At 38.3% G+C, this 144,179-nt stretch overlaps 8 protein-coding genes across 12 annotated transcripts in view; 7 read left to right on the top strand and 1 right to left on the bottom strand.

Moving 5' to 3' along the window:
• The first annotated feature begins 44,185 nt into the window (after positions 1–44,185).
• Positions 44,186–60,177, top strand: gnl2 (G protein nucleolar 2). Its single transcript, XM_058746538.1, has 16 exons — positions 44,186–44,384; positions 45,915–45,999; positions 46,334–46,428; positions 46,596–46,735; positions 50,914–51,098; positions 51,241–51,307; positions 51,403–51,561; positions 54,096–54,209; positions 54,921–55,049; positions 56,578–56,682; positions 56,772–56,930; positions 57,255–57,362; positions 57,708–58,198; positions 58,474–58,553; positions 59,507–59,580; positions 59,693–60,177. Exons 1-16 carry the CDS (start codon positions 44,321–44,323, stop codon positions 59,825–59,827), a joined length of 2,190 nt encoding a protein of 729 aa, XP_058602521.1. The 5' UTR covers positions 44,186–44,320; the 3' UTR covers positions 59,828–60,177.
• Positions 60,178–60,180: 3 nt separating this feature from the next.
• dnali1 (dynein, axonemal, light intermediate chain 1) lies at positions 60,181–65,151 on the bottom strand. The gene is made up of 6 exons (XM_058746543.1): positions 64,931–65,151; positions 64,662–64,798; positions 63,984–64,153; positions 63,722–63,900; positions 60,363–60,527; positions 60,181–60,288 (listed from the first exon to the last, which is right to left on the bottom strand). Exons 1-6 carry the CDS (start codon positions 65,009–65,011, stop codon positions 60,247–60,249), a joined length of 774 nt encoding a protein of 257 aa, XP_058602526.1. The 5' UTR covers positions 65,012–65,151; the 3' UTR covers positions 60,181–60,246.
• A 535-nt stretch (positions 65,152–65,686) lies between these two features.
• Positions 65,687–69,359, top strand: snip1 (Smad nuclear interacting protein). Its single transcript, XM_058746540.1, has 4 exons — positions 65,687–65,998; positions 66,181–66,310; positions 67,164–67,732; positions 68,513–69,359. The coding sequence occupies exons 1-4, from the start codon at positions 65,838–65,840 to the stop codon at positions 68,769–68,771; spliced, it is 1,119 nt and encodes a 372-aa protein (XP_058602523.1). The 5' UTR covers positions 65,687–65,837; the 3' UTR covers positions 68,772–69,359.
• Positions 69,360–69,506: 147 nt separating this feature from the next.
• Positions 69,507–73,301, top strand: gpn2 (GPN-loop GTPase 2). 2 transcript variants are annotated; one of them, XM_058746542.1, is made up of 6 exons: positions 69,507–69,766; positions 71,805–72,179; positions 72,252–72,408; positions 72,494–72,654; positions 72,735–72,865; positions 72,976–73,301. In XM_058746542.1, the coding sequence occupies exons 2-6, from the start codon at positions 71,853–71,855 to the stop codon at positions 73,046–73,048; spliced, it is 849 nt and encodes a 282-aa protein (XP_058602525.1). In that variant the 5' UTR covers positions 69,507–69,766; positions 71,805–71,852; the 3' UTR covers positions 73,049–73,301. The 2 variants fall into 2 exon arrangements, with proteins under 2 accessions (XP_058602525.1, XP_058602524.1); XM_058746541.1 differs by having other exon boundaries at positions 71,714–72,179.
• Positions 73,302–78,632: 5,331 nt separating this feature from the next.
• Positions 78,633–98,493, top strand: arid1aa (AT-rich interaction domain 1Aa). The gene is given in 21 exon segments (XM_058746266.1): positions 78,633–79,876; positions 85,448–85,645; positions 87,001–87,565; positions 87,568–87,650; positions 88,713–88,823; positions 90,300–90,507; positions 90,850–90,939; positions 91,042–91,212; positions 91,912–92,236; positions 92,384–92,532; positions 92,657–92,760; positions 92,867–93,076; positions 93,180–93,384; positions 93,929–94,061; positions 94,141–94,304; positions 94,390–94,531; positions 94,632–94,754; positions 94,847–94,943; positions 95,060–95,894; positions 95,976–96,106; positions 96,195–98,493. Coding segments are annotated over 21 exon segments (6,864 nt in total). The 5' UTR covers positions 78,633–78,979; the 3' UTR covers positions 98,118–98,493.
• Positions 98,494–98,630: 137 nt separating this feature from the next.
• Positions 98,631–102,157, top strand: pigv (phosphatidylinositol glycan anchor biosynthesis, class V). Of its 2 annotated transcripts, XM_058746268.1 has the most exons (4): positions 98,631–100,267; positions 100,483–101,471; positions 101,586–101,628; positions 101,713–102,157. In XM_058746268.1, exons 1-4 carry the CDS (start codon positions 100,178–100,180, stop codon positions 102,010–102,012), a joined length of 1,422 nt encoding a protein of 473 aa, XP_058602251.1. In that variant the 5' UTR covers positions 98,631–100,177; the 3' UTR covers positions 102,013–102,157. The 2 variants fall into 2 exon arrangements, with proteins under 2 accessions (XP_058602251.1, XP_058602250.1); XM_058746267.1 differs by having other exon boundaries at positions 100,483–101,628; positions 101,713–102,154.
• Positions 102,158–104,979: 2,822 nt separating this feature from the next.
• Positions 104,980–118,380, top strand: zdhhc18a (zinc finger DHHC-type palmitoyltransferase 18a). 3 transcript variants are annotated; one of them, XM_058747286.1, is made up of 11 exons: positions 104,980–105,104; positions 105,207–105,951; positions 106,189–106,349; positions 106,429–106,578; positions 107,508–107,645; positions 109,586–109,637; positions 110,111–110,213; positions 110,311–110,420; positions 112,576–112,678; positions 113,668–113,738; positions 116,065–116,204. In XM_058747286.1, exons 2-10 carry the CDS (start codon positions 105,710–105,712, stop codon positions 113,707–113,709), a joined length of 1,101 nt encoding a protein of 366 aa, XP_058603269.1. In that variant the 5' UTR covers positions 104,980–105,104; positions 105,207–105,709; the 3' UTR covers positions 113,710–113,738; positions 116,065–116,204. The 3 variants fall into 3 exon arrangements, with proteins under 3 accessions (XP_058603269.1, XP_058603267.1, XP_058603268.1); XM_058747284.1 differs by lacking the exon at positions 113,668–113,738 and having other exon boundaries at positions 116,065–118,380; XM_058747285.1 differs by lacking the exons at positions 107,508–107,645; positions 113,668–113,738 and having other exon boundaries at positions 116,065–118,380.
• A 20,230-nt stretch (positions 118,381–138,610) lies between these two features.
• Positions 138,611–144,179, top strand: part of tent5ba (terminal nucleotidyltransferase 5ba) — a 6,355-nt gene continuing 786 nt past the window's right edge. The window contains exons 1-2 of the mRNA XM_058747258.1: positions 138,611–139,023; positions 142,379–144,179. The exon at positions 142,379–144,179 is cut by the window's right edge and continues 786 nt beyond it. Coding sequence (XP_058603241.1) covers positions 138,868–139,023; positions 142,379–143,404 — 1,182 coding nt within the window. The 5' untranslated portion in view covers positions 138,611–138,867 and the 3' untranslated portion in view covers positions 143,405–144,179. The remainder of the gene's footprint in view (positions 139,024–142,378) is intronic.

The following is a 144,179-nucleotide window of genomic DNA, read 5'->3' as shown; positions in this document are numbered from 1 at the left end:
TCCCACTCTAGACCGAGATCGCTCACAGCCTTGGTGAGAATCCTGACGAGCTCGTCCTGGAACGCGGTGTGTCCCTCTACTTCAGAGTGTTCCTCTGGAGTGTGGGCCCAGTACTTCTCGGATGCAGTTAGGGACATCGCCTCGGGAGAACTCCTCGCAGTGCAGGCAGCTCGACCCGTTGAGTGCTGCCTCCGCATGGGCGAGACCCAGGCACAGGATGCAGAACTCGTGAGTGTCCGCGAGCTCGATGGGTCCCGAACACAGCGTGCAAACGTTGGACATGCTGGAACGTCGAGAGGGAAGGAAATCAGTTTTCTTGCGTCTTCTCCACAGCTGTCTTCAGTAGGATGTGTGAAAGAGGAAGATTCTGAGCTTATGCCACCAAAACAGCGCATTATATAGCTTGGCTAGCATTGGCCAGGGAGAGCTGCAACTTCACTGGCATTGTGCAATAAGATTTCAGGTAGGTTAGGAAGGAAGGGAGTCCCCAAGGCGTTTACGCCATGTCGAGAGACCGCTCTCGAGAGGGAACAGGTGTTTCAAACGGCTGTCAATCAAAGTAGTTTGTGGGCTCAACGGCTGACACAGTCATATACTGTATTATATTATATTGCTATTGCTCACAATATTCTGCCACACATAATATATGCTACATACCAAATAGCAAACAGATGGAATCAATAAACTACAAGTGGAATAATTTTATCTGAAATGGATTGATAATTTAATATAATGGGTAACATAACATTCATCTGTCACGAATCTGGTCTGTGAACTTCCATTCATTCACCACCAGAGGTCACTCACTCACCACATTGACTTTCACACCACACAACACAATGGACTACGTTTCCCATCAGCCATCTCACCAATTACACGCTCACCTGATCACACGCACACAGCTGATTCCCATTTCACCCCCTACTTAAGCCATGGACTTTCTCTGCATCACTGCCGAGTATTGTATGCATTATCGCTGCCCTACAGAGCCCCGTTAGTTTTCCTAGTCTTGTCTTGCCTTGTCTTGCCTTGCCTTGCCTTGCCTTGCCTTGCTCGGATTGTTTCCCCTGCCTGGACTATTGCTAACGTTTTGGATTACCTCTCCTGTCTCGCCCCTTTGGATACTGTTCGCCGATCGTCGACCCACGCTTGTCTCGGTTTACTCTTTGTCTCGCCCATGTTATACCTGTTTGCCACCGTTTGACCCTGCCTGTTATGACCACGTCTCTCGTAAATAAAAGCTTGCACATGGATCCACAAGTCTCACGTCTCGTCAGTCCCGTTATAGCATCAAACAGGATACAGTCGGTAAAGACAGTAATCTCCCAAAGTTCAATAAATGAAATTAAAGATTCAGGTCACTTAGGTCAATTAAGTCAAACAAAGTTCTCCAAAGCTCATTTGTGTGAAGTTCAACAAAATCCAGCTCTTTGAATAATTAAAAAAAAAAAAAAAAAACTGTCAACTAAAAACACATTCATTAAAATGATGACACAATATTAGAACCGGATCAAATGCACTATTACTGATTTTCCAAGGCCTAATGTTTAAAATGCTTGAGGGAATTACACTCAATCAGGGCTGGTTTTAGTCAAATAGAGTGACCATAGCCAAAATGCAGGTCTTTACAAAAAAAATAATAATAATAAATTGTTAAATTAAGCATTTAGCAACAGCCAAAAATGCATATAGCAATTGTTATCAGGAGTGTGCAACTGTGAATTAATATGGACTTATGCTGCCTTCACGTGCTATCGGAAATTTCCTTGAATGCACAGATACTATTCAATAATGAAACGCCTTTAACTGAAAAGTGTTTGGGTGTTTAATCTTGTCATTTTACATTGACACTATTTTCCTATTTTGATATTGTAAAGTTACTTTGACACAATCTGTATTGTTAAAAGAGCTATATAAATAAAGATGACCTGACTTGACTTAAATATCACATTTACATGAGGAGGGGTGTCACAAACCCAAACCCCAAAACGACTGTTTTCCTTCAGACTTGTTAAGTAAGTAGCATTGGAGTACCTGTTACAGATTGTGAAATTTTAAACAAGCCTTACAAAATACATTTCACGAGTTCGCCTGCCCATTCAGCCCTGCCAGATAATGGTAAACAAACTTGGCTTGCTGTCCGCGAAGGAAGCTCGAACCCGAGGCTCGGCTCGAGCTCCGAGTAAGAACCCCCCAAAAAAGGCTTATAAAAGACAGCAAGCTGGCGATCAATTGCAAACAATTTGGTGGTAGAGAAATTTAAAAGTATTTGATCATTTCCCCCCCAAAAAACGTATCTGACATGTCGAGGAGAAAAAGGCTCCTGCAGGAGAGAGAAGATCACTGCTGTGGCAGTGAAGTAATTTTTTGGAGCAATGGCGGGAGTGATGGGGAAGAATTCTGCAGCAGAAAAATAAATAAAAGTGATTAATGTGGAGCGCAATTGCTGCTGCTGGGGTGAGCTAATAAGGATTTGTCACTACTGCGGTAGTGACAAGGGAAGATTATATTGTGCTGCAGTGAGTTATTAATAAAAGATAATAGGTTGGATAAGCCACTGCTGCGGCAGTGGAAATGTCGAGAAGGAAAAAATTCACTGCTGCGGCAGTGAAGTTGTTGAAGGTTTACATTTACATTTAGTCATTTTGCAGACGCTTTTATCCAAAGCGACTTACAATTTGGGGAACACATGAAGCGATTCATCTTGAAGAGGCAATTCGACAAAGGAAGTGCTTGTAACACCAAGTCTCAGGCATTGTTTAAATAAGTACAAGCTAGCAAGGGAAGGAATAAGTAAGGAGAAAGATTTTTTTTTTTTTATGTGTAGGTTGAAGTCAAGTAGTGTCGAAAGAGATGAGTTTTCAGCTGTTGCTTGAAGATTGACAGGGATCCAGTACTCGAATATGGGTGGGAAGATCATTCCACCAGCCAGGAATGGTGAACGAGAATGTTCTGGAGAGTGATTTTGAGCCTCTTTGTGATGGTACCACGAGGCGTCGCTCACTAGCAGATCTCAGATTTCTGGAGGGGATGTAGATTCTTAATAGTGAGTGCATGTAGGCGGGTGCTGAGCCTGTGGTTGTTCTATGAGCAAGCATCAGTGTCTTGAACTTGTTGCGAGCTGCGATTGGTAGCCAATGCAATGAGATAAAGAGAGGTGTAACATGGGCTCTTTTGGGTTCCTTGAAGACCAGTCGTGCCGCCGCATTCTGAATCATTTGTAGAGGTTTGACTGTGTTTGATGGAAGTCCAGCCAGAAGAGCATTGCAGTAGTCCAGCCTAGAAATGACAAGGGCCTGGACAAGAAGTTGTGCAGCATGCTCCGTCAGAAAGGGCCTGATCTTTCTGATGTTGTGTAGTGCAAACCTGCAAGATCGAGCAGTCTTTGCAATGTGGTCTTTGAAGGTCAGCTGGTCATCAAAGATTACACCAAGATTTCTGACCGAAGTTGATGGGGTAATTGTTGATGAACCTAACTGGATCGTGATGTCATGCTGTAGAGTTGGAGCGGCAGGAAAGACAAGAAGCTCAGTCTTTGCCAGGTTGAGCTGGAGGTGATGTTCTTTCATCCATGCCGAGATGTCTGCCAGGCAACCTGAGATCCTTGCAGCTACCGTTGGATCATCTGGTTGAAAAGAGATAGAGCTGTGTGTCATCAGCATAGCAGTGGTAGGAGAATCCATGTGCCTGTATGATGGGACCCAGTGATGTAGTGTATGTGGAGAAGAGGAGGGGTCCAAGAACCGATCCCTGAGGAACCCCAGTGACCAGTGTATGTGCTTTGGATACCTCCTCCCAGGCCACCCTGAAAGACCTACCAGTGAGATAGGATTCAAACCAGCGAAGTGGAATTCCAGCGATGCCCAGTGATGAGAGAGTGGAGAGGAGTATCTGATGATTGACAGTGTCAAACGCGGCAGATAGATCCAGCAGAATGAGGACTGATGATTTGGAATGGGCTTTTGCAATTGCAGGGCTTCAGTGACCGAGAGAAGTGCAGTCTCAGTTGAATGGCCACTCCTGAAACCTGACTGTTTAGCGTCCAGTTTGTTGTTCTGTGAAAGAAACAATGAGACCTGGTTGAAGACAACACGTTCAAGTGTTTTCGCTATGAATGGAAGGAGAGAGACAGGTCTATAGTTTTCTATAAGAGAAGTGTTTAATGTAGGTTTTTGAGCAGTGGTTACCCGAGCCTGCTTGAACGCAGTGGGGAAGATGCCTGTGAGGAGGGATGTGTTGATGATGTGTGTGAGTGTCGGTAAGAGCGTGGGAGAGATTGCTTGCAGAAGGTGCGAGGGATTGGGTCAAGAGGACATGTTGTAGGATGGTTGGAGAGGAGAAGTTTGGATACTTCAGCCTCCGTCAGGGGACAGAAGGAGAAGATGGGAGTTTTAGCAGTGGATGTGGTTGGTTGGGGGTCCTGTGTGCGTGGAGGTGAGAACTGATCACTGATCGATCTAGTTTTGTCTGTAAAAAAAGTAGCAAAGTCATCAGCTGTAATAGAAGTGGTGGGAGGTGGTGGAGGGGGACAGAGGAGAGAATTAAATGTTCTGAAGAGATTACGCATGTCTGGAGCGCTGTTGATCTTGTTGTGGAAATGTGAGGATTTGGCAGTGTGGACATCAGCAGAGAAAGATGAGAGCAGAGACTGATACCTACTCAGGTCCGACGGGTTGTTTGATTTGGGTTGTAGGAGAGAAAGTCGCTGCTGCGGCAATGGTATATTGGAGGTTAGGAATTAGTTATAAAGGCTGCAGGACAACTCACTGCTGCAGCAGTAAGTTATTAATAAATTATTATATGGTGGAAAAGCCACTGCTGCGGCAGTGGAAGAGTCAAGAAGAAAAAATAAATAAATAAAAAAATATTCCCTGCAGCGGCAGTGACGTGGTTAAAGGGGTGCAGGAGAGAAATTCGATGCTGCGGCAGCGGCATATTGAAGAGTTCAAGTCAAGTCAAGTTGAGCTTTATTGTCATTCCGCTACATGCGGGGGCATACAGTGGAACGAAATGTCGTGCCTCACAGGACCACGGTGCTACATAAATACAGGCATACAACAATGGAGTAAGGCAATATAAACCTACACACAACTATCCTACTGATAGATTTTGACTATAAATATAAATATACTATCTATAAAAAAGTACCTATACAAACTAAAAAATACAAACTATACAAACTATACGAATGCTTCAGATAAGTACTGTACATGTGCAAGGAGAAACATTGAGTTCAAGCAGCTGGCTGGGGAACAGTGCAGGATGATTTGTAGTGCATGAGCATGTAAACATACATATATTACGGAGTTCTTTTGTGGGATTTGTGTACACACAGCAGTGTGTGTGAAAAGTGACTAGTGCGCATAGAGGAGGAGAGTGTGCTACTACAGGTGGTTTGTACAGGCCCACTCACCTGTGTGTAGCACACTTCGAATTGCATGTTACATGTTACAGGAGGTAGGGGGTTTGTATGGGGGTTCAGAGAGGGTGGGGTGATTTGAGTTCAGGGCTCTCACAGCCTGGGGAAAAAGCTGTTGAGCAGTCTGGCAGAGCGGGCTCTGATGCTCCGGCACCGTCTTCCTGATGGTAGGAGCTGGAAGAGACTGTGGGAGGGGTGTGTGGAGTCCTTCACGATACTATTGGCTTTGCTGGAGCATCGTGTGAGGAAAATATCCAGGATGGAGGGGAGAGGGGCACCGATGATCCTTGCAGCGGTGTTCACTGTCCGTTGTAGGGTCTTGCGGTCTGCTGCAGTACAGTTCCCGTACCAGACAGTGATGCAGCTGGTCAGCACACTCTCAATGGTGCCCCTGTAGAAAGTGGTGAGGATGGGTGGAGGAGACTTGCTCTTTTCAGCCGGCGGAGGAAGTGTAGGCGCTGTTGTGCCTTCTTGGAGAGTGACATGGTGTTGGTGGACCAGGTGAGATCCTCTGTTATGTGCACCCCCAGGAATTTAGTGCTGCTGACTCTCTCCACAGGCGAGCTGTCGATGGTCAGTGGGGGGTGATCACCGGAGTTTCTCCTGAAGTCCATCACAACCTCCTTTGTCTTACTCACATTGAGGGACAGGTTGTTAGTGCCACACCATTCAGCCAGCTGTGCCACTTCCTCTCTGTAGTGCGTTTCATCGTTGTTGCTGATGAGACCTACCACTGTTGTGTCATCAGCGAACTTGATGATGTGGTTGGAGCTGGACTTGGCAGTGCAGTCGTGGGTCAGCAGCGTGAAGAGCAGCGGGCTGAGCACACAGCCTTGTGGGGCACCTGTGTTCAGTGTGGTAGTGCTCGAGGTGTTGTGGCCGACACGGACTGACTGAGGTCTTCCGGTTAGAAAGTCCAGGATCCAATTGCAGAGGGAATTGTTAAGGCCCAGCAGGTTGAGTTTATTTATGAGCTGTTGTGGGATTATTGTGTTGAATGCTGAGCTGAAGTCAATGAACAGCATTCTAACGTAGAGTCTTTATTTTCTAGGTGGGTAAGAGCCAGGTGGAGAGTGGAGGAAATTGCATCGTCCGTAGAGCGGTTCGGACGGTATGCAAACTGGAGCGGATCGAGTGTGTTGGGAGGCTGGTTTTGATGTTGTGCATGACTAACCTCTCAAAGCACTTCATTATGATTGAGTCAGTGCTATGGGACGGTAGTCATTTAGACAGGACACAGGTGATTTCTTTGGTACCGGTATGATTGTTGTGGATTTGAGACATGTGGGGACGACTGCCTGGCTCAGCGAGGTGTTGAAGATATCTGTTAGGACATCTGTCAGCTGTGCAGCGCAGTCTTTCAGTACACGGCCAGGTATGTTGTCGGGACCCGCAGCCTTGCGTGGGTTGATCCTAGATAGGGACTTCCTTACGTCGGCTGGAGACAGACAGAGCGCCTGGTCGTTGGGAGGTGTGGGCAGTTTTGTGCAGGTGTGTCATTCAGCATTTCAAACCGTGAGTAAAAGTGGTTGAGTGTATCTGGGAGGGATGTGTCGTCATCACAGGCCTGTGGCGGGGCTTGTAGTCTGTGATGGTCTGAATAGCTTGCCACAGGCTCCGTGTGTCACTGCTGTCTGTGAAGTGATTGTTGATTTTTTGAGCATATGACCGTTTTGCATTTTTGATGCTGCGGGACAGATTGGCTCTTGCTGTTTTGAGGGCTGCTTTATCTCCTGATCTGAATGCTTCATCTCTGGTCTTTAGCAGCCCACGAACCTCTGCTGTCATCCATGGCTTCTGGTTGGCGCGTGTGGTGATGGTCTTGGTGACTGTCACATCATCAGTGCACTTTTGGATGTAAGCAGTCACAGTTTCAGTGTACTCCTGCAGGTCTGTGTGGTTGTTGTAGGTGGCCGCCTCTTTAAACATGTTCCAGTCTGTGTCCTGGAAGCAGTCCTGCAGTGCTGAGGTGGCATTGTCTGGCCATACCTTGATCTGTTTGTGAACCGGTTTGGCCAGTTTCAGAAGTGGTCTGTATGCTGGGATTAGCATAACAGAGATGTGGTCTGAGTACCCGAGGTGGGGGCGGGTTCAGCTTTGTATGCGCTCTTAACTGTTGTGTAAACAAAGTCCAGTGTGTTATTTCCTTGTTGCAAAGTTCACATGTTGGTAGAACTTTGGCAAAACTGTCTTTAGGTTTGCGTGGTTGAAGTCACCGGCTATGATGAAAAAGCCGTCGGGGTTATTTGTTTGTTGTTCGCTGATGGCGCTGTACAGCTCATGACGCGTCCTTTGCGTTTGCGCACGGTGGGATGTATACCGCGACAATAACAATGGCCGTGAACTCCCGCGGCAGATAGAACGGTCGACACTTCACAAACATAAACTCCACCAGCGATGAACAGTGTTTTGTCACTACCCCAGCATTGTTACACCATTCTTTGTTGACGTACACACAAGCCACCGCCGCGAGTCTTACCAGACAGTGATGAATCTCTGTCCGCGCGGTAGCAAGTTAGTCCGTGCAGCTGAATGGCGGAGTCCGGGATGTTGTCGTTCAGCCATGTTTCAGTGAAAACAAACACACAACAATCCCTTGTCTCATGCTGTGTAGATCGACTGAGTTGAATTAAGTCCAGTTTGTTTTCCAGAGAGCGAACGTTTGAGAGCATGAGTGTTGGAAGAGCCGGTCTTGTGGGGTTTTCCTCAGCCTGGCTCAGATACCTCCGCTTACCGCTTCGTCCTCTCTCACACCGCTTGCGACGCCGCCTTGTGCGGGTAGCGACAGTAGACAAGGCCGCGGTCTCGAGGTCCGGCTTCAGCAGTAAACAGAGGCCTCGTAGCTTCTCAGTAGCCGCCGGCGAGAGTTGGTCTTTGTATGCGTTGCCGATATCCAAAAGTCTTTGGCGAACATATTTGAGTTTAGGAGTGATTTCCTTATGAACTAGCGGTAAATTTACACTATTTGGAGACGAACAGACGACATTAAAAGACAAAAAAGCACCGTCTTTGGGACCTGGAGCAGCCGCCGCGTCTGATCGCGCTGCCATCTGGTTTACCATCCTTACCAGAGTTAAGGCTAAAAGGGATACGTATCGCGCTACTGGGCATGTGCACATCAATACAGCGTTTTTTATTTATTTATTTATTTTATTTTTTATTTTTCCAGAGCTGTATCCCTTCTAACCATATTGAAAGTTAGGAATTGTTGTTGTTGTTCTTCATTTTTTATTGGCGGTTTGCATTCTTAAGTAGGGCATTACCGCCATCTACTGTGGGTAATGAATCAGAGACTTATATCCCTATTCCCCAGACCTATCAGGACTCAAGCTTTCAATGTTGCTGCGTGTTCAGCTCCTCCATCTATAGCCCAAGTCCCTCACAGCCCAGAGAAGGGGAATAATAATAATAATAATAATCATCATCATCATCATGTCTATATTCTCTGAATTAAATGAGTACTTTTTTGACATTGTATTAATGGACTATGACCTCCTACTGGATTCAAAAGCTCTGTTAAATATTAAATGCTGTCCACCATTCTTCTGTAGTTTGTCAATTAGTTTACCTCTTTCCTCTGTATATCTATTACACTGGACAAGTACATGTCCCACTGTGTCTCTAACTCTGCACCAATCACACTGTCCTGTTGGATGTTTTCCTATTGTATGCAATGTTGAATTAAGTCCTGTATGTCCCAGCCTTAGCCTATAAAGAATACGATCCTCCTTCCTTCTTAGGTTAGGAGTTTGCTGCAAGGGCTGTGGGACAACTCACTGCTGAGGCAGTGAGTGAATAATAAAGGATTATATGGTGGAAAAGCCACTGTTGCAGCTGTGGAAAAGTCGAGAAGAAAAATTTCATTGCTGCGGCAGTGAAGTGGTTAAAGATTTGCAGGAAAGAAAGTCGCTGCTGGAGCAGCAGCATATTGGAGATTAGGAGGCTGACAGTCCTGGTGGCTGTATGGCAATGAGACTTACGGTTGGGTAAAGGCAATTCCTTGCTTGGAAAGATTGGGCTAGGTGATGCAATGGGAACTAGAGGGCAAGGAAGGGGGATCCCTTCTATTTCCTCAAAATTGAGAGCGAGTGGAGATTAATGATTTACTAAGAACAGGTGCGTGGCATTTTGGGTTGCAGCATCTATCGTTTTTTTTTTTTTTTAAAGCAATGTCTGGAGATGGGGCTATTGCTGTTGGCTGTGAAAAGGGTATCGGTGGGAGACTGAATCTAAGAACTTCTGTGAGCTAAGCATTAGGGGAATATAAAGGCAGGTGAGGGGCTAACGAGCAAGAGGGATCCTGTGGGAGAAGAGTGAGAAATAGCTTCAGCTCTACTGAAGACGGTAATAGTAAGCGATGGCAAATTCAATCGAAGAAAAAGATTGCTGCTGTAATTATTGATGGGTTAGAAATCACTGCTGAGGCAGTAGAATTATGGAAATTATTGTAGGGGGAATTCATAGCTGTGACAATGTGGTAGTAATAAGTGATTTGTCAGGGAAAAATCACTGCTGTGGCAGTAAGAAATAACATTGCCAATTTGAGAACAGTGTAAAAATGTTACTGCTGCAGCAGTGACATACTGAAGTTTTGCTGGGTGGCAGACCTTACGAAAAGGAGGAGGGGGTCCAAGACGTATAGTTGCCTTAGAGAAATCCCTTGCTGGCTGGAAGGCTCTCAGCACTGACACGGTATGAGCTGCAGGGCGGAAAACCTGCTATTGCTGGGTTGATGACTGGGTAGAGGTTTTTGGATGTTAAGTTAATAGCAGGGCAACGTTGAGCGAAGATTAGTTTATAGAAACATTGGAATGATTTACTGGAACATCAAATTTCATCAGAGTTAATCATCTAAATTTCTGAAAGGGAGAAAGTGGAAAAGACAGCAATTTGAATTTTAAATCCAGTTATAAGTTTAAATATAATGCAAATGGAAGACCAGAATAAAAACTTGAGGAACTGCATTAGTTCGGCAGAACTTGATTTGCATTTGATGAAACAATAGACTACAGTGAAATTGTCCCGATGGAAGAAAAATTCTTTGGAGGCCCGATTACTGGATAGTGGGCATGACGATGGAAAAATGTCTGCTGCGGCAGTAAGTGACACGGTTTAATCATAAAAGCTGCTGTAGAACGGAGTAATGAAGTGATGTAATGCGGTAAAGTAACGCGAGATATCAAGTACTGATAATACAGGCTGTTTAAAGTATCCTTCTTCACAAGCCGAATTTTATAGCATTGTAGACTATACGCATGGCCCACTATGCAAACATCTGAGAGAGATGCAATAGCACTGATTTTACTTGCTAATTTACTATGGTTTGAAATAAAGATATCAAATTTTTATAGATAATCATTTTATTTTATTTTTATTTTTTTGAATTTCCCTTAAATCATTTATTTGACGAAGCAATTCTTACATACACATAAATATTCATGCGGTGGTTTAATAATATCATGAAATATCGTGTTGTGAGCTTAACACAAAAATGTACGTTGTGAATATACTTTGTAGAAATCTGCTGGAAGCAACAGCCATGGAAAAATCACATTGAACAGAAGCATCTGATTACCAGCTAAATTGGAATTCATAAACATTAAGCAAGCCTGGAGCAATTTTTGTTCACGATGCACAGTTTACGGAATCATACTGATAGCTGAAAGCGAACCAGACTCAGACCACCTCCCAAGATGGACTTGGTTTACGAAGGTCTACAATATTTTTTGGGTGCTGACGTACAGGCCAAATCTAGTGGAACATGTTCAGACTTTTTAAAATGACGGAGTGTGAAAACACCCAGACCGGCGGAAGATTCATAGTAGCGGTGTGGGTTGGGGTTGCTATTTGGGTGGCTGTAAAGAGGGTGCAAGATGGACGTTTGGCTGATGTAGGTGGTGGATAGCTAGTAAGGGGAGAGAAGAGGCAGGCACCTTTGCGGAGGTAGCCTCACGCTAGGGCACTTCTGAGAAAAAGGTCATAGGAAGAAAAGAGAGAGGTAGGCAAAGGAGCAGCCAGAGCGGTTCCTTGTTGCGGAGGCAGCCTCACGCTGGAGGCCACTTTGGAGAAAACTAAGGAGGAGAAAAATGGAACGGAGCGAAGATGGGTTTGTTTTGGGCAAGGCAAAGTAAAACAGCAGTAGTAGCAAAGTTTTAGACAAGGAGTGTCTGTTCATCCTAATCAATGGCTTTAAAATTTGCTAACAAATTAATGTGCTCCAACTTCATGACATGAAAAGAGAAATTAGCATTTTAGTTTGATCTGAAAAGGCATGATGCAAGCTAACTTAGTCTTGATATATATCATTAGGATCTCAGCTAGCAGAAATTTAATGTTAAAGCTCAAGTCATATAAACCACGTACGCAGATGTAAACAGTACACAGTAAGCTTTGTGCAACATTTTGGATTATAACTTAGCGAAACATTGGTAAAGCATAGTAAATCGCATATTGATTAAAGCAGTTAATCCTGATTCAAAAGAGCCTATGCACACTATAAAACTATGTATAGATCTTAAGATAAAGTTTATGGAGTATAAATGACGTGCTATTTGACTGAAGCTGTGACTTCCGGCATCAGGTCATGTCGCAATGATGATGCAGTGTTGAAAACGTAATTTCAAAAACGCCGGTAATGCCGAGTTCACACTGCACGATTTTAGCCCGATTTTTCACTCGCCGACAGGTTTTGATAAATCGCCGACAAATGCCTGAAATCGGAGGCAAATCGGAGCTCGTTCATGCGAGTGACAATCGCGCAGTGTGAATTATCAAAGACGCGAATCGCTGACACGTCGCCGACGCCTGTGAAATATTTGACATGCTAAATATCTGGAGCTGTCGGCGATTCACAATCCTGCTGTGTGCAATAATTTCTGACTGAAAACTACATCGGCGATGACCTTCAGCCAATGAGAGACAAAGATACAGGGCAGAGGGAAGTTCAGCAAGGAGTTATAACTCCTTAGACCATATCAGTATTTTAATATGTACAATTATATCATACAGAAACAAGCACAAAGGCTTGACCAGCTGCAACATCGGCATAACAGTTACTGCAAAATTATTATTTACCACTCTTTGCAGAACACAATCCCTGTTCCCTGCATCTCCCTACTGCATAATCTGTTTGTAGCTGGAAATCATTTTTTTTAATACAGTATTGACCCGAATATAAGACTGTTTTTCTTGGAAATACATCTGAAAAAACGTGGTCGTCTTATATTCGGGGTCTAGACTTTGACATGTCAGTAATACACCCACAACAATAGGTGGCGCCAAAAACGCATAAAACGAGTGTGCCATGAAATATGTAATGTAATGCGTGTTGTAAAGATCGCGAGTGAAAACAAAAGAAAAAGAAAAGCTTACAGCATGAGTCGTGTCATGTTAGCCTGATGGGAACAAACTTCCTCTGTAACTGATTTTAAAACATAAGACAGTACCCAGATTTGAAGACTACAATAAGATTTAACTTCTACTGTTAATAAAATTTTGGTAGGCTACTATGAGATGGATATAGCCTAAATGTTATATAATTCAGATGGGCTATCTGTTATTTCAATGGTATATCAAAAAGTGTATATTTTTCAATGTCATTGTTGGTACATTTTACCAGTATTTATTTACCATACTTTCAAAACAAAAATTAAAATAGGAAAAATATGCAATTTTAAAATAATTTAAGAAAAAAATGTGTTTTACAGAGAGAGAAAAAAACAACAACAAGATTTGGTTTTCAAAAAGCCTTTACAAAAGGTACATCTGGAAAAAGGGGGGTCGTCTTATAATCAGGGTCGTCTTATATTCGGGACAATACGGTACTTCCAGTCTTGCTCGAGAACAACGGGCTGGCGCACGCAGGTTCTCGCGTTATTTCCTTATCACTTCTCGCGTGTGTTTTGTTGTGAAACGTAGTTTGCGGATCAGACAGAGTTGTCGGCGATTCTTCCTATTGTGAAATCGTGCAATGTGAACACAGCAGCGACTGAATGCTACCCCAGATAGTCACGCAATGTGAAAACAACAGCGATCCGACAAGTTTGAAAATCGTGCAGTGTGAACTCGGCATAAATCGACTTGGGATATGGTGGGCGGGGACAATATGTAGGGACCAATCGGGCACTGTTTAACAGATGGAGCGCGTTTGGATTGGGTCGTTCGCTCGGATTGACATGCCTAGCATTTACCGTACACTGTAGAGTAGGAGCGCACAACATGGAAACATCAAGTTCAGGGTTTGTTATTCAATAAGAATATGGATTAAACATTTAGGAATAGCATTACCGCATAGGCATCGGATCGTTAGATCGGGATGTGAAGGGAAATCGCTCGGAGCAGCGCCTGGGCGCACAGAGCAGAATTTCTGTTTGTCTTTGTGGGGACGGATGTTTGAAGCGGCAAGTGTGCTTCAATCAGTTCAATGTCTGCGTTCCCAGGGCGGGAGAAGGTGAGAAGCGCATTCGATGGAGGTGTTTGGGCAAATCTGCAGGAGGTCATTGACAGGCTTGATTTCCTTTGCTATGAGCTGGAAGTGGAGCTGGATTAAGAGGGTCTTTGCAGAACATTGTTCGCTGGAGATGAAGTGCTGGAGGCCGTCAGGTTGGGCTGCTGTTCACGTGACAGGGCGGGGACAAATGCCGGAAGAATAGTCGCTTGGACGGAACAATGACTGCTGTTTATATACGGTTGAAACGATGATTGGCAGGACTGGATGATTAGGCTCCTCCCGAACCTGCATTGTGAACTTCATATAAATAAATAAAAACATCAAATTATGGCTGACAAGTTCACTCTAGTAATTTATTACTTCATTTATTACAAACAGTAGTACTGATAAATGGTGTTAAGATCTAATCTGAAGGGTGTATTTATTGTGCCACCTTCTGCTTAGCTATGACAGAACCCACTTTAATGATTTATTTGTGCCAATCAAAAGAGAGGAAATTACCAGAAAACTTTCTGTCTCTTTTTTGTGTCGGGTATTTACAGTTTTTCTCGATTGCTTAAACACATTTCTTGAAATTATGCCTCTTTTTTACCTCTTCTAACTCAATTTCTCAAACTTCCTATATTCAGGTCAAAATGAAGCTCTCCACTCAAAACAATTCAATCTTGCTGAAAATCCAAACTTCGCTCCCAGACATGACATAAAAACCCTCAAAAACACACACACTACAACACAGTCTTACACACTGATGAGATAAATTCAAAACAATACTACTAAAGCCGGTAATAAGAGTTGCTTGTGGTACTCCCCGTGTTTTATTACTTAATTTAATGTGCTGTATAGAGTACAGTACAATACAGCAAACAACAACAAAAATAATTATTCTGCCCCAGCATCCCGTCTTTGGTCTGGGACAGAACTGTTTGCTCTTCAACATCACAGGCTATATTGTCCCTGACCAGGCAGTGGGGGTAAAATCCTCTTGCATGCCTGATCCAACCCTGGCACACATCAACTAAAATATATGAGACTGCTTGTCTTCTTGCCCTTGCCCTTCCTCTTTCTCTTCCATGTTGTTGGCCTCCTCCTCCTTCTTCTCTTCCTCTTCCTCTTTCTCCTCCTCATCTCCATACTCCCTCTCCACCTCCCACTCTTCCTCTTCTTTCATTTCTTCCTCTACTTCCTACTCCTTCTCCTCCTCCTCTGTGGTGTCCTTGACCTCTTCCTTCACGTCTCTCTGGATCCACTGTTTCAAACCTAAAAACAGTTTTTCTCAGTAGCTTTGGTGCATTTCTCGAATCATCCTTAATATTTGCAAAGAAGTATGTGCATTCTCAAAACAATTTGTACAAACAGCTCCACACAATGGATTTCCTGAAAAAGCCTGTAACTTACTCAAAATCTTTAGTTCATCTCTCAAAAGTAAGTATTTATGTCAGTGAACATATCAGTGCCATCAGAATGAAAAGTCCTTGTGTCATTGTTCACAAACAAGATGCTTAGTAATGTTGTCAATATAACAGTGCACACTGTTAGTATTACCTGATGTAAACTATGCCAACAGTTTGGATAACAGTCACTGTATTGAAATGCAGAAGGCTGCACTTCTTATGTCTGCCATATATCCATTTAAAAAGTACAAATTTACACATTACAGTATGTGGGATATTGATTGAAAGAATTTCGAAATGTTTGAATTATTGAGGATATGGTCGATCTCCCAATATTTAGCTGCAGCCTTCAGCCATTGTAAGGCCACGATTGACAACATGGTCCACAATAGTGGCCTCTTCTGCCTCTTCCTCTGTTTTTTTTCCCTCTGTACCCTTCCACCATGCATCCTTACTCCTCTTCTTCCTCTCGGCTGTTGACCCTGATTGTTTTCTGGATGTTCATCCATTGTCAGAATTTGAACTCTTGTGCTGTCCTCTGTCTATATATGCTTTCCAATTGAAGGTTCGTGAGATGCACCTTTGAGCTATTTCAGAGAATTGGTTTATAATTGGTTGATCTATATTCTCTTCATTAGTGAAAGTCAAGATTCACCTGCACAGTGCATGATAAATTTACAAAAGGTCTAATAGAAATGTGTAGAAAATATTCTTGACAGTTTATCACAACTAGATCAACCATTTTGCATTTACAGTTTTTCTCGATTGCTAACACACAATTCATGAAACAATTCACCATTTTCTCACAACTATAAACACAATCTCAAAACTACACACCACCTTGTGCAAACTTCAAACTTCCAGGTCAAAGTCAAACATTTTAGTCAAAAACATATTCTCTTTTGTCAGAATCTAATCTTTGGCCTCAGATGACACACAAAGCTATCAAATACACAGACTATTTTCCTGACTAGAGAACACTAGTGAGATCAGTCCAAAAACCTCCTTTGGGAAACAGGAAACATCTTGCATGTCAATGTCTGTTACAGTATGCAGCATAAATAGAGTTGCGCAGATACTGTAAAATTCACCAATAAACTTTAAGAAAAGTTTACTTTCATTACACTACTGTAAAGTTATCTTACAGTAGATGAAAAGCACTAGAAGAGAAAAGTACAAAAACCAAACAACTGAATATACAGTAAACACACTCATTGGAATATCCTGTTAGTTTCTGTACACCAATAAATAGACGGGGTTTTTTTCAATTGCTAACAAGCATTATTCAATACTGAAACCACATTTTCAAAACTGTTAATGCAGTCTACATTACCAACATGAATCTTGGCCAAACGGTTCATCTCACCTCCAAAACTCACTCAGACCAACAAAACACTACATATATGTCTCAAAATAAGCTAGTTTCAGCATAACACTGGGAACAATTCTCATTCAGAAAACGTACATTTCATTCATAACACACTGATCTAAAAAATAATAACAACAGGGAGCATTACATAAACGATGAACTTTTATCTTTGAAGTTTGAATGATTTGTCACATAAGTATTTCATTTTAGAATAAGAATAACATCTTTTCATTTTACTAACTGCATTACAGCACAAAGAATGAATGAGAAAAGCAGCATTTACTCCCTATTTCTTTATATACCAAAAACAAAAACTCATCAGTCATTTTTTTTTTTAAATTACACATACAAAATTTACTTATGAAAAAGAAAAACACACAAAACTAAATATAAAAAGTTGAGAAAATATGCATAAAAAAATTATTACCAAAAAAAAAACATCAGCAGTCTAGTATAATGAGGTGCAGTGCAGTATTGGAGTCCCAGCTGCTGCATGAGTCTTTCTGTGTGGAGTTTGTATGTTCTCTCCATGTTGACGTTGGTTTCCTCTGGGTTTCTCCCACAATCCAGAGACATACAGGACAGGTGAACTGGAGACTGTAGTGACATGAGTGTGAATATGAATGTGTGTGATGGACTGGACATCTGTCCAGGGGGTTTTCCTGCCTATGACCCATGAAAGGCTCCAGCCTCATGACCCTAGGACAAGCGCTAGGGAAAATGTATGGAACAGATAGATGTTCAGTACTGTGAGGGTTCTAGTCCTCCCTCTCTCTGCCACTCTTTTTTCTTTTCTTCCTTGATCCATGTTTCCAAACAAAATCATTCCGAAACCATCCATTTATCAAAAGATAACCAAAAAGAAAGAAGAAGAAGAAGAAGAAAAGCCTAAAAATAGGACATCTGGCTCGCCTTTCAGCTGAAATTGCATTTAGTTGTGTTTGGAATAATTATTATTTAATTTAATAATAAATATTCTGCTAAGGTTTTATATTTCAATATAATTCCTGCAGAAATGGACAGTTTGCCATCGTTCTGATTTGAATGTGCTTTTATCAGTTTTGAAAGCAGTGTGTTAGCATCTGAAAAATGTGCTGAAAATGTGTAGTGTTTTGCAGGTTGTGGAGTATGTATGACAAAAGTGTTTGTGGATTTTGAAAAATGTGGTCATTGCATGCATTTTGCCTGAAAGCAATGAAAAATTATTCACAGTTTGGTCCGCATAGACTTTTGTATCGCTGAATGTGTGAACAGTTTTGAAAATGTGGCTTCAGTATTGAACAATACTTGAAAAAGCAATTGAAAAAAAAATGTAAATAAATACAGCATCCTCTGCCAAGTTGCAATACAGTATTGGTAATATCCTTATTTGTTATAGTATAACAGTTTCTTAGTCTTCTGAGAAAAGACTTTCTCTACCTCCCCAAGACAGTCGACTCTCAGTTCTGCACAAATACATGTAAAAAGTACTTGGCTACAAATCAATTCAACAGTTACGAGTTTGTACAAAGAATAGTGAAAGTTCTCTCATCTGAAGTACTGCTACTATGTACTTTAATTGTAATGTGTAAGTAGATGAGCCTGCAGGCAGCATTCCTTATGCTCATTCCATGCACAAGAACATGCTCAACTATAGTGCTTTATATTTCATCAGGAACAAATGACCTTTGACCTCATCCCCTTAATTTTTCTTTTCTCATCCTACTCCTCTTTGTCTCCCACTACCAGGATTAATTTTCCAAAACACATAACCACCTGTGCTCTCGTTCATATTATCCTGAGATTCTGTCATCAGTTTTGCTACTGAATGTTCAAACACGGATAAATGTGTGCTATTTGTTTTCATTTTGTGATTCTTGAGGTAGTTATATTGTGTATTTGTGTTTTCTAAATGATAACATGGTTAAACCTTTGCAAAATGATGCTGTTATTGTGTAGAGTTTTGCAGAAAACACTGAGCAAATTGGAACGTGTGAAAGCAGGTGGAATGTGTTAAAAGTTTTGAGAAACGTGTTTTGTTTCGAGAACTGTATGAATGGTTTGGAAAATTGGGCCAAATGAATCAGTTATAGTGTGTTAGCAATCGAGAAAAACTGTAATGACTTACACGATGGACTAAAGACTAGATGTTTTGAGGGGTAAGACTATTGCACAGAGAACTATAATAGATTATAACATGATATTAGCAACTGATAATGTACATTATGACACATTTAACTAATAACAATTTATTGATTACTTAATCTATGAATCATATAGAATGTTCATTAGTTGCTGATGCAGTAATCATTAATAAATAATTTAGTTCTTCATGAGTTATACATTAACTCATGATTAACTCATTAGTTAAGCATTATTAAATGCATATTTGTGCACTCATATTGTAAAAGTGTTACCATGTTTTAGCGATCAAGAAAAACTGTAAAAGGGAGTGGAAATATGCGGAGAGAATATCTCTGCTTTGTGCAAAGCCCTTCAACCTGCTAATGTCAAAATGGTGGAGTCATTCAATAAAAACCAGAGCTGTGAACTGTGTACATCTGTGACCTTAAATGTGCCCTGTTTACTGGAAATGTCAATATGCTTGTAATTAGTCTGTCACTTTACAGTAAACACAATGAATCAAAAATCTAATTTCTTTTCAGATGAGACAAAGCTGGTAGAATATTAGCTGCATGTAAGTAGTACTAAATCTCCATGCCAAAGCATCATTATCTAAGTAGCACAAACAAAAGATATTTGATGCTCTCTCTTCCTCCTCATCCTCTCTTTGAACAGCAGGTTCAAATCTGCTTCAGTCGCATGGCAGTAACATTGCATAACAGCAGTTACAAATGCACAGCCCTCAAATCAGATGATCTATGAATGTACAGTGTCTCTCTTTATCAAGATATATAGGCCATATATAGTTCACTACTCCAGGCCTGTCGTTCTGTGTATGTCTGTTAAGTTTCCAGACAAATGAGCACTTTTAGGAAAGCAAAGGCCCTTATAATTATCCATACTGTGTGCAAGCATATTAAATACAATCACTCTACACTTATGCACACGTTGTTGTTTACAAGTATGTTGTAACTTTTTCAAATGGATGCTGAAATAATAATTGCATTTGCGTGCAGCGTAAAACAGCCATACTCCATCATAAAATAAAGAATGATGTTAGTTAAGTTGCGTTATCATTTTCAGAAAACCCTGCCAAGAAATATGATCGCTTTTTAATGAAGAAATAGCAAAATTCAGGTCATAATTTAGTGAACACGTTTGCTATGACACATAAATCTTTAACTTAAGATCTGACATAACATGTTTGCAGCTTATTTTTCCATCCTAATTCTTACTAAATTATCTTGTCTGAAGTAATTTTTTATTGTTTTAAGATTGTTTTAAAGGTGGTTTTATTTGCTTGAAATAAAGCCAATAAATTTCTCTGAGAAGATATACACGCTCACACTTACATTCACATTACTGTAATCTCTGGGAGTGTAGATGAGCTCATCTCTTGGCAAGTAGCTCTCAAACTGAGTTCAACTCTGAGTGGCCTACTGTAATCCTCTTTTAACACGAATTATGACATTTTCTTGACTAAAGCATATTGAAATATTGTCACAATGGCTTTGATTGGTGACATTACTTCATCACTGCATTTTCCTGATTGCATACAACTTAATGTTACTATATATTTATTAATGTTATTAATATAAATGTATTAATGTATTAGTTTTACTATTCAGCATGGACAGATTAAATTGATCAAAAGTGATAGTGACAGTCGAAAAGCTACTAAAAATGCTGTTCTTTTGAAGTTTTTTCATCAAAGAATCCTGTTTGTATAATGGGCTACACATAAATATTCAGCAGCAACTGCTTTTACCACAAGATGATGTTTTTTGAGCACCAAATCAGCATATTACAATGATTTCTGAAGGATCATGTGACACTGAAGACTGGAGTAATGGCTGCTCAAAATCTGGCTTTGCCATTGCAGGAATAAATTACATTTCAAAATATATTTAAATAGAAAACAGTTATTTCAATGTAAGGGTTTTTACTGCATTTTTTAAATAAAATAAATACAGCCTTGCTGAGCATATGAGACATTCAAACACATTTGAAAATGTTACTGTCCCAAAACATTTCTTAACTATTAAAACTAGCATATAGCTATGCTATAGCTAACAGACATGTACTATAAACCAGAAAACATCCATATGTCCTAATGTGTTACATTTTTTAATTGGGAAATTTCCACACAGAAGCCATACATCTTGAATGCCTCGAGGAACGTCTGATGTTTTCCATTTTCATGCAGTGTGATGAAGTGACAAGGTGAAGTTAACAAGCACCCATATAGACCTGCTGTCTAATTATTACATCAAATACACTTCTCTCGTGAACCTATAAACTAACCGAACTGTATGTTTTTGTTCTCCTAATTGTTCTACTAAAACACAACAAAGCACTTGTGCTTTCCGCACACACGGAAATGCCCTACAGCTGCTGGCTGCCAGTGTGTCTAAATGAGCAAAATGAACACAAAATTAAAAACACTCCATATGATGAAAAGGCCTCTTGCTTGAAGAGCTTCTGAATGACCGCCGGCTTTACTTTGTGCATCCCTCTTATACTACAACCCAAATTCCAGAAATGTTGATGTTTTTTTAAATTTGAATAAAATGAAAACTAAAAGACTTTCAAATCACATGAGCCAATATTTTATTTGCAATAGAACATAGAGAACATAAATGTTTAAATGGAGAAATTTTACAATTTTATCCACTAAATGAGCTCCTTTCAAATTTGATGCATGCTACAGGTCTCAAAAAAGTTGGCACGGGGGCAACAAAGGGCTGAAAAAGCAAGAAATTTTGAAAAGATTCAGCTGGGAGAACATCTAGCAACTAATTAAGTTAATTGACGTCAGGTCTGTAACATGAGTAGCTTGGGGATGAGTCGTGGCCTAATGGATAGAGAGTCGGACTTATAACCCGAAGGTCGTCTCAGGTCCGGCAGGAATTGTCGGTGGGGGGAGCGCTCTCTTCCACTTTCAATATCATGACTGAGGTGAGACCCTTGAGCAACACACCAAACCCCCAACTGCTCCCTGGGCGCCGCAGCATTGACTGCTCTGGGTGTGTGTGTGCGCACTTGGATGGGTTAAATGCAAATTCTGAGTATGGGTCGCCACACGTCACTTCACCTTTTCACAAAAGGGATGTCTTATAGAGGCAGAGTCTCTAAGAAGTAAAGATGGGCAGAGGCTCTCCAATCTGTGAAAGAGTGCGTAAAAAGATTGTGGAATAATTTAACCCTTAAAGACCTAGAACATTTTTGGGGCGCCTGACACACCGGATCTTTTCTTTGTTTTTTCTGACCTATTCTAGCAGTCAGCATCAAGTGCCATATATCATTATAAACAGGAGAACCTGAAGTTTCAGTCTAGCTAATTTAAAGTCCCAATTTTCCTTTTGTTTTCTCTAAGAATGAATTTACAGAATTTTAAGAAAAACACAAGCAACAATTGGGTGTCTTTTACTGTGTACTCAAACAGAAACTCCTGAAGTTTGGATTTTTTTTCTTTAGAAAGTTGTATCTGGGTGTTTTACACTTCCAAATAAAATTTTGTTTACATATAACTGTCACAAATTGAGCCAGAAACAACAGGTAAGTAAATAAACAAGCAGGTTATTGTCAGGCTGGTGGAAGCAGATCGTGAACAGCAATGGCAGGTGAGTGTCAAACACATTGTAAAGTTCAAGGGTTCTTAGCTGGATACTGATATATGATTTCTTTGCAGGTTCGTTGGAGACCGGTGTCCAGGAGTGTGGGAGTGTCAGTCCTGTCTTCCTGTGTCTTGTGTTTCCCCTCCTCTCGTGTGCATATTTGGTTTGTTCCTGTTCCTGTCATTATGAGTTCTTTAGTCCCCAGCCGTGTTTGATTTGTTCCCCACCTGTTACAGTTCTCCTCGTTTGATTTCATTCCGTTTATAAGCCCTGCGTTTCCCTGTCGTCTTGTCAGCTGTTAATTGTCTTTTTGGTGTTCCATGTATCCTGTGTTCCTTAGTTTGAATAAAGTCTGTGTTTTGGAGTAACTCCTCGTGTTCTCTTTTCCCTGGCTCCAGAAAGGATCCTGACAGAACAGCTGACCTAAACCTCAACAGTGGCCGCTACGGCAGTTTCCCCCCCGGTTTGTTTTCCATTTTGAAATTTTTTTTGTTGTGCCTGGGTTTTTCCCCTCGGCGATGGAGGTTGCCACTCGCATCTTTGCCCTGGCCCGCAGAGATCTCCCTTTTGAGGAGTTTGCCTAGGTGTTCTGCGTCGCCATCCTCTCGCTGTTCTGGCACGGGGCCAATTTCCATCGTCCCGTGGACCTCCCAGACACCACAGGACTGTGCTGGAGGGAAGGAATCCTCCGGTGTCTGGAGAGTGTCCAGCCCCGAGCCAGAACCAGCCCGCCGCCGTCCGTGGTTCCCCCAAGCCCGCCGTTTGCGGGAAAATCCCGGCCGCCGTTCGCGGCTCCCCTAGGCCTGCCACTCACGGGGAAATTGACTCCACAATTGACTCCACTGTTCGCGGCCCCGGAAAACCCACCACCGTCCGCGGCTCCCCCTCACCAGCCGCTGTCCGCGGCCCACAAAACCCCGCCATTCGCAGGGAAATTGACTCCGCCGTTCGCGGCCCACGCAAGCCCGCCGCTGTTCGCGGCCCACGAAAGCCCACCGTCGTCCGGGGCTCCCTCTCACCAGCCGCCGTTCACGGCCCACGCAAGCACGGTGGCAGAGAATATGGCAAGCCCACCGACAGGGAGTACGGATATCCCACAGGTACTCCTAGGGTTATTGGTGGAGTACGAGGGGATGTTGTGGACGCCAGTGCCTGCCCCTCGCAAGAGCCCTCCTACGTCTCCGCTGGTTTCGTCCAGCTCTCCGTCGTTCCCGCTGGTCCCGTCCAGCCCTCCTGCGTCTCCGCTGGTCCCGTCCAGCTCTCCGTCATTCCCGCTGGTCCCGTCCAGCCCTCCTGCATCTCCATCCAGCACCGCGCTTTCAGAGCACCCCCCAGTGCCTGCGCCACGAAGGCGCTCCCAAGAGTCCGCTCCCCCTGAACCCCAGCCCAAGACTACCTCTAATTTACCCAAGGAAATTTTTGGGGGTAGTAGGGCTCCTGCCATAGAGGCCGAGGCGGGGGCTGGGGCCGAGGTCTCGGAGGCAGATCTGCCATGGCCTCCCGAGTCCCCTGATCCACCATGGCCACCGGACTCCCCTGATCCGCCATGGCCTCCCAAGTCCTCTGATCCGCCATGGCTCCCAGAACGGGCGCCGCCCTGGAGGCCGTCTGGGAGGTCTCCTGGTCCCTAATGGCCTCCAGAGCGCTCCCAGACAGGAGTAATGTCAGTCCTGTCTCCAGAGAGGATCCTGACAGGGAGATCAACGTTCGTTGACGAATCGTCTGGAGTTCTAAATGTAAGTACACACAGGTAAGTTATGCACGGGAGTCAGGTACTGTTCTAGGTAGTGAACAGTAGACCGGACGATCAGTGACTGAGTGAAGCGTGTTCTTAAAGGTGGCTTGATTGAAGACGGCAGGTGCAGGTGATCAGAAATCAGGTGAGTGTGATCTAGTGTAAGTAGTGGCTGATGACTGTGGTGATGGTGGAGGCTGTGACTGGGTGAATTCGCTGACAATAACATTCCCCAAACAAGTTATACCCATTTATTACAATTTTGTTACAAGCGCTTTTCGGTGAAAAACAGGCCTATTTAGTTTACTAACAATAGAGATGTGTCCAAAAAACGTTTAGGGAGTAAAGAAAAATGGAAACAATGCTGTATAATAAAAAAACACAATAAATGTTTGTTTGTTTTTTTCAGAAAAATATATTTTCAATCTGAGTATGAACAATAAGCACAAACCGTGCAGCAAGTGAAAACAATTGCACAAATTGTCTTCTGCAACAAAAATACAGTGCAAATGATTCACAAACTACACACAAAATGAGTGAGAAATATTCAGAGTGCAACAGAAAAAATAGTGCAAATTATATTTATGACTATATAAGAATTATTTACATAATATACATAATATAAATGGATCGATCTGCTGGCTGTATCTGCGTCGGAATCGATTTTACATCGCCTAGCGACGTGAAGACCTAAATTCCAGTGCTTTATCCAATATGTACCATTGTTTCATCCTTGTTTTGGTTTGTTTTATGTCAAAGACAGACTTTACTTTCACTTTGCATTTGTTCATATTTCCAAAGAAATATGCTAACTAGTGGTTCAAAAGAACAAAACCTATGTTTATTGGTTGAATATGGGACAGTTTGAACCAATCTGGGCACAGGGGTGGGACAATCGTCAACAATCATTTCTGTTTGGCTCAGAGGAATGAAATGCATTGGTTTCTTCTGATGAATCGATGTTGTCAAAATGTGATGATGTAATCACGTACACTATGGAGCCTCTGAATATCCAAAAAACATTATCCGAAAAGCAGAAAATCCCCGCTTTACGGCACTTCAGCATTCAGATAGGATTAGCAGTTCAAAAGTTATTAAACATTTAAAAACAATAGTTATTTTTAGCCACGGGCGGCTGACTCGGTCTTTGAGGGTTAAAAACAACGTTCATCAACGTCAAATTGCAAATACTTTGCAAATCTCATCATGTACAGTGCATAACATCATCAATAGATTCAGAGAAACTGGAGAAATCTCTGTGCGTAAGGGACAAGGCCAAAGACCTTTGTTGGACCTTCGGGCCCTTACGGCACTGCATCACTCATCGGCATGATTCTGTCATTGACATTACTAAATGGGCCCAGGAATACTTCCAGAAACCACTGTCGGTAAACACAATCCGCCGTGCCGATGCAGATGCCAACTAAAGCTCTATCATGGAAAATAGGAAGACATATGTGAACATGGTCCAGAAGCCCTGTCGTGTCCTGTGGGCCCAGGCTCGTTTAAAATGGACTGTTTCAAAGTGGAAAAGTGTTCTATGGTCAGATGAGTCCAGATTTGACAAAAGAGGAGGGAGACCTTCCAGCGTGTTATCAGTATTCAGTTCAAAAGCCAGCATCTCTGATGGTATGGGGGTGCATAAGTGCACACGGTATGGGCAGCTTGCCTGTTTTGGAAGGCACTATGAATGCTGAAAGGTATATAAAGGTTTTAGAACAACATATGCTCCCCTCCAGACGACGTGTATTTCAGCAGGACAATGCAAAACCACATACTGCAGCTATTACAACAGCATGGCTTCGTAGTCCGCGTGCTGAATTGGCCTGCCTGCAGTCCAGATCTTTCACCTATAGAGAACATTTGGCGCATCATTAAACGAAAAAAATGTCAAAGACGACCAAGAACTCTTCAGCAGCTGGAAACCTATATCAGGCAAGAATGGGAACAATTTCCAACACCGAAACTCATAACCTCAATGCCCAGACCTCTTCAAACTGTTTTGAAAAGAAGAGGAGATGCTACACCAGGGGTGCCCAATAGGTCGATCGCAATCTCTGCTGGTAGATCGCGCTTTAGGTCTGGTTCTCAAACAGGAGGACATGAGATAAAACTAAAAGATAATATATTCACTAATGTTATGACTAATATGTTAAATAATGTAAAAAATATATATAGCCTATATATAAATAACAGCACCACCTCTCTATGTATTCTGTGATATTCTGTGTTTCGGAGCAGCAAACCATTTCTCATCACGCTATGTGAAATACAGACTGGACGGCGGCTCAATACCGCTATATGAGCATATGATACGCAAACTACAGCTCTCGGCTGGATAAAAGAAGCCAGTGTCACACTAGTAGCCTAAAGTTTTGATCGACGATGATTGTAATCAAGGTAAAGATGATTACAGTGACATACAGGATCGTGCATTAGGCGCGCGTTGTGTCCGTTAATGCACAAATGAACCGTGTATGTGCTCTCTGCACACTGATCACTATAACATCATATTTCTGCTTGAATACAGCTCAGTATATTCACGTAGTTGAATACAGCAAGTGTTTTAGAACAGATACTCACTTGTTTTGGAGAAGTTTGTGAGGATCAGTGGTGTTTATGTATATACGGGCATCAGACGCTCCAAACAGCTTGTTCTTAAAGAGAAACTATTCACTGATGGCATTGAGCCGCCTTCAGATCACTGAGTTCAGAATGGTTTAATTTTTCATTTGTATTTTGGTGTGTTTAGTGATTCTGAATGGACCTGTTTAGTAGATTATATGCAGTCCTTTGGCATCTCCCTGTGGTATTGTTTGGTATGGCAGGTTGACTTGTGCTTATGTTAAAATTATTGTATAATTGAGCTTTACATACTTTTAAGTTGCATAGAATATCTGCAGTGACATTTTTGAAAATTATGTTTGCGAAAAAAGAACATGGAATGTTTAAATCTATCTTGAATATGTTTTGTTCCAAAAAAATTACATGTAATTGAAAAGTAATAACAAATACAAAGGTTTTAGTGAATAGCAAAGTTTGGGTTTGCAGTATTGATTTCGAGAGGAGGGGGTCTTGGAGTAAAAAAGGTTGAGAACCACTGCTTTGGGTAAATGCAGGCCTGGTCCTACAGGAATACTAAGAATAGAAAATTTAAATTTTTTTATTTTTTTGTTTAAAATTAAATTACTGCAATATAAAGATACTTCTCAACAATCCTTTTTATTTATTTATTTAATATATTTTTTATGATTTATTTATTTTTCTCTTGGTAGATCTCGGTAAGTTTCTCATTTGAAAAGTAGATCCCCACACAAAAAAAGTGTGGGCACCCCTGTGCTACACCAGGGTAAACATGTCCCTGTCCCAACTATTTTGAGACCTGTAGCAGGCATCAAATTTGAAATGAGCTCATTTTGTGCATAAAATTGTATAATTTCTCAGTTTAAACATTTATGTTATTTATGTTCTAATGTGAATAAATATTGGCTCATGTGATTTGAAATTTTTTTAGTTTTCATATTATTCAAATTTAAAAAACGTCCCAACATTTCCGGAATTCGGGTTGTATGTCTGCTTGAAATCAAGGCTCTGCACCAGATGCTCTCACAACCTGCATTCATGCAGCAGGACTGTGCATAGTTCACACATCCTATCAGCCGGCTCAATTTAAATATTTTGCCGTGCTTCTTAATTTTTCTTCAACCTTCTCACCTGATCCATTCCAGATGTGCGAGCCACAGGCTAAGTGAGGTGGCAGTAAATTGCACTCTTATGTTCACATTACACACCGGCCCGGCTGTGTGTGAGCTCTCAGTACATGCCTAGTATTTATCATATGACAAATACACGTTATGAAAATGTTATAATATTGCTGTGCCAGACGGGCTCTGCCCTTCCAACTACATCAGACCCCAAACATTTGTACGTGATATTCAACACAGGTACTGAATAACAAGCTTATGAAGTTATGGCAACAGACACCTCTTATTTCGTTCAGCTCCACCCTGAGAGACAGAAACATGGACTATAACCTCAAAATTCCCTTCATACTTGAAGGGATAGTTCTCCATAAAATGAACACTCTGTCATCGTTTACTCACCCTCATGTCATTCCAAACCATTTTTTCACTTGGTAGATGAACACAATATATGTGTTGAAGAATGCAGGTGGTCGCTATTTTCACTATTTTCTCTGGATTGAGTTTTGAAACAAAAATACCCTAACTGTGTTGTAAATTCATCTATACGACTCTCATGCGGTATTTTCTAAGCTGAAGCCTTATGACAGTTCACACAGAACACATTTTGTGTTCCACTGCATTCTTTTAAAACATTAAATAAAATATATATAAATGAGAGATGCAGAATGGAGGTTAAATTTTGGTGCTTACGCACTAATTTCTAATTGTCATACCATTCGAATTTCATATTAAGAAATTCTTTTAACCCAAAAAGCAAACTATGCTCCCTTCGAACTGGTTTTCTTTAAAATACAAATCTTGTGTAATCCCAGGCTCTCTGTAATCAGAAGCTCATTTAAAACTGGAATATAATTTAATTTCATTCACATGTGTGTCATAAACACATAATCCTTTCTGGATTACTATCCGCCATCAAAATGATCCATTTAATTATTCCAGCTGCTGTGAGAAAAGGCTATAAATGATCTGCCACCTGCAGGATCCTCATATGCGATAGCCTAGTAGCCAGGACAACTTCTTTATGTTTACAGACGTGATGTAATGACACAGTGCCATGCTTGAATTTTCCGCGAAAACCTACCCGTACCACTCAAATTAGAAAACATTATTATAAGATGATGCCTCGAAATGGCTGTTCACGCTTTTGTTACATCTCGTCTAGATTACTGCAACTCTTTATATTGCGGTATATCTAAGTCTCAAATTGCACGTCTTCAGCTTGTTCAAAATGCTGCGGCCAGACTTCTTTTAAAGTGTCGTAAACATGAGCACATCACTCCAGTTCTTAAATCCTTACACTGGTTACCGGTCTGTCAGAGAATAGACTTTAAAATTCTCCTCTATGTATATAAATCCCTACACAATCTAGCCCCTATCTACCTCTCTGAACTTCTTCATCTCTACTCTCCGTCAAGAAGCCTACGATCCTGTGACCAGGCTTTGTTGTTAGTCCCTCACGTTAGGCTTAAGCGTAGAGGTGAGCGTGCTTTTGCAGTGCAGGGCCTCGATTTTGGAATACCCTGCCTTGAGAGATTAGAATGGCCTCTTCTCTGTCTGTTTTTAAGTCTCTGCTAAAAACGTATTTATTTTCCTTAGTGTATTGACTACTGTGCTATGGCCAGTTTAAATTTTTTAATTGTTGTATTATATTCTGTCGGGTTTGTTTTCTGTGTATGTGGTAGGCTATAATCTTGATTTTCTGTAAAGCACTTTGGTCAGCCTGGTGGCTGTTGTAAATGTGCTATACAAATAAAATGAACTTGAACTTGAACTAAGATAACTGAGCATAGTTCATAAATAATCAGTGTTGGGAAAATTTACTTTTAAAAGTAATGCATTACAATATTGTGGTACTGTTAAAGGGCTGACGAGACGTGAGACGTGCGGATCCATATGCAAGCTTTTAATGAGCAGAGACGTGGTCATAACAAGCAGGGTCGAACAGTGGCAAACAGGTATAACGTGGGCGAGACAAAGAGTAAACAAAGACAAGCGTGGGTCAACGATCGGCGAACAGTATCAAAAGGGCTTGACAAGAGAGGTAATCCAAAACGTAAGCGAGAGTCCGGGCAGGGAAAAACACAATCCGAAAAAGGCAAGATAAGGCAAGACTAGGGAAACTAACAAGGCTCTGTAGGGCAGCGATAATGCATACAATACTCGGCTCAGAGGGAGGGAAAGTCCAAGGCTTATAAAGAGTGTCTGATTGGATACAGCTGTGTGCGTGTGATCAGGTGAGCGTGTGATTAGTGAGATGGCTGATGGGAAATGCAGTCCATTGTGATGTGTGGTGTGAAAGTCAATATGATGGCAGGGCGACCTCTTGTGGCAGTCAGACAGAAGGGCAGGCCCATGATTCGTAACAGGTACTCCCTAAAAAAGTAACTAGTAGCTCTAATTACAACTTACTAGTTACTTTTTATGGAAATTTATATTTTGTTTCTTCTTCTCATTTGGCCTGGGCTTGCTGAATTGTTTTCAATATAAAAAAGTTATTTTGGCAAATGTAAATGCCCTTTCACACCAAAAGTGAAATGAATAAGCCTCAGGCTGAAGGAAATATAAATTTGCGTCTATACAGGCAGAAAAAAACCTTTCAGCTGTGCTGATGTTCTGGAGAATAGTTCAACACTCTTCAGCAATAATAAAAAACTGCACAACATCTCTGCACTTACTCCTAAATTGTCTCAACATGGGGACAGGAGAGCTGTCTGTCAATACATGAGAAAACAAGGTAACTTGCATTACATTTTTGAAAAAGTAACTCAATCAAAAGTAATGCATTACTTTACTAGTTACTTCAAAAAGTAATCTGATCGTGTTACTTGTAATGCGTGACCCCCAACATTGTAAATCATGCCGTAGTGATGTTTTGTTTAATTTATTCTTTTTAATGAATCATTTGATCCAGTTTACAAATCCGAAATGAATTATTCATTCACAGTAGTCAAAAGCTCACTTTACACTGAGTCATGTAGATTAGGTTTATTACAGGCTACTTTAAGCTTTAAAATATCTTGGCCTACATAATGCAGTTATTTTAAGCCTACATTGTAAAAATAAAAAGTTGAGCCAACTTAAAATTTTAAGGCAACCAGCTTCAGCAGAGTTTTGAGTTTTCTCAACTTGTCGTTTTAAGTTTATACAACAAAAATTTGAGAATCTCCCACAAAAATAAGTTGAGCAAACTCAAAAATCTGCTGAAGCTGGTAAAAAAACTTTTTTTTAAGTTCGCTCAACTTTTCTTTTCTTTTTTTTTTATAGTAATTTGTGTTATCAGGATTTGTTACCAAAAATTTTCAAAAAAGAAATATAGACGGGCAAGAGACTGACATTATTTTCCAAAGTAATCATTGGATTTTATCATACTTAAGGCCACACTGGAAAAGGTGATCTGCGTTTACCAAAACGCCACACTGTTCAAATGAAATTAACAGGAACTTTATAGTTATGAGTACTGGGTCTCCTCCAAGGGCTGATTCATTTTTCTTTCCTCTGAATGGATTTTTAGAAGTGCAGAGCTGAAAAGGAAGGAAAACATTTAGTTGGAATGTGAATGAGGAAAAATGTAATGAAGATGTTGCTTTATTGTGGGCAGATCACTATGTTGATGTCATATGTTTTCTCTGCAATTTTATAGAGATTTGTAGATAAAAATTAAATCAGGAAAAAGAAGAAAAAAAAAACGTTTTATTGACCACATGCAATTGACCACAGTCTACTAAGGCAATTGTTGGTACAAGTACTGGCATGCATTCTGAATAAAGACGAATCATAGGGAAGTACATACAACACTAATTCATACCAGAGAACATTTGGAGCTGTGTTCCAAATGATCTCCTTAGGCTGTTGGTGATGTGCTGGTAAAAGCCCCATTCACTCAACACACAAAAGAGTATGGACTCAGTAATGAGGTGCAAGACATGACTTTCTGTCAGAACTCAGCAGTTAACTTTCATATCACTTCATTGAAAGTGGAAGTGCTGAAATAAAGAACAAGGACACAAGTCTATTATTCAGGGATGACTTTCCCCATGTGATGCAGCTTATCCTTCTCTTTTTGCCTTTACATTAAAATTAACATTTTCTTTCGCTTGACACAAAGCCTGGGCAGACACAAATGGTGTGACCTCGGTTTCAACTAAATGAGAGGCTAAATTTATGGAAGGAAGTGCAGTAAGACAGTTTTGGCAGTGCGAGTGCCTGTGCAGATGCCTGCCCGGCTAGAGAACACCATTATCTGGTAAGGCTCATTCATCAAAGGAGCATGGGGGACCTTACTCTAATTTACAGGTCCTGGAGCATGCATCAGATTGAATGTTATATTTGGCTGAAAACGTCATCTCCACTGAGAGCTGGCTGCGAATTAAGAACATTTTCTCATACTGCTGAATATCTGTTAACTCTCCATTAATACTGCAGGTCATCTTGACCCATCTGAAATTTTAAAGGGATAGTTCACAAAAAAGATCACAAGATCACAAAACAAAATCACAAATGTCTTTTGAGGTACCATTTTGAATATGCAAAATAAAATGTGTGGGGGGATGCTATATAAATGGAAAATAAAATTTGAGAGTTACTACAATGGGGAAATTTTTGAGTCTAAAAAACAAATTAAATTTCACTGTTCTTTATAAAGCATATCATATGGAATAATTGGAATTGTAATGATTCACTGCTCTGAGACTAGAAAGAAGATCCGAATCCTGCCTTTTATTCGCAGTGGTCCATAAGAGTCCAGTAAACAGTAACAGTAAACAGATAATTAAGGGAATACAGGAACAGGCAGGAGAGCAAAACCCACGGAAACCAGAACTCAGAAATGCAATGTTAACAGAGTGAGGACTTCACAAAGTTTAAGTGGAAACACAGAGTTTATATAGGCAAATCTCAGCAAGCAAACCAGTCATAAGTGGAGGTAATCGGACCATAAAGCGTTCATGCAAAGGATTCTGGGAAATGTAAGAATAGGAAGAGTGCGCTCTGATGAAGATCATAGGGCACTCCAGCTAATGGGTTTAACAGGAATATAGGACACTAGTTTTATTTGGACTAGTTTTATGGTATTTTTTTGTCATTGCTGCAGCTGTATGCCTCCGGACAACATTCACTTTCATTGAATGCAAAAAAAAAAAAAAAAGCAACATGCAACAAAACATCTTTATTTATTTTTTTCAAATGAGATCAAGTAATTTTAGGAAACCTATTCCTTTTCGATATTCTGGAAAAAAAATTCTGACTAATTTCATTATGCTTTATCTATGGAAGCCCGTTTCCGCCACTGAAAAAAAAAAAAAGGTTATTGCGACTTTTTATCTCACAATTCTGACTTTTTTGAGGGGGAAAAAAAGACTATGTTCTCAGAATTGTGAGATATAAACTCGTAATTCTGAGAAAAAAAGTCGGAATTGTGAGTTTATATCTTGCAGTTCTGACTTTATTTCTCAGAATTGCGACTTTATGTCTCGCAATTGCGAGTTTATATCACGCAATTCTGAGAATAAAAGTCAGAATTGCGAGATAAAAAGTCGCAATAAGCTTTTTTGTTTTTTATTCAGTGGTGGAAACGGCCTTCCATATTTATCTGATCAAAGTCAATAACCTTGAGTTAATTTTTTGGCACCTTTATTTAACATAAAATAAACATCAGTGTTTAATTTGTGTTTAATTCTGAACATTAGAGCTGGTCAAGAAAGATTACTCATCATTGTTGGTAAAAGAAAAAAAAACTGTAAACACAGATCCACACTGAAAATCTTAAAATCTAATTTATTTCCTGAGGAAAAACAGAAAGTTTCAACATTTAGCAAAATTTTAAACAACATTCAGATGTCAAAAGAATAAGAAATATTGTCAGATTTACATGATAAGCCAGTTAAATTCCTCTTTTTATGACCAGATTGGCGATACCATTAAATGAATTGAAAGCAGCAGTACAGAACGTTGGACTGTGCTGGGTAAACATGTCATGTGTGTTAGATGTTAAAACAAATCTCTGGCGCCTTGCTTTGACTGTGGTTGATGCAGGTTAGTCATTATGACCTGTGTCTGGAGAGGTAGTGTGAAAACACACAAGAGAAAATTAATGTGCAACCTTAGAAGGCAGCAGAAGCACCTTGGAGATGCTCTGTTATATTGCTTGATTGTGGTTACGAAGGGCCCATGCCCTCAGTAAACCTGGGTATCAACACACTGTATCTAAAGTGCACCCATAACTCATGTGAATTTACATCCCAGGAGAACATCAAGTGTGATGGATCGATGAACCGTGCAATCTAGATGCATCAGAAGACTCTTAAGCTGAAGCCAAGGATCAAAGAAGCCTAATTACATTTGGCATATACGTCATTGAATTTTAAGGGCACATAAACAACATGTAACAATGAAACAGGAGTATGTAGTGATTCACCTTGCAAATGCTGGCTGGTTTAAAAAATAAATTCCACTATGGTTCTTTCAGCCATAAAGGAATTTAAAGGTAGGATTGAGGCTGACATATGACGAGTCATAGACCCATATTTACTCAAACCACGTATGATTCTCTTGGAAACAGCTGCTGAACAGTCAAGGCCATTTTATGAATAAACATCATCAGACCCAAACACTAATCATCTCTGGTCAGTTTGATGTCAAACAGACATGGCCCTTAGTAAAGAGTAGAGAAGAGAAACGGGAAAAGTCATTTGATTTCACAGTCAAAGGCGGCAAGGAATCTGAGGAGAGTTGGCTGACTGCTCTGAAATTCTAAGAAATAACTTTTTTTGAACAAATTTCCCTGTTGTCCTATAAAAAAACTATTTGCTGACACTCAAAGTCAATATTTAAATAACATGCTTTTTGGCCTGTATCAATACACTCATTTGTATTTGTGTACGTGTGCGGAGGGAAAGGAGAAAGCACCAAAAATCTTTGACGAGGTGCAGTCTTTGACAAAATACATGAAGATATATTCACCTAGTTCGATGTGGAGATTGAATGTACACCAAGATATACCTCTGGTAAAATGTGATGAACAGACAGGCCAAATAATCCACATCTTATCTGTTTGGTGCATTCAGATGTGAAAGAACAATAAAAACCTTTCGTAACATCCAAACAACAGGATAGAGATCTTCTGGCCTATTGGAATGATGTTGTAAATGAAATTTAATGATTTTGGTTTAGTTTAATTTAAAAAAAATCTAAATTCTTCAAAATATTTCCATAGCATAGCCAATAATTCTTCCATGACAAATTTAATTTTGAAACTTATATTCTATGGTGCCTCTGTAATACAATTACACAGCTAACATTTACTTCTTACAATTGAATGAGATTATATAACGTTCCATGATTTAGTGGTTCTTTTCAACCTGCTCTTTCTCGGCCAGACAGGCAGAGCCAGTGATCTGAACTGACCACAGATGTGTTCCTTTGAAAATCTTTAAAGCATCGGTTTATAATTCACAGTTTGGACATTTTGAACATTATGCATTCAATCAAGCAATCCAGCAAAGTATTTTTTCTCAAGCTCTTATGTGAACTGATTTTTTTCCCCTCAAACCACTAAGTGAAAGGGTGGAAACTGAATGTCTACAAGGAGATAAAATGAATTATAGTAGTGTGTGCCTTCTTTTGATCTTTACTGAGTAACTTCCTCTGGAGAGATGGGCCTGCGTCACACTTTACAGTCCAGGTAGCGAACAAAGAACAGAAGCACAGAAGTCAGAAAGAACATGACTAAGAGCTAAATGGCCTGCACTGTTGTCGCTATCTATGTTAAAGGGCAAAAGATAACCACTGGACCCACAGGCTCCCGGGTTGCCCTGTGATGTGAGCTTTAAATAAGTAAATAAGACATTTCTACAGCTGATGATTTTTCGTTGAATCAAAATGTTGCTGAATTGTGATGAATAATAGATACAAAATCTTCATGATTTCTTTTGGCTAGAGTAGCCTTATTGAATTAGCTATTGTTTAAGATCACAAAAATTCATAATTTGGTGCCTGATCATCCAAAGTACACCCAACCTCCTTCAAATACCTGAGGACCATCGGAAAACCAGATGCACTAACGTGATGCAAAGTGAGACTTGAACTTCATGACAGCTTGTCTGACTTTTTCGAGATGGAAGAGCTTGTTTGTTTTGGCTAGACTTAAAACAGACTTGGCCTGGCAGCGCTAGAGGTTCGTGAAACTGAGATTGTGGGTGGAGAGCCATTTTTGCGTTACACTTCAGATTAACGCAGGTTTTGATGAAAAAATATCTTGTGGAGATATTTCTCACGAGAAGATCATTGCCAACTAAGAAGTGCAAAGTCACACTTTCTGAACAGACTATATGTAAACTGGCACTACACTAATTGGACTACAATGCAAGCTTGACAGTGCGACAGTACATTTCTATTTTTAATAATGCTGAAATAGCTAATTCACTTGCCTTCTGTGACAAGTAACAGTTACACAATATATCTTTTAGTTCATTCATGGTTTTAGACAAACAGAAACTGATAAAGAAGGGAAAATTAGCCTAAAATCAATGCACACACACCTGAACTCATCCATCCGTGTTCATGGTCAATAGAATGTCTTGTGCGTTCATCTGTGTGTTTTACAGAGAGGAATGACAAATTCATTTGAAAATCCCCACCTCATAAAGTAGTTACCTTTTTTATGAGATCCTTTTTTGCATTCAGGCCCAGTATCCACTATAATTTTAACATAGGAGTGGAAATGCAGCCATTTGTAACTTGAATGTGCGAGGCTTCCGGTGTCATCGCTTCCAGTTATTTTTAGCTGCACAAAATAGCTCATGTTAGACTGCAAAATGGTATAGTGCACTTTTGTACCGCAAGTCTTGCAAAGTAAATTGAAAATTTAGCTTTTTTGTGTAATTAAACAGTAACATGTATACATGTTTAGGCATGTAAAAGTAACTTCAATTAATACACATTGAGCAAAGCTTTATAATTCCTGCTAAGCTTATAATAACTTGGCTTAACTATAAACCCGAGTTTATAATGTGTGTTCCCACCGCCCCCCACACACTTTTCGGATCGCTCTTAAGCTCCTGGCTAGCAGGATTACAGATAGATGTTTTCCTGTCTATTGCTATGAAACAAGTAGAAGAGCTTCTGGCTGATCTTCTCAAAACAGACACAGTGCTGACACATAGTATAAAGAGGCCCACCGAAAGGGCCAAAAAGAAGTACAGCAAAGTTCAATGGGTTCATTGCACACTATTCTTGTTTTAAGGATCAAAAAATTAAGCATGTTACTTCCTTGTCTTCAGCTAAATTGTGAATTACATATGGCAGAGGGGTGCTCATAAACACTGGTGGTTTGAGGAGCATGCTCCTGGCATTATCTCCATTAACAGCTGCCAGAAGATAATGCTGCACTGTGATTTATGTGGTGTGAAAACTGAGGCTACAGGGAGCAGAGAGCTAAACAAGTGGAAGCTTCAAGGAGTAACTTAACAGAGGATAAACACATTAGAGGAATGTAGCACCACACACAAGCCACAGTCCTGGCTCAGATGCGCCTATCTGCATCAATTATTCATTTGTTCCGTAAATTGATTTTATATTTGATGCTCAGAACCCCCAGATACGATTATCCCGTGTCATATTATATAAATTCAATAAAGTGAAAATAATTTTTGGCCTTTATACTGTCATTACACTAAATTATTTAAATGTTAACTAGAAGAATTATACTACAAATACATTAACATAATTATGTACTTAATAAAAATACCATGCATTTGTACTTTTGTTATACTAAACTGGTATACTTAAAGTCTGCTAAATTGCAACAACTAATTTTGTACTTAATGCACTTTATTTGTGCAAAAGTAGTGCTGAAGTCCAACTAATACTGAAGTACACTGTAAAAAATGGAACGGCTATTTACTTTTAAAAAAAATTATGGTAACAATATTACACTTTATATTTTTGAGTTGTTTTTTTAATGGAATCTACCTGAATAAATAAGGTAAAATCTCCTAAATTAATTAATCTATGGCACAATGAATTTAATATAATTTGTGAAATGTGCTCATTTATTTTAAGTTGATTCTCAAAAGTCTGTGATTTTGAGTGAGGCCTGTTTGTATTTGACTTTGAGTTATTTTGTACATTTAAAAGACTGTATACAGCCAAAGCGCTCAAGTAGGAAAATACTTGAGAAATACTGGAAAGTACTACACTAGCACAAGCAAAGCTACTGCTCATTGAACAAGGCTTAATGCCTTATAGGAGTAGTATCCATAACCATAAGCTCTACTCTTCTGCACAATGGTAACGATTGCACTGCACAATGGAAACTTCAATGTAACTCTTTCAAATGTCAAACATAACTGAACATTAAACATTAATAGATGTTTCCCTTCACTCAAAAACACATAAAATAGCATTTAATTTCAAAATTTACTCTCCATATCCAGCCATATGCAAAGCATGCTGGGAACTAACAATCACCTCTAAAATAAAACTGCAAAGTTGAACTAATTCTCTTAAAATAAATAGGTAGCCTTCTTTCCTTAATTTTTTTTTTAGTTTAATCAGTTCCTCAATTCAAGCCTCAAAACTGCTTAAGTTTCCTTTAAAAACAAAAGAGGAAAACACATCTCTTGGTTTTAATATTTTCCTCCTCAATATTTTCTATACAACACTGAATCACAATTTCTTTAATGAAATATACTCACTATTTTTAAGTATCACCTTATTTTTTTAAAATGAAAATTACAAGACCCATGATTCGTTTTTTAAAGTGTATATTTAAATGTGCTAAAGTGGAACTATTGCAAGTATACTTCTGGTACACTTTAAATATCTTACGTTTAAAGACTGATATGTATTTCAATTTTTATGAAATTGAGATTTATACATCATATGAAAGCTTTCCATTGATGTATGGTTTGTTAGGATAGGACAATATTTGGCCGAGATATAACTATTTGAAAATCTGGAATCTGAGGGTAAAAAAAATAAATATAAATATTGAGAAAATAGCCTTTAAAGATGTCCAAAGGGAGTTCTAGCATTGCGTATTACTAAGCAAAAATGTTAAAATTTTAAAAATATCTTCATGGAACATGATCTTTACTTAATATCCTAATGATCTTTGGCATAAAAGAAAAATCGATCATTTTGACCCATACTATTGCTACAAATATATCCATGTGACTTATGACTGGTTTTGTGGTCCAGGGTTACATATTATTCAAAGATCATACAATCCTCATCAATAGTGACATTAAAACATTTTAAGCTTAATATTAATAAATGTACATAGTGCACAAGTAGTACTCCAAATAAAGACAATATGTCAGTAAATATGTTAATAGATTTGAACTATAGTATGAAACAAAATATTACTTTTTTAATAGCGCAGTTTTTAGCATTTCTCCAAAATCTGACCCCAGTTTGTTTCTGGACTTCTTTTCATTTTGCAACATTTTGGCTTCTCAGCTTTATTAACAAACACTTTTATTCATGTATTTCAGAAATGGGGCAAATGTTATACACATGAAGAAAGTATGTGTTTTAAGAAATGGCGGCACTGACAACATAAAAAAATACTTTATTTCATTTGAAGCCTGCAGTGTTTCATGTTAGCTATACATTGCTGTCCGATAAAGATGACTAATGTGTCTTGCTGAAATATTATCCAGAGATGCACATATGAAATCATAAGACACAGTAATTCAACTCGACGTGACTGCAGTGTAATGGAATATCTGTCATGATGAGGCATGTTTTAATTATCCCGCGGCGAGGTTTCGATTCGAAAGAGGCATGTACCTTTTAGCCTGTAGCATCTTCTGCATCTGGAATTTGTCTAGTGACAAAGAGAAGCTCGAATGTTTTTAGTCCAAAAAATGTTTATAATTTCTACCGCAGCATATTACGGTCTGACCAAAGAACGTTGAGGGGGAAACAGCCTAATTGCACTGTTTATAAAAGATCATTGTGAATTTGGGATACTTTTTGTTTAACCAGAAGCCCTTATTTTGGTTAAAACGATATGCTACGCTTACTAACAGATGAAAGTGTTTACATTTATAAATTCGAGAAAACACACTTTTTGGTCTGTCTCACTTCACCACTTATATTTCTATTTGTTTGTGTCATAATTTTTTACATTCAAAAGCATGATTTTTCAGGGTGAAAGACATGTTTACCTTATGTTTAGATTTTTTATCTTTCTTATGAAGCTGTTAATATAATAACTACTGTACTGCAAAAGGTTTACCGTTACTAAACAATGTTATTAGAAGTCTCTAGAAAGCCTCCGTGGTTGTCAGGAATGAATTGTGAGGTCACTTGTTGAGATACAGATGATGGTCATATTGCATTTCCACATGTTTGCCAATAACATTCACCACTCTGATACAAAAAATCAGCCTCTGGCTTTTTCCTTCGAAAGCTGTTTCAATCAAACCGCTGAATGTCTTTGAATGTCAAGAAAACAATGATTTTATAAACAAAGATTTTGGCTTTTGTAATGACTTCAGTTGTGGTAAGTGTCATTGGTGTGAGAGCTTTGGATAGGGTGCATGACTTCCTGTATTAATGCACAAACATTCCATTCCCACGTTCTTGAAATAAATGAATAAAACGTAAATGTAAGGTCAGATTATGCTAACTTGACTACGCTTTCATTCTTTTGCTTTTGCATAAAAGAGCAACTGTTTTTGCCTTTAGTCTGTTAGTGTTTTTCCTCCCTGTTTTGCCAGTAGTCAAGTGTTGCCAATAGGGTATTTAACTTGATGGTGAAATGACCTGTTTAGCCTAAATCCTGGTTTAAGTATAGCTTTATCTGTACTTCCCTTTGCTGATGAGAATAATTGATAGCATTTGGTCTTTTAAAAGGACAAACTGTCTGCTTTCAATTCTTCTTTTTTTTAAGCTTTAATCTTGTATCATTTACCAGTGACTCAGCTATAATTTGCTCAGTGCAGAAGGGGTGATGAGGCCGTAGGCCATGGTGACTGACTGTTGAAAGGTAACTCTGGAGCTGGAGGTCCATATCTGCACTACAGATGATTATGTGACACATTTTCATCTTTAACACATTTTTAAAGCTGACTTTGAACATCAGTTTTACACAAACACTAAATGTTAACTTATATAGGGTTTATCATATTTAAAGAATATTAATCGAAAACAAAATGTACTCAACACATAATATGAATGTAGTAATATTAAATGTATGAGATATCAATAGTATGAATGTAAAAGTTATAATATAAATATGTATATTTATTATAATATAAATAATATAAACATTAATCTTCAATATTATATTATTTCACTCTTATTTATTCTTATTATTATTAACCAAAATATTGTTTATATGTCTATTCTGACTTAACCGGTGTCTTAATATGTTTTCAGAGTTCATTTTATTTACTTGTATTTATATGTGTGCAATGAACCAAGTAACCATTACCAAGTAAAACTCCTTAAGCAAGCGTACTATTAATCATATTATTAAATATGTCTATAGTAAGTTACATATTATGTTATATATAAAATATATATATAAAAACATTATTAAAAGCGCAATATCATTATTTAATATGAATATTTTAAATTATATTGTAAATAATATAAATATCAATCTTAAATATTATAATATAAATTAAGCCAATTATATTTTGTATATTAAAATTCTTAGCAATCATATATAAACATATTGCACAATTTTTCACCTCTTCTTCTTTAAGGAAACAATAGGTCAGACTGATTAGTTTTTAGCATGTACAAATGTGTTTGATGCAAAAAAAAATTTTACTTTCCTATTCTGCTTTTTGTAAATAGGCAAAACTAAGAATTCTTTTTTATTAACGTAAGAAGCACAAGTTATTTATAACCCCAGAATGATAAAGATGATGCAGGTCCAGAACAAATAGCCTGCTTAGTGCATTTCCCACCACCAGCCAGATGCATCCGAATCCAGCAAAGGCTATGGTCTCGGTCCATCATTACTTTCTCCCGTGTGGATGCCGGGCAGTGTACTGGCAGCTCTGAGAACAGATTAAGTGAATACCCAAAGGGATATCATGACCCTGCAACTTTACCTAATCTTGACGGAAAAATCAAACAAGCGAATTCTCCCTCCCTGACTGAAACAAAGTGGACCTATCAGCAAGCCATCTTAAAAATACCTCTCACTCTGGCATCCATTGTTGGAGCACACCTGTTTGGAGCTGCTGTTAAATTGCTCAATAAAATATAATACATGCTGAATCCTTTATTTTAGGATATAGCATTGCTCAATATTTTCTATTATCTAAGAGGAGTTCATGCAGCCTAGGCTTGAAACTGTGGTGTCCTCACTTGACTTTTAGTGTCAGAAAAAAGATTCACCATCCCAATTCAATGAGAACAACAGTTTCACTTACATATTATTTTATTACGATGATATTTGGCAAATGTAACCATGTTTAAAATGTACAATTGCACATCAAAAGTAGCTCAACAAGTTTCTGGAATAAAAATTTGTCTCTACAAATCCTTCTCCAGATATTATTTAAACATCTAGTGCTTCAATATTCAAGCCAAATCATATTGCTCTAATTAATACTATACATAAGCAATTTTCAAATAATCTTGATAGCGGTTTTTCACAGACAAGTGTACTGTTTGAATTCAGTCCAATTTTGGAGAGTATTGTTTTTATCGTGGCTTATACCAAGCAATCACAGAAATGAGCAAAGAGTCTGGAGCTTTCATAAAAGGATTTGAAACAAAATATAGAATTTCATGCAACCGCAACTCCATTCAAATGTAATAGCCTTTCAGAGACAGTCCTCTGAGAAAATGTCTTAGGAAATCATGATTATTTGCCTCTCATTTTCTTTTGTGATGTAAACTTCTTGTTTAAGCAAGCTGGACGTCAGAGAAATGAGGGTCTTAAAAGGGCAAATTCAATCTGAAAATATTTCTCATGTTGTCACATTTGATTTTAACTGAGTAAAGGCGAACAACTGGACAAAAAAAAAAAAGACTAAACTGTTTCTACAATATTGCAAATCGGCGCACAAGTTTCCATTTCTCTCAAAAGACTATGAAACTGAAGATATTCCTTGAACTGAGTTTCATTCCTTATACTGAGTTTTCATTCTCCTAAGAAATGTAGGAAAATTGTAATATTGTGTATTTTATTATGTTGGAATAAAAAAAAAAAGAAAATAATAGAAACGTCAAATTATTAAAGAAAATCTCTGATATTTTCCAAGATTCCAGTGATATATCTATAGAATACTAGTATTATACAAGGTATGCCTGGTTCTCATTGACTGTGTGGGCTGCCCCAGAAGCCATTATCTACGCATTCCACACAGGCTCTGTGCAGGTTTTAAGTTTACACGATACACCGGCTGGCAACGCAACATGTATTGTTGGTCCAAGCTGAAAACTGTTTAAATGCATCTGTGTAATGTTTGCTTTAATTCTATTTTGACAATACGCAAAGTTTATAGTTCCTTTTTCCAATTTGTTTCCTTTAACTTGAGTGAAATGTAATCTTGTAGTAGCCTAGAACATGTGCTGAAAGAAAACAGGTAAGTCATACATCTTGTTTTGATGTCAAATTTAAAGCAGCTCTCTTTAATTGGTCTAAAAGCATAAGACAAAGTCTTGATTCAGTGTAGCGAACAGATGCAGTTCGAAGCTCAAAGACTCGGGACAGGACAATGGAACTGAAGCAACAACTATCCCGGCATGCCCTCTTCTGGGTATGCAGAGTCCTGCATGAATTTAATGTGTGCGTTATCAAGTCATTGAAATAAAACTGAGAGTTTCCCAAATTAAATATATTTGTCTTGTTAGTTAAACAATATGGGGGCAATAACTGTATTGATGCAGCAGGTCTCAGAAGACATTGTTAAAGCAAATTTTAATGCTTAGTCAACCAAATAGCGCAGGGTTACCAGCTTCAGACTCAAATGTATTGAACAAACAAAAAGAACATTAAACAAGAATTGGCAATTTAAAACATGGTTAAGTGTGCATGATATGTGTCTTTTATCAACATCAAGATTTTAGGTTAAATTAGTAATGAAACAATGAGAAATATTTACCCATTTTAATGTTAGCTTCATTTTAATGGTTCTGCTGTGTTATACAGGCATTTTAAAAGTACAAATACTCCATTTAGTTAATCAGTTCAGTTGTTATTGGACATAAAACTACATAATTATAAAAGATGTTTAATGTTGTTCCTAAGTTTAACGTGACCTCGGTACGTTAACCAACAACAGACAGGTTTATTAGCTTGTGTACACTGACATAAATTTGGGTAAATTGAATTGTGGTTTTGTAGATTCTCGTTACTAACTCAGATTTCATTCTGAGAACCTACGAACATATTTGCTCAGATTTGATGGTAAACGAAGGGGAAAAAAGTCGTCGCTTGAATGATGACGCATTTCCGGGTTTCTGTAGTTTATTGAAACACGTGGAAATCTACAGTGGACTAAACCTCAGTTATATTTCTTTATTTACAGGGTTTGGACTGTTCCGCAGTAATCGATCACAATGGTCAAGCCAAAATTCAAGGGGAAAAGCTCCATAAATCCCTCAAACTCCAGCAGTAATCCCGGTAAGATTAAATAAACCGCTGGTCTGGCTGTGAACTGCTAGCCAGCTAAAGCATTAGCCAACTCTTTTTGAGGAATATACGAGACGTTCTGTAGTTATGTTTTTACCGTTGTCTGTTGGTAGAGCAGCTTTCTTCAATGTTTACAGGGTTATTAGTTGATTTCGTGTAACCATGACTTCTGCCAAGCCTCCAGGTGTCCCATTAGACTAGACTAGACTAGGGGCTGCTGACACTTGTATTAAGTCCAATCATGTCTGGGTACCAAATTGCCGACATTTATACGCGTTCAAGAATAAATGAATTACAAACTTGTTCTAGATCGCTACCACAATGTTTGAATGTTTTTCAGAAATGTTTAGAATCAGAGTCAGAAATTATCTTTATCTTTATTTTTAAGAGATAGTATTTGCTCTCTGCTTTCAGGGAGAATTTTTCACCATTATGAGAGCATAAAAGCACGCCCAATATTGTTCATTTATGCCAAATACTTGCATTGAATTAGCATAAATTGAAATTATGGCTGTCACTTACAATAGATGTCATATTTTAAATATATTATATATTTATTTGTTGTCTTTTAGTGCCATTTTTATAAAAAGCAGTATTTCTCGTTAAAATGTTTTGCATATCACATCGTGATCCAAAGTTGAAATATTTTTAATTTAATGAAGGGTTATTTACAAATGCTACAAACTGTGCACTACTGTTCAAGTTTGGGGTCAGAATGATTTTTATCTTATTCAACAAGGACATTATATTGATCAAAAGTGACAGACATTTACAGTGTTACAAAAATTGTATTATAAATGCTGTGCTTTTGAACTTTGTTAATTAAATTAAAAAGTATCATATTAAGCAGTACAAGTGTTTTAAACATCGATAATAATTTTTTCTAAGTTTCTTGAGCACCAATTTTGCATATTAAAGTGATTTCTAATTCAGCCTTGCCATCACATTTTAAAATATATTTAAATAGAAAAGTTATTCTAAATTATATTCACAATATTGCTTCACATTATTACGGTTTTACTGTATTACGATCATTTAAATGCAGTCTTGGTAAACACAAGATCTTTTAAAAACTTTTTTTTTTTTTTACCTCAATTATAACTGGTGGACTTTGGAAGTGACACAAAGGACTCTTCTGTTAATCGTGGCCCTTGTGCTTTGATTTAACGATCTGTCACATTTATGAAGTGGGTATATTTTTAAAAATACCTATATGTAGTTACATCTGTAATTAATTTCTGTAATTACATTTATAATTACTCTGTTGACCCATCCCTTAGACCTAAACCCTTAAACCTACTCATACCACCAAACACTGTCCCTATGACCTTACTCGTATCCCACCTCAACAGCAGTAAAAGTATTTTGCAATACAATAAGTACATTGTACTTATTTTTTGATGTAAGTACATAGTAGTTAAGGCCTAATATAAAGTGTGACCATGAAGTGTATATAAAATTATTGTAAATTATCCCTGTGTATAACAATGTTCATCTCTTTTAACATTCTCTATCCAACAGACCGGGTCAAGGGAGCTGGAGGGAACAACATGAGGGACCGTGCCACCATCAAACGCTTGAATATGTACAGGCAAAAGCAGAGATGGCAAGTCATTTACAAAATAACAATTCAGAATAGAATCAGAATGAGCTTTATTCACCAAATGAACAGAAACGCACAAGGAATTTTATGGTTTCTAGTAGCTCTGGGTGCTTACATACATTTGTATGTAACAAGACAAAAGAAAGAAAAAATAAACAGAATTGAATAAAACAATTAACGTAATATACATCTAGATGGAGTAATATGCATTAAACACTAATCATAGAGAGAGCTTATTTATTTATTTTAATAAAAAAAAAATCCCAAACCTAATCAAAAATTAAACATTTTAAATTATAATGAAACAGAGATATTTTTTTTATTCATATGCCCACAGTAACAGTCGAGGTAAGGTGATCAAGCCCTTGCAGTATCAGAGCACAGTTGCTCCAGGAACTGTGGCCAGAGTTGAGCCCAACATCAAGTGGTTTGGTAAGAGCAATGCGTTTATTGTTTAGTCCAATCAGTCTTAGCCATCTTTTCCAAGTAATATTGTAGACCACTTATTCTGTGGTCACACCATTCAAAATTCATATTGCCTGTAAATATGTCTGATTATGTGAATATTTCTTTGGTTTTCCCATTTGCTTCCTGTGCAGCCAATACACGTGTTATCAAGCAGTCATCCTTACAGAAATTCCAGGAAGAGATGAACGCGGTAAAGAAAGATCCGTACCGAGTAGTGATGAAACAGAGCAAACTACCAATGTCCTTGCTGCATGACCGAATAAAAGCACATGTGAGTATGGACTTAAGTTACACATACTTGCTGTTTTCATACAAAAATCTGTGGTGTGATGTGAGAAGACAGGTAGGCTCAGTGTTTGCATGCAGTTTTGTTTGCTGTTTTTCAGTGCAGGCAATCCAGTAATGCATTGTGATGAGCTCAGTAAAAAGTAGTATCGTGAATCCTAAATTTATTTATAATTTACTTGCAACCAGAAAGTATCGATTAAAAAATGTATTAAATCAGTTTAATGCAATTTTATGTCTACAACGTTAGCAACATGGTACCATCTAACTCTGGGTTTTACATGAGTATATAACATTTCTATACTATTAGTGTTAATTTGCCTTTATTTTAAAATTTTCAGTTTTCCTTTTAAATTTTGTTAGGTGGTTTTGTCATTTTTATACTCGAACGACCGGTTGACTTCCTGATTCTCTGAAACCACTCCCTCAGAAACAGGCAAAGGGCTCAGATTGGTTAGTTGGGCCGGTGTGTTGTGATTGGCTAAACTGCGTACTGCACATTGTCCGGAAACGTCACGCCCATTCCCTTCACGGGCGACCGCTGCATGTGCTCCGGTCAAATGTAAATAATGGTGTCAATATTGCCGTATCAGTTTGAGCCAGAATCAGACCCAGAAAGCGGTAATGAAGAGAGTCAAGCAGAACTTCCGCAAGCACGGCTCTTACAAACGTTTCTGAATGGAAGTTTGCTGTTGTGATTACATATCAATTTTTGAAGTTTGTACACGTTTGTCTTATACACACAAAATAGCATCGAACTAACTGGCTACTATAACCAAACAGCGTTGGCTTGTGTTTCTTGATCAAATCGAAAAATTATGTCATAAAGTATACATGGAAAATACATTTACAAAATTAGTACATAATTACAAATTCGGGTCCAAAATGTTTGTACGCGTTTGTCAAAGACACACGAAATAGCATTTAACTAACTGGCTAAAGCCAGCGTTGACATTTGTTTACGTCCTTGATAAAACTAAAACATTACGTCTGAAATTATACATGCAAATACATTTAAAATTATGAAATCTTACTTACAGGTTGTGGCCCAACAACTGCTGCCTCTGGTTTTAAAGTTGTAACTGCTCCATGTTTTAGTAATAGTTTCTGTGTGAATCCGGCATTGAACTCGTGTAGATTCTGGAAGCTGTCTTCCGTAAAATGCGCGGCACAGAGAGCTGAATTACGATTGTAATTGTCAGGAACATAATCAAACATAAATTTTAACCATTGTTGACGAACTACAGCGTCCGTAGGAAGCCCGAACACAGAAGACCTGACAGCTGGGTGAAAATAACACCGTTTCGACGGCATGGCTACAACTCTCCACTATAACTCTTCCTCTTCGACAAAGCCGCAGAACATGGCCTTGCCCCCTTTTTTGCATGTTCCGGAGGGAGGGGTTTGATGGGTTTTTTACGTATGCAACCCAGGAAGTATCTCGTTGTAGTCCCATAGGAGTCGTTTTTGTAGGCATTAAACTTCCTGATTTTTAAAAGACGATATCTCCGCTTACGTTGAACTTTCAGTGCCTCAACTTTGCAGATACTGTTCATGCACCAACAGCAACATTACACACTATTTAAAATGAAAAAAGTGAAATCGCAGTAAACCACCCCTTTAAGCGACACTTTTTTTTTTTTTTAGTTTTCATCTAATATTTTATTTCACCTTATTTCGTTTCAGTGACTTAAAATGATTAATAATACTTTTAGTTAACAGGACGCTACATGTGCTGTTTTATGGTACACAAAGACAAAAAAAATCTGTCTGTAGATCATTACCAATTTAGAAAAGTCATTGTATTATACTGTGTTGTCATCATTTGATTAGAAAAATTATTGCCTAATTAAAGCAAAAATGTTTCTGACATTAGACTCCAACAGGAAAATTGCCCTTTCGCAAAGTACTTTTCTGACTTGATTTATCAGCTGCTCATTTCTGGCAAATTCCTGTGAACAACTGGCTTTGCTCATTTGTGTTTAAATGAGAAAACAGTTTTTCACAACACCTCTTGGCTAAACATCTTGTAACTTGTGAACTTCACATAACACATGTGGTACTACGACAAGAACACCGTAAGAACAATTGTTGTGCCATGATAACGGTGCAGTGATTTTGTTAGTCTGACGGTGGAGTGAGGGCATTGCCTGACCTGCGATAGAACTTGCTCTTTGGCATCTAAGGGCCTGCTGTCTGCCAGTAGTAAAGAACAGAGCAAAAAATATGTGCTCAGAATAAAATGTAAGGTTTTGCTCTGTTCTTCATGTTCCTTCTGCAAATGTTGTTGATTTGCTTCGACATCTAAACTGTTCCATGTGTGAGCAAAACCTTTGCATAATGAACGTCCCAATTTACTTTTGCTCTATGTCCAGGACTGTGACACTCTTGCTACGTTTTTTTTTTTTTTTGGTCTGGCAAAACTGTGTCAGTTATTGATTTTCATCCTCTCTTTTTGATTTGTGGTGTTTGAGTCGCTCCTCCAGCATGTGCCATAATGCCCATTGTTTGCGCACATTTTTTTTCTCTTTCTCAGAAATATTTTGAACATGTTGTGATGTGGTGGTTAGCCTCAAATCAGGTTGTTTTTTATCATCCACGTCAATTGTTCCGAAGAAATGCAATCTTACCAGAAGTACAATTTCTTACGAGAAATGTTACTGGCTTTGACAAGATCTGTAAATTGCTTGTTTTATTCCATCCTCTGTTGCAACAGTGGTATGGCTTCACTTTTGTTGTTTTTAGGTCATTACAGATTGCAATTTGGCCTGGTTCAGTTATAGACTTTAACTATGAGAAGTTTCGTTCATTGTTATTTGGCATTTGTATGATTTTATCTTAAGGCATATTTTTCTGTATATTAATGCTATTAAAATTAGCAGTTTTTTGTAAAAGCATATCTTCTATATACACAAGTGTTCAAAAGTTTAGAGTTGAGTTTTTTTTCTTATGCTCTTAAGGCTATTAATTTAATCAAAATTCAGTCAAATCTGCAATATTATGAAATACTATTACAATTTCAAATAACTTTTTTCTTTTTCTATTTCTAAAATTGTAATTTATTCCTGTGATGACAAAGCTGAATTGTCAGCAGCCATTGCTCCATTCTTTAGAATGACATGATCCTTTTGGGGGGGGGGGGGATTCTTTGATGAATAGAATGTTAAAAAACAACATTTATTTTGAATAATCACTTTTGGTCATTTCAATGCATCCTTAATGAATGTAAGTATTAATTTCTTTTTTCAAAAAAACACACTGACCACAAGTTTTGGAACAGTACTGTGGATAACATTCTATACATGCACAAGAATGCGTGAAAGCTGGTGTTTACAAACCTAATGTAAACCACATCTGCATTTAGTTTGAGAACGGCAGATTACCATCTGATTTTTTTTTGGAATGTGTCTAAACGGTCAGATCGGATTTAAAGTTTTCCATGTTTCGACAGTGTGCTGTGCTTTCTAGAGCTGTGGGCAAATACACAGATTTACCCTCATTTAGTGTATTATGTCACTAAGCATCATGTTTAGGCTTAAATCCTTACTATAGTAGATAAAGTGCAGGCTACACTGTCTAAAGCAGGGGTGTCAAACTCAGTTCCTGAGAGAGTTTTGTCAGAGTTTTGTTCCAACCCTGCTCCAACACGCATACTATGCAGTTTTGAATTAAGCCTGAAGGACTTGATTAGTTGGATCAGGTGTGTTTAATTAGGGTTGCATCTAAACTCTGCAGGGCTCCGGCCCTCCAGGAATTGAGTTTGACACCCATGGTCTAAACAAACTGATTTCACCACTCCATCACACAGAAAGTCAATCCTCAAGACAAGGAAACAAAACAGATTTATGCGCAGTGTGAATAAAGCCATATTAATATATGCTTTATAGAAGAAATCACGTTGTTTTGTGTAGCACAACGTTTTATGATCACTCTTGTAAGCCATATATAATGTGCAGATGAGTACACTCTGCTCTCCTATAAATCGCTGGGGCTTCTTTCCTCTTAGGAATGGTAGCACAGAGAACTGTCAAAATGCTTGCAAGAGAAATATCAGATGCTTCATCAAAGAAATTCCAAAAGTTATGAATGTTATGATGAAGAGGATAAAACTCATGAATTCTCATGAAATCTGTTTGTCAATTGACCTTCTGCTGGTTCTTCTAGAACTCCAAGGTGCACATTCTGGACACAGAGACATTTGAAACCACGTTTGGGCCAAAGGCACAAAGAAAGAGGCCCACCTTGTCTGTGGGAGAGCTGAAGGACTTTGCTGAACGGGCAGAGGTCTCTGCTCAGAGCTACAATGCTGAGAAAGACCGTGATTTGGTGTCTGAGGACAGCGGAGTCAAGTGAGCGAGTGCCTTCTAGAGATTATGAAAATATGTAGTTCTGTACTTACTACAGAAACAAGCTATAGCCCTGTTTTTCTAGCAAACATGGCTTATATATCATGACATGACATAAAGCCATTTCATTTTCCCGTCACTGCAGGGACGAGGCTCGGGAGGAAATCTTCAAAAAGGGGCAGTCAAAGAGGATCTGGGGCGAGCTTTATAAGGTAGTTATAACCACCTCCCAACACCTTACTCATTGAAAGTTCTAACAAAAACCGTAGTTGATGCCACATCCTAAAATGAACCATGCTTTGTGCAGGTGATCGACTCTTCAGACGTCATTATCCAGGTGCTAGATGCTCGGGACCCTACGGGCACTCGTTCCAAGAGCATTGAGTCCTACCTGAAGAAGGAGAAACCTTGGAAAAACCTCATCTTTGTGCTCAATAAGTGTGACCTCATTCCCACATGGGTTACGGTAAGAAATGAAAGTGTAATACTAGTACCAGTTCCAAAATCTGTTGAGCTCCCTGTGTAGGCAGTATTATATAATGTGACATAAGTATGCTATTGAAGTGAACACTGTTCCAGAAGCTTTGTAAGATACCTTCACTTGTCAAAACTCAGTGTCTTATTTCAGAAAAGTAAGCATTACAAAACTGAATGTTACATTTGTGATATAACTATACTGTTATTATTGGGACATTAGCTTAGCAACTTGCTAACACCAGCCTCTGTTAATCCATTTATGTTGGGTTAAGAGAAATGTCAGAAATCTTGTTGATAAATCTGCTTATTCATTCAGTGGCAAAAAAATATTGATTAAATAATTCAGCCTAATTAAAAAAGACAATTTACTCAATACATATGGGTACTGTGTATTTGTATGCGTATTAAAGTATCATGTTGTTATCTTAGCAAAATGCTAACACCAGTCTCTGATGAAATCCTGTTGCAGTTGGTGGAAAATATGTCAGAAATCTTAATTATAAATATACTTATTCATTCAGTAGTGAAAAATATTGATAAAATATTTGATATTGGTAGTTTAATCTAATTTAAAAACTGTTTTCCCAACATTTTTGCCATCCATTGAGGTTGGTGGAAAAAATTTCAAAGTTGTAATGATAAATATACTTGTTAACCAACTTTACTGAGAGCTACAACTTGTCACATGACCACTGCAGAATCATTGAGGTGCCATGTTTAGGTGTGCGATGATTATGTTGCCATTGAAATACATAATTCCGAGTCTAAAGGAAAAGTAGAACGTCATGTGTCATGTGCATCTCGAAATTACAGGAATTATGACATGGTGTGAATTGTTCAATCGAATTAGAAAAACTAGAGTATCGTGTTGTATTAGCTTAGCAAGTTTCTATAGAGTGATCCAAAATGGCCACTTTTGTACAACAGTTAGGATGTATGGAACCACCTATGTAGGCAGTAGACAGCAAGGCATCTCACTAGGTTTCTGGAACAAGGCCGCTGTCTGCAATGTGTTCTGTTTTACATTCAGTTCTACCGTCTCTGGAGTTTGTTTCACTGACAGACAGGCATGTTTATCTTGGCTTGTAATAGTTAACCAGTTAAAGGCTCCTTCTCTGACAGATTTTTTTTTTTCTGTCTTTCACATCTATAATTCTTGTTTGTAATTCTTGTTATTGGTGATTCTGAAATGCAACAACAAGGAATGAGGGAGTTACACCAGCTGTTTATAAGCTGCAGGCCTTTTCATTCAGGCCAAAAAAGCATTTGCCTACCTCCTCCAGATTTATGACTGAAGTCTTTTGTAAACCTAACGGGCAAATGATTGGGAAACCCATTAGTTTTGTTGTTGAAAGGGAATCGCTTATCATTCTGTGGTGATTCTTGTTGGGCAGCTTGTGCCCTTTTTCATCTGTTCTCTCTTATCAAAAGCAATTTCATAGATCACTTCTAGTGTTAGACCTAGGTAGAAATTTATAAACCACACGTACAACCGGATTTGATTCTAAATTTCATGAATTTCATCCTACGTCAAAAGGATCAAATTGGGGTTTCTAAAGGCAGAAACTGACATAAAAAGTTATATGTATGCCAACTGAAGAACATATGCACAAATTGTTTGTGCTCACTTACCAGTAATTATAATAACTCAACATCGACTAAGAAAACGTCATAAGTAAGAAAAATAAGACGCATTCTTCTAAATGGCCCATTTTTTCCACTAATGTTTGTAAATGTAGACTGCATGGCTAGGTGCTTAATTTTATACAGAGTTCTGGCATGAAACTATAGATGGTGCAGTCCGATAGGACTCAATCTGACCTAATGACATCATTATCACATGGCACAGCTGATTGGTTCTCTCCTGTATCGGTAGCCAATGAGCTCGTTGCTCAACATTGAAATATATGACTAGTGCTTGCTGTAGCAGTTAGCAGCGTGCTTCAGAAACCCTCCACCTTCCCCAGCTCCACCTGTATAGATCTGCTACGAGGTGATTCATGTATGCTATATGGGGTTATTTCATGTATGTTATATGTGCAGCAGCAGTATTACTTACATGCTCACAGCAGCATGTTGTGGATGTATTGGCAGTAGCAAGTCTCGACACTTGCTCTGCCACAGCAGCAGCGTAGCAGATCTATTCCGCCAAGACCAAATACATTAACATTGTCATGTACATTACCATGCCAATCTGTCCGAGAGTTTTCATGACAGAAATAATTTTATAATAATAGAAATGCCCGAATTAAATAATTAAGAGATATATTCCAAAACATTTTTGTCCATAGTGGTAGTATTTGTATGTTTATATGTTCACATTCTTGAAATTATGTTGAAATGTGATTTATTTAGAGGGATGCTTTATTTTATTTTATTTTTTGTGCATGCAGGCATTTTATAAATCATTCATAGGAACGTTTATGAATACTGTTGTTGCTTAGCATTTAGGATGATGCTACACTTATTTTTCTATATGTGAACTGTTTTTCATTCTTGCTTATTCTTGTGTCTATGTTGTAGAAACGCTGGGTTGCAGTTCTTTCTCAGGAATACCCCACTTTGGCCTTTCACGCCAGCCTTACCAATTCCTTCGGCAAGGGCTCCCTTATCCAGCTTCTGAGGCAGTTTGGCAAGGTAAGGCTTTAAACATTTACAGCGTATTTTTAATGCTTATACGCATTATGGTGCCTTGGAAACCAGGAGGCAACAGGTTTTAAGTGCACAACAGTTTCGATCCACATCGTTTATCTACTCAAGCTGCAGTTTTAGGACAAGGTCAGTCTGTTTTTTGGTCCGTAATGGCAACAGATGTACAGAGCAGTGGTTTGGTTGGGTACCAGATGGACCCCATCCTCCCATGCTATTGGGCTCCTGTCCTGTCTTCACATCTGCCTCGTAGCTATTTTTGGGAGCACAGCCGTAAACAAAAAATTGGAAATACTAAAAAGAAGAGAGGGCTTACGTAACATAAATTTTGTTGAGGTTTATATGACAGGACACTCTTTTAGGAGTTAGAAAACACGGTGCAAAAATATCACTGTTGCCATGCATGCAATATAAATCTGCAGGTGTAATGACATTTAAGAGGTCTTTGAAGGTTGTGTATCAAGTCTTTATTTCTTGGGCCCCCTTTTTAAAAGTGTATAATGAAATGTGAGAAGGAATGTGTGCAAATTATTGGGTGAAGGGCTGATCCAAGATCGTCTTGTTTTCCTGACCTCAATACCATGAAACCGAAATTATATCAGAGGACTTTACAGTATGTGTGTATTTCTTGTGTTTAATTGCTGCTTTTCAAAATGACGTTTGCTTAGTATTAACATGTCCATATTGATTTTTGCTCAGCTCCACTCAGATAAAAAGCAGATCAGTGTTGGCTTCATTGGTTACCCCAATGTTGGAAAGAGCTCTGTTATCAATACCCTGCGCTCCAAAAAAGTCTGTAATGTGGCACCCCTTGCTGGTGAGACAAAGGTAAGACCTCAGAAGCTTGTTCTTTCCATCTCAGGAATGTGATTTTAACATAAGGATTTCTGTATTTTTCTACCTGAAAATAAGGATCCATGTGAATTCTGAGGAAAAGAAATTGATGCATTTTGTAATTGTAATTATACTTGTTCTATCAAATAATATAAAATTATCATTATTTACAGTACAATAATATTCTTTCTATAGTAATATATTTCTTTATTGATTTGTTTAATGTTCATATTTAAATAATCTAAAATAATATTTTTCAGTAATAATAATAAAGTAATTTGATATAATTATTTGTTGTATAGTCATACTGAATGAGGAGAAAAGGCAGGGGTTTTTTTTCTTAAATTTCTGTAATTTGCCAATCACATGCTTTTATCTCTGTTTGGTGCTAATTTTTTATTTTTTCTTAAAGGCATGGTTTCCCCAAAAATAAAAAGTCTATGATTAGTTTGCATACTCTAATGCCATTCCAAACTTCAGTGACTTTTTCCCCCATGGACACAAAAGAAGTTTAACACTATGTTCATGCTGCTATTTTCCATACACTGTATATGAATGTTGCCCGGGGCCAATAAATGCCAAAAAAGCACCTAATAATAACCTATTACACTGTATTTCAAGTCTTTTTCTAGTCAAAAGTTATCATTTTTGATGAGCTTTTCCAATAACGTACTGATCATGAACACCAGATGATTGAGTGATTTCTCTTGTACGTGACATTAAATGAGACAAATTTTTTTTAGTGAGTGTAAGATTACCTGCCAGATCCTGACATGTGGTAACATTTTGGACAGCTTAAGTTTCCAGCATTTTGGTTTTGGCTGCAACTTTTGTGTATTCATGTTTTTGTGTGAAGTTACTTTTTTATGTTGTCAAATTTTTCCTCCTATTTTACAAACATGGAACTGAGAAATGGTTTTCAGAGAGCGAGTGAAAGTGCAAGGCAAAGGAAAAACATTACTGACGGAGGCCAGATTGAAATCAAATTCTAAACAAATCTGGACTTCCACGCTCTTCTGTTTATGTTTTAAATGATAAATTGTTTCATTTAAAATTTCCCCAGTGTGCCCTGATTTGAGTGATTCTTCAATTAGTAGACATTTCTGTCTTCTATTTTCCTTTCTTTTTACAACAGTCTTTCTAGTTCGATTATGAGAGATAGATAGATAGATAGGTTTGATTTGATTTTAATAGCTTAAAAAATTGTTGTGCTTTGTCAACTAGCTTTTCCTATGTTGAAATGTTGGGTTTGCCTGAATCACTGTTTAGGCCTTTGGCCAGTCAGCAACATTTATAAACAATCTATTTAGTTTTAGTTTTATAAACTTCAAAGTTAATTGACTGCTTGCTAACTTGTCGAAAGTTCTTATAAATTGCGTACATTTAAATGCAGTTCATTATATTGAAATGTTTTTGGTCTTGTGGTTTCTTAAATGGAGGTCATGGATGAATCTATGGACTTTCAAGCTCAACTTTAATGCCATAACCAACTGTTTTCTTTCTCTCTTTTTTTTCCTGACAGGTCTGGCAGTATATCACACTAATGAGACGCATTTTCCTCATAGACTGTCCTGGCGTCGTCTATCCCTCCGATGACAGCGAGACTGACATTGTGCTGAAGGGAGTGGTACGATGACCTTGACTCTCAAAGTCAGCCGTTCACATTGGCAATCCCAGCAGCTTCATCCACTCACTTTGTACCTATGTTGCATTTAGGTTCAAGTGGAGAAGATCCGAAATCCAGAGGATCACATCGGCGCGGTGCTGGAGAGGGCTAAAGCAGAGTACATCCAGAAGACATACCGCATTCCGTCCTGGAGCTCTGCCGAGGATTTCCTGGAAAAGCTCGCCTTTCGCACCGGAAAACTGCTCAAGGTCTGGCCTGATTGTGGAGAATCTGATAAAACTAACTGTCAGCTTGGTCCTCGCTCGCGGCACATTTGTTTATTCTTTCCTCTCAAGTGTCCGATTGAGATGTGACAGTTTGCTTACTTTAAGCCAGTGGAAAACATTTAATTTTTACTTTGGATGGCCAATTTACAATACTTGAATGTCAAAACCACTAAGATTTAGTACAAAATTAGATTTTTAAAAAAGGGGAGGTTGTATTTTTTTTTAGTTCACATCTTTATCTGTCTCCAAATACTGTACATGTTGGTGCTGTAATGATTGATATTTTGTGTTGTTCCACTTATACAGGGTGGAGAGCCAGATCTGTCTACTGTGTCTAAAATGGTTTTGAATGATTGGCAGAGGGGACGCATCCCCTTTTTTGTGAAGCCCCCGGGATGCGAGATGGATGAAGAGGTAAATGGACACTTGTTCTTAATATCCTACAAAGTTTAGTGTCTTTTAGCCAAAAAGATTTGCTTAGTCTTTGGAAATTTCACTTTAACATTCAAAAATGTCTTCCAAGATCATCACTGTTGCATGTTTTGCTAAAATTAGAGCTTTATGTCGTTTTAAAGGACCTTGGAAGACATTGTTTATATGTACCTTCCTTAATTCATATCGAATTACTTGGTACAAATCCTCTTTTAAGTCACTGTGGCCAACAAAATTACTTGAATCTTGACCGTCTTCATACTGGCAGACACTAATGCACTTTTAAACATTTATAGACTTAAACTGACACTTGATCTTTCCATTCAGAACAAAGCTCAACCGATGCTGGAAATGCCTGAGATGGAAACCAAGAATGAAGAGTTGGGAAACAGACTTGAAGCTCAGGATGTGGACGGGGCCTCATCTAGCCAGCAGGAAGATCAAAAGCTTCTGAGACAGAATGAGGAGGAGATGCAGAAAATCTTCAGCAACGTCAAGCAGAACTTTGGTAAAATAAATGTTGCTCCAGAGTTCAGCGAGGAGGACCTTGTGCCTGTTGAGATACCTGATATACTGGATCCCTCCTGGTCAGAAGACGAAGATGAGCAAGACGAGGAAAATGAGGACAATGAGGAAGATGAGGAAAAAGTGGAAGAGCAGATTGGTGAACCACAGAAAGAAGAATCCTCTGTTTCTGACTCCCCAACCAAAGCAGAAAAGAAGAGCACATGTGACGTGAATAAAGAGATGGATGAGAAGATTGCCAAATTAAAGCATTTTCTTGATCGTGCCAAGTCAAAGCACTTCTCTGCCATACGGTTTGTTTAAGCTCATGTGGATAATAATATTTTATTTATAGGTGCCTTTCAGGACACTTAAGGACACTTTACAGCATAGACAGCAAGATCAAAAATATGCAAAGCAATACAAAACATAAACTACAAACATATAATTACTTTAATATATAATCAGTAAAGTTATGATATAGGGTTAAGATAAGGTTGTGAGAGGGTTCTGTAAAGGTTAATGCTTACCCTATTTCAGTTTAGCTCTTATCTGTTGATATTATAATATTGTCTTGATGTTTTTATAGAATTCCTAAAGGCCTGTCTGAAAAGGTGTTCATTGAAACCACAGCAAAGCAGAATGATGCAAAGAATCTGCAACGGAAAGGTACTACTAACTCAAGTTAATGCCAAATGTTTGTGTATCAAAAGACATTATTATTATTATATAAATGATCATTTTTTATTACATTTTTAAGCATTTTTGAAGATACATTGGGGTTTTCATTTTTTTATGTTAAAAAATCTCTTATGCTCACCAAGGCTTCCTTTGATTGATCAAAAATACAGTAAAAACAGTAATACTCTGAAATATAATTGCCATTTAAAATAACTTTTTGAATATATTTTCAAATTTAATTGATGTGATGGCATAGTTGGATTTTCAGCAGTCATTGCTCCAGTCTTCAGTGTCATGTGATACTTGGGGGGAAAAAAATCATTCTATTATGCTGATTTGGTGCTCAAGAAACATTTCTTATTATTAATGTTGAAAATGTGTGCTGAATATTTCTGTGGAAAATGTGATACATTTTAAGGATTCTTTGATGTATTGAAATTATTTATTTGGAATAGAAATCTTTTTAACAAATGTTAGATTTGACTAATTTAATGCATCTTTGCCGAATAAAAGTGTTAGTTGATTTAAAACTTACTCACCCCAAACAGTATATTCACAGCACTTAAATATTGACAATGACATTAATTATTGATGTTGACTGCAATATCAACAATATTTAAAATATACTGTTAAACCTAGTTGAATACACTAAATATTCCACAGAATCTTGTGTCAATGATTAGGGTTGTCTGGTGCTTCAAAAAAAGTGAGTAATGTAGGCGCCGATAGCCTTGTGGTTAGTGTGCCGACATATAGCACAGTTCTGCTCACAGTGACCCGAGTTCGATTCCTGTCTCGAGGTCCTTTGCTGATCCCATTCCCCTCTCTCTTTCCAACGCTTTCCTGTCATCTCTCTAGTCCTGTCCATTAAAGGCATAAAAGCCTGAAAATATAACTAGTAAAATACGAGTAATGACACTCATCCTTTTTTGGTTTTCCAGCTGTGAATTTGGGTAAAAAGAGGAAAGCTGAAGATGAAGGGCCTGCACAGCCTACCAAACTCACATCTAAAGAGGTATGCACTATTTTCCCAGTTCAATCGTCTTGATTCCTCACTCCAGACATCTCACATAAATTTGAGACCAAACTTATCTGCTTCTCTCTGTTGAACTTCTTCACCTCAACAGAAAAGAAGACTGGAGCGTGCCCAGAAAGTGAAGAAAGTGGGGGTCCGCTATTATGAAACCCACAATGTCAAGAACAAGAATAAGAACAGAAAAATGCCCTTGGATAGCAAGAAAGCCAAACGAGCTAAGCGATAATACCTGGCCAGATACTCAGTCACATCAATCCCTGTTTCCAAAGCCATGTCGGTGGCTAGGTTGGAACATCTGGTCCAATCACGGTGATTTGTGAAAAAGTGAAGGTTCTATTGATCTCTGATACAATTGTTCCAGTGCACTTTATTCATACTGTGGCACCAGCTATCGTCCTGAACATTCTAACTACAGTCTGACAGCTAATTCATTTCAGTACTGTGCATTTTCAGTGCTTTTAACTTAAGACAATGTCCTGATTCTGCAGTGTTGAAATGTGAATTATGTACCTGTGTATCTGCATATGTTCTTTTGCTTTTGTTTGGAGAAAAAAAAAATCAATAAATACTCAAAACAGGTGCTTTAATAAATGTTTTATTCATTAAAATGGTATGACAGTAAGTGTATTATTATTCTAATAATATTTAGGCCTTATTCCTCAGTGTAATTATGCCTTCCAGTTGTGCCTAAAAAAAATAAATGGTTGCATAAGAGTCTGAAAAATAATCAGAAATCATGATTATGATTATCTCTGCTTTACCTTGAGTTGCTGATTAGTTCGTTTGAGGAACTGAACCTCTTCGGCATGCTTCTTTTCCTCAATTTCCCGCCGTTCTGCTTCCCGTCTCTCGATGGCTTCACATTTAGCTTTCTGCTCGTTCAACAATCTCTCCAAATCTCGCTTCTCACTCTCCAACTCTAAAATCTACCAACAGTTTGTATCTCAGCAAGCAGAAAATGGTAATTTAATGTGTGCTTGTCAGGTCTTTTTTTAAAGGTGTTTTTTTTTTTTTGTCCATACAAACTCAGTGGGGACTAATGTTGCGTTGGACACCACTGACTTTCATTGTAAGTTCAAAATATCTTTTGTGAGTATATGTAATAGTTTTTGTTTTCTGTTACTTGTCTTAAGCCAACAAGTTGAACATGATTTGTTTTTGTTTGGTAAAATACAAGTTATTGTAAGTGTCAGTGTATAGGTTTAGTTTTGTAGCTTGGTTTATTTTTTTTAGAAACAAACTTTATCTTTAGGATATAATTTTTATTATATGTATATTAGGGTGCATCAAAAAACACAATTCTTGAAATATTTTTCCAGTGCATGATGATTTAGGGGTGCCACCGCACATCTGTTTTTGTTGGATAAAGTGGTTAATAGTGCTCAATGGTCGCCATTGAGATCTGAGGTAAACAATACTACAGCTCAAGAAAACTGAGGTGATCTTTCTGTTTGAGGTGATCTTTCTGTGTTGGGTATGTATTATTACATATTACTATCATATCTGTAGTTGTGTCTTTGTATACTTATTTATCATAAGTCATTTAAGTCATATTTATAGGTATTTGGTGCTCATTACATCTAGCTAATGTTAGTTTGCCAACCACAGTTAGCTATCTATGTTAGCTAAGCTTAATAGCTTAACATCAACAGTATTCTAGAGTGGACAATGTCATATTCAGTGTATACAGTGGGTACGAAAAGTATTCAGACCCCCTTAAATTTTTCACTCTTTGTTATATTGCAGCCATTTGCTAAAATCATTTAAGTTCATTTTTTTTTTCCTCATTAATGTACACACAGCACCCCATATTGACAGAAAAACAGAATTGTTGACATTTTTGCAGATTTATTAAAAAAGAAGAACTGAAATATCACATGGTCCTAAGTATTCAGACCCTTTGCTGTGACACTCATATATTTAACTCAGGTGCTGTCCATTTCTTCTGATCATCCTTGAGATGGTTCTGCACCTTCATTTGAGTCCAGCTGTGTTTGATTATACTGATTGGACTTGATTAGGAAAGCCACACACCTGTCTATATAAGACCTTACAGCTCACAGTGCATGTCAGAGCAAATGAGAATCATGAGGTCAAAGGAACTGCCTGAAGAGCTCAGAGACAGAATTGTGGCAAGGCACAGATCTGGCCAAGGTTACAAAAAAAATTCTGCTGCACTTAAGGTTCCTAAGAACACAGTGGCCTCCATAATCCTTAAATGGAAGACGTTTGGGATGACCAGAACCCTTCCTAGAGCTGGCCGTCCGGCCAAACTGAGCTGTCGGGGGAGAAGAGCCTCGGTGAGAGAGGTAAAGAAGAACCCAAAGATCACTGTGGCTGAGCTCCAGAGATGCAGTCGGGAGATGGGAGAAAGTTGTAGAAAGTCAACCATCACTGCAGCCCTCCACCAGTCGGGGCTTTATGGCAGAGTGGCCCGACGGAAGCCTCTCTTCAGTGCAAGACACATGAAAGCCCGCATGGAGTTTGATAAAAAACACCTGAATAAGATTCTCTGGTCTGATGAGACCAAGATAGAACTTTTTGGCCTTAATTCTAAGCGGTATGTGTGGAGAAAACCAGGCACTGCTCATCACCTGTCCAATACAGTCCCAACAGTGAAGCATGGTGGTGGCAGCATCATGCTGTGGGGGTGTTTTTCAGCTGCAGGGACAGGACGACTGGTTGCAATCGAGGGAAAGATGAATGCGGCCAAGTACAGGGATATCCTGGACGAAAACCTTCTCCAGAGTGCTCAGGACCTCAGACTGGGCCGAAGGTTTACCTTCCAACAAGACAATGACCCTAAGCACACAGCTAAAATAACGAAGGAGTGGCTTCACAACAACTCCGTGACTGTTCTTGAATGGCCCAGCCAGAGCCCTGACTTAAACCCAATTGAGCATCTCTGGAGAGACCTAAAAATGGCTGTCCACCAACGTTTACCATCCAACCTGACAGAACTGGAGAGGATCTGCAAGGAGGAATGGCAGAGGATCCCCAAATCCAGGTGTGAAAAACTTGTTGCATCTTTCCCAAAAAGTCTCATGGCTGTATTAGATCAAAAGGGTGCTTCTACTAAATACTGAGCAAAGGGTCTGAATACTTAGGACCATGTGATATTACAGTTTTTCTTTTTTAATAAATTTGCAAAAATGTCAACAATTGTGTTTTTCTGACAATATGGGGTGCTGTGTGTACATTGAGGAAAAAAATGAACTTAAATGATTTTAGCAAATGGCTGCAATATAACAAAGAGTGAAAAATTTAAGAGGGTCTGAATACTTTCTGTACCCACTGTAGATGTCTCATGTTTATTGAGAGTAGCATTGTATTTGTTACAGTAAATTAACATGATGTTGCTCATTGGAGTAGACTCTGGCACAGACTGAGCAATTAAGTTTTAAGTTTAGTTAGTGTCAGCTCTTACCATTTAGGCCCTGTTAGTTGCCAGTGAGTTGTTACTAGAGAGGGTTTGTTCTTTTAAGTGTGTCAGTATCGCCCCTTGTGTTTAACAATAAAGTCAATTAAACTTTATATGTGTGTCCGACATCCATCACTGCTGCACAAAATTCAGGGTAAGACCACGTGAACATGTCCCATTGACCTCCATTCATTTTGTCTATAGGACAAATTAATGGAGAACCTTGAAAGTTGAATTCTGAGAAATGCCCAAGTTGCACAAAGGGCAAACAAACAACTTTTACTTTGATAACCCTATAGAACATGTTACTGTATAAAAGTTCACTGTACTCAACATTTCCAGGTCAACCTTTTGGCAATTAGACAAAAAATTGCACATTTTTCGAAATTTCGCCAAAGTTCATGTGTTAGGTGGCACCCCTAAATCTCAGTGGAATTCCTCAAAACTTTGCAAAAGTAATTTTTATGTTAATTGGAACAAAATGCAATGCCAGCCAAATTGATATTTTGAAATTAAAATTTCCCATTCAAATTTGATGCACCCTAATGTATATACATTAAATGTACATCTAGTCATTTAGCAGACACTTATCCAAAGCAACTATTTTTTGTATGTTATTGTAAAATTAGTTTATGTATAAAAAATGTAAGAAAAAAATTGAATAATTGCTTTCAATAATAATAATTTGCTGCAAATGACCTTGTTCTCCATGTCAGCCATTCCATGCTCTGCTTGAAGTGCTTTCCTCATGCCAAAGGCCACGCTGCTCTCGTACAGTGTTTGATAGGCAGCGATGGTCATGCGAATCTCATCTCTAACTTGCAGCAGCAGGAGGCCCCGCTCGGCACAGTTAATGGTGACCTGTCTGATTAACTCATCTGAGACATTTGAAAGGGGGAATGCCATGTGAATCTCAACAGCTATTAATATGACACTTCATTAGTAATATGTGTATTTTTACCGAAGCATTGAGAGTAGAGCTCCCTGCGCACAGGGCAGATGCCCGTCTCTCTGGCCTGCCTTCCCTGCAGGCTTCTGTCCAGCTGTTCTTGCAAATGAATAACGTCCATGCGTGTGCACGGAGCGCTGGACACCGGCTGCACCCACAACTGGTTGTCCTCCATCCATTCCCTGTAACAGAACCATTTGAAAGATTTATGCTATCTTTCAAAAGTTTGAGGTTGGTAAAAATTTAAAAAATGTCTTTTATGCCCACCAAGGCTGCATTTATTTGGTTAAAATATAAACAGTATCATGACATATTACTTCAATTTAAAACAGGTGTTTTATATTTTATTACATTTTAAAATGTATTCCTGTGATGGCAAAGCTGAATTTTCAGCAGTCATGACGCCAAATGATCCTTCAGAAATCATTCTAATATGCAGATTTGGTTTTGAGGAAACATTTTTTTTTAACATTGCTTATTATTTGTGTGGAAGCCATGATGCATAAGCATTCAGAACATCATTTATGTTCATTAAAAATCTTTTGTAATTTTATATCTGTCAAACTTTTGAACTGTAATGAGATGTGATTAAACAAATATGCAACTAAACTACTGTGTTATGGTAGTATCCGCACCCAGTTAAAGAAAATGTTTAACAAATATACTAATAAACCTCTTATTTTATTTTACCTTGGTGGTAGAATGGCATTCAGGATCTCTTCGGTTTGCTGTTTGCTGGCATCAACTGAGGGGCTCTTGGGTTTGGGTGGAGGAGGGACTGGGCCGCTCTCTACCATCTGTTGGGGACTCACTTTCAAAGGGCGACTCTGAGTCAAATGTGAGACAACATATGAAAAACTAATGTTCAGGCTTCATTACAAGAACAAGGTACGTTATACTTTACGGTGGTTACAGGTTTGTTTTTATTTCTATAAGTTGCATCCAAGAACTGTGCTTACCCTTGGAGACTTCCTCTCTGTATTCTTGCTCACCAACACCGGATAATCATACTTCAGCAAGGAGTCAGTCGGGAGAATCATGCTTATAATGTGGAAGTCTCGAGAAAATATACAGGAATGTTTCAAATTCTGCGTTTTAGTATAAAGCTTCGGATGACTTCGTATAAGTTACCCGCGTAACGCTGCAAAAGTTTCGTTTTGTTGTTTCCCATTGCTATGACAACCGCTCTTTCCCATCACGCAGGTCAGTCCATGAAAGTGAACCAAACTAATCTGGAGAAAATAATTATTATCATTAAATATTAAGTAATTTAAAAGTATTTTAAAAGAATTTGCATACAAATATATTGTATTGTTCTATTTTTCTAATGTTTATGTTCTAAAACACGAGACAGAACTCGCCACTGGGTGGCAGGCTGTTAAAGCAAAAAGGATAATTAATGTCATAATAATAATAATCATAATATCATGTAATATGACTTTGAAGTGAAGGTGCACATTTTACTGTTTACTTGTTTTTTTTTGTTGTTGTTTTTTTACTTATTGTTTTTTTTTTTTAACGATTGTGCTCTAACACTTTTTAATTTTTTTTAATTCCCCCTTTTCCATTTTATTTTGCTATTTACATTATTTAACCCGTTAAAAAAATGTAGCATGTTGTGTCCACAACATTAACATTTCTCTTGTTTCATTTATATATAAACACTATTAAAATTTGAAGCTCTAAAGAAAGCGGAACTAAATTGCTTTTTCAAAAAAAGAAGGGACAGATTTCTTCAGCGTACAAGCTTCGAACCGGAAGTGTTCATGGAAGTTTCGTAAATGCGGTTTGAATCTGTTTTCATGATTTAATTTGGTATGAACGCCTCTTACTTTTTACGAAGCTAATAGGCAACCTTATTTCACAATGGATAACAGGAGACGACACAGAGAATCTCCTGTCCGGGATGTAAAGACAAAAATTAAGCAAGAAAAAGTGAGTCCGTCGCGGCCTTCGCGGGTCCGCCGATCCAGTTCAGGCTCCAGCCGAGGAAGCAGCAGCCCTCCACCGAGACGACGAGACAGCAGGTGAGCGCCCTGTACCTCACAGCCTGTTTATCTTCATGACAGCTCCGCCGAATAGAGAGATTGCTCCTATATTTTAATCTGGACATTCCATTAAAATACTGTAGCATGTGGGGATGATCAACAAGTCGTTGTATTTGTAGTCAGTAGTTTCATACAAGATGCTTTCTGAACTGTATTTGTAGATCACCTGTCAGAAGAAAGGAGAGGTCACCAGCGAGGAGAGACCGTTCATCGGGCAGACAGCAGGAGAGGTCGCCTCGACCCCGGAGAAGTAGAAGCCCACACCGCAGCACTGACGTTAGGATAAAGCGGGTATCCAGTTTTGTAGGATCAAACTGATACATATCAGCTTGTCTTAAGCTAACAAGTTACGCAATGTCATGAACTGACAAGAAAGCTGTTTTTAAAAAGTACATAGGGCTTTGTCTCAAAACTTATAGGGCCTTCGTGAGGAAAAATTGCATTATAATATAATTTGACTCTTAGCATAGCAGGCCATATTATTTTGTTTAATTTGTATTGAAATACATTATTATTGCTTCTTTGTGTGTGTTAAATTGTTGATATTTTGATATTTTAGTGTATTTAATAAGCAAAATTATCGTTTTTGTTTACAAAATAAATATGTACAGTTACATTGACATTATATATATGTATGTGCGCACAGTCTTTTAAATAATGAAATTTGCTTAATGCCGTTATTTATTTTTTAGCAACATTAATTGAGGTTTTATTTTCATTACAAGAGCAAGTTGATCACATATTAGCTTGCCATAAGATGATAATGAGATACAACATAATTCATATTTAGTATATTATTTTTACTTAATAGACAATATGAGTTAAAATGCTAGTTATTATATGCATGTCTCCATATACTCTGTCATGTAGGCTTTCTTTGTAGTTTTAATAAATAATATTAATAACTGTTGTTTACAGATATATAATTGTTATAATTAAATATTATAAATGCTAGATATTTTAATTAGATATGTATAAATTTACATGTGTTAAGATATTTTAGAATTTTATATATATATATATATTTATTTTTTCAACTGCTTTCAGTAATAATTATTGAAATTTATATAAATAATATTTATTATTGTTATTGAAAGCAACTAAAAAGGTGTACTGTACTAAGTGGAGTGTGCTAAAACTACAGGAGCAAGATGATCCCAGAGGATCTGAAAGTCATCGGCATCGTGAGAGAAGGGACGATTCAGATGATCGCAGGATGAAAAGGGAGGGAGAGCGGCCTCGGCAAAGAGAGCGAGACAGAGAACAGAACAGAAATAGGGCAAGAGAACGGGATGCCCACATACAACAGCAACAGCAGGCTGAGAGGGAACGGCATAATGAACGGCGGCGGGAGAATCGCCTCAGGCAGGAGGCTCAGAGTGGCAGTGGTAATGAGGAGCATGAGTTTGGTGGTGAAAACACTGGTGATTCCGAACCTGCAGCGGACAAGGAAAAGCCCAACTTTGAACTATCAGGTGCCCTGGTGGAAGATACCAATACATTCAGGGGGGTGGTGATTAAGTATAATGAGCCTCCCGAGGCCAGGATCCCTAAACGAAGATGGCGTTTGTACCCCTTTAAGAATGACGAGCCGCTTCCAGTCATGTACATCCACAGACAGAGTGCATATCTACTTGGACGACAGAGGAAGATTGCAGACATTCCTATCGACCACCCCTCGTGTTCCAAGCAGCATGCCGTTTTTCAGTACAGGTCAGAACAAAAATAAAAGATATTTAGTAAATAGTTCACCTAAAAATGATAATTCTGTCATTATTTATTCTTCCTCATCTGTATGAATTTCTTTCTTCTGTTGATCACAAAAGAAGATATTTTGATGTGTTGGTAACCAAATGTGACCCTGGACCACAAAACCAGTCTTAAGTGTCAATTTTTCAAAATTGAGATTTATACAGCATCTGAAAGCTGAATAAATAAGCTTTCCATTGATGTATGGTTTGTTAAGATCGGACAATATTTGTCCGAGATACAACTATTTGAAAATCTGGAATCTGAGGGTGCAAAAAAATCAAAATATTGAGAAAATCGCCTTTAAAGTTGTCCAAATTAAGTTCTTAGCAATGCATATTACTAATCAAAAATTAAGTTTTGATATAATTACAGTAAGAAATTTACAAAATATCTTCATGGAACATGATCTTTACTTAATATCCTAATGATTTTTGGCATAAAAGAAAAATTGATCATTTTGACCCATACAATGTATTTTTGGCTATTACTACAAATATACCCCAGCGACTTCAGACTGGTTTTGTGGTCCAGGGTCACAAATAGTTTACTGTAGCAATTAACATGGTGTTCTTTTTTTTCTTTTTTTTTTCCATAATATGAAAGTTAATGTACATCACAGTACAGAAGAAAACATATTGTTGCTATTTTCACTACATTGCGACTTTAAAAATGTCAATAAATATCATTGAATTCAAGTGTTAATTTCTTCATAATGATTTAACTTTCGTCTCTCATCTCCAGATTAGTGGAGTTCACACGGGCGGACGGCACCATGGGCAGGAGAGTGAAGCCGTACATGATCGATCTGGGTTCTGGTAATGGAACCTACCTGAACAATCAGCGTATAGAACCTCAGCGTTACTATGAGCTCAAAGAGAAGGATGTGCTGAAGTTTGGCTTCAGCAGCAGAGAGTATGTGCTCCTTCATGAGTTCTCCGACACAGCCGAGGTTGACGCAAAGAAGGAGGAAGAAGAAGATGATGAAGGCCTGGATGAGTAGTTCTTGTCTCAATGTTTACCAAAGTTACCTGTTTTGGGCTGGACTCTTTTAAAGAGTTTCATCAGTAGGAACAGGACCAGCATGAATTTCTTAATTCAGAATTTCCTTATGGACAATGAAAGAATCTCGCTTCAGCCTGCCCAAGTTGTCTGTATGACTCTATTCTCAGGTGGATAGTTTTGTATCCCATCAAACTGTGTACAGTGTTGTTCTTCAAAACAAGTGCTCAATGCCAGAACTAATTCATCTTCAAAAAAAAAAAGCATATATATTTTGGATACTCTTGAAGTAGTGCATATAATGTCCAGATTTGGTAACTGTAAATATACTGAATGTATTTGATGTGAGTGCTTGTTTCATGTCTTTTGTTTTGTAGTCTATGTGATTAGATACATTCTATGTCCTGGTTAGTTGAACCAGTCTTTTTTTGCGCCAACGGATTATCATCCTCGTGGTTATGGAGACTCATCTGAATATTGCTATACAAAACATGGCATCTTACTTTAGATATTTTCTGTTCTCTCACAGTACATTCATATTTGATTTTTAGATGTTTTGTATTGTAAAATAAAGATGGATAATAATGAATGTTGGCATTTTGATTGACTGCACACGTAAGAGTAAATGAGGAAATCTGAAAGCGATAAACCAGACATTGTTTCTTTGTCGAATAATTATGTATGCAGTGAATTTAGTGTTATATATTCAATAATTAAGTCTACATTATTATAAGTTGTTATTTGAATTAAGCTATCACAATATACACAGTGCTCGGAGCCACAAAGCTCACATTTTGTCCTTTAAATAATACATTTTCTTAGTAAAAACAAAGTTTCCTCCGATTTATAAAGTGCAGTTCTGTAAAGTTTATATATTCTCTAAGAAAAGACGCAAAGTCAATTTTGCGTGGCTTTTATTTTGAAATCCCCTACTTCCTGTTTCCGTCACGTTTATAGCGTCATGTTGCAGCGAAATAATTCACTTGACTTCCAAAGGTTTGTGTATATGTGTTTTGTTATATGTATATTTGTTTTACGCTATTAGATGTATTTGGTTTTACATATACATTAATTCTAGTTTAATTTGGTTTTGTCCTGTCTGTCTGAATGAGTTTGTTTACGGGTGCCTCTATTCCCAGACCGCGCAAATCTACAGTAACGTTCTGTTCTGTAGTAAATAAAAACGATCATCAATATTTGAAAATTAAATAAATTACCATCACTTATTTTAAGCTCCTTTTTATTCTTCAATCTTTCTTGAAGACAGTTTATAAAATGAAAATTCCGTCGTCACACCTTCATGTTCCGTGATTGTTTTTTCCATGTAACGTTAAGTTATTCATACAACATAAAAAAACAACATGCTCAAGTCTTTTAACTTGGAAAAAATATATATACAGGTGCTGGTCATATAATTAGAATATCATCAAAAAGTTGATTTATTTCACTAATTCCATTCAAAAAGTGAAACTTGTATATTATATTCATTCATTACACACAGACTGATATATTTCAAATGTTTATTTCTTTTCATTTTGATGATTATAACTGACAACTAAGGAAAATCCCAAATTCAGTATCTCAGAAAATTAGAATATTACTTAAGACCAATACAAAGAAAGGATTTTTAGAAATCTTGGCCAACTGAAAAGTATGAGCATGTACAGCACTCAATACTTAATTGGGGCTCCTTTTGCCTGAATTACTGCAGCAATGCGGCGTGGCATGGAGTCGATCAGTCTGTGGCACTGCTCAGGTGTTATGAGAGCCCAGGTTGCTCTGATAGTGGCCTTCAGCTCTTCTGCATTGTTGGGTCTGGCATATCTCATCTTCCTCTTCACAATACCCCATAGATTTTCTATGGGGTTAAGGTCAGGCGAGTTTGCTGGCCAATCAAGCACAGTAACACCATGGTCATTAAACCAGATACTGGTTGCTTTGGCACTGTGTGCAGGTGCCAAGCCCTGTTGGAAAATGAAATCTGCATCTCCATAAAGTTGGTCAGCAGCAGGAAGCATGAACTGCTCTAAAATTTCCTGGTAGATGGCTGCGTTGACTGTGGACATCAGAAAACACAGTGGACCAACACCAGCAGATGACATGGCAGCCCAAATCATCACTGACTGTGGAAACTTCACACTGGACTTCAAGCAACATGGATTCTGTGCCTCTCCACTCTTCCTCCAGACTCTGGGACCTTGATTTCCAAATGAAATGCAAAATTTACTTTCATCTGAAAAGAGGACTTTGGACCACTGAGCAACAGTCCAGTTCTTTTTCTCCACAGCCCAGTTAAGATGCTTCTGACGTTGTCTCTGGTTCAGAAGTGGCTTGGTAGCCCTTTTCCTGAAGACGTCTGAGCGTGGTGACTCTTGATGTACTGACTCTAGCTTCAGTTCTCTCCTTGTGAAGCTCTCACAAGTGTTTGAATCAGCTTTGCTTGACTGTATTCTCAAGCTTGCGGTCATCCCTGTTGCTTGTGCACCTTTTCCTACCCAAATTCTTCCTTCCAGTCAACTTTGCATTTAATATGCTGTATTGATACAGCACTCTGTAAACAGCCACACCTTTCAGTAATGAACCTCTGTGACTTACCCTCTCTGTCAATGTTCGTCTTCTGGATCATTGCCAAGTCAGCAGTCTTCCCCATTAATGTGGTTTCAAAGAACAAGAGATACCCAGAATTTATACTGTAGGGATGGTCATTAATTGAAACTCAAATATTCTAATTTTCTGAGATACTGAATTTGGGATTTTCCTTAGTTGTCAGTTATAATCATCAAAATTAAAAGAAATAAACATTTGAAATATATCAGTCTGTGTGTAATGAATGAATATAATATACAAGTTTCACTTTTTGAATGGAATTAGTGAAATAAATCAACTTTTTGATGATATTCTAATTATATGACCAGCACCTGTATGTTTTCTCCTCTCTTTTAGATGTAGCCTAGTTTCTTCAGTTGCATAGTGGTGAACCTGCTTCATCATGACCTCATCAAATCCTTCAAAACCATCTCTACATTTTGGCCAGGTTGTGATTGGTCCACCTGGCTCAGGTAAAACCACTTACTGCCGGGGCATGCAAGAGTTCCTCAGCCACCTCGGGCGCAAGGTAGTCATTGTGAACCTGGATCCTGCCAATGAAGGTCTGCCCTATCCGTGTGCCGTGGATATATCAGAGCTCGTCACTCTGGACGATGTGATGGACGGTCTAAAACTTGGCCCCAATGGTGGCCTTATCTATTCTATGGAATACTTAGAGGCAAATTTGGACTGGTTAGAGACCAAGCTGAAGCACCACCACGACTGCTACTTTCTTTTTGACTGCCCAGGTCAGGTGGAACTTTACACTCACCATAATTCGGTGAAGAATATATTTGCACAGATGTCAAAGTGGAATTTCAGGGTAAGTAGATGGTGAGAACGTTGAACTCCTTTTGTGATTTACTAAGATTCTAATTTCATCTGATATTGGCAGCTGACCGCAGTGCATCTGGTGGATTCCCATTATTGTGCTGATCCGGCCAAGTTCATCTCTGTACTGTGTACATCTCTGTCCACCATGCTGCATGTTGAATTGCCACATGTCAATGTGCTCTCAAAAATGGACCTCATTGAGCAGTATGGCAAACTTGGTAAGATAATATAGTCCAGACTGGTGCAGAAATGTCTGATTTGTGGATGTACTTTAATGTAATACCAACTCTTTTTTTTTATAAGCATTCAATTTAGACTTCTACACTGAAGTTCTGGACTTGACGTATTTGGTGGAGCATCTCTCCTCAGACCCTTTCTTCAAAAAGTTTCACCACCTGAATGTGAAGTTGGCTGAAGTGATCCAGGACTACAGCTTGGTGTCTTTTGTTCCTCTTAATGTGCAGGTTAGTGCTCACTTTTGTAATTGTAATGAAATGCATGCAGATTTGTGGCATGATTTTTGACCATTGTTATTTCCCTACAGGATAAGGAAAGCATGACTCAGGTTCTGAGAACTGTGGACAAAGCTAATGGCTACTGTTTTGGAGACCTGGAGGAGAGGAACCTGCAGGCCATGATGTCTGCTTCAGTCGGAGCAGACTTCCAGTTCAGCACGTATCCTTATCGTACTGTTTAGTTTGCTGTTTTTGTTGTTGTTAACACAATTCTGTTCATTTCTGCAGTCACATTGCTGAATTTTGATTGTCCTTAACCATTTGCCTCAGAACTCTTAGTGTACAGGAGAAATACATGGAGGCCACTGGGAAAACTGTGGAGGATGTAGTTATGGACTTGTAACCATTTTTATATTGATTAAAAAAAAAGTCAAACGAAAAAGCAATTTGCAGAGGTCTTATTTCACACATTCAAACACACTGCAGACACAGTTTCACAAATGAGCAAATAAAATAAATAATACAAGAAGTAATAAATGTTTTTTGTTCCCCACATTGAAATTTGTGTATTCACATAACAGTTGAAATGTTGTTTTTAAATTGCAATTTTACAGTAACAAGAATTGTCTTAAACTAGTGCTGTCAAACGATTAATCGCATCCCAAAATAAAAGTTTTTGTTTACAAAATATATGTACTGTGCATATTTATTATGTATATATAAATACACACCCTTACAGTATATATATTGGAAATATTTACATGCTTATATATTTATATTCTTAGATTTTATATTATATATAAATATATTTAATATATAAACACAACATATTTTTCTTAAATATATACATGCATGTGTTTGGATTTATATATACATAATAAATATACACAGCACACATATATTATGTAAACAAAAACTTTTATTTTAGATGCGATTAATTGCAATTAATTGTTTGACAGCACTATCTTAAGATATCTTAAATACATAAAACAGTCGTTTTAGATACATGCATTGCAAAATGTTTTCTACATAAGCAATAGTTAGACAATTAATTGTATCAGATGGATTTTTCAAGTTAAATAATACACTATTCATCTTATTTTGCAATAAAAACTTATTTTGTTTGTTCTGTATCTAAGAAACAATGTTCTTATGTATCTAAGCAAAGTACTGTTTGTCCACAGTAAAACCAAATCTCATTATTTCAGCTTGAGTTGCACTGATAGAAGGAAACTGAGAATGAGTGTTTTGGATTTCGTAGACCTGCCTCTTAGTGTTTGAGCTTGAAAAATTTAATGCTAAATAGGGTAATTAACTTTTAACAGCTTATAAATGAGTGTGTATGGCCAGTGGAGAGTATCACCACTAGAGGTCACTATCGTAACGGCTACGTGTTCACACAGTAGTCAGCTTTTCCTCGTTTACCACTGAATTTTGAAAAACTGCAGTTGCCTGAATTTTTATTCTGTGACCGAATTAGAGACAGTTTAAGGCCAATGAGACACTAAAATAACTAACAAACGATTGGCGTGCTTAAATGTGTGAAATTGGGGACAATTTAAAAGGGAATCAATTAACGCTGCTGGTTTTTATTATTTGGTACACCCTTATAAAACAGTACATGAAGGTTCTGGTTTTGTTTTTTCGTTTACACGTTTTCTTTCCCGCTCTCTTGATACATGGCGCGTAATTTGCTAACTTGTGGCAGAGAACCTTTATCGAGCCGGATCACCTTTCCTATCATGTGTAGTCTGGACCTTGAAAAAGGCCTTCTCACTCGCGGAGGAACACAGGAATGCATTGTACACGAAAGGGAGACATGACAACTATGTTAGATAGTGCTCGGTGTTTGTTGAACTTGTCTTTTTGGTCATGTTTTTCTTCCTAATATCAGTTAAATATGATCTAGTCATTCAAACTTATGTATGAAAGTGCCAGAGCATCCCTCATGAATAAATCTCCACAACAGTCACCTTAACACATACTTGTGCGAGCCACGGAAGTATTCCGGGAACCAAAAAGAAGTGCTTCGCCTCTTAGCGCACTCGGTTTGAGAACTGTGGAAAACGCGGAATGGATTACGATCATTATATTGCACTCTAAAAACGTTTGTGACAGTCAGATGATTTAGTAACATTTAAATATAACTAAATATGCTGCGATATACGTTCACAGACAGCTGAAAAAGAATGTTAAGATTGTAATATTCTTGTAATTAGTGCACAAACAGGACTGCGCTATTCCACGGTGTATGTGTCATTAGAAATTCATGCGTTATCCATGTCAGTTCATAATCCAGTCCACATTTTAGTTGAATCTGCAGGGTAAAAACAGGAGGCAGACAGGGAATGGAGTTGGCAATGTGAAATCTGTTTCTGCTTTACAGGGTCTGAGTATGTGCAAGCTTGGCACTATATTTGCTCTAGGCATCATTTAGGGTGATAAAAGAAGTTTAGATTTTTTCAGTATGACAGGAGCTACTTGGTGTATGGCTATTACACTCAAAGAAATAGTAAAGTGTTTCTTTATTCAGTTATTTTTCTCAGTTTCCTTCTATTCAGGGCTATGATTTCATGATATTTGAATTCTGTTTAAAGAAATTCAAATACAATAAAGTTGACAGTGACACATTATTGCAAATTTTAGAACAAAGGTGCAATAAATATAGTGTAATTTGCTGGTTAGGGTTGTAGAATTGAATTTGCCTCAGATATTATACATACATTGTAGGCCACATGAAATCCTTGGAAGTTTCCCTCAAAATTTGAAAAAGTAGGCAATACGATGTGTTTATGTAAGTTGTATGGCAGGTAAATAGAGTATGGCGTGTATGTATATATATATATACACACACACACATACAAGTTTTTTATAATATATTATTTTTTTTATTTGTTTGAAATTGAGCTTCAAGCCAGAGTATTTCCTCAGGCAAATGATGTCACCATGAACATATATTTTTTATTGTTATGAATGTCATGAGTGTGTGCCAAACACACGATTATGCCCCAGTTATGGTTTTCCTATAGCTCTCTGGAGTGGTACTTCCTTCCCTAGCACACTTCAGAGAGTAATTTTGTGTGTGTGACGGCTGCCCAGCAACCTGCTGGCTGAGGACCAACTTCCTTGTGTCTGCTCTTGCTACTTTATGGATTCCCATGTGGGGGTGTGTCTGAGAACAAGGGATTGAATGAAACTCTGATTGAATGAAGGGCTCTGCTGAGCAGTTTCCTCCCTTTACCAGCAGTGTATACATGTGGCTTATTGGTGCACTGAGGGTCATGAAAGGGTTTGAATACACATGGTTTTGTTTACACAGAAAATGTGCCATACTTTGTACTCTGCCTCATTAAAACTGTTGACAAACAAGGACAGATGAAAGCCGTGCTTGTTTGGCTTTCATTTTTTCGCTTGGAAATCTCAGCAAAATCATTATATGTCTTCCAGATTTCATTCTCTCGCAGTAATTTTATGCAAGGAGCAGTCTTTAAAATGATATCATTTCATGCCATTTAGAGAAGGATAACGTAAAATCTACAACTATTACATTTTCACTATTTAGCACAATTTATTGGATTTAATTAATTGTTGTCTCTTCAAACAAATGTTAAGATTTACCATCTAAATATTCACTATGTGGATCGTTTACATGTCTACTTACAGTAAATATCACAGTTCAAGACTGATTTGTGTTTTGTATTGATTGGCTTTCTTGTAGCTCAACTGGTAGATCTTAATGCTAGCAACACCAAGGTCATGGGTTTGATTCCCATGGAATACTAATGCTGCCAAATTTATACATTGAATCAGGGTTATTGTTGTTAACTAAAACCATAGCAAAACATTTTCATTACTTGAAATAAAATTAACGTTAGCTAAAATAAAATAAAAAGACTTATTTTCAGCTATATATTTCAACTAGTTACCATGGCTACATTTCTCATTACGGTTGTCTAGCCTGAAGTACTAATTGAAGTAAATCTAAAACTTAAAAACTATTAAAAAAAACAAAACTATACAGACATATTTAAAAAGAAACAAAAAAACTGTAATAAAATGGCAAAACAACAAAATGAGTTAAAGTTTAACTAAATTTGCAATGAAAACAATTAAGTTAAAATACTACTTGATAAAAGCATTTTCTGAAGGCATAAAATGAAAATTTGCTAATGTAACACTAAATAGTTATTTCATTAATATAGTATTATAAATATATATAGCTCTGATAATTCACTTTTTACAATTAATTCCATTATCTCTGCTAATTTGTTGTATAAAATAACATCATACTTTATATTTACGCCATTAATATTTGTATTATACTCCACCAAATATTTATAAAGATATAGATAATCTCACTCATAATTTTGACCGTCAAAGGCTTCAAATATTTAACAAAGAGATGTTGGATCTCCAAATCAAAGATATGAAACGCTATATAACAGCTCCAATACATTATTTATTTATTTTATTTCCATATTCTTTGCTGTAAGATGAAATATATATATATATACATTTCACTGGGGAGAAATACATTTCCCAGATTCAACACACTGTTAAAAAGTGACAGAGAGAATCTCCCTACTTCACAGGACACAGGCAGAGTTGGCCAGCAATGCTAGCGGCTCTGCATTGCATTAAGGTTGTGCGCTGTGCTGCTCTGCCCATCCCCCATACTGAGATACCAAAGCAGAGTTGTGCTGCTTTTGCAAGCAGCAAAGCTTCAGCTCGAGTGAGAGGCAGGCAGGGAGAGAGGGGGTGGGGAGAGCAGAGAACGAGACGGTGTGTTATTCTCCTAAAAAGATATTTTTCCCCAGAGATCCTTTCTCTATCTCTTTTTAGATTCCAAACTGAACCACAGTATAAATAGATGGGCTTATTTTGTGATGATAATGTATTCTGCCTTTCAACCACTTTGTGTGGTTTATCTGATTTTCTTCTTTACTCGTGCTCTCTCCCTCCCTCTCGTTTTTCATTTTCACTTCCTGCTTGCAGACTAGCTCAACCCACCACCAACCCTCCCTTCTCTTACTTTCCTAACGCATTTCAATCAGCACAACCCCCTAAAACAGTGTTTCTCAACCGGTTTGACTGATCCAACACCGCGCCAAAACTGTTTTTCATGCGAAATGTATTGAGAAATGCATGTATAGGCCCTACTTTATGGAATGTATTAACATAACTTTGGGTAAAAGGCAAAATTTGCTATTTTAAAATGATTAAACCCCCACAGTCACACATAATCTGTATTTAACGTTGCCTGTAGCATATTTCATTTTACCTTGCATAGTTTTACGAAGATGTTGGCATATTCCTATTTAGGCCAGCTTCTACTAAGTGACAGATGAATTTGTACCAAAATACCAAACACACAATGTGAAAAGATATGAGAAACATTTTCTTCTTCATTTTAAAAGTTTAATATATAAGCTATAAGATAAGATGTTACAAAAAAAATGTATTTTATTATCCTATCTTTATTCACTACACACACATATGGTCAAAATGCATGTCTTTATAGAAATGTTGCATTGTTTCCTATCGTAGTGACCTAAACCATTGGATTTTAGATACACACATTAACATTTATTTAACCAGGCAAGTCAAAAATCAACCTCTTCAACACCAGGGATAGGCCTACATACACATACAAAACAGAATTTATATTTATGTAGGCCTACAATATGTTGTCTATCCATTTTTCTATCAGCCCATTTTAGGGTTGAAAGCAAAGTAGGTGTGTATGTGTGTGTTTGCAGACTTTGGTATTTTATAGGCAGTGCAACAGCAAAACCAGTAAGACAAGCTTACTTCATGGAGAGACTGCATGCAACTAATGCAATCGTAATGTCTGGCTATATGGTTTCATTCAGTTCACTCCAGCCACAGTTTTCCCACCAAAATCTGTTCGAGGAGCAGTTTTCAACCCTGCCGTTATGCAACGTCAATTTAACACCCCCCTCTACCCAGCCCCCCTTCTCTGAATCCATTCCGCACTCGAGGAGAGTCCGAGCCATGTTTTACTGCTCTCAGCGCACCTCGGTAAAATGGCTGTATCTAAGTGAGCCTCGTGCTGGTGTGATCCGTTCCTCGGCTGTAGTCTACTTCTGCAACAGAACCCCCACAAATTCCGTGTCGGTTAAATTTCATTTCCCGGGAACTCGGTGCGAGAGAGTCTAAAAAACGGAGCCGACGGTGGAGTCCGGATTCGGTCCGGCGTAAGGGGTGGGGATGAGTCGGGACACGGGTAAATTGTTGTAAAACTATTGTATTTACATTCAATGTTTCGCGTTTGATTGTGACCGACTCGCCGAGAGGGAGAGGGGGGGGGATCATGGCCGCTCAGGTCGCCAGCGCTACCTCTCTCAACACCAGCCCGCCTTCCGAGCTGAAAAAACCGGATCGAGACCCAAAGGAGGAGTCGGTACCGGGGGAGAAGCAGCAGGAAAATAAGGAGCCGGGACTCGAGAGCGGATCTCCGGCTCGCGGGGAACTGCAGGACCGGGCCGATGTGGGAAATGCTGGGGGAGGAGGGGAGTCGGAGATGAAAAACGGCAACGTGAATCCGACGAGGGTGAACAATAATCAAAATGAGAACACCGGACCGGAGGGGAACAACCACCCCGGGATGGTACACCATCACGCGCCCGGGTTTCAGCCCGCTTCCTATAGCTACGCGCACTACGGCCGGGCCCCTTTTCATCAACATGGCGGACAACAAAGCCCTGGCATGGCAGCTGCAGCGGGGCCAGGCGCGCTGTCGAGCAGCATGATGGACCCCTATCAGCCCAACTCCCACGATCACGGCTTCCCGAACCACCAGTACAACAGCTACAGTCCGTTCGGGAACCGAAGCCCGTACCCGGGCCAGGGCTACGGCATGAACTCTCCGCGCAGCGCTCCTCAAGCCCAGGCGGTAGGGGGGCAGTCAGCCAAGCAGCAGCAGCCAGCAGCGGCTGCATCTTACAGCAATCAGCGGTATAACATGGGAAACCCGCAGCCTACATCCACCCCGACTCTCAACCAGCTCCTCACCTCACCGAGCGGTGCCCGGGGTTACCCGAATTACCCGCCGAGCGACTACAGCGGTCAGGACGGTGCTAAGGGACCAGCAGATATGGGCAGCAGCAGCGGGCAGTACGGTGGGGGCCATCCGGGTTGGCAACAAAGGACCCATCACCCGCAACCCATGAGTCCTGGAAGTACCGGGCAGCCCCTGGGAAGAAACCAGGTAAAATTACAACCCTATTGCCTTTGAAAACGGCCTCTCTCTCGCATTGCTCAAGTCATATGAGTGGTTGAAACGCACTGTGCTAGCTATTGTCTGAGCAAGAGACTCTATAAAATGGCTGCCTGCTTGGTTTTCCATAGCAGCTCATGCCTTTACTGCTTATATTCAGTTAAAATAACGAAACTTTCCAAAAGCCGCAAGCTTCGTGGCTGGACTTGTGTTGTGAGATGAAAACTGTTGCCTATTATTGCTGGAGTTGAAGGTAGATCTCCGATTGAAAATGCGTATTTAGCTCAGGCTGCTTCTCCACCAAGAAGGCTTAAACGCATTTAGCTTTTCCCTCATAGGCCTTTCTATGTTCTATATATGCTTTAATGTTCTGTACAATCATCTAATATGCAATATTTAGCCGGTTGGTGTGGTGTTTGTCAGTTCTGATGTTAATTAGGAGAGTGATTAACATAATATTAGCGGATGTTTCGTGTGGAAAAACCCGTCTTGTGTAAACCGATACGTGAGTGTCACACTTCTACAGTAGAGAAACATATGCTGATTATCCTCATTTTGGTCTAAAATGTATTTAAGCACGCTTTAAAGGGACGTTACTAGTACATTTGATGAGGAAAAGCTTCGTTTTTAAAGCGTGGACTCAATTGAATGTCGGTCTGTGTGCGCGCAGCTTGTAAACACAAGCCTAGTGATTTGAGTAAGTGCAGATTGGTTTGCAGTGGGATTTGAATTGTGGAGGTAAAATCCTCCTGTCAAAGGCAGGAGACAGTTGGTCTTGGGTTGACATGCTCGCTGAGATCTGATTGGCTCTGCATCCTGTGCTCTTGGCCATTTATAATTGCATATGATGTAACACTGAAACACTTGCTGATTAGTTCATGTTGCTCACCTCCCTCACTCTTTCAGTAGTGCATTGTATATATAAAATAAACATTGGCTAATGCTTTTAAGATTAATTCTACATATTTGACAAATAGGAGTTTATTAATTTAATAAGTGAGGGTTATATTCAGACACTGATACTTTTAACAGAATGTTGTTGATGTTTCAACATGCAATTATATATGCAAATAATATATAAAGGATGTATGGACATCCTCTCTTTTTTTGTACAGGGCAATACAATACACATTTTTGCAGATTTTATTCAAAGAATGTCAATAACAAAATCTGTGATTGGAAACTGGTTTCAAGTCACTCATCGACTGGGAATCTTTAGTGAGTTTTTGAAGTTTCGGTTATTGAAGACACTTGAATAGTCTGTCTCTTATTTCTCTAGGCTGTTGGATATTGAGCGTTAAAATCTTTTTGAATTCTCCCTGATTCATGCCAGTTGTTTACAGTATGATGTTGTGCACTGTTTCCTGTCTGGTCATTCTCTGCATGCTAAATGCTTGTTCATGTGGTGCCTATCATGATTGTTTGTCTTGGATATGTCCAAACACTTTTAAGTGCAATTTCAAGGTTGAACAACATCTGTTTACCACAGTTAACTTAGTTTATCATACTAGTTTGAGGCTACATGTGCTTCAGTTTTGTCGCTGTGCAAACTGTGCATCTGATAAGGGGATTGAAACTCGGTTTGCAAGTTTTCCTTTTGGCCTTGAATTTCTTATTTAGATTTTGTTTATTCTTATTTATTCTTGCTTTAAAGTTTTCTTTATTAATAACAATATGAGACTGTGAAATGAGAACCTGTGGAAAAAATAGTTTTTATACCAGAATCTCAACGTGTTTTATTGAACTTTCTTAAAATTTGAGCATTATTCCTTTTTGTTTGCAACATTAGGATCTCTATGGGATTGTTTTTTGAACACTATACCATTCAAAAGTATAAGTCAGTTGATTTGATTTGATTTTTTTCATTAATTAATGAATTTTTTTGTTCACAAAGGTGGCATTTATTTGATAAATTTCAGTAGAAACAGTAATTAAAAAAAAAAAAATTATATATATATATATATATAAAAATATAATTTTTTTATTTATTTATTTTAAATGTGATTTATTCCTGTGATGGCAAAGCTGAATTTTCAGCAGCCATTACTTCAGTCTTCAGTGTCACATGATCCTTCAGAAATCATTCTAATATGCTGATATGGTGCTCAAGAAACTTTTCTTATCATTGTAGAAAACAGTTGTGTGGCAGCTGTGGCTTCATATTTTTAATGGAAATTGTGATACTTTTTGGAGGGGGATTCTGTGAATAAAAATGTCAAAAGAGCAGCATTTAGATTTTTTTTCACGACGCTATAAAAGTACTACTGTCACTTTTGATCAATTTAATTTCACCTTGCTAAATAAAACTTACTGACTCCAAACAGTAATGTAGGTCTTTTAGTTTTTGTACAGAACTTCTTGGTTATTAATTATATTAGCTTAATAGATTCATTTTGATGTAGCACTTTCTCCTATAATTACGTTTTATTTAATCTCAGACAGAGTTATGCTTACTGCAGCATCTGAATGCCGTCCTGCCTTCAGTCTTCTGGTGTCCACCCCATCCCCCATGGCCAATCACAGCGCCCGTCCAGCAGCCTCTCCTGCCAAGGGAGCCCTCACTTTATCTTATGCAGATTAGCCATGTGCTGCTTTTATTTATTTTATTTTTCCATTCGGACACTGGAAAATGTCAAGAGCAGCTTGCCCTCAGTCGTTTCACACTTTAGAGCGTTTACAGCCGTAGACTTCCTTTTCAAGGTTTGAACTCGAGCCAGATTCTAAACGAGCCTCCAAGATATTAGACAGACATCGTAGAGGAGGTTTCACTGGTCCAAACAGGATAGGATGACACAGTGTACTTTCTTGTTTTGTTATATTTTAATGTTGTGTCATTCAGTAATGATGTTTAAGCTTTGGTCATGTTTGAGTCAGTGCCCATCTGAAGAACGGATCCATTTTTCCACTAGACAAAATGATACATAAAAAAGACTAAACAAAGGGTCATTTGAAAGAGTTGACTGACATTTGAATGTCTTCAATTTGGTTTGTAGTTTTGCCTCCATCAGTTTAACACTTTATATCAACATGGATTTCATATGTCAATGTAACACTTGAATAGACAGCCAGAATATGCATGAATGCGCGTCATTTGACATTTTAAAACCAAAATCTTTTTTTTTTTTTTTTGTATGTTCTGGGTCATCAGATACAAAGATGGAAAGAAGGACTTTGAGATATCAATGTGAGAGTTGAAAGTGATCTGGATATGTGCACTTTCCAACTGCATTTATGGTGTTTTATTAAAGTTGTTGCTTATCTGTCTTCTGAATAGAATTTACAATAATTACAGCAAAAGATCAATTTAATACAACAATGATTCATCCATTGCTTAATGAACTCAAATATATTTTATTAAAGTAATAATTATCACCTGAAGCTTGACATCATAATCGTACCAGCAGCATGATATTCAAAATAAATATTGAAATTTTATAGATATGTAGTGTATAACTGTATCTGGGTAATATCGCTAAATATATCTTGCTTTTTCAGCCTTCTGATGATGTTTTATGCATAAAATTATATAAAATATCAGAGACACCTTTAAAACATCTTTCATAACTCTCATACTTGGAGTTACAAAAAGGATAATGTTTTACTGACATTCTTTAGGAAAGTTGCTAATTAAAAATAACTTATTAAAGTCATCACCATATTCACAAAGTTGCATTATTTTATTTTAGATAATATTCAACATATCACCCACTTAATGTAATATGATATAAACTACTGTTCAAAATTCTGTACTCATACAGTTAAAAAAATGTAATAAAAAATATTATTACATTTAAAATGACTGCTTTCTGTTTTTATATATTTTTATATTTAAAATGTATTCCTGTGATGGCAAAGCTGAATTTTCAGCAGCTGTTACTTCAGAGTCACAAGATTCTTCAGAAATCATTCTAGTATGCTGATTTGCTGCTTAAACATTTCTTCTCAATGTTATAAACAGTTGTGAAACTTACTACATTTGTGGAAACTATGAAGCATTTTTGAGGGTTCTTTGATGAATAGAAATCTTTTTGCATTTATATAGAAACTTTTGTAACCTTGTAAATGACTTTACTGTCACTTTTGATCAGATTAATGCATCCTTGATGAATACAAGTATTAATTTCTTTCAAAAACAAATCTTACTGACCCCAAAAGTTTGAACTGAATTTAGATATCGTATTTTGTGTAGGTGAACACTGGAGAGTAACTCATTTGGCTGCTCGGTAAATGTATTAAGCTGACCTTCAGAACAGTGGACAATATGTATGAAAGTATACTTAATATTTCATGCTTCAGAGCGTTGTTTTTGTTTTTGAACGTACACGGAGGAGAATTATGATAGATAAGACAGCATACACTTCTTTTATTTCTCTCTGCGGGTCAGTTTTGTTATCAAGTAATTGTTGAAATGTAAGTATGTAACTAGTATGAAATACTGTACTTGAATGCAAGACAAGTATTTAAAATGCATTCATTTTTAACCTGGAGGAGAACAGGATGCAGACTCATTGCAGTGCCGCCATTATAAGGATGCTAATTTTTTGCTAATAATGCTAATTTATATTTAAAAAGTGTTTAATACACACAGTGAAAATAAATGTTTAAGGACACGCACAAATATTATCAACTGCATGTGCATGCAATAGAATTGTCATCGCTTGTGGGTAATGAAGTTAAGCTTCTAAAAGGAAAATAAAGACTTGGGTCTGTATTTTTAAATTTCAAGTGTTAGCAAGCGAAGTTTGAATCAGTCAGATTGTCTGTGCGAAAGACTACATAAGCTGATGCAATTAATATAGTGCCATGTTCTGCAAATATCAGAATTGAATGCTGGAAACGTGCTGTATTTTGTTGTCCATCAGTGTTTGTGCAGTTGTTATTTGTTAGTTTACAACGAAATGACTTGTATTCCAGCTCCAATATTTACATGACCCCCCCCCTCATCTTGGACTTCTATGCTCCAGCGTTCATCTCATTGCAAGTCAAGCTGGACCTCTCCTCTCATGTCATTAAGCCCTGTGTCATTCATTCGGTGCCAAGATTGCCGTCTTTTTCCGAAAAAAGGAAAAGCTGGCTTGGCCGAGGCTCAAGCAGAGCTACAGCTGGGATGTGTTAAATATTCGGCAGACTGCCCTCCATTTGAAATGAGTTATATATAGCACTGTTGACTTCCTTAACTAAGGCTGAGCAAGGTAACGGTCAGGTTAATAACCGTGGGAATCGGCAGCAGAGGGTTATTTGCTGTCTCTCTTTTTCCTTCTCCTTTTTCCACTATCGCTTCCCCCCCTCTGGCTGTTCTCTCTCTTCTTCTCTTGTGGTTTCTTGCATTTTTATTCTGTCCTTGCTATTCTTTCATTCCCACCCTGGCTTTTTAAAATCAAATTCTCAAGTGTGGGAGTGCAGTAGTACAGAATAATGGTTTGATTTAATGGTTTTGGAAAATGCGTCCTTGAGTTTTTAAAAAGCTTTGTAGATGTCTTTGTGTGAAACTCAGTTTATGCTTTTCTGTCATTATCTGTGAGATACCTTTGCTCAAACCACTTTGTCACTCTCGTTCCACAGACTCCAGGCTCCATGGATCAAATGGGGAAAATGCGTGGTCAGCCTTATGGGTCGGGCGGGCCTTATTCCCAGCAGCCCCATCAAGGGCCTCCTCCGGGGCCCCAGCAGGGGCCTGCTTACCCAGGCCAGGGCTACGGGCCCCCTGGCCCTCAGAGATACCCTATGGGCATGCAAGGACGTATGCAGTATGGCCAGCAGGTCAGTGATCTTTCTCAGTGTTTTAAGGGTTCACGGTTTGAATATGCTGCACTGTTGTAGTTAAATGAGTGAATATCCTGGTAATTATAAGTTGTGAAGCTAATAATGCTGCTTTTTTTTTTAACCTATTGCGATGTGTTCTCATTTGATCAGAGGTAGGGTTTTAAAGTTAGTTTAGCAGCATAGATACACAGACATTGTTTTCAAGCAAGAAGGTTCAAGGTAAAAAAAACTTTTGTATAAAGTCAGGTTGCTGATAGTTTAACACGAATAATATTAACACTGATGCATGAAGAAAATTCTATAGTAATAATAAATTATTTTTATTAACAATTCAAGATGTTACCATTATTATCTTTGACCTTAACCTGTAATTCTATAATTTAATAACTTAAATTCAACATTGTTTTACAATGTGGTTATGCACCAAATATTACCTGAGTATCTTTTCAGAATGCACCATCTTGTGAAAAAAAAACAAAAAAACAAAAACAACAATGAATGAGAATCATATTAATTTGAAGTAAAAAGATTTTTTGGGGCTTTAATTTTTGGGTTAAATCACAGTGTATCATAGTGTTTGGTGTTACAAAGCTTGGCAAAAATAGCAACGTGTAGCATATTGTGTCCCAGGTATCATGGGATCTTTAGCCATTCCTAGCCTTAATAAATAATTACAAATGTGATGCTGGACAAGGTCACACTTTCTGGTACAATAGCTACATTTTATCCTTGTCTTATTATTTAGGGAATAGGAAGGATAAAAAGTTGTTGGGCTGTGTGCAGGTATATTTTGTACGGGTTATAATAAAGCCCATCTGGTCTCTTTTAGCAATAAAATTTCTGTCCCAGTTTTAATATTAAATATTATTAATATAAACTCATATTAACAATAACATGGAATTCTAAAATTGTCATTTTTCAGTGCTTAGAAGAGTCGTGGAAATTTCTGATGTTGAAATATCAGTTTTCTATTAATGCCGAGTGTTAAAAACCTTGAGCTTTAAATCTCAGGACGATTTTACTTTCTTAATGGTAACATTTTTTACATTTTTAAAAAGTAGCAATTTTAAACTATGAATTCTCATCCTTTAATCAAGAACAAACTGGAAAAGTAATGGAAATTCAAGAAGTCTGCTTTTATAAGGCTTAATACAACACGTATTGCTTCAAAGCAGCTATACAGTAATGAACAGGAAAAACAATGTCAGTGTCACAAATTCATTTGTCAAAGGAAGTGGGAGTCTTGTCTATAGCATGTCAATAAAAAGAACTTGTCTTTTTGTATATTTACCCGCATGATATAAATCAGTGTGGGAAATGCCATGAGTGTAATGATCTACTTGTTTGCACAGATGCCATCATATGGACAGCAGGGACCAGGGGGTTATGTGCAGCAGGGGCAGCAGCCCTATTACGGCCAGCACGGTCAGGGGCCTCACTCGGGGCAGCAGCAGTCGCCATACCCCGGGCCTTCCCCTGGGCAACCAGGAGGTCAGGGACCTTATTCACAGCAACCTCATGGCCCCCAGTCATCTGGCCCACACGGACAGGCTGGCCCTCCTTACCAACAACCCCACATGCCCCAGCAGCCACAGGGGCAGATGACTGGCCCGTCGCCGAGCCCGTCGCAGTCCCCGTACTCACAGTCCTCGGCGCCACCCCAGGCCAGCCAGTCTCCCTATCCACAGCAACAGGTGCCTCAGTCCCAGCCCTCGCAGCAGGGGAGCTCCCAGGCTCCTCCTGCATCCCAACCCAGTTACCCTCCTGCCCAAGGCCCCCAACAACAACAACAGCAGCAGCAGCAGCAGCCGCCACCACCGCCAACGTCACAGCAGCCACCGCAGACGCCCACACCTGCTTCTCAGCCGCCTGCGGGACACGGACAGATGCCACAGGGACAGCCCTCATCATACTCCCAGAATCCCCACAACAACAACAACAACAACAGCAGCAACAGCAGCAGCAACAATCGCCGTATCAGCGTTTTCCTCCCCCTCCTCAGGTAACTTAAGCTTTTGGCTTTCGTATTAAAGTGGTGGTTCAGGGTGGATGAAAAATTAGATAATGAAAGTGAGAGTTGCTGAGATCAACTGTCACCACGGTGCCCTCGAGCAACAGTTCGAAACTATAGGTAAAGCTTTGCAACAAAATTTAGTTAATGCATTACGTGTCAGTAATTAACAATGATAAACACTGTTGTATTATTATCATTGGGTAATGTTAATCAGCATTAGCATATTAGAATAATTTTTCAAGGATCATGTGACACTGAAGACTGGAGTAATGAAAATTGCTGATGAAAATTCAGCTTTTTGATCTCTGGAATTAATTGCATTTTAAAATAAAGACAATAGAAAGCAATATAGAACACAGTTATTGTGAATTGTAAAAATATTTAACTGTTTTTGATAAGATAAATGCAGTCTTGGTGAGCAGAAGAGACTTTGTATAAAAACAAAAAACATCTGACTCCACAGTAATGTCTTATTTTCTTCTAATAATAATGTATTATGGAACATTAATTAACAGTGAACAATAGTACATTTATGAATTCACTTAATCGAGGTTAAAAAAATGAAATGGTTGTTCATTGTTAGCTTAAACCTAATGCATTAACTAATGTTAACAACTGCAATCTTGTTGTAAAGTGTTAAGTATCTGCCGAATAACATGTAAATATATATACATTTTCTACACTGGATGTTGTTTTTAATACCGTTTACTATGTTTATTTCTGAACATATGCAAATTTAAAGGTGGGATGTTAATAGCATGTTTAATATTCACTTTGTGTGTTTGAACTAAATTGGATGACTGCTTTTGTTTGAAGTCTGGAATGCATTTCATTTCACAGTGCCACCACATTTACAGATTCGTACGGTAATAAAAGCAGTGTTGTAACTGGTTATTCTTAAGTACAAAAACAGAAACTTGTATTACTAACAGTGAAAATGACCTAAACCCAGCATGTAATATTTGAAAGCAAAAGCATCTATATATGCGTCCACTGTCCTAAATACCAACTTCGACTGACCTGGGCTGCCTTCCCCCCACCCCCCCACAGGAGATTTCCCAGGAGTCTTTTAGCTCCCAGTCCAGCGCTCCCCCCTCCGGTCCGCCTCTGGCATCGAAGAGCAGCACAGAGGACATGCAGGGCAGACCCTCCAGTCTACCAGTGAGTCTGACACTTTCATTTCACACAAGCTGTTGACTGCGTCCAACCGCATTTAAAGATGCATTGTGAATTTGACAGATTCACGAGTGTGCAATCAAGTTGTTTCAGTCAAACGCTATTTTTATGTTGACTTTTAGTTCGAGGTAATTAGCTTGAAGATGTGAGCATAATTCAGCCTCAGCTGCACCTTTATCTCTGGAGTGATTATGTAGGACCTTTGGGGTTGTTGCTAAATGAAGAACTTCATGTGGTCTGTCACGGAAATATATGCCATCGGTTCTCTCTCTACCATTTTTTTTTTTTGTACTCTCCATGTGAATTCTGCTTCTGTCTCCGAGATTTAATTGCATTTGAGTGTGTGTTATGACCTGCGAGACTGTGTCTGAAAAGGACACATGGAGAGACACCCAGCTGCGCTGACTCAGCACACGTGCAGCCGACTGCCGTAGCTATGGCAACCTCAGGGACGCTGTGATCTCACTTTTTTCCCCCCTCCTAGATGAGATAAATAAGGCCAGCAGCCTCTGGCTGTGTGATTGTATGTGTACGAGAGCACTTGAGTGTGTGTGTCCCAGAGAGGGAAAAAAAACTGTGCCAGAGTTCATTGTTGCCGAGTGGAAGAAGCTGTCACCAGGAGATTTATTCTAAAGAAGAAAAGTTTTTGTGGTATTATTAAATTTTGCTATTGTGCTGCTGATTTAATTTTTTTTTTTTTTTTTTTACAGACTGTTTTTTTATTTTTGTGAGCGAGTCCTTGGGCTTATTTTCAGTACAGAATATCTATCTTGCCTTGGCCTAACAATTAAGCAACAAACCTTATCCAGAGCCTGCAAGACACACTTGTGATTCTGAATGTGGATTTATTTTTTAGCAAAATTCTTTGCTGAATGCTGAATGTTGCTGATTGGATAGGAAAATGTTAATAAAATAAAGATAATGCCATGAAGAGTTCTTTGAGACAGCTGACAGCTTCATTTTTAAATCCCTAGCAGAAATGCTGGAATACCAAATGATAACACCAGCTGAGCCTGTTTTTTTTGTTTTGTTTTTTCTCTTCTATTTGTGTTTTTGTCTTTCTATGGGAACACAGATAATTTTTTTTCGCCAAGTACGTTCATATTTGCAGTGCATGTAATGGAAATAACATGCATTTTCTAAATGAATGTTATTGGTCTTACTGTGACATTCATTTTTCAAAATTATTATTATTATTTAGAATCTTAACGTCATAACTCAACCTTTCAGTGAAATGAGACTTCCCTCTGGTGACACTTACCAGACTCCAACCATTTAGTCTTCTTAAACCAGAGCTCACATTCAGATCTGCCATTCTTCTAATGAACCATCATTGGATAGTCTCCGCCCTACTTTTTTTCTTCTTTTCCAAAAAATCAGAGGAAAAGATACTACTTCCGGTACATTCCGACTCCCATCTTAGATTTTTCTGACCTCCTCTCTACGGTTCTCTTTGCTTAGGACCTATCCGGTTCAATCGATGACCTGCCTACTGGTACAGAGGGCGCTTTGAGCCCTGGAGTCAGCACATCTGGAGTATCCAGCAGTCAAGGAGAACAGAGCAATCCAGCACAGTCACCCTTCTCCCCTCACACTTCTCCCCCGGTGGGCTCTCCTGCCAGCGCCTCAGCATCTCGTTCCGGGCCACTGTCCCCTGCCACGATGCCAGGTAGGGCTTAGTACATCTTAAATTATTTTGAAATGTGTTCATGCCACTCTATGGGACAGCAGTCATCAGGAAGATGGTTTGGAATCGTTACAAATATTAAATATTAAGAATATTTTGTGGCATCAATTGCAATCTTCTTTTTTTTTTTTTGAGCATATGGCATGAGTTTGTGGTTTGACTAGCAGTTTATCCTGACTAATGGAAAATGGTGGAGTGCTTGAAACATTTAAATTTAAACTATTTGAATTTAAAATATACAAAAAAAAAATGTTCAAGTTATAAAATGTTATACAATTTTTATTTATTTAGTTTTTTAACCACATTTGAATTTCTCATTTTTAGGGAACCAGATGCCTCCCCGCCCTTCAAGTGGACAGTCTGATGGGATGATGCACCCTTCAATGAATCAACCTGGCATTGGCCAAGAAAGAGGTAACTCAGTCTGTATAATTTGAAAAAGGCAGGAATTGTTTTCTATCCTGATGCTCTCTTTTTATTTATTGTATCAACACATTAATCTTGTTGTCTGCACAGGATATATGCAGAGAAACCCTCAGATGGCACCCTATGGGTCTCCACAGTCTAGCTCTGCGTTGTCTCCTCGTCAGTCGTCTGGAGGCCAGGTGCATGCTGGAATGGTCCCTTATCAGCAGAACAACTCTATGACAAACTATGGGCCTCAAAGTGGTCAATATGGCCCACAGAGTAAGTGGCTCAGTGGTAACAGCGACTTTAATTTAAAGTAAAGCATATCTTAAAAATTAGGGCAATTAAGAAAAATGTACATTTGAAAAAATAAGTCCCTTGTTGAGAGAAGTTATTGTAGTTGAGGTGCAGATATTGGGCTTTTATCTTTCTCTTCTTGCTGTCCCTCCAAATCCTTCTCACTCTCCCTCTTTTTCTCTCTGTGCGACCAGTGGATCACAGTGTGGTTATTTTTAGCGTCAGTGAAAAAAAGGAAGTTGACGTAGCATGGCTCACGTCAGTTGAGCAACTACAGTGACTGTGGGTTACAGCAACGCTACATGCTGCTAAAACACTCAAGGGCCTGGAAGTCCCTTAACAAGCCCACCAATGAGGCAACTATACCCCAACTCATTCGGCCAATGCTAATTGCTAATACTGTTGTGGTGTTCAGACTTTTTGTTTCATTCGCAAATTGTAGTTGGGATAAGATTTCTTATTAAACCTGTTTTATTTCTCTCTACAGAAAGATGCAGCATAAGCAATATGGTGTTTTGATTAACTGAACTGCTTTTGTTGTCATTGTATAACTATTATTAATATAGCATTATGTCAGTTTGTTTTGCATTTCTATGCATGTATTTTAAAACGGTACTGTACTTATTTTTCACAATCGTGGAAACTTTGTATCAAATTACAACTGCCTTTCTTCCTCTTCAGGTTACCCCAGGCAGCCTGGTTACAGTGGCATGCCTAATGCCAATTACCCAGGCCCTGGCATGGGTGGATCCATGAACCCTATGTCTGGACAAGGAGGAGGGCCAATGTTTGCCGGCATGCCGGCTGGAAGGATGCCTCATGGACAGATGGGTGCACGTCCCTATGGCCCCAACATGGGTCCCAACATGAGTCCCAATATGGGTCCTAATATGGGCAGCATGCCCCCTCAAGTGGGAACCGGGATGTGCCCACCTCCAGGCCTCAACAGAAAGCCACAGGATGCCGCATCAATGCAGCATGGACCCGCCAACTCGATACACAACAGGTACACAAGAACTGAAATTCAACTGAAGTTGTGCGAGAAGTTATCATTGTTCTGTAGCATATGTCTGATTTGTTAGCCTTTTCTCTTTTTTAAATACAAACTAGATCCAATCAGGTAGTTTGAAGTTAAATGTGTTTTGCCTCACAGGCTACCAGGTTACCCCAATATGTCTCCTGGTCCCGGTATGATGGGCTCAGGACCTCCATATGGCCCTTCCATGAACAACATGCCTGGAATGATGAATACCCAGGGTTCACCCTACCCTATGGGTGGTAACATGGCTAACAACACTAGTGGTAAGATAATAATAAAAAAAAAAATCTTTTTTTGTACGTTACAAAAAAAAAAAAAGGAACCTAGCTGAAGTCATTTTTACCTGCCAGATCACAATCATGGTTAATGTATCTGTTTTTCTCTTAGGCATGTCCCCTGGTCCGGACTTTGGTATGGATGGGAAACTTAACCAAGCCCAGAAAATAAATAACAAAGTTGAGGGGACGCCCAAGACAGAATCAAAATCCAAGGTTTGTTTAACATTTAGATAGAAGTGTAATGTCTTTACAGCAGAAATCTGTCATCCTTTTTTGCACTTCCTGTTTAATTCCTTTTATATGAACTGCTTCTGCCTAGAAATCAAGTTCCTCCACGACAACCAATGAGAAGATCACTCGGTTGTATGAGCTAGGCCCAGAGCCAGAAAGAAAGATGTGGGTAGACCGCTACTTAGCTTTCATAGAAGAAAAAGCCATGGGCATGAGTAACCTGCCGGCTGTGGGACGCAAGCCCCTTGATCTCTTCCGCCTCTACGTGTCTGTCAAGGAGATTGGAGGTCTTACACAGGTATGTTCAAGTTGTCCATACACATTAAGGTAATGTTGAAGGTCTCAACTCATTTTCTCTCAAGGGTGTTTGCTTATATAATTTGGCGTCCTTGTAATTGCAGGTTAATAAGAACAAAAAATGGAGGGAGCTGGCCACAAATCTGAACGTGGGGACTTCCAGCAGTGCTGCCAGCTCTCTGAAAAAGCAGTACATTCAATGTCTGTATGCTTTTGAATGTAAGATTGAGCGTGGAGAAGACCCACCACCTGACATTATTTCTGGAGATAGCAAAAAGAACCAGCCCAAGATTCAGCCTCCCTCCCCAGGTGAGTTCTGACATCTTGGATCTTAACAATTTAACTGCTGCAACATCACCTATTCGAAAATTAAGTGAGGAACATACGATAATTGTCTTGTATATATTTTTAAGCTAAAAAACTACTGTTATTGAAGCATCATCATTATAGGTTTATGAATTAATACTGTGTGCAATTTAAGCTCTTTTATTTAGAAGCACATATGAAAAAGGCAGAAGAAAGATACATTATAATAACATTATTAATGTTTGAACATATGAATCATTGCATTATCTCTAATGACCAGTTGCAGAAGTCACAAAGAATAACTTTAAGGGGCCATGAAACCCTTAAACACATTTTTACAGATTGCAGGTTAGAGAGTATGTGTGTATGTAATTAGATTCTGAGCATTTCTTTGCATTATTCATGAGAGAGAACTCGTTACATTACACTTTAACTGCCCAAGAATTTGGCTTGTGGTACTAATGATGTTGTAGTACTTGCATGTAAATATAAGGAACATAGAAGTATAATGTTTCCCATCTCTTTTTTTTTTTTTTGCATGGAACAGCTGGATCCGGCTCTCTCCAGGGGCCCCAGACGCCTCAGTCCACCAGCAGCTCCATGGCAGAAAGCGGAGACTTGAAGCCCCCTACTCCTGCTTCCACCCCACACAGCCAGATGCCTCCAATGCCAAGTGGCAGGTGAGATTTGCTCAATTGTCTTGCAGTACTGTTTGCGTTATTTGAGTGTGAACCACTCCTTACCTGCCCTGTTTCTTAGGAGCAGTGTGAACCTGCAAGATCCATTTGCTGATAGCGACTTCTCTCGGAGAAACACTATGACGCCCAACTCTGGCTACCAGTCAGGCATGAGCACCCCAGAGATGCCTGGTCGCATGGGACCCTATGAACCCAATAAAGATCACTTCAGTGGTATGCGAAAAGGTTTGTATTGTAGTCATGTAATCCTAGTCCATTATAGTTCATGATAAGCTACCTGGTGTAATGAGCTGTGTGCTTGTGGTCCTAGTTGGAGAACAGTTCATGCCTGGTGGGCAGGGTCCCAACAGCAGTCTCGGTGATCAGTACAACAGGGGACCACCAGGCCCTATGGGAAACATGCCCATGGGCCAGCGGCATCAGTATCCATATGGCCCCGGCTATGACAGGAGGTACACTGAAACTTTATTTTGGGAAGAAACTAATTCCTTTACTTTCATTGGTGTTATGTAAATGATGCAATGAACCTTGAACCTCTCCTGTGTTGCGTAGACCAGAGTCAGGGATGGGCCCAGATGGCAGCATGGGGCCTGGAGTGCCACAGCCAAATATCATGACTTCCAATGCCGAATCTGGGATGTACTCACCAAATCGTTACCCTCCACAGCAACAGCGGTCAGTCCACTAACTGGTTCGTTTTTATGGAGATTGTATTTGTATATCTGCTATATCTAGTTCTCATTTCTCTTGCCTATGGTTCTGTGCAGGCATGAGTCCTACAGTAATCAGTATCCTGGTCAGGGTGCGCCTCCTGGTGGCTCCTATCCGAATCAGCAGCCTGGAATGTACCCGCAACAACAATCGGTACGAGAGCGGTTAATAAAACGATCTATAAAACATTTTTTTTCTGTGTGACATTGGTATAATGACTAAATGTTACTGAAAGCCTTTTCATTTTAAATGTAATTTGTTGCCTTTAGAACTACAAAAGACCAGGTGATGGTGTTTACCCACCAGCTAAACGGCACCACGACGGTGAGATGTTCAGTGGGCCATACAACGCTCAGCAGCCACAGCCACCACCGCAGGCTCCCCCTAGTGGTTCCTCAAGTGGTCAGGAAATCTATAACCAGTATAACAGTTCCTACCCTGGCTCGGACCGTCGTCCACCTGGTCCCCAGAATCAGTTCCCTTTCCCCTTTGGAAGAGATCGGATTCAAGCAGGCACGGGTCCAAACTCCCAGGGTTCCATGCCTCCTCAAATGATGGGCAGTCCAATGCAGTCTGGTCCTGACGGTCCTCAAGGTGGCATGTGGCAGGGCCGAGGTGATATGGGCTACCCCAGTTACCCTAACCGTCAGGGACCTCCTACTGGTCCCGGTCAGGGCCCTGGCTACCATGCAATAAATCGATCTGAAGACATGATGCCTTCTGAACCACGCATGAATCATGAGGGCCAGTGGCCTGGGCCACGACAACCCCCATATGGCCCTAGTGGCGCAGGTCCACCATTGAGCAGACCCTTGCAGTCAAATTACCAGTCTCCCCAAACCATGCAAAATCACATTCCACAGGTGTCAAGCCCCACGCCCATGCCTCGGCCTATGGAAAGCAGGACTTCCCCCAGCAAATCAGCCTACATACCCAGCAATATCAAAATGCAGAAAGCGGGACCTCCAGTGCCTGCATCTCACATTGTACCTCCCTCAGTACAGCCTCCAATGATGAGAAGAGACCTATCCTTCCCTCCAGGTTCCATAGAGGCAACATCACCAGTTCTCAAATCACGTAGGCGTCTTACCATGAAAGAAATTGGTAAGTTAATTTTACATTTTGGTTATTTATCAAGCTCAGTCCTGAGAGATACAGAAAGATAACTGTGTACTACTTTTGCAGGCACTCCAGAAGCATGGAGAGTCATGATGTCCCTTAAATCGGGACTGTTGGCGGAGAGTACATGGGCTTTAGACACCATCAACATCTTGTTATATGATGACAACAGTATTTCAAATTTCAACCTTATACAGGTGAGTAATTTTTGGAAAATGACAAAAATGTTTATTGCCATTTACTTAAGTCTCATTCTAAGTAACATACTAATATTTTCTTTTAAAGCTCCCTGGTTTCCTGGAACTAATCATTGAGTATTTCCGCCGTTGCCTCATTGAGATCTTTGGGATTCTGAGGGAATATGAAGTTGGGGATCCAGGACAAAGAGCTCTTTTAGATCCCAGCGTGCTCAAAAAAGATGAAAACACTGTGGATGATGAGGCATTGGTTGAGGGCATGGAGGAAGATGGAGAAACAGAGGAGGAAGATGAAGGAGAGGAAATGCACAGGTCAAAACATCAGGAACAACACATGGCACAAGGACCTCTCCAGATAAAGCAGGAAGAGAAGCCAAGGACACTTGAAGACTCTGTGAAGACAGAAGATTGCCAAGGGACTGAAGGAGAGTCATCTGCAGAACCCAAGACTTCAGAGCCACCATGTCTCGAGTTGGCTGTTACTCAAGAGAAGCCCAAACAGGCTAGCAAGTTTGATAAGCTTCCCTTGAAGATTGTGAGAAAAAAGGATCCATTTGTGGTGGACTGCTCAAATAAGCTTGGTCGGTTGCAGGAATTTGACAGTGGCCTCCTGCACTGGAGTATCGGTGGAGGTGACACAACAGAACACATTCAGACCCACTTTGAAAGCAAGATGGACCTGTTGCACCATCGGAAGCGTCTTCCTGCGCAGGTCCCTGACAGGAAGAGAGGAGCACAGAAGGACAGCCAGGCACCCTCGCTGCCCTCATCAAGTGAAGACCATGGGAAAGAAGTGGACCGGCAGCCCTCTCCAGAGTCATCCACTGAGAAAGTGACCAACGGAATTTCAGATTTGAGGGACGACAGACCTGCTGACTCCTTAGAAACTGCCTCTGAGGGGACTTCACACACAGAGAAAGATGAAGAGAAACAAGTAACTGAGACGACAACTTTAGAAAACATTAGGCCAGCACCTCCAAGCCAATCATTACAGGGTCAGCGCTCCATCGCCGTTTTAGAAGATGAGCCACACAGCAAGGATGAAGCTCCTCTCGTCACGCTCTCAGACTGGCAAGACTCCCTTGCCCGTCGCTGCATCTGTGTCTCCAACATTGTCCGCAGTCTCTCGTTCATCCCGGGCAATGACTCGGAGATGTCAAAGCATCCAGGGCTATTGCTACTGCTGGGCCGCCTGTTGCTTCTCCACCATCGTCATCCAGAGCGCAAGCAGGCGCCTTTAACCTACGAAAAAGAAGAGGAGGTGGATGAGAGTCTTGGTAGCAAGAAAGACGAGTGGTGGTGGGACTGTTTGGAGGTACTACGGGAAAATTGCTTGGTCACTCTTGCCAACATCTCAGGCCAGCTTGACTTCTCGGTCTACACTGAGAGCATCTGCCTGCCTCTGCTGGATGGCTTGCTCCATTGGGCTGTTTGTCCTTCAGCGGAAGCCCAAGACCCCTTCCCTAGTCTCGGGCTTAACGGCGCCTTGTCCCCCCAGAGACTAGTCCTGGAGACCCTCTGTAAGCTCAGCATTCAGGACAACAATGTGGACCTCATTCTGGCGACGCCACCTTTTAGTAGATTAGAGAAGCTGTTTGGTAACCTTGTGCGTCTAGTTGGAGAGCGAAAGGTGCCTGTTTGTCGGGAGATGGCAGTCGTGCTGCTGGCCAATCTCGCACAGGGTGACAGCCTGGCGGCCCGTGCCATTGCGGTACAGAAGGCCAGTGTAGGGAATCTATTGGGCTTCTTGGAGGACAGCTTAGCAGCTACGCAGTTCCAGCAGAGCCAGGGTTCCTTACTGCACATGCAGGGGTCACACTTTGAGCCAACAAGTGTGGACATGATGCGGCGGGCTGCTCGGGCTCTGCTCGCTCTCGCTAAGGTGGAGGAGAACCACTCTGAGTTTACGCTGTATGAATCGCGGCTACTGGACCTTTCTGTCTCCCCGCTCATGAACTCATTGGTGTCCCATGTCATCTGTGATGTACTCTTTTTGATAGGCCAGTCATGACAGCTGTGCGGAGCTGTGGCTCCACCTTCTCTGGTTTTCGTACTTCCCCCTTGCCTGTCCTCCCCATTGGCGAGTGGGGATTGAAAGCAGAGAAAATTGACTATTTTTGGTTTTGTTTTGTTTTTTTTAATTTATGCAAGCCCTTTCATATTACACCCACTGGTCCCCCTTTTCTCTGCGTCTCACTTTGGGAAGGTTGTCACAAATTTGCTGTGGATCATGAACCAGAGCCTCAACACACTGACACAAACTGTAACACTGATGCCAACTAGATGACATGGACAGGGACCCCAACTTTTGTGTCCTTGTCTGAGGGGAAAGTACTTTTTATAATAAAATAAATAAATGAATAAAATAAATAGCTTGAAAAAACAAACTATTTACCAAAGTTGCTGTCTTGTTTACAGTGAGTTTTGGGGTTAATTGTCTCTTTGTCCTCCCCAAGAGGGTGCAAATAATACACAGCTCTTGTTCACATTGACAGGTGGACTCTTCATTGTTTGGTGGTTGTATTTTGATGCTACACGGTCAACCTTTCTGGATGCGTGTACAGCAGAAATGAGTTGTCATTTTCTGTACAGTACTCCACAACTGTAAACATACTGCAAACGTACTGCACTGTTCCACATGGGGAAAATGTTGGCTCAGTCGGCTTCGTTTTTAAACCGTTTTTAAACCATTAGTTTGCTGGTAAGGAGAATACCCCCCAAAGTATCAAGGACGTACAACACCCTGACCTCTTCTCTTTAACCCTTGATTGTATGAATTGACCCCATAAAGAAATCACCTCCTAGGACTGGTTTTCAACTTAAGATGCAGCTGAGGCTGTACTGTATATAAGATGTTGTACATTTTCACCTCCTTTTCTCTCTTTCTCTCCCTCTCTTTCACACACTCTCTTGCTTCTTATCCCTTTTTATCTATCAAGAATGAGAGCGGACACTCAAGTTGGGTTATTGCATCAAAATGCCTAGGTATATTAACTGAACCATCTTTTGGCCTCCACGATTTCTCCATAGTGCAGCAAACAACTGAAATATTTTAATTTCATCTCCTGGTACAACAAAATAACTCTAGATGAAGAAACACAGTTGAGAGATTTTTTTCTCCAGTGATATGAATTCTGCATATTTGTATTTCAGACTATGTAGCTTAATGTAAATTCCTTGTTTTGTTTTTTTTGTTTTTTTTCCCCCCTTTTTGGCTCAATGAATATCATTTATTCACTATGAAATCTTTATACTATATGTTCCACGTGGTAAGAATAAATGTACATTAAATCTTGGTAAGATGTTTGTGATTATTTTCATATAGATGATTAAAAAACAAACAAACAAAAAATCCTAGAATTCTCTTCATAGAATTCTCTAATTATGAATGGAAGCTTAAATCAGAATGTTTACAATTTTTAATGCATTTTAATTTGCATGTTAAAAATTTACTCAATTTGTAAGATTTAATATTACTCTTACACTAGTGCTCAATGATATTTGTCCTCTAAAAAGATGTTTATCGGTTGAAAAGGCAATGAAAATATTGATTCAAATATATTGGTCTCCTGAGACAACGAAGCTAAAGCAAAACAGAAATATTTTCTGCATTTATAAAATCGAAATAATTGATTACCTAACTGTTTTAAATGGTGTTGGCTGTCCAGGCCACATAGGTATATAGAAGTAATAGAATATAATTTATTTCTTTAAGTAGGCTTACGTTTCGTAATACCGGTTAAGATATTGGGACTTTTATTTTGACATTTGTAAGACTGTATGCCGGAAGTGCATGTTGTTAGCTCTGTCGTTCCATTCAGTAGCTTTATGCGATGAATTGGGGAAAACGTGAATATAATTTACATTGTTTTATTATTCGTGTGCGGACGCCGGTCTTTGCAGTTGTTACAAACCTCAAGCATATTGCCCTTTCGCGGCTTCTTTTATTTATTTTTTTAATGATGTCTCCCCTATCTTATCTGCTAATGTACTGGGATTAATAATGATTGCTATTTTCTACAAAGGGAAATTTTCTACTGTTATTTTCGTTCATGAAAGTTTGTGTTAAATATGTCGCCTTCAAACACTTGTGTAAATGAAGACGTGTGGACAGTTGTACGGTTTGCGACGTTCACGCGACTGCTTTCCCTTTTTTTACAGGTAAGCAATTGACACACAAACAACTAAATACCCTAAAATGATGTATTTGTACTTTGTATTTTGACATCTGCCTAAAATTACCAACCATAGACATGTAGAACTCCTTAAAGTCAGTACTGGCTGTATTTGCAAAATTGAGATTAGAGTGACACCTACCGCACAAACGGAAAACGAGGCACATGACAAATTACTGTCTATTTTGTGCACTTTTGAAGGCTGTGCTGAATGCAGTGATTCCCGACCACGTGGCAGATGCCTTCAGCCCTCCACGATCAGAGACCCATCTCCTGCTCGACCCTGTCATCGAAGCATTATTTGGTGGCCTTAGTCACTGGGATGCAGAGCATTTCCTCTTCATTGCAGAATGTGGTTACTTGTATGAACACAACTTTGCATTCTTTCCATTGTTTCCTCTCATCCTGCGATTGATGGCAGCCACTGTCCTGTGGCCCTTGTGTGGATTTCTCACATTGCATGGCCGTTTACTTTTAGCTGTGGCTTTAGGAAACAGCATTGTCTTTGTCCTAAGTGCTGTGGCACTATACAGACTGAGTCGTTTGGTGCTGCAAGATAGAAAACTCGCCCTTGTTGCAGTCTTAATGTACTGTCTGACACCAGCTAATGTTTTTATGATTGCAGGTTATTCAGAGACTCTCTTTGCAGCACTTTCCTTTGCAGGCCTCTGGCTGCTAGAGACAAGATTCACACTTGGAGCTTGTCTTCTGCTTGGGTTTGCTACCTGTGCTCGTGCCAATGGACTTGTGAATGCTGGATTTTTGCTGTACCTCAGTTTACAATGGGGTCTTGCCCATGCACGGGCTCTTAGCAGAGGAGCAGGGGGCTTTCAGTATCGTCACTATGTCTGGGAACTTATTCGTTTTGTTCTCACAGGAGCATTTTATGCAGCTCTCGTAGCAATACCTTTTTGTTTGTTTCAGTATTATGGCTACCAAACATTTTGTCATCCGACTGCTACTCAAGTTCCTCCTGTGCTGCTTAATCTGGCCCGGGACAAAGGATACCGTGTGGCTGATGCAGCATCTCCAACACCAAGATGGTGCCAATGGCGAATTCCAGTTTTGTACTCATACATACAGGATGTTTATTGGGATGTGGGCTTCCTGCGATACTTTCGGTGGAAGCAGATACCGAATTTTATCTTGGCGCTGCCTGTTGCAACTCTGGGATTCGTGGCCTCATATATGTACGTAATTGCCAACCCAGTGTTTTGTGTGTATTTGGGGTTGGGAGACCGAGAAAAAGACAGAAAAATTCATGGTTTCTATAACCCAAGAGTGTTTGTTTACATTGTACACAGTTCTGTCCTGCTTCTATTTGGGATATTCTGCATGCATGTGCAGGTGAGACTTTTATAATTTATTATTATCATGTGACACATGTAGTATATATGCTCAACATGCCTTTTTTATATTATGTCCTCTCAGGTGTTGACACGCTTTCATGCTTCCTCCTCGCCTGTTCTCTACTGGATTAGTGCCCACCTGCTTTTTCGGTATGAACCTCTGCTGCAAGATGAAAAGATGTTCAGATCAGACCGAATAAAGCAGCAAAAGGATCACAAACCTGGCTTTGGTTTTATGGGCATGTGGAGAAATAATGAAGTTGTTTACCTCTTGATGCACTGGCAGACATGCTCCATTTATACACGATGCATACTGGGGTATTTCATATCATATTGGTTATTAGGTCTAGCTCTGCACTGTAACTTCCTTCCATGGACTTGATAAATTTTGTTTCAGTTTTCGAAACATTCCTGTGGCATAACATTATGCTGTTTTACAAATACTGATGTATTAACATATTTGTTATTATAAGATGGTTTCTGGTATAGTTTTGTATAATTAGTATTGAATAAATATAATTATTGGAACATTTAAAAATTATTTCTGTATTTTTTTTTTTTTAAATCTTATCAAAAGAAATTTCCTGAAGCCAATCTATACTTTTTTTTTTTTTTAAGTAAAAATATAAATATTCTTAATAATTTGACACAAATTTATCAAAAGGGAAAATAGATATTTTAATGTTACAAAAAATTATAGCAAGCAAATGCTGTTCTTGTGATCCTTTGACATAAGGAATACTAAAAAAAAAAAAAATGTAGTATGGTTTCCACAAAAATATGAAGCAAATATAAACTGTTTTAACACTGATAATCAGAAATGTTTCTTGAGCACCAAATCAGTTTTGTAGAATGATCTCTGAAGGATCACGTGAGACTGGAATAAATTACATTTTATAATAGAAAACAGCATTTTGAAATTGTAACACTATTTCATAATACTCAAATAAATGCAGACTTGGTGAGCAAATGACTTTTGAAAGAAGTTTAAAAAAAAAAAAATCTCACCGACTTACTTTTGAAAGGTATGCTTTGTTTAAGTGCAAACTTGTTTTTGAAATGACCTGTAAAAATGGTCAGGGATTTAGTCTGCTGTAAGGCCACTGCAGTTTGTTAAATACAAGGAGTTTTGTTGAAAAACTTTAATATTGTGTTATATCACCATCTAGTGGGTCCAAAGTGTCATAAGCGGTTTGCAATCGTTCCCGTGATATTTAGTATTATTTATACAGGTGCTGGTCATATAATTAGAATATCATCAAAGAGTTGATTTATTTCACTAATTCCATTCAAAAAGTGAAACTTGTATATTATATTCATTCATTACAAACAGACTGATATATTTCAAATGTTTATTTCTTTTAATTTTGATGATTATAACTGACAACTAAGGTAAATCCCAAATTCAGTATCTCAGAAAATTAGAATATTACTTAAGACCAATACAAAGAAAGGATTTTTAGAAATCTTGGCCAACTGAAAAGTATGAACATGAAAAGTATGAGCATGTACAGCACTCAATACTTGGTTGGGGCTCCTTTTGCCTGAATTACTGCAGCAATGCGGCGTGGCATGGAGTCGATCAGTCTGTGGCACTGCTCAGGTGTTATGAGAGCCCAGGTTGCTCTGATAGTGGCCTTCAGCTCTTCTGCATTGTTGGGTCTGGCATATCGCATCTTCCTCTTCACAATACCCCATAGATTTTCTATGGGGTTCAGGACAGCAGAGTTTTCTGGCCAATTAAGAACAGGGATACCATGGTCCTTAAACCAGATACTGGTTGCTTTGGCAGTGTGGGCAGGTGCCAAGTCCTGTTGGAAAATGAAATCTGCATCTCCATAAAGTTGGTCAGCAGCAGGAAGAATGAAGTGCTCTAAAACTTCCTGGTATACGGCTGCGTTGACCTTGGACCTCAGAAAACACAGTGGACCAACACCAGCAGATGACATGGCACCCCAAACCATCACTGACTGTGGAAACTTTACACTGGACCTCAAGCCACGTGGATTGTGTGCCTCTCCTCTCTTCCTCCAGACTCTGGGACCCTGATTTCCAAAGGAAAATGCTAAATTTACTTTCATCAGAGAACATAACTTTGGACCACTCAGCAGCAGTCCAGTCCTTTTTGTCTTTAGCCCAGGCGAGACGCTTCTGACGCTGTCTGTTGTTCAAGAGTGGCTTGACACAAGGAATGCGACAGCTGAAACCCATGCCTTGCATATGTCTGTGCGTAGTGGTTCTTGAAGCACTGACTCCAGTTGCAGTCCACTCTTTGTGAATCTCCCCCACATTTTTGAATGGCTTTTGTTTCACAATCCTCTCCAGGGTGCGGTTATCCCTATTGCTTATACACTTTTTTCTACCACATCTTTTCCTTCCCTTCGCCCCTCTATTAGTGTGCTTGGATACAGAGCTCTGTGAACAGCCAGCCTCTTTTGCAATGACCTTTTGTGTCTTGCCCTCCTTGTGCAACGTGTCAATGGTCGTCTTTTGGACAACTGTCAAGTCAGCAGTTTTCCCCATGATTGTGTAGCCTACAGAACTAGACTGAGAGACCATTTAAAGGCCTTAACAGGTGTTTTGAGTTACTTAGCTGATTAGAGTGTGGCACCAGGTGTCTTCAATGTTGAACCTTTTCACAATATTCTAATTTTCTGAGATACTGAATTTGGGATTTTCCTTGGTTGTCAGTTATAATCATCAAAATTAAAAGAAATAAACATTTGAAATATATCAGTCTGTGTGTAATGAATGAATATAATATACAAGTTTCACTTTTTGAATGGAATTAGTGAAATAAATCAACTTTTTGATGATATTCTAATTATATGACCAGCACCTGTATACTCTATTAATATTTAGAATGAGCTTTTTTATATTTCATTTTTAATTTTAGTAATGTTATGTGCTTTTGACATTTTTATTATGATCCTTTAAAGAAATGCCTATTTAGTTTTATTTTTATAAGCTTTAATTTTAATGCTCAAGATGATATTTCAAATGTATGAAGTTTAAGCTTTTTATCATATTTATTTAATTTCAGTTTTATATCATTTGCCAAAAAACATTTAATAGTTAAAAAAAACTGTTCAAAAGAAACATTGTCACAACTGTAATGCTACAATCTATAAATATTGAATCTTCAAAAACGTAAAAAGATTTTATAATATTATTTTAGAAACTATGTTACTTTAACTTCAGTTACCCAGGTAAATGTTTAGCCTATTTAGGAATACATGCAACATATTATTAGTTATTATTATATTAGTTACCTATTTTTATAGATTTGTATCATGTTTACATAAATCTGTTACATTCGTAATGGTGTACAACAACAACAAAATATCTTCACACACAGAGGTCAGTGAGTCTCGGAAGTGATCTTTGATTGGTCTTCCTGAGATGACGCAGCCCTTGCGAGTCATTGGTCCCTTTCTTCAGGTAATCCTCGGCTAGGGAAGTGATCGCTGTAAGGTAAATATTGTTGTATCTCATCCGTGGCTGAAATGCTGCGTTATATTCGCGTTTACAGAATTATAAACAACTTTATCTGATCTAATTTTCATTACCCAACAGATTCATTACGGTTGGTCAACTTAATATCGACAGCGATCGGACGGCTGAGTAACGCGAGGAGCCGAGTGTCGTTCAAATGACGGTTGAGCAGCGCGTGAGGAGCAATGTCGTCCACTGAGATATGTTAGCTTGTTGACAGCTAGTTAGTTTAGCTAAGACACCCCTAATTTATCGAAAGAAACAACATGGCGTGATAATATAGGAATAAGTCGAAATATTCCCTTTAGGGGATGTTTAGTTGCAAACGGATGCGTTGAGCAACATATTATGTGTTTTGTGGACTTTCGAGTTAGCTTAGTTCGATAGCTGAAATCATTTTAGTACGCAAGTGATTTGTCAGTACGTTTGTGACAGTGTCTTTAATAATATGTGGCGAGGATTTACAGCTGATATCTAGTGTTGCTCTAGCTTCCTCTTTGTTAGGGCTTGGCTTGTGACTAAAGTGTTCCTGAGGTTAAATATATACTCCCCTATCGCTATACTATTAGTCACATTTTTTGAAAATGAAAAATTGCGAGTATCAACAAATAGACCCACGAGCGCTCGGAACATCGAACACCCGGACCTCCACCACTTTGCCCTGTGGAAGGAAAAACTCCCAGCGCCTACGGAGGAAATGGGAAGTTTTCCCTGGAGAAAATCGCTTCTACTGTGATGGGCGTATTATGTTGGCCAGGCAATGCGGTGTGCTCCCGCTAACCATCGGCCTAATTTTCATCACCAGTGGCTTATTTTTCACTTTTGAGTGAGTAGTATGCATTACACATGCACACAGAGCCACCAGTGTCCACACTGCTAGACAAACTACTCCTACCACTGCTACTTTTCTCAATGGAGACATCTCCACCAGCTGATGTAGCTCTTCTTGACATCATTTCGGTCTGAAACAGTTGCTTTCACATGGTTATTATCAGAAAGCACACATACAGTATTTGTCTTGGGTGCTAACTTTGCTCTTGTCTTTGTGTTTGATTCATTACAGTTGCCCCTTTCTGGTGCGTCACCTTACTGTCTTCATTCCAGTAATCGGTGGGGTGTTATTTATATTTGTCATCACCGCCCTCCTTCAAACCAGTTTTACAGACCCAGGGATATTACCCAGGGCTTTGCCGGATGAGGCTGCAGACATTGAGAGACAGATTGGTGAGATTTTTGATTGTGGTGTTTATTTGTAATAATAAATAAATGTATGTTGATATTAAAGTTGTGGGTTTCTTTAAAGATAATTCTGGATCTTCAACATACCGTCCACCTCCCCGTACTAAAGAGATCCTTATAAATGACCAGGTGGTCAAGCTTAAATACTGTTTCACATGCAAGATGTTCCGTCCGCCCCGGACATCCCACTGCAGCCTGTGTGACAACTGTGTCGGTAAGGCAGCATTTCTGTATTCTGCAAAAATATTGATTATTTACTCACCCTCATGTCATTTAATACTTGTATGGCTGTTATTCTTCTGTGGAACATAAAAGAAGATATTTTAAGAAATGCTTTTTTTTTTTTTTTTTTTTGTCCATGCAAATTAAGTCAATGGTTATCATAATGTGTTGGTTACCATCATTCATCATCAAAATGTTTTTTGTGAATGTGTGGGTGTTTTGCAGAAGAAAGAAAATCATACAGGTTTGGAACATGAGGGCGAGTAAATCATAGTAAACTAACCATTTATAGCTTCAACAAGAACCATAAAAGTAGTCCATACAACTTGAGTGCAATATTCTAATCTTCTGAAGCCATACACTTTGTGTGTAGATTGAAATTTCAGACCCGGATCAATCAATTAATTTAGAAAGCATGGTTCTTTCACAAATCTTTCAATGTAACTTCAGTATTCTAACGTCATGGAATGCACCATTAGGGCAGATGTCAAGAGTTTCAGTTAAACTCTGTAAATTAAACTTTTAATTTCATCTTAAATTTTCAAGATGAATACATTTCATAAAAATCATTTTATCATTCACAGCCATTGCTTGACTTCAGATGACTTGGAATGTAGTGCACAACATTTTTCTAGACATCTTTATGCTTTTGATTTTTTTTTTTTAACCGTAAATGCTCAAGTACCCATTTAGTGTAATTCCATGAAAGGAAGTCATAATGGTTTGAAACCACATGAGGTTGAGTAAATGATGACAGAACTGTTTCTGTAAAGCTACAAAATATGTTGCTTTAATAATGGATGTGTAATAGTTTAACCTCTAACACAAATCACTTCCTTAAAATCATTGCATGAGAATGCACAGAGGTTATTTGTAAGTGTCGTCGTGTCTGAGAATGTTCTGTCTCTGTTCCCTTTGTAGAGCGTTTCGACCATCATTGTCCTTGGGTGGGGAACTGTGTTGGGAAGCGAAACTATCGCTTTTTTTATGCATTCATAGTGTCTCTATCCTTTCTGACCTCCTTTATCTTTGGCTGTGTGATCACTCACCTCACTTTAAGTAAGTTGCACAACACCTTCTGCACCACACTCTCTTTCTACCTCACACAAAATCTTACTAATTGTGTATAATAGTTGTCAGCGGGAGAGCTATAAATGTATGCGTCTATGTTGAAATGGTGCTTATTCAAAACTAAGAAATCTTTAAATGTTTCCTATATGGACATGTTCAGAAGTAGAGGTCTGCGCGGGACTGTTTTTTTATTCCCGCTCCCACAAGGTTATATTCCGCACCCACCCGCTCCCGCGATATGTTCACTCTTTGTTCACCTGCTGTCCGCTTAGAATAATTTTCTTCCTGACCCAACTGTTCCCGCTAAATTTAGATCTCGTTTCCAGAATCTCACATTTAAATTTCCGCTACTAAGAGAGAGATAACAAATAAAAGTGTAGTCTGCACAAAACTGTATTTGTAATTTAATTCGTCTTGTCAAGACACAAAATTCGTTTAACATTTTGCTGTCAACAGTAGGAAAAAAGTGACGCAGAGAAAATAAAAATGTAGGTTGTACAAAAATGTAAGCCTATTTATTTTTATTCGTCTTGTCAAAATACAAAATTCGTTTAACATTTTGCAGTTAACACAGTAGGAAAAGTGTCACAGAGAAAGAAAAATAAAGAGATAAATATGACATTGTCATTTAAAATTATAGGCTAAGCAAAAACAAAACCGAGTTGAATGTCCTTCAAGGACAGCACATCCACACTTTGCTCTATCCTTATTCTGCTCTGTCACTGATCGACAACCTGCCTGTTCTGTCTGAGGGCCATATATTTACCACTGGTACAGCCTGCTCTGAGGACTGTTATGCACATGCTGCGCACAGACCCCGCAAATAAAATGCAAGCAGCGGTCCATGCGTGCAGCGTGTGCATAACAGTCTTGAGTGCAGGCTGTACTGGTGCTCGATAAGAATGAGTAGGCTAAAGCGCAGAATCTATGCTGATCTGAAAGGACGTCGGGAATGGGATATTGTTAGACCGCCCGCTCCCGTTCAAATTACACCAGAGTTACCGACCGCTACCGCCTTTTATTCGGAAATTTAATCCCGCGTTGCAAGAATTCTGGTCGGGTCCCGTGGGAATGCAGACCTCTATTCAGAAGTTTGGGTTCATTAGGATTTTACTATTATTATTATTATTTTTTTAAGATATTAATACTTTTATTCAGCAAGGATGGAATCACAACTGACAGTAAAGACTTTTATAATGTCACAATGAAATTCATATTTCTAATCATCAATTCATCACAGTTTCCACAAAAATATTATGTAGTAATATAATATTAACTAGCAATACTATTAACTGATTTTAACATTGATAATAATTAGAAATGTTTCATGAACATCAAATCAGCAAATTAGAATGATTTATAAACCATCACGTGACACTGAAGGCTGTTCAGCTTTACCATTAGTGGTATAAATTACATTATAAAATGGATAGTTCTGGTCCTTGATTCTGATTGGTTGAGCCGTGTTCCAAACTGTTGTAATTGACTCTACAAACATACATCTTTGTTTATGTCTGCGTGTTGCTCTGCAACCACTTTGTTGCAACCACAACTGTTTCTGAGAAACTACATTGTTTGGTGGAAGAATAATGTTTTTATAAATATCATTACATTTTATTTGCTTTGTTTTAATTTGTGAAACCTTGCTACATATATGAAATAACCATTTATGGAATAACCGCTTCGCATCGTGCCTAACAACACCCCTTAGCTGTTATAAATTCACTGTAAACCACAGCTTCTTGGGGCTTACTGCTTTATTTTAACATTAATATGAGAAATTGTGGTAATATTTCACAATATTGTTGTTTTTGATGTGTCTTTTGATCGAATAAATGTAGCCCAAACCTTTGAATGGTACTGTAGATTGTTTTTGTCAGTCAGGTTTAAAGCAGGTTTGTTCTCTGACCAGTCACTCTCATCAACAGGATCACAAATTGGGAGTGGTATCATCCAGGCAATACAGGACAGCCCAGCCAGATATCCTTTTTTTCTGTGTTCCCACCCCTGTCTCCATCGATCGGCATGCTGCACTACCCCTTTCGCCAGAAACAACCAATAGCAAGGCTGACCGAGTTCACTATTTGTTTACAGGCACACTGCTGTTGGTTCCACCTTTTCCCTAATCCCATTCATCCCTAATCGGCTCAAGGATTCCACCACGCCCTGCTTTCCTGTCAGGATGGCAGCAGTTGCCCCTAAATACAGATGATGCTGCTGTCCAGCCCCCTTTTTTAAAGTTTGTGGCTTGAGGTCACAGTTTTCCACCACAACCTTTCAGTTAATCAACCTAGCTGGCTGACCTCGTGGTTCATGAGTTTGGGGCAGAATGTTCAAGCACATGGAATTGATTTTGCATAATTGTTCTTATATCACTGTACTGTTATTGTCATGTATATTTTGGACATTAACACACATTTACAGCAGATTTGCATCCTTAACCCTTCCTGCACTCTTGTCGAGCTGGTCATTTGCTTCTTCTCCATCTGGTCCATTCTTGGTCTGTCAGGTTTCCATACTTATCTTGTGGCCTCCAACCTCACAACCAATGAAGATGTAAGTATCGCACAAAAGCTACATCAACACTTTATTTAATTGCAATGTTTTATACAGTCAGATTGAAGAACAGCTTCTTTGCATTCAATGATTTCAGATTAAAGGCTCTTGGTCCAGTAAAAGAGGAGAAGAATCAGGGAATCCTTACACCTATAACAACATCTTCACAAACTGCTGTGTGGTGCTTTGTGGGCCAATGCCACCCAGGTCTGTACTGCATGCTCATGCCAACATCATAGCAGAAACAGGTGTTTATTTTAGTATTCATTCACTTCCTAAGATTTTACTAAAGAAGTAAATATCATTGCTTGTTTGTGAGGCAATGAAGGATGCCATTTAGCTTAAGGCTGATGTACATCCTGTCCTCAGTACATACTGTTACAAACAAGAACACATTTTGCCAGAATTCGCCGCCTTAGAATTATAAGGTTCTATCTGACATTTTTTGTCAAAATTGAGTTATTCACATATTCTTATTCTGTGACAACTTATTTACATTGTGTTTTTTTTTGTTTTTTTTTTTAAAGTTTTTTAGGACTTTTTATTTAGAAAACAAAAAGGTTCTATCTACAAAGTCGAACTCTAAAGGTTCTATAAGGTTCTATCTGTGAGCCAATCAGCACTATGAATGCACCCAAGAGGACCAATCAGGATCAACTTTCTTTATCATGTTGCCGGACTGCTCCATGACAGCAGGAAAGATTAAACGTGAAATATTTTATTTATATATATATATATATATATATATATATATATATATATATATATATATATATATATATATATATATATATTAGTCAGTGAAACATTTTTCAATGTTTATTAAGGGTGTATAGGGCCGCTAGTGACCTGAGGTAGGCTATGTAATAGTGTAAGTATATTATTTCTGCACAACAATAATTAAATGTCTGATGACTCAATACGTGCAATTCAACTTTTTCCTCAAAGTGGCACTGTTTGACACACCATGACGTGATTTTCATTTGTAATTAACACAAAACAAATATCATCTGCAAAAATTTAACTGGCTTGAATGGCTTTACTGCAGAGCAATTACTGTATGCAGTGAAATATAAGTGTCACTGTCATTTGACGGTGGATGTCGTGAATAACGATCAAAATGTTTTTGAAGTCATTGAGAACGATAGTTTTGAGAATATGTTTGAGATCGCAAATATGAGCCAGATGCCGAATGTACTGGGGAAATGCGCTCTGAAAATGACAGCGATAGTAAAATCATCTGCTCAGATTAAACCCTCCCAAGTTTAAAAAGGTAACGAAATATGCTTTTTTTTTTTTGTTTTGTTTATTCTTCTGTAATTGTTATTAAAATATCAGGAGCGTTTTATACTATTGCAGCAGATAGAGATCCATCCGTGTTAGGTATAGCCTTGGCCCTGGTCGCTAAGGACCCGAATATGTAATGATTGGCGAAACATTCATACATTTAAGTGTAAAAGTGTATTTGATAAACAACTTAAGCATTGTCTGTTTTCTTGCAGTTTAAAGTCTTAAAATGTCTTACATTTTACAATATTAAGCCTTAAAGCCAAGTGGTCAACAATCTAATTGATGAGGTCTTAATTACAACAATAAAAGTTAGCAGGTTATCTCAGACATACTGATATTTAGAGAGAGAGCAATTTTACCATGTCCTTTTTCTGTGGAATAAAGTCCTGGTCGGATGTATTACTTAAACAGTTCCTGCAATAATGTTTAATTACCCACCATATTCCTACCTAAAATTAACATCTGCACTGGACAAAATATTTAGCACAGCCCTTTATGCTTAACTTGAACAAGAAAAATTATTTGTCGTAAAATAAGAAATAAATGTCATAGGAAGCATTAAATTTACCTTTCTCATACATGTCAGCACATTGTTATAACACTAATTTTGTGTTTTAAAACAAATTATAAGCAAACTGTTTGTATTTCTTGAAAATTGTTGCTTAAATTAATGTTTGCAAGATAGAACCTTATAATTCCAAGCGGAAAAATGACTTTTTAGAATTCGAAGGTTCTATCTGCATTTGACCTGTTCCCAAAATCCCCATTTACAAATTTGAGAGGATATTGATATTGTACTTTTAGAATAAATTTAGGGTCACTGTCATTTTCATGTATGAAAGACATGTTCCCCATATAATTTTTGCTACATGGAATGCAAAATCTATAAAGCTCAATATCTCAAAACTGCTCAGAATGCAGTTAGAACCTTATAATTCCAAGGCGGCGAGATCTGACATGTTAAATGTACAGTTCTTTGACATCATAGCCCATCTTTCCCAGTTAAGTCTGTGCTGTGTTTTGAAAGTTAAGTCACAAAAGGTCACACGCTCATCTTGTCATCTTTTTTTAGCTTGATTGACAGAAGAGGCTTTTTACCTCCAGCTGACACACCTCAAACAATGACCTCTGACACTGAGCTCCCTCCTTTCAGGGCTAAGAATGACGCAAATATGGTAAGAGTGCCTTCAAGTTCAAGGAGCATTAGTTCCAAATTCTTAACACTAAAAGTATTTTTTAAATGGTTAAAGCATTATAGCAATAGTTTAAAATCCTGATACATTAGTCACTCAAAAAACATTCCATAGCATTTCAAGTCATACACTACCGCTCAAAAGTTTGGGGTCAATAAAATTTATTTTAAAGAAATTAATTATTTTATTCAGCAAGGATGCATTAAGTCAATCTTTTGCATTGTTACAGAAATAAATGCCATTGTTTAACTTTCTTTTCATCAAAGCCATCATGGCTGCTGAAAATTTGCATCACAGGAATAAACTATATATTAAAATAGAAAACAGTCATTTTAAATTGCAATAATATTTCATAGTATTTTTGTTTTTATTACTGTGTTTTTGATCAAATAAATTAATTCTTGGTGAGCGCAAGAGACTTTTTTTCAAAAAGATTTTTTACCAACCCTAGACTTTTGAATGGTAGTGTAAATATGAACAGAAAACAGGACAGATCTTTTAACAGATCTGAAACCATAAACTTTGTCACAGAAAAGCATGTGAAAATGAATGAGGTTATCCTGGTTTAATCATGTTTATTGTAAACCCTGGCTTGCTGGGAAAGAGCTCATATTTACAGTTAGTGAGGCTTGCACCTGTTCTGTTTTATGTGTAAAGATATGCACATAGAAAAGTGTAGATGGATGACGAACGCAACAGCACATCAATCTTACAGAAGACTGTGGAGTCACGTTTCAGTCTAAATTTAAACAAGGTGGCAATTCAGGTTACAAATACTATTTTGAGATGTTATTGCCGCTGCTAGTTGCAAAGCTAGAGTGGAATGAAATCATGGCAATAAGGATAGATAGATTAAAAAAAAAAAATGCTTTTAACTGTAAATTTTGATGTTCACAAATGCCATTGTTTTAGTTTGTTTTGATATTGACTTGCATCAAGCCCTGATGTTTGAAGTTCTGAACCTCACACAGGAGGAGAACTGTCAGGAGTTTGCTAACTCCTGCACTGCCTGAAGGCTCCTGCAGCTCTGTGACGTTTGATGGTAAGGGTGTGTTATGGGGCTGTTTGCATGCCATTCCATGGCCGCCTTCTCATGACTCTTCGGCCTTTGCTTTGCCTTTTATTTGAACTGTCAGCTTGACTTCCATTTCTTTGCTTTAAAACCACACTCATAAGACGTGTCCATCATGTGAGAGATCATTGGGCTCGTTGTCTAATCTCTGTTCCTCCTTTGCTCATGGATGAGTTGACTCTTTTAGCTGACATCTGTTTTTACTCCGTTTTATGGTGGTCGTGTTCATGTATTACTGTCGGCCAGAGGTCTGCAGTTGTTTTATTTTTCCTCCATGATGTCATTGTTTCCTAATTAATGTATCATCATCATCACGATTCATCTGTGCTTATCTCATTCTCATCCACTCTCGGGATTCTGGTGACTGAGGTCATGGTAATGCTCGGCGCTAGTTATCATGCACACATGTTCTTTTCCACCTTCTCTCATGATAGATGTTAAGGAGGTGTTTTCATCCTCACGACCCCTGGAGATCCCCTTATAATATCAGCTGCACTGCCTGAGCTCATCGGAAACTTTGAAGTCAAATGCTTTGTTTCCATTTTTTGCTACATTTTCATCTTATTAGTTCCTTGGCAATACTAACCTGCTTTCATCCTTATTCTAATCTGGCCATTTTCTCATACTTGCTCTGCTGTCTAACATCAGTTTCTATTTTCTTACCCCAGAAACATTTATGACTGTGATTTTTGTTTTTTTGTCTCTTAACTAGGGCTGCACAGTATATTGAAATGAATATAGCAATATGGCTTAGTGCGATTGTCAAATCGTTTAGGCTTTGATTTTAATTAAATGTATTCTTTACTGGTTTTAAGCTTGGCATTTACACAGATATTGTTCATGATACAGTGTTTCAGCGTCTGAGAACAGGTTTATTTACTGCAAATGGAGCCCTTCTGAGACACTGATATCATGGGCTGTATGCATGTAAATTAATACACAGAGACAAGCTTCACTCAAACCGGCAACCCATCAAAATAAAAGCTTGATGGTTTACTATTTGAAAATTGAGAAATTGAGTGTAAAATTAAAAAACAAAATTACATTTTTATACTCAGTTTATCTTGCAGTATATTTCTTATTTAATGTTTTTGTTTCATAATATTACAATCTCAATATTTTAATCAACAATCGCAATAAAATCATGACAATTATTATTATTTTATAGTCATATTGAATTGGTCAAACATAGTAGGAATGTTGTCTATAAGAACTCAAGTGAAAGAGGTTTGAGTTGGTTCTTGTAAAAAGTAAACCCAAGTGTGAATACTTGGATTTTCCCCAAGTCTTGCAGCCATAAAGGATATTGCACTCAAAAAATCTTAAAAGTAAAAAAACAATTTGTACTCATTATTTTTATTTTCTGTGCACTCCCTAACAAAGTCACCCCACTAACTCTAGAATGACTTCATATTTCTAAGTATAGTTATTCAAGTAATCATATCGCTTTATGCCATGGTCTGTCAGAATACTCGATTCTGATTGGCTGGCAGGTGTTGATTAAATTCGCTGAACTGCACAGGTAGTTCCAGGTCAGTTTAATCACGTTCTATATTAATGCGCTTCCTATAAACATTGGTAACCATAGTAACATACAGTTACAGTTGAATAGTAATACAGACGAAAATAACCGTCATTTTTATCGTTCCGGTCAAATATTGCAGCGCAAAATATTATTAACATCATTAATATGTGAATGCTGGCAAATGACCATGGCATAAACGGGATAATCAACAGCTAGCTGTGCATTAAAACGATTTGAATGCACTTCGCAGAGGCAACCACCCGACGCGCATGTCGTGCATTCAAATCGTTTAATGCACAGCTAGCTGTTGATTATCCCTTACATATATTGAAGAAAAACTAAATTATTGCAATGTCAAATTTTTCTAATATTGTTAGGGCCCTATGAAATCCGTTTAATTTTTTTGTCCAAATTTGATTTTTTTTCCATTTTAAATTTTTCTTGATTCCGTTTTTTTCGTCTGTGTCTGCACCATTCATTCACTTCAGAGGCACGCAGAACATGTAGGATTAATTTTTAAATAGTCTTTTTGCAACTTAATATTCAGAGAAACTTGGCCATATTGCGTTTTGATTTAAGCATACAGACCTGCTTTTGATTTATTCATCCAAACTTTGGCAAATTCCGTGACATGCCGCGTTATACAGTAAATTCCATTTTTATGACTGGATTATGCAATTCTGTCCACTTTTCTGCATCGCGGGAATCATATGGCCCTATATTGTGCAGCCCTACTCTTAACCATTTTTTTTCTTGCCATTCTTTTCGCAGTGCACACAGGGCACAAAGGAGCTTTTAGAATCAATGGCACACTCCACAGTGATCCAGAGCACCTGCTCTCCTGGCACACCCAAAACTGCCCCGGTCACCCAAGAGAGTCTACTACGTACCGTCTCTATCACCGTCTCTCCCCCCAACAGGCCTCCTTCTACCGGCTGCTCAGGCCACCAAGCCCGGCGCCCCATAGATGTTCCCTGCTCCCAGAGAGGGAACAAACGGGCCGCTCTTCACACCCATAAACCCTTGTTGCGTGTACCCAGCCCTCCCTACTCCCTCGGCCACAGTCCACTCATTCTTAGTGACGCTCCTGACATGGGCTTCATCCCACTGAACTGAGAAAAGTATCTCTGCCACCAGCAGCCTTGTGCAAATACTCTCCTCTCTGTTTCAACTTTGAGAACAGCATCACACTTTTTAAGAAACTGTGACTTACTATACTCAGGATCCTCTCAGGAAACATGCCATCTTTCTACAAATGGGAATAAGCCTGCATTGACTTTTTAAATAACAGAGGGATTTCAAGATTGTTTTGTTCCGTTAACATCAACATACACTTGGTGGAGAGATGCAAAACATCTTCAGAAGATGCTTTTGTTTTTCATTCATTTTGCACAAAAATATCGGCAGATGATGAGTGTTTTACAGAACCTCAAGCCAATTTTTTTTTTTTTTTTTTTTTTTTTTTTTTCTGCTTGGACCTAATGCAATAATTATATGCTTTGAAAGGTCAATTGGGTCTAAAAAAAAAAGCCTTACTTCAGAGTCACTTCTGTTCATTTTTTGTGGTGTTGAAGACCTTCTACAAAAAAGTAATTGGTTAAAAAGTATTCGCACCAACAGCCAAGTATATAAACAGCAGTTTTATGAATGGGTATCAGAGAGCTCAGGATTAGAGGGTTTATGATTTATTTGTGTACGTGATACAATGTTACTGTTGTTCCAGGGGTTTTTATCTCCTGTATAATGTTGCGGCTACCAGTAAGTGAATTAACAGCTTTCATATTTACGTTTGTTTTGTGTCCATTTTAATACCGGGTTTTTCCTTCATTGAAAATTTTTCAGTGGCATCCTGAAGCAAATGTAATAGTATTTGATACAATATCTTTCCCCTATGATCATTGTCTTCATGTTGATTTCTGCATTTTTAGATGCAAAGTGCGTGAACTACAGACCACAAAACCCGTGTGACCCATTTAAATTGTTTAAAGTTCTGTTGAGGAAGTCAAACATCTTAGACAACTAGTTAGCCCTAAATTCTTAATCATCAATAGTCTTGGGAATGCAAATGTGGATGCACTTTGTGGTAGTAAATTTGATAACGCTGTTCTACATTTAAGTTTTAACTAATGCATTAATTAGTTAATGCATTAGGTATCATGAACTAACAATGAATGAATGATTTTACAGAATTTATTAATCTAATAAATGTTAAATTATACATATACTTTTTAACATTTCAACAAACATTCATGTATTATGAACAAACATTACTTGGGTAGTTGACAAATAAAATTTGGACTGTGTCCGATGGTGTGACATAGCAAAAATGTAGGAAAAAAAACTTAACATACAAATAACATGAGAAAAATGTATCTTCATTCTTAGAGTTACAAATAGCATGAGAGAGGTTTATCTGCAGTGTTATTTTTATTTTTATTTTTTTTTTACATTTTTCTGTCGCACCATAGGACACATTGATATGTCAACTACCCACTTAACTATAATTTAGATTTTACTTTTTTTTAAAAAAAGCTGTTTTCATAATTTTAAGCTTACCATATGTAAAGTGTTAAAATTCTGTCATTCGACATGTAATTGTATAATTATAAAAATTCATTGCATTTTGTGTAATCAGTCAAATTTGCATGTGTATATAAGCTACCACTGAAAATCATTTTGAATTGAGGAAAAACCCTGTAGTATTTCTGACTTTTCACTGGTGGGTCAAAGATTGTTTTCTGATCATTATTAAAGTGTTTTTACTAAGCTTGAGAGAAGAACTGTTTTAACTGAAACCTTTTGCCTTGAGATTTGATGGATTACTGATGAATTATGAGTTAATCATATCATCATTAAGATTATCAAGTTTTTTTTAATAAATAGGAATCTGGCACAGTAATAAAGTTGACAGTAAAAGTTTCACAATATTTTGCTCCTCTAAAAACATAGACTTACAGAAGTTAATCACTGCCAGCGGTGTTAGAGGAAAAATAAAAGAATGTATGACTTGTGTTTTGTGTTGTTATCCTTTTTCACCTGAAGACTTAATGACAAAAAGTAATAAACAAATGTTCTTTCCTCTTGTGATTTAGTTGCCTGAAAGTTTTCATCTTGTTTCGAGGCGCACAGTCCACATAACATCTTTTGTTACCTTCTGTGATCTGCTGCATGCCAGACAGGGCGCATTCATTTAGACAGTAGATGGCACAGTTTTCCACAGTTTTGTTTGCATGTGTCAGATGAGGACAATGTATTTCCTGGAGGCATCGCTGATTGATTGCTTGCTTGATTGATTCAAGCGTTTGCATTCACAGTACTTGAGATATTTTGAATGTGATATTTGGCTTTACCACAATGCCATCAAGCTGACATTTATTCTGGTTTGATGTAACAGGATTGGATATGGGAAATGCTAAAATGCATAATTGTAGGGTTGCTGTATTTTAGTCTAGTCTAACAAAAAGATGTGGGAGCAGTAGAGAAGAACAATCATCAGCTGAGTTTCTTTTTACCTTTCTGTTGGTACTCTGCGCCAAGCCGTAGTCGGTGTTTTTCATTTAGCCCAGAACTAACCTCAATTACCCCCATGCAGCCCTTGCCTAGAGATTCTGTCATTAAAAATATGGCAACCCATCATACAGCCAACCTCCCGGGACTCTTATGAAAATGTATCTGTATCTGGGTAAAAAAAGGAATTGATTTGCTGACATGCCACAGTTCTGAGGAACTGGCACTTGCAGTAAATGGGTGAAATTACTTCAGAAGTTGATTTGAGGTTTTGCTTTGTTGTTAAATGTTATTCAGAGCGACTATGGTCGGCATAAGCTCTTCCTTTGTAATCAGTGAACTTTTTGTAATACCTACACTAAAAAATGATTTTTTGAAGTCGAGTTAAGTAAAACAATATTTTTAAAACAAAGGTTTTTGTGAAATTTACTAGCAAATTCTGAATGGAAATTGTTTCCACACAAAGTATTTTTAATTGATTATAGACAACTTGAGTTAAGCAATCTAAGTCATTTAGATTTAATTTGAATAATTTTCCTTAAATGGCAAAAACATCCGCTCTAAATGCTGTGTCGGTTTTGACTGACAATTTTTGAAAACAACATCAAATGTGGTTATAGCAAAGTAAAAGTGTCTAGCCATGAAATAAGGTTGTTGGGGTTAGACCACATCCTCTTATCCAACTACAAGATACAAGAGTCATGTAATGGTTATGGATCACGTTGTAGGCGACGGCTTCACCGCTCTCTCCACAGACTTTTGTCTGGACCGCTTCACACTGGCAAGACGATACGCACTACCGGCACATCCGCGAACGTAACTGTCAATTTCGTCACCGCCCCTTTTTGGGGGAAAATAAACTAGACTTCCCATAGACTTCAATACAAAATAGCGGCAAAAAGCAACGTCCGTACACAGCCGGCAGGCGTGAATAACTTAAGAAATCACTCAGATTAAACATGTCAAGTAATTATATGTCCACCCTGCCTGCCATAGAGCGTGAAAGATACATCCACAAACTTAATTTGGTCAATTTAAAAACTCATTATCCCAGCGTCAAATTGGTGTAACAACCCCACCCAGTGGCCAGAGGTGTCTTACCGGACATTTACTCGTACCCAATCTAATCACCAGGTAAGCCAGTGAATGATTTTACTTCGTATTTGAAAGTAAACATCTTTAAATGTATATATTATGTCCTTATATTTAGAGTACTGAGTGCACTTTTCTGTCCAGCCATACAACTAACGTTAGCCTGGCTTAGCTTTCGATAGCATCATCCGTAATTCATGATATTTCCATAACAGCAAGATATGGATGATGATGGCAGGTAGCCTGGGCTAAATTTGGGTTTTTACAAACATTATTGGTGCACCCAACCACACAACAACTCTTTGGCATGTTGTAAGGTTAGTCCACTTCCTCGATCCGATGCTGTATGGCGGTTTGTTTTCCCCCAAAAGTGGGCGTGAACCTGTTCAGAGACATTCTATGACGTTGCGCCGGTTGTGAGTATAGGCTTGTTTGAGATGCGCCTCGCCTGAAATGTAGGCGGCTGCAGTGAGGGGAGGAGTGAAATAAGCCAGTCAAGACGGACAGTTTTTGGCGCTTTTCCACTGCATGGTATTGCATGGTACGGTTCAGTACGGCTCACTTTTGGGGGGGGGGTTTCCACTGGGTACAGTACCTGGTACCTGGTACTTTTTTTAGTACCACCTCAGCCAAGGTTCCAAGCGAACCCTACCTTTACCAAAACGTGACGTGTAAACTCTGCTGATCACTGATTGGCCTGCGGCATTGAACTTGCAGCACCAGACAAAAAACCCGCTAGATTTAAATCAGTACAGTCAGGGAAGGATCGAACGCCACTGTTTTGAATGAGTGCACCTTTCTTTAAACAACCAAAAAATGGCTGTTTCGTTGTCTGTTGAGGAAGTACAGACTGCCCTCTCGTTGATAGCCGAGGAGCGGATCCAGCGAGAACTTGGAGCGACGCTGAATTAAAAAAGTTTTTCAGGAGTCACGGCAGTACTAAAAGTACTAAAGCGGTACTAAACTGCAGTGGAAACGCAAACCGAGCCGAACTGAGCCGTGCCACGCAGTGGAAAAGCGCGAAGTGGAACAGATACCTACGAGATCAAAGGCAGGATATCGCGTTATTCTCACTCATATACTGTGCTGCTGATAAACATGATATAATTTCAGTTCTGTTGCTCTTATATGAATATAAATATGATGAACGAGACACTCAAAGTGCTTGCTATTTAATTCCATACGAAAGGCGTATTTATCATCCACACATGTATTTTAGATTTTTATAGAAAATATGACAACAATCACACAGAGATCGCACTGTCATAGTGTTTGGGAATATTCATGCACAATTTAAATACATAATAGCATGAAATCAGATTTAAAAAATAAAAAATTTCAGAAGAGAACGCAGCATCACGGTTGTCTGAACCAATGAGCATTAAGCTGTGTCGTCAGTCAGTCGTTTCCCATCATGCTTTTGATCAGCGCAGTCGTTGGAGAGCAACTGCGCGCGACTGCTCAATCCGACACAGCCGCCTCGCCGTCGCGAGAGTTTCACAGCGTGAGTGTCAGTGGAGCGTGAGATGTTGATGAATCAGAGGGTCGACCATCATCACGCTTCCGATGTGAACGCTGTTAGACTAAACACGCGCTGCTCACGCTCCATGACGCTTAAGATGTGAAACGGATGTTAAAGACATTCAAATCTGCATTCATGCTGCTGCTGATCCAGAAAGAGCAACACAAACAGTCTTATCAACCACGCATCATTATTTCTGTGTTACAGACATTTAAATAACAGAAGTAGCCTACACTGTAAATAATAAAAAATAAATAGTGAAGTGCACTTGACAATTCACTTACATTTTTTAAAATTATTATTTACTTAATAATTTTAAGGCAACGGGTTTCCTCAATTTTTTTAAGTTAAGTCAACTTTTCACTTTTTACAGTGTACTGGGATAAAAGTTTATAGTTTGGGTATAAACACTTATTGTCTACAGTAGCGATCAAAACGAAAGTTTCTTAACACTTGTATTGTAACGCTTATCATTTTCCGCCAGGAGGTGGCGACAAGCCGTTTAAAAAATGTATTTGACATTGAATCATTCAAGTCTTTATGAGGTGAGACACTGACTCCTTCATTGAACTTTTTTTAATTTTATTTTGTTCAAATGAATATATATATACACAGTGAGGAAAATAAGTATTTGAACACCCTGCTATTTTGCAAGTTCTCCCACTTAGAAATCATGGAGGGGTCTGAAATTGTCATCGTAGGTGCATGTCCACTGTGAGAGACATAATCTAAAAAAAAAATCCAGAAATCACAATGTATGATTTTTTAACTATTTATTTGTATGATACAGCTGCAAATAAGTATTTGAACACCTGAGAAAATCAATGTTAATATTTGGTACAGTAGCCTTTGTTTGCAATTACAGAGGTCAAACGTTTCCTGTAGTTTTTCACCAGGTTTGCACACACTGCAGGAGGGATTTTGGCCCACTCCTCCACAAAGATTCTCTATTGGGTTTAGGTCTGGAGACTGGCTCGGCCACGCCAGAACCTTGATATGCTTCTTACAGAGCCACTCCTTGGTTATCCTGGCTGTGTGCTTGGTCATTGTCATGTTGGAAGACCCAGCCTCGACCCATCTTCAATGCTCTAACTGAGGGAAGGAGGTTGTTCCCCAAAATCTCGCAATACATGGCCCCGGTCATCCTCTCCTTAATACAGTGCAGTCGCCCTGTCCCATGTGCAGAAAAACACCCCCAAAGCATGATGCTACCACCCCCATGCTTCACAGTAGGGATGGTGTTCTTGGGATGGTACTCATCATTCTTCTTCCTCCAAACACGTTTAGTGGAATTATGACCAAAAGTTCTATTTTGGTCTCATCTGACCACATGACTTTCTCCCATGACTCCTCTGGATCATCCAAATGGTCATTGGCAAACTTAAGTCGGGCCTGGACATGTGCTGGTTTAAGCAGGGGAACCTTCCGTGCCATGCATGATTTCAAACCATGGCGTCTTAGTGTATTACCAACAGTAACCTTGGAAGCGGTGGTCCCAGCTCTTTTCACCAGCTCCTCCCGTGTAGTTCTGGGCTGATTTCTCACCTTTCTTAGGATCATTGAGACCCCACGAGGTGAGATCTTGCATGGAGCCCCAGTCCGAGGGAGATTGACAGTCATGTTTAGCTTCTTCCATTTTCTAATGATTGCTCCAACAGTGGACCTTTTTCACCAAGCTGCTTGGCAATTTCCCGTAGCCCTTTCCAGCCTTGTGGAGGTGTACAATTTTGTCTCTAGTGTCTTTGGACAGCTCTTTGGTCTTGGCCATGTTAGTAGTTGGATTCTTACTGATTGTATGGGGTGGACAGGTGTCTTTATGCAGCTAACGACCTCAAACAGGTGCATCTAATTTAGGATAATAAATGGAGTGGAGGTGGACATTTTAAAGGCAGACTAACAGGTCTTTGAGGGTCAGAATTCTAGCTGATAGACAGGTGTTCAAATACTTATTTGCAGCTGTATCATACAAATAAATAGTTAAAAATCATACATTGTGATTTCTGGATTTTTTTTAGATTATGTCTCTCACAGTGGACATGCACCCACGATGACAATTTCAGACCCTCCATGATTTCTAAGTGGGAGAACTTGCAAAATAGCAGGGTGTTCAAATGCTTATTTTCCTCACTGTGTATATATATATATATATATATATATATATATATATATTTAAAAGACTTAAGCAATGAACATTTTGTCAGAACAACTAGTAAATTGTTATTTTGTGAGAGAATCGTGATATATATATAAAATTGTGAGTCTCAATTTATCCAGAATAATGCAGCTCTAGTTTACATGTTGTAAATTACTGCATATAATTAATTAAAATAGAAGTTTAATTTCATAAAGTATAAGTTGATTTTAAAAATGCACTTACGTTTTTTGCATTTTGTGTTTTTCAGTTGAATAAAATACTTTTTTTAGTCTAAAAATCTCGTCTCGTTCTCTTGAACCCAGTCTCGTGTCTCGTCTCGTGGGATAAGTGTCTCGTCACACCCCTGTTCATAACACATTAGTGGTGATTGCTAAGGCTGTTACTATTGCTTATGCTTAAGGCCATTGCACACTGAGTTCGAAATTTTCGCATGCGGTTTTCCGTTTTTTCGTATTCGGATCAGGTTCGATTTTCTGCGTTTTCGCATCCGTAGCATGCATTTTGTAGGAAAGGATGAGGAATACGATCTTTTTAGCAAGTCAGTGATATATCTTTTTTTTAATTAAATGTGTTTGTATCACATTGTTTCTTGCCATTTTGACTCTACACTGACTTCAAAGGCTAACCCCATGATGCATTTTTGTATCCTTAGCAGGTTTACAGTCGTAGATTTATTAGTCTAGCAAAAGATGAAGCCAAAGTTTCCCAGCATCTGTGTCCAATATTAAAAGTACTACATGTCAGAGTGACCTGACAAAGAGCCATTTTTTTAAATGCTTATTTTCATGTTGTTAATTTTTTTTCTTATTTTTTTTTTTCATAATAAACATGTCAGTTTAGCTTAACTGTGCTTAAAAGTAAGGGTTTGGGTTCCTTTATTTGGAATTTAATTACTTCTGCATCGTGTTATGCTGGAGTTGTTCATTTGTGCATTCTTCTGTTTTCATAGATTGGATTTCATGTAATGGTGAGTCATGGTTAATCAACAGTCAAGAAATCATATACCAGTGCTTTTATGCTTTATCTTGTGATGGTGTTCTATAGTCTTTTCAGTACTACAAAGGTTTCGCTGGCACAGGTCAGATGTAGAGAGCAGTATTTTATTGCAGATGTCAAGGACAGTGATTGATAAGGCAAAACCCGTAATGCTCTTCAGATGGACGTCTTGTCCTGTATGCGAGCGTTTGAGCTCTTCAAAGATCCAAGTTCATGCCCTCGTCTGTCTCTGATTCTTTTTGAGCCAAGATAGCAGGACTGCATTGATTTAGGCATGGCTTATGTGTCTGCAGATTCAAGATTCACTTTAAGGCTTGTGCTGGTGCGCTAGCTTTTTTTTACAGGCAAGTCATATTGTTTGATTTACGACAGTAGTATGGGAGCATGTCTATTGTAGGCTGAAATTATTAAATTACGCAATTTAAAGAAGTCATATATATGTTTTTTCCCCTCTTTGAAGTCCACATGCAACTTCCAAGGTGTTTTGTGCTAAATCAAGTTGTGATCATTTTAAACATTAGCCAGTGTGTTTCGAAAACTTACTCTAAACAACATAAACTTACTATATTTAAAACTTCCTTCAGCATGAACGTTCTTCAAAGTTTCTTTTTTTGTGTGTTCCTTCAAAGAATGCTTGAAACAGCATGAAGATGAGTAAATAATGACAATTAAATCATGGCTAATTAAAAAGTTTGAGGTCAGTAATTTTTTTTTTTTTACATTTTTGGAAGAATTTATTTATCCAAAATTTATTTATGCATTTATTTCATCCAAAATATATTAAAACTGTTGTGTTGTGAAATATTTTTACATTTGAAGTAAACTGTTTTCTATTTTAATATATTTTAAAATGTAATTTATTCCTGTGATGGAAAATCTGAATTTTCAGTAGCCATTACTCCGGTCCTCAGACAGGGTTCCTACGGGTTTGGAAAAGTATTTGATTTAAGTATTTTCCAGGTCTGGAAAAGTATGGAAAAAAGAAAGCAGAGTATGGAAAATATTTGTGTTTCCAGACTTTTGCTCCTATTTAGTTTTTTAATAATAGAAAATAAAATACATTTATCATACAAGAAGGTTTCATGGCAGCTGTTTAGTGATTCTTTAGTGATTGTCAAATGAATGAATGAATTCACTGTGCACTTTTTCAGCATTTTGGGTTTAGCATCATATTACATTGCCTCAAGGATCTTTGCAAAAAAAAAAAAAACCTTAGCATATGGGACAATGCACACAGAGCCACCTATTGTGCCATCAGCCCATTTCGCGGTGTGGTTTCTTGGTTGCCACAGACTATGCATTAAAGAGACCTAAGGCCTTGAAATATGGCATATTGCCCCAATGAATTGAAATCTAATACACTTTTTTTATAGACCCTTGAACTTGGCAAATTTTATGCCATCAGCCCATTTCATGTCATAGTTTCTCCTCTGCCACAGAGGATGTGTTAAATTGGACATTAGGCCTTGAAATTAGGGGTACTACCGTAAAGAAAATTTTGAGCAGGTAGATCTCATGTGCATCCATGCTATCGTTTTATTCATAGTTAGATGGAAGTGATGCACAAAGGAAATAGATTACAAAAAACTAGAAATTGTAATGCATTACCATGCAAAATGTGCATGTAAAAGTATGTATTTTTAATTCATTTGTTATTATTTTTTATTTTAGGGACTCTGTTTGTTATTTTAAGAAAATCAATGAAAAACCCTGAGAAAATAAAAGTATTTACAGATGACTGTACCAAATATAATGCTGTATGAACCATTTATGTTTTGGAAATCTGAGTCTGGAAAAGTATGGAATTTTGAAATGAAAAATGTGTAGGAACCCTGCTCACATGATCCTTCAGAAATCATTCTAGTTATGATGCGTGTGGGCAAACAAGAGGCAAAATTACAGCAATCAGTTACAGTGACGTAAAGGAAGGCCAAAGTTCTTAACATCTTACATAAATTATGAGCTTATGTAAATAGCAGGGTGTGATAATTGCAAAATTGACCCAAAAATTTAAATTCCATCATCATTTACTCACCCTAATGAGCTTTTAAGCCTACATGAATACCTTCATTGGAGAAGATAATTTTTTGAGAAATGTGTTCATGCTGAATTTTTATACTGAGAAACCCTTATCTCTTTTAAAGTATTTCTCGTGATGTACAGCCCCATTAACTACAATCAAAACAGATCTCCTCATGAACAGTAGCATTTTTAAACACTAAAACGATTGCCAAAACCTCAAAACTATTACAACCATCTCATTTACTCTAGCACGACACTGATATATCTCATTGCTTTCAGGCATGCTTTTTTCTGAAGATTTTTAAATTAGTTTCCATGTGTGAGAGCGCCTAGAGGAAAATACAATAAATTACGGAAGAGTGAATTTCATATCATTGTGTGTTCATGTGTCAAAAGCGCTTGCAGAGGACCTACTTCGAGCACATGGAGAAGATTAAAAGGGAATGTCTAAGTTTATGGTATTTCCTCACAGTCACAGTCACTGCCACTGCACTGCTTATCAAACCATTCACCGAAGCAGAACCTGCTATATTCTCCTCAGCCAAATTGGAGTAAAAAAAGCAAATATAGTCTTAGCATTTTTAATTTCTTTCACATTTTCTGTGCCCTCTGCCTTGTCTCAATCAGTTGGCTGTGCTAATGAATGGGACACGATATGGGACAAAGGTAAGCCATGGTGTTCAGGGCAGTGCATGTAACAGATTTGTAAATGGCTTCGTCTGAGAGCCTCTGCAAATCACCCTTCAGTTGTAATTGGATCAGTAGCCTGACAGGTAAAGGATTAGCAAAAGCTTGCTAATAGACATTGAGTTGCATTTACTCACAATTAGTTCTCATTTGCCTTCCAGTGTTGCAGAGACTATTGAAAGTCAGACAATGTTGGATGGTAATGGATAACTTGTTTTAACAGTTTGAATCACTGCAGAATTTCCCAAATAATGGGTCAAATGTGAACCTTTTCCTCCTTGAAGTGCAATAGACCACCCACACACCATGCCACTGTGATATACTGTTCAAGGGTTAGGTTAAGTCAAATAATTACTCTGAGGTTTTGACTGTCTTTGAGCTGTCTGCACAATTTGAACATGTAGCTGTTGTAATGCAAATAAAATCATTTAACTTGAAATAAAACTAAAGTTTGCTATAGAACACACATTTAGTTTATTTTGTTTAAAATAATTACAATTAAATATATATATAAGACATTAAAAGCAAAAAATAAAAATGACAGACTTTAACTAGAATTAAAATGAAGCTCCATTAAAACATTCCCATTTGTTCATTCAAAACCAGTTGTATAATTGTTGTCATTTGTCACGAATAAAATAAAACTAATGTTTGCTAGAATAAAATAGAACACATCAGTTTGGATTTTCGTTTAGTTTATTTTGTTTAAAACAACTAAAACTGAATATGAATATATATATATATATATATATATACAGGTGCTGGTCATATAATTAGAATATCATCAAAAAGTTGATTTATTTCACTAATTCCATTCAAAAAGTGAAACTTGTATATTATATTCATTCATTACACACAGACTGATATATTTCAAATGTTTTTTAATTTTGATGATTAGAGCTTACAGCTCATGAAAGTCAAAAATCAGTATCTCAAAATATTAGAATATTACTTAAGACCAATACAAAGAAAGGATTTTTAGAAATCTTGGCCAACTGAAAAGTATGAAAATGAAAAGTATGAGCATGTACAGCACTCAATACTTAGTTGGGGCTCCTTTTGCCTGAATTACTGCAGCAATGCGGCGTGGCATGGAGTCGATCAGTCTGTGGCACTGCTCAGGTGTTATGAGAGCCCAGGTTGCTCTGATAGTGGCCTTCAGCTCTTCTGCATTGTTGGGTCTGGTGTCTCTCATCTTCCTCTTGAGAATATCCCATAGATTCTCTATGGGGTTCAGGTCAGGCGAGTTTGCTGGCCAATCAAGCACAGTAACACTATGGTCATTGAACCAGCTTTTGGTACCTTTGACAGTGTGGGCAGGTGCCAAGTCCTGCTGGAAAATGAAATCAGCATCTCCATAAAGCTTGTCAGCAGAAGGAAGCATGAAGTGCTCTAAAATTTCCTGGTAGATGGCTGCGTTGACTGTGGACTTCAGAAAACACAGTGGACCAACACCAGCAGATGACATGGCAGCCCAAATCATCACTGACTGTGGAAACTTCACACTGGACTTCAAGCAACATGGATTCTGTGCCTCTCCACTCTTCCTTCAGACTCTGGGACCTTGATTTCCAAATGAAATGTAAAATTTACTTTCATCTGAAAAGAGGACTTTGGACCACTGAGCAACAGTCCAGTTCTTTTTCTCCACAGCCCAGTTAAGATGCTTCTGACGTTGTCTCTGGTTCAGAAGTGGCTTGGTAGCCCTTTTCCTGAAGACGTCTGAGCGTGGTGACTCTTGATGTACTGACTCTAGCTTCAGTTCTCTCCTTGTGAAGCTCTACCAAGTGTTTGAATCAGCTTTGCTTGACTGTATTCTCAAGCTTGCGGTCATCCCTGTTGCTTGTGCACCTTTTCCTACCCAAATTCTTCCTTCCAGTCAACTTTGCATTTAATATGCTTTGATACAGCACTCTGTAAACAGCCACACCTTTCAGTAATGACCTTCTGTGACTTACCCTCTTTGTGGAGGGTGTCAATGTTCGTCTTCTGGATCATTGCCAAGTCAGCAGTCTTCCCCATTATTGTGGTTTCAAAGAACAAGAGATACCCAGAATTTATACTGTAGGGATGGTCATTTATTCAAATGCAAATGTAAATATTCTAATATTTTGAGATACTGATTTTTGACTTTCATGAGCTGTAAGCTCTAATCATCAAAATTAAAAGAAATAAACATTTGAAATATATCAGTCTGTGTGTAATGAATGAATATAATATACAAGTTTCACTTTTTGAATGGAATTAGTGAAATAAATCAACTTTTTGATGATATTCTAATTATTTGACCAGCACCTGTATGTATATATATATATATATATATATATATACATACATTAAAAGCAAAAACTAATAAAAATGACAAATATGAACTAGAATTAAAATGAAGCTCAATTAAACATTCTCATTTGTTCGTTCAGAACCAGTTGTATAATTGTTGTAGTTTGTCACGTCAAACCTGTGATTTTCTGTCTTCATTGAAAGACAAAACAATACATTTTGAAAAATGATGAAATTTCATGCTGCTCTTTTTCATCCGTATGACAAGAGATTCAGAAATCTGACCACATAATATTGTTTGAAACGGCTTTTTCAAGTCATCGGCTCTGTATGCTAAATAAGGACTGTAAAATTTTATTGAAATGAGCACAATAAAGATTTTAGCTAAATAGGTATTTTTTTTAAAGAACAAAGGTTGTCATGGTCCATTGTACAGGACAGGAAAGTACTCAGAATCACCAATACGTATCTTTGGTTTGTTAGCAGGTCATGTCTTATCAGGATCCTGTAATCACATGACTCTTGCTGATATGCTTCCCTCCATCTCTAATGGGCTCATTGCTTAATAATGTTGCAGGATAGCAAACTTAAACGTTCATTTGAACTCATCAGCACTTATTTCTCTGCAGTGTAACTAAATACATCCGTCACAATTTGTGTTAGAGTCTGTGAATGTAAAACATTGTCATATTTTACTTACACAAAGCTATCTAAGAAGTGCATAAGTCCTACAGACCATTTTTTTCATCTTTGAAGCTTGACATCTCTTGACCTCCTTTCATTATTTGAAAAATGATTACAAGCTCATTATTAAAAATATCGGTTTCACTTTATTTTGATGGTCCCTTTAACATATTCTGTTGACTATAAGTAATGTTGCACCTACATTTCTACTAACTCTCATTAGAGTGTTAGTAGTGTATTAGTTGACTGGTAGGGTTAGGGTTAGATTAAGTTGACATGTTCTTGCAAAGTTACTTATAGTTAGTAGAATATCTGTTGGGAGACCAACACAATAAGGAGTTAGTAGATATGAAGCAGAGAGTCTACTAATACTCTTATGAGAGTTTGTTGACATGTAGTTGCAACATTACTTAGTGTCAACAGAATGTTCAAAAGGGACCATCAAAATAAAGTGTTACCAAAATATCTCCTTTTGTGTTTAACAGAAGAACGTTAAGTCATACCGGTTTGTGAGTAAATAACAGAATGTTCCGTTTTTGTTGCGAGACAAGGCTGGGTAAATGATACTAGTTGAGCAGGATATTAAACTCCTACATTTTTCTTCAGCGCATTCATGGAGAACACAGAATGTTCCATAATGACAGGGCATAAATCTGAGAATGTAGTGACACATTAAACTAGCTCCTTTTGACGTCCAAAACAGTCTACTTATCATCAAAACACCGTGCAAAATCCTCATAAAATCACAGTTAAAAGGTCAGCTTCCACAAACGCTCATGTACGTGACAGCGAATTCCCCAACGTGTGTTAGGACGTTTTATTTATCTGCTTATCTGTTTATTCCCCTATTACTTTTAGGACTTGTATGATAACATCTATTTTAACAGCACATCTATTTACAATGACTAATAGGTACATTTTCATGAGACGCTATTGGTTATGTAACAGAGCCTCTATGCGTTAAATAGTTCATAGCAGGTGCAACAGCAATAAAGGAAAGCCTGATAAGTGTTTTCATAAACCTAGTTAATACAGACTAAGTTAAGCTAACTTCCAGTAAAGTGGTTGCTAAATCCATGTGTGCACAAGTGAACAAACATCCCATCAAGCAAACAACTGCACAAGAACAAGCTAATGGTGAGTGTATTTTGCTCATCTGTGTATATTCACACAGTATCTCATTTATTCAAAACAGATACTGTTACGGTATTAAATTAATCTAAACAGTGTACATGTCTAATAGGACTTATAAAGTGACCTCATGGCATAGCAAACAGATTTTGAGTCACTCATATGTTAATCATATCTTTCTGATTAAATTTGATGCTTCGTGATGATGGTTGGAGAGGTTAGCATGGCGTAAAACGATCCGCTGAATTACCGTTCACTGAACCTAAACTTTAAAAAAGGTTTTATTTTGTCAAGTTTTGTTTTTGTTTTCCAGGAAAAATATCTAAAAATCCCAAGAAGCTCATGATTTCAGGGAGTGAAATAGTGAAGGTATATATTATCTAATTTATTCAGTCCATGGTGGTTGAACAGGAATAGATAGCACAGGGCTACACAAATAGATACCTTATGAAGATTTACTAAGCGTTCAATTGGCTAAGCAACTGCTGTAGATCATTGTGGTTTTTCTTGGATCTGCTGTCACTGCTCTTTACTTGTGAGCACTAAAGATGGAACTCAGATCTCTAATCATAGTGTCTCCCTGTTTTTATTGGAAGACAATGCATTGTCATTATGGACTTTGGCAGTAGCGGAAAGTGGACGCTGTACAAAAATGGATGTGCCCTCTGATTTAGCATCTGAGGAGAAACCCTGAAGTCTGAACAGTGTTAGCAATTAGAGGAAGTAAAAGGAAGTAGAACATTATTGTATTTAAATATCTCTGTCAACATATTCTCATCTCCCCTTCTCTTTTATTGATTTCCTATTTTCCACTCTTAGACTCAGCAACAGGATTTGCCAAGGTTTGAAACAGACACAGTTAATTACAAAAAATCTCTCCATGCTTTTCCTGCTAATTTGCATCATAATTTTAATTCATATTTCATAATATAATTTCTTATGTTACCCGAAGGTGCTAAACTGTTTTTAATGAATTCATTTGTTATTTTAACACTTGTTTCCAGACTGATGGTATAACTGACAGTAAGAGGAAACGCTATTTCACATTCGTGAGGCAGAACTCCAGTCTGGCAGATGATTCTTGGGAAGCTTCCCACTGCAGGGGTTGTTGGGTTTATGATACTCACACAGCGTTGAAATATTCAGTGCAGCGTCACCCTTGCATGTCTTCATGCAAATTCAGGCCTGTAATGGGATTTACAGGTATCTAATGGAAGCTGCAATAGGCCATGGTGATGACTTTACGACTGCACACTCCACTGCACTGCTGATGACCATAACTTTACTGCCCAGAACTTTAGGACCTGTGGTGCCCCTCCTCAGGAATAGCACATGCTGATCACTTCACAGTGGACTAGATCACATTTTAATTTCACATTTTGTGTCATCTGTCTATCATTCTGTGGTTCTATCTATCCTTCTGTTTTTCTATCTATCATTCTGGCTATTGTTTTTTCATTCTATCTATTGTTCTATATGTTGATCGATCTATCTATCTATCTATCTATCGTTCTATCGTTCTATGGTTCTGTCTATCCATCCATCCATTGTTCTATCATTCTATTGTTCTGTCTGTTGTTCTATCATTCTAGCTATTGTTTTTTCATTCTATCTATTGTTCTATATGTTTATCCATCCATCCATCCATCCATCCATCCATCCATCCATCCATCCATCCATCCATCCATCCATCCATCGTCTGTCTGTTCTATCGTTCTATCTATCGTTCTGTCTGTTGTTCTATCTATCGTTCTAGCTTTTGTTTTTTCATTCTATCTATCTATCTATCGTTCTATCTATCTATCGTACTATCTATCTAACGTTCTATTGTTCTGTCTGTTGCTCATATCAATCTATCATTGTAGCTATTGTTTTTTTTTTTCTTCATTTAACTATTGTTCTATCTGTCTAGTTATCTGTCTATCTGTCTGTCTGTCTGTCTATCTGTCTATCTAAGCACCACATTGTAACATTGCTGCTTTTTTTAAGGATAATTTTGCTGACATAGAACCTTTCATGGCGTCTGCACTGGCTTTTTTCAAATGTATTTATTTTTTTGTCTGCTTGAGGATTCCTCTGCAGCACAGGGGGACAATTCTGGTCTTTAGTATATCCATCATTGCTTCTCCTGCTTTACTGCTGCTGTTTGACTGGTGAGGTAAGCTGGCTCCAGGGAACAGATGGGCACTCGTTGCACAACTCATGATATGGGTCCTTTTAAGGCTGGGGTTCTCTCACTGATCTGGGATGTTCCATTCGGGGAGGCCCTGAATGTATTCTTAGGTTCCTCTCCTTTCTCTCTAAGGAAGCGTGCTATAGAATGTGTGATATGTGGTGCAGAATCAATTCATGTCACTCTTGAGATTTGCATTCTCACTGTTTATAAATGCTATATAACCAGTTATATAGTCCTAAGGTGTATTACATAAACAGTCTTTGTACATATGGTTTGCTGTGAGACCGAAAAAAGCTTATAAATCTTCCAAGAATGCTTATTGTCTGCACCAGTAATTATTTCATCTGTGAATATCCACCCACACTTTTCATTTCTCCTGCGACATACAAATGCAGATGTCCTTACGCAACAAGAGGCCTGGCAGTAAATTTGACCCTTGTGCTAAAAAGAGCAACTGTCACAAGGCTTCCACCCCCCCACCAACACTGAATATGATAGAGGGCTGAACCACAAGCCATAATCTGTCATAAAACCAGTGCTAAGCTTGTTTCCCTATAGAATTCTATTTGCAATCAATTAATAGAGGAAAATAAATCTTAGTTATGTAAATAAATATATGGGATTAGTTAATTGGAGAAAATATGCGAGTGGCACACCTTGTTGTCTTTGACGCAAATGTCAAGCAAACATGACCAAATAAGTTATTAATCACAGAGAGAGGCCACTTAAAGTGGTGAGTATTACAGACCTGAAGGGAGATTATCAAGGGTTGGGCTCTTCCATTGTCTGTGTATTTTCATGGAGAATTATTGTTTTTTACAGCATGACCAGGTGGACAAGAAGCCTATGTGTACTGTACTAATACAACGACAGGCTGTCTACATCTGACTGTAATGTAACAATATGGAAACGAAAGCAAAGCTAAACCTGAGACAAGACACACATTCAAGCTGATCATATTAAGCTACTGCAGCCAATGTGTACAAATGTTGTGTTTACTTAAACAATATCGTTAAGATCCGTAAAAAAGTCCCTCAGTCAGCAAGAATCTGTTCTTTTTACATCACAGATAAGCTTACATAACATGATTCTAAAAGTTGTCTGGGATTTCTAGATAAGAACCTATGCATTGTATCAAACATTAACCGAAGCAAAGCCCACAACAGCTGAACGGCCTAGTAACAGCAAAACAAAAAGACAAACGGTGGTGTTGTCACAGGTCTCTCGGATAATACTGTCTGCGCTGATATTTATCAAGGATGCATTAAATTGATAGAAAGTGACAGTGAAAACATTTGTAATGTTACAATAGATTTTTATTTCAAATAAATGCTGTTTTTTGAATTCTCTATTCATCAAATAATTCTGAAAAAGTATAATAATAGGCCTACTAAATATATCTTGAGCACTAAATCTGAAGGATCATGTGACACTGAAGACTGGAGTAAAGGAGAAAATTCAGCTTTGCATCAGAGGAATAAATTTAATTTTAAAATGCATTTGAATAGAAAACAGTTACATTATTATTTTTGATCAAATTAATAATATGTTTTCTTTTAAAAACATTTTAAATATCTAAACGTTTGAAAGGTACTGCTCTGGAAATAATGAGCTGGTTCAAAAATAATTTCAGTGGGTGTGTGAAGTCAGTTCTCAAGTTACATACTGTGTTAAAGTCCATGTAAAGAGAATTCTGAGAATTGTTTCTAAACTCATTACAAATGTTAGAAATGTATTGCTGAAACACATTACGAAGACTCTGAACTATGTAGTACTGAATTGTGGAGTTAAACCGTTTTTCACCAATTCTGTGTTCAGGATTTATTGGGCGGGGCTAAAACGGTGGCTCGATGACGCAATGGAGCCACCGAGCGTGGCCCCGCCCCTAACACTATAATAACTATGTTGAGAGATCCTTAGAAGTCCTTAGTTTATCTTTTTGAATGTCTGTGATGTTAGATATACAGATTCTAGGCAGGGACGATTCTACGGTGGATACCCGGGTCTTAATGGCTCAATGGATGGTTAAATGATTGCATTAGTTAGTTATTTGACATATTCTAATATTATATCAGTGACAAAGTAGTATCAAAATGTCATATGTGTCCAGTGATTAACATGCTCCATAGATCATAGACTATTTAAAGACAAGGAGGAGGAAGAAAACATACAAACCTCATTTGCACCTGTCTCCTACTGACTGCTTGTTTTTCAGCTTTGTAGTTATGAAATATGGTTCTGACCTCCAGTTAACTCTGACAAAACTGAAGAATGAGGAAGTTGTTCTTTATCAGAAGTGTACTGATGAACTAACTTGCAATGTTATGTAATATATGTCACATATACCAGTTTGTTTCGGTTATATTCTATTCTATTCACAAAGCCTAACGCCTCACTAGAGTGCTAATGAAGTAAAGATAATATGTACTCATGATCATGTCAAACCCTGCTTAGTCACATTGAGATGTCAGTCTTGTGACATTCTCCAGGATTTGTGTCATACTAGTGAAGGATCTGTGTTCTTTTATAGGCCTTCTGCCTTTAAAAAATGGCCTTATTTATAGTTTCCCTTGATTTTCTTAATTATAAACGGCTTGTTTTGACAATAAATCCAAGTGTCTGATGTGGTCAGATGCATTCCATACTGCAAACTATTATTTTATGGAGCCCTTTGTGTTTATTCTTTTAATGGTTTGAGTAAGTCATTGTCAGAACCTACCAAGAGAAGCTCAATAACACCAGAATGTGAGTTATAAAATCTGAATCTGTTGGGTCGATGCGCTTTAGACTCATTTTAATGCGGTCCTAAACGTATTTGTTACCCAAGATTATGGCCCTGACAACTTTTACCTACTTCGGTACCTAGTCAGCACTTATGCGTTCGGTGTAATCAAATAATAAAAATAAACCCACATCCACTAGTCTCGGGTGTTTAAAGATTCAAGGGCGGCAGAATTGCATTGCAAACAAAAAGATTAGTTGTGTATCCTTAATAAACAGTTTCGGGATCTAGATGCACCTTATTTTGGGTGTGAAAATGGGAACAGCCTTTCTGATTGTTTGCAAAAAGAGATGTTTTACTTAAAGGAATTTGTCTACGTGCATTAGGTTGGATGGATACACCCAGAAGAGGCATTATTACGGTTTCACGTCCACCCAGCAGGGCCTTGAGTGACGACGAGGTGAATATCAAGCATTTCCTTGGTTTGGCTCTATTTGAATGTTCCGCGACCCTTCTAAATCACTTCAGGCCTGGATTGTCACCAACAATGCTCTCCTAGCTCAAGGCAAGCTATTTTTAGACCAATGACGCAGGTGTCTCATATCACCACCTGCGCAGAACACCGATGAGGGCTCCCTCTTCCGTGCTGCCTGGCGACGGGGGATGCTGTTGCCAGGGGAACTGAAATTGGTTGACATCACACCATCAGGACCTCCCCTATTGAAATGGTATGTAGTGCAGCTCTGTGATCACACACACGCTGATCTATTATGACTAACCCCCCGCTGCTGTTGCCCCCAAGACTGATCAACAGTTTGCGAGCTGTGAGTCATCCACGAATGCCACGCTGCAGAGCATCGTGCGTAGCAGCTGCTCTTTTCATCCTAACCAAAATAAATCAAATCAGAACAGATGTTTGGATGATTTCTTATGCGGTTCACACAAACATGCTCTTAACATTATACAGTTGAGAATTAAGACATATTTAACCTTGTATTCTTCAATCCCCCAATAGAAATGAGACATAACTTTATATTTAGGGCAGTCCCGGTGGTAATAAGCTATTTCCCGGTAGTCAGACACTACTATTTTGCAGTTCGGTTTTAACATCAGCACTTGCTCTGATTTGGTTCCCTATAAACATCCCTATGTTCAGATTTATGAGGTTTATGGTTTTCTCTCTTTCTTTTCTTTCTCATTTGGGACTAGTGAAGAAAAAGCCTGTTGTATTTTGTTTAGAATTGAGTTATTTTCACTTTTCAGCTGCCACTGTAACACCTCACATTGTCTTATTTGAAAAAGCTCATTCAGTTCAGGGATCATATAATATATAAAAATATAAATGTGTATATATAAAAAGAAAGAAAGAAATATTAAAATATTTATTTAAAATATTTATATTTAATAATCGCATAAAGATTTGCAGTATAGCCTTTTGTTTTTCTGAGGTAAAAATTCAGGTAACCTGAATAAGTTTCTGTACATTATGTCATTATAAAATCTTGTCAGTTTGGAGATTTGCAAATGATAATAGTAATAATATTTAATTAGCAAATCTAAAAATTCATGTATATATGCATTTTACCATAAAAAATTATTTTATGCAAAACTAGTATAATTTTGTTTTATTATATTTATTTTGTAATTAATAAACAATCTAAAAGAGGGTAGTATTTCTTATCTTACTGTTTATTTTTATTACATAATACTATCTATTAGACCCCTGTTACTACTCACCATCTGTATATATATTATATATATATATATATATATATATATATATATATATATATAGGTCCAATTCACGCTATTAACAAACCATTAACTATGACTTATGCCTCAATAAACTACTAATTTGCTGCTTATTAATAGTTAAGGTAGTTGTTAAATTTAGGTATTGGGTAGGATTAGGGATGTAGAATATGCTTATGCAGAATACGTGAATACGTGCTTTAAAATTACTAATAAACAGCAAATGTATTAATAATAGGCCAAATAGGCAAGCTAATAAGCAAGTAATTAATAGGAGAATTGGTCCCTATACTAAAGTGTTACCATATACACACACACACACACACACACACACACAGATAGATAGATAGATAGATAGATAGATAGATAGAACAAATAAAAGATCAAAAATAAAATTAAAACTTCACAGTAAAAATTACAACATCTTACTGGTGCTTTGATAACTGAGGTCTCAAGCCGGGTGGGTGTGTTACAGCTGCACGCCTCCGCCAATCCAACCAGATTGCTGTGAAATTATTCATGAGCAGATATTCGACCAATAAGACGCGCGTATGCAAATCTCTTCGGTATAAAGACCATTCAGATGGTTCGTTTCTAGCATAACTGCAATACTTAACGTAGCTCTTGGTCGTGCGTGGATTGGGAATAGTGAATCACGAGCGCAGCTGGATGACCACGCAAACCGTGTCGATTTATATAAAGCTGAAAACGAGTGCAACTGTGAAATAACTGAGCTTTTCACAAACGAGTTTGCGTAGGAACTTCATCTGTTTGGAGAGACAGCGGTATCTGTGCGGGAGTAGACCAGAAGTTTTTGCCTTTTTAAGCTGGTTGTTCTTTCCATCGCCATGTCCTCCGGTGATGTGTCAGAGCAGTGTCGGCGGTTTTGCGTGTTATCTTGGGAGCAGGTGCAACGTTTGGACTCTATTCTTGGCGAGACTGTTCCAGTTCACGGACGTGGAAACTTCCCGACGCTTTCGGTTCAGCCGCGACAGATTGTTCAGGTTAGTATGAATGCACATCACTGAATACGCTTTCAGCACTACAACCGTTAGTTATACACCGTCTTTATAATATTTGACCTTTATTTCTTTTGTATTTCATAGTGATATACATATGGCTAGATTGCTTTAAAATGCATTACTTAAAACTAGTATCACTTTGTCACTTTTGTAATCACTAGTAAATAATCCAAAAGTGAGCTGCATTTCTTATTTCAGTTTCACTAACAGTTAATTATTTTTCGTTAGTAGGCCTACTTAGTATTCAAGTCCGTATCATCTATTTGTTTCAGACTATTATGTATTGCAGTCAGTACTTAGTCCAATTTTACTGTTAACTTTTCATTTAATAGCATTTGTCTTACTTTCTTGTAACTATTAAAATAGTAACTAGTATCTATTACAGATGTCCCTGTACTAAATAAATATACATTATAAAACACTATTGTGCATTTCAGTGTACTGGTACTAATAACATTTAAATCTGATCTATAAAGTAAAAACTAATTCGAACTAGTAACTGAAACTGATACTAGTGTCTTATGCATACTAGTAAAGCTGGAATAGATACTAATACCGATGGGGACTACAAGTAGGCTACTAGAACCTCCCCCCTCCAAGGATAAGCAAAACATTCTTAGCCTTTGGCCCTCCAGCAGATACAGAAAACTGTGCACTTGGCAAATTTAAGAGTTGTTAATGACTTGGACGTTCTCACGAAAACTACACTGAGTGTGACTCATTACCGACCCTAATCCCATGCAATGTAACACTGCTTGAGCTAGTCCAGTGATAACCTGCATCAATGCCTCCTTTTTCAATGAAAATAATTCTTGTTCTCATACACAAGCAGTGTGGGCTTGCATCTACACATGCAAGCAGATATTGATCTTTTCTCCAGATCACTTCTTTCAGTACTGCTTCACTCAACAAGAGAGGGTTTGTTTTAAGTGCTTTAGGGAGAATGCTCTTGCAGTTGCACAGGAAATGTGTTTAAGCTTCAGCGTTTCATGTATATGATCCCATATGGCAGCAGTGTGAGGGAAGTTGTCCGTCAGTCATATCTACATCTGTTATCTCTTATTTCAGTGTTCTCAGATGCTGTGATCGCTTTACACAGTGACATGCCTTAGATCCTAAAAATTGGCCTAAGATTGGCCCCTATTGGTTCTAATTATATGAAGACACAAAGTAACTATGAACTGTGGAATCTGACAGTTTCCCTTCCTTTGATCCAGTTCTGCTGGACAGTAATGAGTGGTCAGGCTCTGTTTCATAATACTCCATCTGCCTGGGTTTGAACGGATAGTAATGTCCTGTCAATAAAACCAACTAGGAAGCCCGTTATATTTAATGGAAAACCTGTAAAAACCAACTTTGATGTTTTATTACACAGCCTCCACATGCCATTGCAAAATTGACAAAAGATGGCTGCTCATTTGCTGTTCCTCGTTTTCCTTAACCCTAATGATTTGCCACGGCACCATCTCATTACATGGGCTTTGTGGCTGTTTTCATTATCTTTATAATTGTGTCTTGATTGCACATTTGCACCTTGTGTTCTAGGCTGTGATGTACTCTTGAACTATAAAATGTAGGTTTTGAATGCAACTGCGAACCTGACTTAGCGTCATCTTAATATCATAATATTCACTAGTTGAAAGGCGATCCGGTTCAGCCCTCAAGCCTTTGGTGGAAACTGAAGAAACATTGAGTTTTTGTTTGTCAGTGGCAAAATTTTTGAAACCCCATTGATTGATGTTAATACAGAACAATAGTCTATTATTAAATAAAGTAAATTACTTTTGCCTTTTGTTTAAACAAATCACACCCTTTATGGATTAATAAATTGCACTCTGCCATATTGTAGTTTTATTAATCAATGTGCTGCAAACCTGTAACACTGTATAATGTGTTCTTGGCATGTGTACAGACGCGCGTCATGCATATTTTCACTGCGTTCACTTGGTCAATTGCTGCAGTCTGACCTAATGTGTAAAAATAGAAGGCTAATGATTTGATTGACAGGAGCGAGGGTAGGTGATCTGATTGACACTAATCTGACAGAGCTGTGGAAAATGAAGGTTACGTGCATTCAGGACAGAGATAATGAGTTTGATTTAAGCGCATTTTAATCTCTGAACGGTTGCAAAACAATATAAATAGCATACAAATCTGCTTGGCATGTATGAAATGTGGTCTGTGCCAAAATCCATAATTTTGCCTTTATTGAATTAGACCTTTATGAATGTGATCCTGATTTCACATTCAGTATTTGAGACCTTCATATGAATGTGAAATCTTACAACTGCCTCTATCTATATTCATAAGCGAGGCAGTTTTGTATAAGTCTCTGCCTTCTAGAATGTTGTGCAGCATGTTCCCAAGTGAGTCTCTGTGAATGCACTGCACTTTCCATATAAATTGATTAATACCGATCTTTATGATGAGCTTTAGCTCAAGTTTATGCATGAAAATATTTACTGGGAACATAATGGAGATGCTAGTGGAAAAAATCAAAGTAAAATGAAGATTTTAAACCTAATAGTTTACTTGGTGAGTTGAGATTTTATTTCTCGAAGTGTATACATAATAACTTCCAATTTGCATATAAAGGCACAGCACAAAAGATTAACACCTTTAAAAAAAATAGACCAATTACAGTAAATGTGTGCATGTGGCAGGTTCAAATTCTTTCAGGTGTGGTTTAGTTGGAGACATTATTCTATGTCACAACAGCTTGAATCATAGCAACAAAGAGACAAATGTTAAAATGACAGTAACTGGTAACGGCTGTGAACTGATGTGTTAATGATCACTGACTATAAACCAACTGTGATTCTCAGGTGTTGCTCACAGTGTGAGGAAGAATAAATGCAATAAATCTGTTACGTAAGCTGTTTTTGAGTCAACAACAGCTTAATAAAATGATGTCTTATTAGGATTTTTAGATAATAAGGTAATTATCTAATTGCAGTGGTGGCAAAACAAAGTATCCTCAGATTGTTCAGATAAGGAAGTGCTTGGTGTGGTATTCTGTTTGCCAGTGTTTTTGTTCAAGCAGTGGTTGTATGTTACTGATATTTAATTTATGATTAATACCAGAAGCTGGATAACTGCTAACTGGTTTTGTCTAAATTAATTCAAATCAAAGCACTAAAATTAAATACAACAAGTGAATTTAGACATTACAAGATTATAAAGTACAGTATGAGAAATTAATATTAATTGAGTTTTAACGATTCACTTTATGTGAGGGTTATATGGACACCAATGTCATCTAAATGTAAAAATGCATCCAATATTGACCAATAAATAAAAGAAACTCTAATCTCTGATCCTAAACCTATTTCTGCAGGTGGTTCGAGCACGTTTGGAGGAGCGAGGCATCGCTGTTCGAGATGTGAGGCTGAACGGCTCTGCTGCCAGTCACGTTCTGCACCAGGACACGGGGCTCGGGTACAAGGACTTGGACCTGATATTTGGCGTTTCACTGTCAGATGACCAGGCCTTCCGTGTGGTTAAGGATGTGGTTCTCGACAGCCTGCTGGACTTCCTACCCGAGGGCGTCAGCAAGGAGAGAATCTCAGCACTTACTCTGAAGGAGGCTTACGTTCAGAAGTTGGTGAAGGTTTGCAATGACAGCGACCGCTGGAGCCTCATTTCGCTCTCCAACAACACCGGCAAGAATGTTGAGCTTAAGTTTGTGGACTCTCTCCGGCGCCAATTTGAGTTCAGTGTGGACTCCTTCCAGATAGCCTTGGACTCCCTCCTTCTGTTCGACCGCTGTTCAGAGACGCCCATGTCGGAGTGCTTTCACCCGACGGTGTTGGGCGAGAGCGTGTACGGGGATTTCGAGGAAGCTCTCGGCCATCTTTGCAACAAGGTCATCGCTACGAGAAACCCTGAGGAGATCCGAGGAGGCGGGCTTTTAAAATACTGCCACCTTTTGGTTCGAGGGTTTCGGCCGACTTCGGAAGCGGAGATGAAATCGCTCCAGCGGTACATGTGCTCTCGGTTCTTCATTGACTTTCCGGACATAGGCGAACAGCAGCGAAAGCTGGAGGCGTACCTGCAGAATCACTTTGCCGGAATGGAGCACAAACGGTATGACTGTCTGGTCACATTATACCATGTGGTCAATGAGAGTACGGTGTGCTTGATGGGACACGAACGACGGCAGACATTAAATCTTATTTCCATGCTCGCACTGAGGGTGCTGGCTGAACAGAACGCCATCCCCACGGTTACCAACGTCACATGCTATTACCAGCCGGCGCCATATGTGCGAGACATCAACTTCAGTAACTACTACATCGCTCACGTGCAGCCGCTGGTGCACACCTGCAGTAGTTCCTATCCGACATGGCTGCCCTGCAACTGACCTCTGATAAAAATAGAGTTCAGCCCTCGTATCTTCCCATGTGGTGAAGAAGATATGCAAGCAAGTGAATATATAAACTGTTTGTTGTTTTTGTTTTCCAAATGGACGTATAGGAGCTTTTTCAAAACAATGGCAATTGTTTTTATGCTAAATGTGACATGTATAGAATGACTGTTCACTGCTGTATGTCTGATTTGAGCCAATCCTTACGTATTCTGTTCTGCAGAGAGGATGAAGATCTTTTTCACATGTAGCAGGAAAAAGTTGTTTTTTCTTTTCTTAAACTCATTATAGATTCAGTTAAACTCTCGCAGGTTATGTAAGTGGGGAAAGAAGGCTGTGTTTCTACATTGTGAAGCTATATATGGTTGTGTGTTTTTTTTGTTTTTTTTTGTTTTTTTTTTGCCAGACTGTGGTTTCAATCAAACTCTGTTTTGCTTCTTGGTTTTTTTTTAAGGACCAAAGATATTATTTTCGATGTTAAAAAAGAAAGGAATGTTTGCTGTTGTAATTCCAAGTGCCTAAAAACATTGTACAAGAAAAGTGAGACCTGTGCTTTCTAAAACCATTTTTCTGTCTCCTTGTTAATTGTAAAACTCTATTTTCAGGGATGGAGGCATGTATTTCCACGTGATTAAAAAAAGCACAAAACCCAACTTCATGTGTTCTAGACATCTTTTACCTTTTGAAGCTGTGGTGGTAGGTTTTGACAACCTAATTTGTTCATATTCAAGCATGTATTTATTTTCCCTTTGTGTTGGTGTTTTGCAAAATA

Source organism: Onychostoma macrolepis, chromosome 16 (assembly GCF_012432095.1).
Source record: "Onychostoma macrolepis isolate SWU-2019 chromosome 16, ASM1243209v1, whole genome shotgun sequence".
NCBI lineage: Eukaryota > Metazoa > Chordata > Actinopteri > Cypriniformes > Cyprinidae > Onychostoma > Onychostoma macrolepis.
Note: the sequence above shows the minus strand (reverse complement) of the source record. Positions and strands in the feature narration are given on the sequence as shown.

Coding starts and splice junctions, on each gene's coding strand:
- gnl2 (XM_058746538.1), top strand. CDS start 44,321: ATGGTCAAGCCAAAATTCAAGGGGAAAAGCTCCATAAATCCCTCAAAC. Junction 51,308..51,402: donor TCTGGGGCGAGCTTTATAAG/GTAGTTATAACC, acceptor TGCTTTGTGCAG/GTGATCGACTCTTCAGACGT. Junction 57,363..57,707: donor GATGCGAGATGGATGAAGAG/GTAAATGGACAC, acceptor CTTTCCATTCAG/AACAAAGCTCAACCGATGCT.
- dnali1 (XM_058746543.1), bottom strand. CDS start 65,011: ATGATTCTCCCGACTGACTCCTTGCTGAAGTATGATTATCCGGTGTTG. Junction 64,154..64,661: donor AATGCCATTCTACCACCAAG/GTAAAATAAAAT, acceptor GTTCTGTTACAG/GGAATGGATGGAGGACAACC. Junction 63,901..63,983: donor GCTCTACTCTCAATGCTTCG/GTAAAAATACAC, acceptor CAAATGTCTCAG/ATGAGTTAATCAGACAGGTC.
- snip1 (XM_058746540.1), top strand. CDS start 65,838: ATGGATAACAGGAGACGACACAGAGAATCTCCTGTCCGGGATGTAAAG. Junction 66,311..67,163: donor CTGACGTTAGGATAAAGCGG/GTATCCAGTTTT, acceptor CTAAAACTACAG/GAGCAAGATGATCCCAGAGG. Junction 67,733..68,512: donor CATGCCGTTTTTCAGTACAG/GTCAGAACAAAA, acceptor TCTCATCTCCAG/ATTAGTGGAGTTCACACGGG.
- gpn2 (XM_058746541.1), top strand. CDS start 71,760: ATGACCTCATCAAATCCTTCAAAACCATCTCTACATTTTGGCCAGGTT. Junction 72,409..72,493: donor TGAGCAGTATGGCAAACTTG/GTAAGATAATAT, acceptor TTTTTTTATAAG/CATTCAATTTAGACTTCTAC. Junction 72,866..72,975: donor GCAGACTTCCAGTTCAGCAC/GTATCCTTATCG, acceptor CATTTGCCTCAG/AACTCTTAGTGTACAGGAGA.
- pigv (XM_058746267.1), top strand. CDS start 100,178: ATGTCGCCTTCAAACACTTGTGTAAATGAAGACGTGTGGACAGTTGTA. Junction 100,268..100,482: donor TGCTTTCCCTTTTTTTACAG/GTAAGCAATTGA, acceptor GCACTTTTGAAG/GCTGTGCTGAATGCAGTGAT. Junction 101,629..101,712: donor TATTCTGCATGCATGTGCAG/GTGAGACTTTTA, acceptor ATGTCCTCTCAG/GTGTTGACACGCTTTCATGC.
- zdhhc18a (XM_058747284.1), top strand. CDS start 105,710: ATGAAAAATTGCGAGTATCAACAAATAGACCCACGAGCGCTCGGAACA. Junction 107,646..109,585: donor GATCACTCACCTCACTTTAA/GTAAGTTGCACA, acceptor TCTCATCAACAG/GATCACAAATTGGGAGTGGT. Junction 112,679..116,064: donor CTAAGAATGACGCAAATATG/GTAAGAGTGCCT, acceptor TTCTTTTCGCAG/TGCACACAGGGCACAAAGGA.